This window comes from Triplophysa rosa, linkage group LG2 (genome assembly GCF_024868665.1).
Source record: "Triplophysa rosa linkage group LG2, Trosa_1v2, whole genome shotgun sequence".
Lineage (NCBI taxonomy): Eukaryota > Metazoa > Chordata > Actinopteri > Cypriniformes > Nemacheilidae > Triplophysa > Triplophysa rosa.
The window spans coordinates 16040121-16184299 of record NC_079891.1 but is presented as its reverse complement, the minus strand read 5'-3'; the positions used below and the strand labels follow the sequence as shown (position 1 = coordinate 16184299).

Below are 144179 nucleotides of genomic sequence, written 5' to 3'. Positions count from 1 at the left end.
ACACATGCCGTAATGTCCCATAATACCGCTGAACCCAGCTAAAGCAGACTCATGTGGTTCCCCAGGGCCATTGTTGGCAAGCCCAAATAGAGATATTTATCAGCCCACACTAAGGGCTTCCAGAAAATATCCCAAAAAGAATTTGAAATCAAGATTAGAACTAACTTTGTTCTCTTTCACCTTGTGTTTTTTTCTGACATATACTGTTTAATGTTCTTCTCACTGTCTCTCCCGCACATGCCATTAAAATTCATAGGAGAGCCAAGCAAAGAAGACTAGCATAACCAAGCCAAATAAAAATATTCAATCTCATGCAACGTAGCTTGCTTTACCTCTATTGTTTCAATGTTCTTATCAACTATTATCAATATATGTATGATCAAAGAGCAGTCACTTTCCCTTCACCCCGACGGCCAGACTGCACACAAGTCTGACTTCAACCACAACATCACTAATACATACTAAAGCCAATGGATCTGCACAGTTTCACTACACCCTTAATTTTATGTTAGATTTTTTTTATTTTATGTTAAAAGCCAGGCAGTGGTGGCCATGGAAATACTGATATTATGATATTAAATTACACTTTAATTTGACTTTGGCTTTCAAATGACTGGGAGAAAAGAGGTAGCCATCTTGTATGCGTCACCGTTCTCTCACAACCTTCAACCACATATGCGTCAACACCTTGAACACAATCCGGTCAAATGCGTTTTCGACTACCTTTCGAAGTGGTCGAAAGTGGACATGCTCACAATGTTCCACACCCTGTTTACACCTGTTTTTACCGTCATCCACTTTTGCTCCTATTGACCAAAACACAAAGAGCAGGGCTACAAAGAGAGAGGGATTATGGGATGATTTGTGGACAAATATGCTCTTTTGGTTTATACAGATGTGAATTTATTATGTGAGATGTGTTTGTGGGAAAGAGTAAATTTAGATTTAAAGATTAAAAGCTGCAGTCTGTAACTTTTGCCTCTCTATCGCCATCTCTGTTTAATCCACAAAACATCCGTTTTTAATCATTTTTTACATTTTCTCAATTTCTTTGTGTGCAGTCAGTTTAAATGTGTTATTTTGTAAAACAGAAGTTTATTTTAGCCTTTTTATCTCAATTCAATTATTATTTGTTGAAAAGGATTAAAGGAATAGTTCACCTTCAAACTGAAAATTGTGTCATCATTTACACCCTGAGAGTTTCTTTCTTCTGTGAAACACAAAAGAAAATATTTTGAAAAATGTTGGTAACCAAATATCGTTGATCCCCATTGACTTTTATTGTATGGACACAAAACCAATGGCCGTCAATGGGGACCAATGATTTTCTGTTACCAATATTCTTCAGAATATCTTCTTTTGTGTTCTGCTGAAGAAAGGAAGTCATACAGGTTTGAAATTATAAAAGGGCGTGTAAATAATGACAGAATTTTCATTTTAAGATGAACTGTTCTTTTAATTACATTGATTCTTTTTAAATTGCAAGGATTTTTCCCCCCAGTTTAATAAAGTTCATTGAATGTTTTCATTGTCGAGTGATCAAAGTGTTCAAGCATGTTTTTCCATTGGTCTCCTTATAGACAAATAAGTCTCTCTCTTTTAATCTTTCTCTGTGCTGTTCACAATGTTTGGAGTTCCTCTTCAATGATATGCTGATGTGCTCCTCTAAGCTGACTCATTCACCTCATTATCTTTGGCAACAATCTACATACCTGCTACAACATATTATTTTGTCAACCATATTTTCCTCCACCCTTGGCACTTTTGAGCTGCAGCAGTTTATAAAACCACCCGTTTCCAAAGACAAAATCTCTCATCTGGTGATATGAGAGTTAGATGTTTCCGCAAAGTCCTGGCAATACCCGTCACCATCTAAACTGCTGAGTCCTCAAATGACTAGTTCTGTTCTTTAGTTTGTATATTGTCTTTTTTTCAACCTTTTCACCCTGTTCTTCAGTGGGTAGGAACTAGAAAGAGTGTAGGGAGAAAAGACAAACACAAATTCAAATTTTTGCATTCTAGATTCTGTTCTGTGGGATACATTAAACAAAATTTAGTAAACATAGTCATGATTAAAGGGATAGTTCACGCAAAATAAAAATTCTGGGCCCGGTTGCATAAAGCACCTTAAGTGTAATTTTCCCTTAAGTGTGTCCTTAAGTATACCTTAAGTTTTACTTACATAAAGTTATTCTCCTATTGTCTTTGGTAAAGGAAAATCACCCCTTAAGTGTCATACTTAAGGGAAAAACTTAAGGTGCTTTATGCAACCGGGCCCTGTCATTTATTCGCATTTAACTCTCCTGTTATGTTTGGGGTCAAATTGACCCCAAAGCTACTTTTACATTTTTTTTAATATGCTAAATATATATTTAAAACTTGATTCTTTCTGACTTTTTCTAATTTCATTCAAATAATTCATAGACATGTTCATCTTATGTTACAGAGTTTTCAGAATGTGTGTACAAATTTTAACCTTATCGTTGATGTTTGGGGTCATTTTGACACTTTGGTTGACTATCCCCGTGGGGACAGTCCATAGGCGTAATGTTTTTTATACTGTACAAACTGTATATTCTATCCCCTAACCCTATCCCTAAACCTAAAGATCATAGAACACTTTTTGCATTTTTAGATTTGTAAAAAATATTGTTCTGTACAATTTATAAGCTTTTTTGCCCATGGGGACCTCAATTTTGGTCCCCACGGTGACACGAGTCCCCATGTGTTGGTGTGCATTCAGGTTTAGGTCCCCACCGGGATATACAAACATGAACACACACACACAGTAGCAAAAAAAGTACTAACTATTGTGAAATTGTATTTAGTGTTCAGTTTACATTTACAATTTTGCATTTTGGTGGATCTTTTTATTCAAAATGACTGGCAGTGAACAGGGTATACTGCAGTGTATGGGACCCATGACCGATGCATCTATCAACTGAGTAACAGGAAAACTTTTGAAGCTGTTGAATGTTGTTTTTTGTGTGTGTATATCTATACATACAGTATGTATATCCTATATACAGAAGTGTGTCTGTAGCTCAGTTGGTAATGCATTAGCAGTGCAAATGTCATTGGTTCAAAAGCCAGGGAACACGTACTGTGTATGAAAAAATGTATACTGTAGATACAGTAAAAACAATTTAATAGCTCAAATGCATTTACCCTTTGAAAAAAACAAATGTAATAAATGTTAATATTATGCTAAATATTCTATAAATTCATGTGGTGCAAAATGCTGTTTTTCTAGGTAAACAAAACAAGTTAAATGTAGAAAAAAATTATATAAATATTAAGAAATTATGAAAAAGCTGTGTTTTTTCTTAATACTTTTAAAATATTAAGTAGGTTAATTGTAAGTAAATAAATAACAAAACATAAAACTTTATTTTTAAGCAATTTTGTATATATTGAAGTGTTTGGTGTCAAAATGACCCCACACATTAAAAGTGTTGCTAAAAATATAGAATAATAGGAGGGTTAAGTTGTTCCAAACCTGTATACATTTCTTTGTTTGGTTGAACACAAAGAAAGATATTTGGAAGAATGTTAGCAACTGAGATTTCTGGGGCATCATTGACTACCATAGTAGGAAAAATAATTATATATTTTTTGTTCTGTTTAACACAAAAGGAAAGCAAAAAGTTCTGGGGGACCTTTGACTACCGTTTTAATTTTTCTATAGGGTAGTCAATGATGTCCCAGAAATGTCAGATGCTAACATTCTTCCAAATATCTTTCTTTGCATTCAACCAAACAAAGAAATGGGTTTAGAGAGTGAGAAATTCATGAAGAATTGCGTGTTCATTTTTGGGTTAACTATCCCTTTAAAGGCCTTTGTTGGTGTAACTAACTGCCTGAAACCCATTTTTACCATTTTTAAACAAATACTGTATATGAAATGCTATTCTTCTTATTGTACTAAATTGTTGTAGAATGGCTGAGACATTGTGTACCTAGTTATTTATAGCTACTTGATAACTTCAGAGGCCTCATGTGGTCTCATGTTGACTGTGTATTTATCTACCTCTGGTTTATGGTGTGTGTCCGCAGGTCCTAACATTTGATGGAAGAGGTGTAAGTGGACATGCCAATCATACTGTCATCTACAAGGCCCTCAGGTACCTGCATAATGATGTCATATATTGCAGAAATGAACTTGTCAACAACAGGATGCTAATAGATTTATGTTTTAAAGGGATATTTCACAGGCAAATCAAAATTGTGCGCTATTAACGTTGATGTCTAGCTTCCGTTATCCCTCGAATGCGCGTGAACCTGAGGCTTGTTTTTCCTGCAAATAACGCAGACATGTCGTAAGTTCCATTGACGAACGCGCCAGTTTTCGTTTTACTCCAGGATCCCATCTCCTCTGCGTGGGAGCTTTCGTCACCGTCATTTGCTGGAAAAACAGGCCTCTGGTTCACGCGCATTTGAGGGATAACGGAAGCTAGACATCAACGTTAAAAGCGCTGTCAGTATGGATATTTCTCCAAAACAAACGCAAGCGAGTCGCTTCAGAAGACCTTTGTTAAGACCATGGAGCCAGGTCGAGCTGTTCTTTGATCGATGGATGCACTTTTTGGAGCTTCAAAAAGTCGACACCCATTCACTCCCATTCTACAGCTTGGAAGTAAAATGATACGTGGTATTATAACTCTGACTGCATTATTCTTCAAGAAGAAAGTCATATTCAGACATTTTGATTTGCCTGTGAAATATCCCTTTAAAGGGATAGTTCGCCCAATGAAAATTTTGTCAGAGATTACTCACCTTCAAGTTGTCCCAAACCTGTATAACTTTCTTTGTTCTTCTGTTGAACACAAAATGAGATATTTTGAAGAATTTAGGAAAACAAACCGTTTTCTGGCACCTTTGACTACCATTTTAATATTTTCTACTATGGTATACAATGGTGCCTCAGAAATAGTTGCCAACATTTTCCTAAATATCTTTCTTTGTGTTTAACAGAACAAAGAAATTAGGTTCGGAACAACTTGAGGTTGAGTAATTCATGACAGAAATTTTTGTCATGTTCACCATTTTTGGGTGAACCATCCCTTTAATAGGTTTGCCCCATATAAACCATTAGTTATAATAGCTAATGGTAGCATAACAATACAAGGCTTTATGAAGGTAGGCCTGCTTTTGCTTTTATACTGTTGTGATCTTACTTTTAAACAATACTTACTGTATCATTTGTGTTACTGAGGGGATAGATAAAAAGGGAAATGGCTTCAATATCCTGAATTGAAACAGGATGTTTGTTGTGTTTTGGATGGTGGTCTCCAATCTGGGTCAACCAAGTTGAACATGATTTTGCTGGTAAACAACTTGGCTATATTGGTAAAACCTGTCAGAGCAGGAAATTCATAGTCAAATTCAAACAAGTTTAGACAACGTAACACATTTCTTGCTGAGTCGGCATCACTGTATGTGGTAATGTATTTCTGTGTTGTTGCTTAACTCATGCAGTTGTTTACCTCTCTTACCTCCGCCTTTTATAATATAAAGGCACAAACTTCTGACTGGGTTTTAATTCAAACGATTAATTCAGTCAAAGAAAAGTACTTCCTGATGATCTTATTTGCTAGCATAGCATTTACAGAGCAAAGACATATGCTATAACGGTACATGTAAAAATTAAGAACCTTAAGTTAACCTTAAGCACATTTGTCCATTTTTACACCGAATCTAGACCAACGTTAACATAAGCAAGTAAGACATTCAGATACAGTATACATACTCTTTTAAACAAACCACACAAATTATATTTTTACATCACAGAACACTTCTAGATGTACCACTGCTACACAACACTTACTCACATTACACAGACCAAAACACAAAATCATTTTAGGAGGGAAAACCCAGCCTTGGGTCAGAAATTTTGTTGTTCAAGTCAAATTCAACATCAAGTCCACCGAGTGTGAGGCTATAGGAATGTTTACTATTTCTTTAGAAAGCTTCAAAGTTTAATTTCAATCAATACTAATGATGGAGACATGCAAACAACGGCTGATAATGACGGCTATGTTTGGGTATTGAGAAATGCTTGGTTGTAAGAAACTGAGCCAGTCTTGAACATCTGTATTTTAATGCAATGATGTTTTAAGCTGTAAAACATTTAACTAAATTTAATAAATAAGCCAATTCATATTTCACTTTTCATATTTTTTGTGGTATTGAAATAATCTGTATGGGCTCATAAATGTGCAGAATTTCATCAAAACTTGCTTTAAATTGAATATTAACATGCAGGTTTGTGTAAGAATTGGGTTTAGGGGCCAGGCTTGGAGTATTGTAAATAACTTTATCTTGTTATTAAAACAAGAGAGAGAGGGAGGCAGACAGTGTTTGTTAAATTGGCGATGGGACTGGGTCATCTCAGGCTGAGCTGGGCCTGCACAGGTGGTGTGACCGGGAGAGCCAGGACATGATAGAGAATTCCAGGAACTGGATATGGATTTAGAGTTCTAATCTGAGAAAAACCCCAGACCTCAGGATGTGTGTGTGTGTTTAAAAGACAGACAATTTAGCAGAAAGAGAGCAAAACCCAAGACAAATAAAACTTTGTTATGTAAAAATCACTATCATAATTTAGGTTTATTGACCAAGAAGGATATTTCTTGCTAGAAATTTGCCTTGTAGTTTGCTTAAAAACTATTATTAATGTGCCATATTTTTGGTTATTTATGAAATAACATATAATACACAGTTCATGCATAAAGTAATTAAGGGTGTCACAATATACCAGCATTGACAGTAAACATGATATTAAAAACTGTGATTATCGATAGCATGCTAGTTCTACACATATCGTAAACCCTAAAATGTATCACTAGTTTAAAGTTTTGCCTCAAGAGCCACAATGGTTACAAACTCTCTCTGCCTCCCTACGTTCATAATGAGTGTAATTCATTGACCAAAAAAAAGAGAACACAAAATTAACTAAATCAAAGATGAATTTGACTGCATCATTTATTTCTTTAAAAATGTTTCTTTTTAATATTACTGATAATATTGTAACTGTGAATCATTTTGGACACTGGAAAACTGTAGTGAAAATCTTATATTGTGACAGCCCTAATAACACAATACAGTAAACAAACAGATCTGTAATGCTGTACACTCAAGAATGCCGTTGTAAGGCAAATGGAATCAAGTGTTTGCGGTTCATTTTTGCATTTTTTGTTAATTATTAGCTCATGTGACTAATAAGAATGTTACATTCATCATACTTTGTTCTTTCCTTTATGTCTTTGGCAACAGTCATCTGGCTTCTTCTGGAAGACTACCTTTAGGTAAATCTCATTACATTATGTTAAATATTAATTCAATGATCATCTGATTGGACATCTCTTTGGTAGCATCAATAATGTGTTTTCTAGGCCAAATGCGCCACCTACTGGTTTGCTTAATGACGTGCATCAACGTGAACGCCTAAGATTTTGTATCTCAATTATGCACGTGCAAGTTGTTTTGGTATTGTATGGTTCCAAACAGGAACCATTATTATACCATTTATTATACAGACACAACTGCACTTAAGAGGACAGCGCCCCCAGGCGAGACCTGTTTTTATGGGCTTAGAGGCACATTAGGGATGGTGGTTTAAGAACACTTACAGAGATCACATCTCCATGTGTGTGAAAGCATGCACAATATGACAAAACCCCACCTAACTAATTACAAACTGTGAACTGTAGTGCTTGTGTTATCTAAGTGGCTCTCTTTGTTAACACATTCTTTATTAAGTCTGACAAAAAAAACTTAAAGGGGTCATATGGCGCGAATACGTGTTTTTCTGTGTCTTTGGTGTGTTATAAGTTGCCCATGCATGTATTAGACACGTAAAAATGCAAAAATTAAAGTGTCGGAACAAAAGATGCATTCTATCTAAAAGCGAATGCTCACGCAGACCTGCCTGAAACGCCTCGTATAACCACACCCCCACAAATCTACATCAGTGGTTTGATTTGATTAAGACCGCCCAAATGTATACGCAAGTAAGGTGGGCGTACCTGTCAGTACAATTGCTTTGGAACCTGATGTTCCAAATATGGTAAGAGACACATTTCTGTCATACGCTTGCAGTATTCGACCAATCACTACGCACTGGTTAACTGGTCAATCATAGCACACCTCGCTTTTCAGAGCGATGAGCTTTGTAAAAAATCAAAGCAAAGAGCAAAAGAGGGCAAAGAGGAGATACAAACATGCACGGTATGTGGAAAATACAGCGTTTTAGAACCTTAAATCGTGTAAACACATTTCATTACATCTAAAACAAACGATAATATTCGTTTTAGCCGTGTCATATGACCCCTTTAACATGACATTGTTATCCAGAACTGTGGTACAGGAATGTGGAAATTGTGCATCTCGTTGTCATTCGTACTAAACAGGTTAGCCCCAGGTTAATCCGGTGTTTTCCCATCTGTTTCTAGATCTTGTTTTACATAACACAGTTGCTAAATCTCCAGACAAGCTCTTTCTTAAATTTTTTCTTTCTTTTCTTTTCTTTCTTTCTTTAAATAATGTTCCCTTTGTTCTTTGTTCAGATTATTAGTCCCTTTGGATTAAATAGTATTAAAAAATCTTTTCGTTTTTTAATTAAATATATGTCCAAATCTTAAATAAAAAACTACAGAAGTATTCAAATGTACTGTATCAGGTTTTTATGTAAACAAATTGATTGTAGTACTACAACCAGTCTCACAGATTTTATTATTTAAGTCATAAATTGTATTATTTCTTTTTCATTGCAAGTATTGTCGAAATCGACTTGCCATGAACTTTTATCTTTCTAACCCACAGGTTGCCAGGTCTTTTCTCTTCACACCATCAGCCTCCTCAGGAAGTACCTGTCAGTCTTCGAGCTGCCAGTCAGCTGGCTCCTCCCCTCTGATTTGTGCTGCATCATTGGATGGGAGGAGTATAAACGTGCCAAGGTGAGTGCTTTTAAAGAAAACAGATCAAATTAGATAGAATTAGCCTAACTCTAAATTGAGAATTAAAACTAGAAACACGTTGGACGTGATCTATTATGCCTCACAACAAATCTGAAGTGTCTTTTTTGCGATCTTTGTAAAGTTATACATCATTATAGTTTATTTAATTAAATATACTGCCTTGACCAAAATTTTTGTTTTTCCCAACTATGAACATAAAGAATTTTCATTACTTTTATTAGTAAAGTACATGGTTTCTATTGAACAGTCATACATGTTGAAAAAATCTCCACTTAAAAAATGATTGTGTACTTTGAACCTTAATAAGCACAGTGCACTGTAAACATGAACTAATCCTGCTGAGAATGCTGTAAATGACGCAGTCATTCTGATCTACTAAAGCCTGAACAGGCCCTACCAGTCTGGCACCTGAACAAAAATAATACAGCTGGTGACATATTAAGCCCTGTTGTGTGTCCGTAATTTTTAGTCATTTTTATTATGAGGACAACTATTGTACATTGACCCTAATAGAAATAGCTGTATACTGTCATCTACTTAAACGTCAATTGAAAATATGGATCTGTGTTATATTCTATCTTTTTTCAATCTTCCTTCATCAGAAAGCCATGCTGTGCCATCACTCTCAGCTGCTGTGGTTCCGCCGGCTCTACATACTGTTCTCGCGCTACATGTTTATAAACACATTCCAGGCTGTCGCCGTGGAAACAAAGAATGTAAAAATGTACTAGTTTAGATAGTCTTGTTTTGCACTGTTCCTGCTCACGTGGGACTAAATTCAGGCACTGAGGTTTTAAAGTTTTATTTACTGTTTTATTTACACCTTCATACAATCTCTTTTTGTCTATAAAACATTTTTAAAAAATAGGTGGGATCAAAATAACATTTAGGACATAGTGACAGCATTGAAATGTGTTTGTCAATGATAAACTGCTGACTGAAATGATTTGATAGCTACTTTGCCAGACCGGTTCCGTCTAGTTCAACACAATAAATCCAAAACATGACTAATCCTGTATATACTTGTGCCTTGTAATATGGAGGGGATGCAAGACAAAGTTTGAGTCTAGATATTGTTTACATTTTCTGTTAGTCTTGTTACTGTACTTTGTTAAGATTTTTTGTTAAAGCACTGTTCTAAACTGATCACTAAACACTGTACCAAAACTAGTTCAGTATGGTTTCAAAACTGACTAAACGTATTTGTGAAAGAATCTGTTAAATGACACGTTTATGCCTGTTACACACCAGGAATATGAAACAAATACTGTTTGAAAAATAAAAGATGAAATGAATGTGAAATTACAAGTCTGTTTTCATACATTTATGTTATGAAACACATGACCATGATTGCTGTGCAATACATTTTCATGTTTTATTAAAAATTAGGAGTTCACATTCTAGGTCACCTGGTTGAAATGGCAGTATGAAAATCTCACAAAATAACTCAAATGAAGTATACACTGTTACAGTTATGTTAGTTTTGACATGCTCCTAATAGTTTGATGCTTCTCCATGCTTTCCTCCCAATTTTCTCCACAGAACTCCTCCACTGTTACAGTTCTCACTGTTCCAGGATCCAAACAATGGGGTGCCACACCTGTATCGCCAAACATTACAGAATACACATACACAATGTATAAAACAAAGCAAACCAACATTAAAATGCAAAGTGTATTTTAAACACCAAGGAAATGCTTCAGAGATTTAAAATAAAAAAATCAAATCTGACTTAACATTTAACTCACCAAATCCATCAGGGTTAGATCGTGGTGTATAGAAACTTTGGACACCACATGTTTTGCAGAATGTGTGCTTGGCCGTGTGGGTGTTAAATGTGTATGTGGTTAGGTTATCAGATCCCTGTGACACAAGACAGAATAATTAACTTTCTCACTGTACGATTTAGACCTTGCTGTAAAACGAATGAATTTTATAGATCTCCATATTGTATGTATTATTTTATACTTTTTAATACATACCTGCAGCAAGGTAAACTGGGATTTTGGCACTATGAAGTGTCTGTTCTGTTTCTTTGTGCAAATACTGCAACTGAGACATAAGAAATAGAAACAATGGCCATGTAATGAATCACTGAGGAAAGGGAAAGTTAAGAAAATTCACACTTCTTAAATGAGTCGGCACAGCAGACCTTTGAAAGTAATCCACGTGATCACACGTTTTGACTACAGCACTGTGAGTTTCATTCACACATACAGGAAATTGTGAAAGGGACTAATGTTTATGTCGTTGATGGTTAATAACGACCCTTACTTGCAATTGAACACGTTTAAATCTTGGGCACTGTAAACCTCAAAACGCACCGCCCCGCAGTGACAACCTCCGGTGTGTTTCACAAGATCATCGCGTTCCCTGAAAATGTATCATTTGCATACTGAGAGCACAAATACACACCTCAACAACCAACGTACGTTTTAAATAGTCATGTGATACTGTTTTTATTTTCAGATGGGCGGCGAGGTAAACCAATGTGCTTTTATTATCCGATTAAGCGTTATAGCCGCAGTGAACGTGAGGGTTACACAGCTTACCTTTCGTCTTTTGTTAAGGAAGCCATAGCACCTCTTATAAGTTTATGAGCTGTGGCGCTGTGGTTTTATTTAACCTTAAAACCAAGTCACTCGCTGTAGAACATTCTTGACTGTTGATAATGATCACCAGTGGTTGCAAAACAACTCAAACACTCTTGACTTGCTGGGTCACATGTTTCTGCCAGCTCATCTGGTTCCACCTCAGCTGTTGCAACCTGACAGTCCAGAGAGATCATAACAGAAATATAGTTAAAGGTTAAAACGTTAGTGGACATGACCCAGTCTGTGAAATCCAGGCTAAAGTCTCAAACATGGTCTCAGTCAGTATTAATGATAGCAAGGTTACATTTTCACAGAATGCTCTTTACATTATTGTTGGATGATCTTTACTTTATGTAGAAAACTGTAAATCACAAAAAAAAGACTAGCTGAGTTTTCTCAGACTGAGTTATGTTGGTGTTGAGAATATATTAAAAGTTGCTTGTTGAATAGAGAAAGATAAAAAATAATGTATCTATAAAATACCTTTTTATATAAATAAATGTATATAAATGAATAAAAACTTTTTTATTGACTTGTGTGAGCTTATTTCTTACATTCTGTATTGTTTATATTGCATAATGATGATATCTCAAGTTACAGGAACAGGAATTTTGACCAGCTGAGCTTTTGAAACTCAAATGTGTATGTACACGCACACACACACACACAAACAGTTCTGAAAAAGCATGGTAAACAAATATGATTCTGACAATCGCACTTTTGAGCTCAGTCTGGTGATGTGGCAGCTCGGGTCATACGAAGATAATTCCCAGAAAAGGCTCTACAAATGACATTTTCCCTTTATGAGAGCAATGGGGTAAAGTCTAACATTTATAACATGAGCGTAGATTCCGACAAACCCCATTATTAGGGCATGTTCAGTGTTCGACTTGAAATGCAACCACAAACAAGGCCATAGCTATCAGTCAAAAAACAAATCGAGGATTGGTCCTGATAAGCCTCAGTCAATGGATTACGTATACTTGATTCAGTAATGATTATTATATTATATCACGAAAAGCTTATTTCAAATAGAACATTATCCCTTAAAAAACTTGCTTGGATGGGTTATCTGGATAGTCTTTTAGCAGCTGATCAAGCTTACAGAAAAAAACAACAGATACCTAATTCCACTGTGATATGTTGCTCATCATAGGCAGTAACAAGTTAACCTCAATGCATACAGAGCTGGTTTATCTTGTTTCAAGTTTCATTGTGTTCATGCAGGCATGTTATCTGCCATGGCAACAAAAGAGAATTATGCAAGGTTAACACCTTATCAACCAAATACAGTACAGGATATACACAGACTATATATGATTTAAACCTTGGAAATTAATTTATATCTAGGTGTTATTTGATACCAGAGGGTACTTTATTTCTTGTGGATTCAGTAAAATGTTAAATCATAATGATCAAAATAACATACATTTATATTTGCAAGTAAACCCAAGATGTCCAGTAGTGAATGAACTGCTAAATGGTTGTGCTACAGTCAGCCTGTCCAAAGAGAATGACCTACATTGCTGCAGACAACATGTCTGAGGTCAACATGTTTTAGAGCAAGACCATTTGTGTCACACATTGCATTCTATACAGTGTTGGGTGTAACTAGTTACTAAGTAATTAGTTACTGTAATTTAATTACTTTTCCCTTGAAAAAGTAAAGTAAGGGATTACTGTTATTTTTCTGTAATTTAATTACAGTTACTTCTGATGTAATTAAACTAAATACTTTGTGTAATATGTGTGTGCAATAGTGGAATTGACATCAAAATTCAAAGTCTAACTTTAAAATCCGTGCTTTAATGTATAATTCTTACATTTGTAATACTTTGGTCAGTTAATAATACTACTTTATGTAGTTTAATATTATTTATTTGAATGAATTAAATAAGCCGTTTCATGTCTATCTTTAAATCACTTAACTAATCAAGGTTGATGTAGGATATAGAAAGTAATTAGTAATAAGTAACTAAATACTTTTTGGAGAGAGTAATTTGTACAGTAATCTAATTACACTATTGAATATGTAATTAGTAGCCTAACTAGTAATTAATTACTTTTTCAGAGTAACTTACCCAACACTGGTTCTATATAAAGTGTATTGGTTCACACAACTCTGTGAAAGTCAGTCTAAAATACAAATGATTAATTTTATAGAAACACTGCTTTACAGACATAGTGAAATTGTTTTTGTTAGCAAAACTTGTTTTTGAGACTCACTATACTGTTTGTGTTATGGCCTTAGTTTGGGACAACTTTCTTGACATGATATCTGCAGCTTTTTTTTATTGAGATTAGATTAAAAAGAATAAAATAATAAATATGTCATAAAATGTTCTAATGGTCACACACACATAGCATTAAGCAGGGCGCAGAAGTTTGGGGATTTAAAGAATTGTCAGAAAGGTATTTCATTATATTATTTATATAAGTATAACAAGAGTGTATTGCAGTTGTTGCTATAACTAAATGAATGACATAGCACCATACTGTCCCCTGACTGGCCCAGATTCCAAAGATCTGAATCACCAATAGCAAAGCCAACAAACAACTTAACCAGCCAATCACAGCCGGGAAGGTGTACCATTTTCTCGCATTTTCTAGAGACATCCATTGTTCATTTTTTTACAATTATTATAATTTAAAAAAGTGATAAAAACAAACTATCGCTATACATTACCCATACATACATTTTAATTTAAAATATATTTGAACGTTTTAGCACAAAAGGGTTGGAAATGCGAATGGTCTTGTCACGTGACGTACCCTAAACGTCACGATCCTGCGTTTGTATAAATACAGTAGCACTGGCGTTCTTCTTCAGTTTTCCACAAAGAGGAAGAGCTTTTTATTGCAGAAGAATTTTCACAGTTATCAAGCGAACTTAAAAGGTAAGAATGTTTTTCTGTTTAAATAGATTCGTTAAACTTAACTACGGTTTGAGCGTTTTGTTATATTCGGAAGGTGAATTTGGGGTTACCGTTAACGTTATATTCAATAGGTGCTAGACAGTTAAGCCGTGTTTAATCGCTTTTAAAAGTTTTAAATGTACAGGTATACAAGAATGTTACCTTATGTATGTTGATATGTTTAAGTCATCTGGTAAAGTTATTTTGTTCGCATACGAAGTGCTATTTTACCAAATGTAGTTTTGCTGAATCACAGTACTGCGTGAACAAAGAACCCGGATGTTACTGTAAAACCGCCATGTTAGAGTAAGGGTGTTGGTGTTGCGCAGTAAAAAAAGTACATCTCTTCTGTAATGGTTTTAGGATATTCCCAAAATCTTATTTTTGACCAAAAAAGCGGTTATTTAAAATACATTTAGGTAACGTATTACTCATTTGACACCGCTACAGAAGCCATTTCATTACATTTTTATCTAAACTTGTATTGTTAACACGATTGAGAAAATAAAAAGGCTATTATGTTTGAATGAAATGTCTAGATCGAACTATACCAAAAAATGAATATAAATTTTGCTTTTAGAGATTTTATGCGCATCTGGTGGTAGCAAGCTTAACTGCAACATGCCAAAATGGCGTTTGCAAGCAGGTGTTCAAAACACCCATTATTACTTCTCTAGCAAAATTTTAAATGTATATTTTGCAGTAAGTTTGTTTTTAGTTGTTTTGTTAGTGTGCATACACATGACAATTACCTCTTATGATCAAAGTCACTTACTTTTGTTTTTATTTATTGACAGATGCAGATCTTCGTCAAGACCTTGACGGGCAAAACCATCACCCTTGAGGTTGAGCCAAGCGATACCATTGAGAACGTCAAAGCCAAGATCCAGGACAAAGAGGGCATTCCCCCTGACCAGCAGAGGTTGATCTTTGCCGGCAAACAGCTGGAAGATGGCCGCACCCTGTCAGACTACAACATCCAGAAAGAGTCCACCCTTCATCTTGTGCTGCGACTCAGGGGAGGTATGCAGATCTTCGTCAAGACCCTGACTGGCAAAACCATAACCCTCGAGGTTGAGCCAAGCGACACCATTGAGAACGTCAAAGCCAAGATCCAGGACAAAGAGGGCATTCCCCCTGACCAGCAGAGGTTGATCTTTGCCGGCAAACAGCTGGAAGATGGCCGCACCCTGTCAGACTACAACATCCAGAAAGAGTCCACCCTTCATCTTGTGCTGCGACTCAGGGGAGGTATGCAGATCTTCGTCAAGACCCTGACTGGCAAAACCATAACCCTCGAGGTTGAGCCAAGCGACACCATTGAGAACGTCAAAGCCAAGATCCAGGACAAAGAGGGCATTCCCCCTGACCAGCAGAGGTTGATCTTTGCCGGCAAACAGCTGGAAGATGGCCGCACCCTGTCAGACTACAACATCCAGAAAGAGTCCACCCTTCATCTTGTGCTGCGACTCAGGGGAGGTATGCAGATCTTCGTCAAGACCCTGACTGGCAAAACCATAACCCTCGAGGTTGAGCCAAGCGACACCATTGAGAACGTCAAAGCCAAGATCCAGGACAAAGAGGGCATTCCCCCTGACCAGCAGAGGTTGATCTTTGCCGGCAAACAGCTGGAAGATGGCCGCACCCTATCAGACTACAACATCCAGAAAGAGTCCACCCTCCATCTTGTGCTGCGACTCAGGGGAGGTATGCAGATCTTCGTCAAGACCCTGACTGGCAAAACCATAACCCTCGAGGTTGAGCCAAGCGACACCATTGAGAACGTCAAAGCCAAGATCCAGGACAAAGAGGGCATTCCCCCTGACCAGCAGAGGTTGATCTTTGCCGGCAAACAGCTGGAAGATGGCCGCACCCTATCAGACTACAACATCCAGAAAGAGTCCACCCTCCATCTTGTGCTGCGACTCAGGGGAGGTATGCAGATCTTCGTCAAGACCCTGACTGGCAAAACCATCACCCTCGAGGTTGAGCCAAGCGACACCATTGAGAACGTCAAAGCCAAGATCCAGGACAAAGAAGGCATTCCCCCTGACCAGCAGAGGTTGATCTTTGCCGGCAAACAGCTGGAAGATGGCCGCACCCTGTCAGACTACAACATCCAGAAAGAATCCACCCTCCATCTTGTGCTGCGTCTAAGAGGCGGCATCTAATTACAATATTCATATTACCTGTTTATTATTATTATAATGAATGCCATATAATGGTTTTTCAGTCTACCCTGGTCACGTGCACTCCCCACTTTTTTTTAACCATACTTTCCATACCAACCTTATTTTAAACTATTGCTGAACCCCATTACTTTTCCACTTTTTTTTGTACTCTTGGAAAAAGAATGACAAATAAAAGCTCTGAAGTTTAAAATTGTTTCGTTGTGTTTTTGAATGACTTGATTAACTTAACTTTAATGTGAAGAACTTTAACTTCACAAAAACCTATTGTAAAATGCTAAAGGTAGTATGTAAACTGTACTTGAATTTGAGAAGGTTCAAGTTGAACAATTTGAAAGTGTTTGGTTAATTCATGTGAAATTGAGTCAAGTTTTAGTGACTAATAATGATGGCTACAGTTGCAATGGGTTAAATGAAAGTTTCTTGGATCACACTGTCAATACCTTAATCTTTTTTTAAAACGTTAGGTATAATTGGGTAAGGTATAATTGTAATAATGGTTTGTGTTGACACTGTCGTCTTGAACAGCAGTTGGCCTTAAAAATCAAAAGGGGTAATATGGTTAAACCACATGTCAATTAAGCAAAACCAGGTAGCAATTGCATAAGTTTGAATGTACAAAAATCAATACTATAAATTAAATCGTTTGAAATTGGTCCATTTAAGGTAAATCTTTAGTATAAGGTGTCCGTGTTACCGTGTAAATTATAAGTGGTACCGAGTAAAAATTATTAAATACATGTACTTTCTATGGGGTTAAGATTAGGGTGTGGTGTAGGGATAGTAACATGTAATTATAATTCATAGTAAATACTATAGAATATACATAGGCCTATATTATGTTTAACAAGGGCTCCGTAAAATAGTGTTCCCCAACTTAATTGGTTTTGTTAAAATTGCACTCTCGTTCTCTACTGTATCACGCACTATTCACTCCTCTTGCCAGCTGCTACATCAGTGATACTATTTTTGATAAAATATTTCCGAAAGAAGAAAATATGCATTAAAAATATGGTCATAAATATGAAATCCCCAATTTACGTAACCCAAATGATCGCATGAATTTCAACATTACAATTTCTGTGTAAATGGATGTGTTTATTCACATAAAGTTCGTTTAAAGAAGAACGACAACAGTTTTGACCAAATGTTCGCAGTAAATAAGAAGGAAGAAGCGGCTGCACGACAGTCAGAGCAGAGCAGCGACAGCTGCACCGTGGCTGTCACAGACACACAGGAGCATGGCTCAAACCTGGGGCAACTTTTTCTTATCTTTATTCGATTACAAAACAGAGAAATTTGTCATCGCTAAAAACAAAAAGGTCGGTGTTCTGTTCCGACTCTTTCAGCTGGGGGTTATTGGATATCTGATCGGGTAGGTTCCTTTTGCTTCCTTATAAATGCATAGGTAGGGTGAACGAGCGGGCTCCTTCGGTTGACAAAGTTTTCATTTTCAAAATAGTCATCTGTTTATTTTTTTACAAAACCATTAATTGTACTATTACAGTTGCAGCAAAGCCAATGTAAGCCTACAGTTTAAGCTTCATGTCTTGATCAGATGTTATTTATGGCGAGGGAAAGACTATGCACTGTAGTGTCACACACCGTCTTCTGGTCGTTCAGCAAGTTTTGCGCTGTTAAGAGAGATTTCTTTTGAGCCAAGCAACACGGTTTCAAAGATTTCTTTTTTCTTTTGTATGGATTATGCAAAAAATAATGTTGGGTCACTGTATACCCTTCATGGTGTTTTGGCCATATATAGTAGTAGTCCCTCTCTCACTTTGTCTCTCCCTCACTCCCTGTGAAATCTCTTCTCAAGGTGGGTTTTTATTTGGAAGAAAGGATATCAGGAGACTGAGGAAGCCATCCAGAGTTCTGTGTTTACCAAACTCAAGGGCGTAGATCTTACCAACAGCACTACACACGGTCTTCAACTATGGGGGGCAGAGGATTATGTCATCCCTTCGCAAGTAAAATTACCTATGTTCATGTTCAGATTCATTTACTTTATTAAATAGTGTCTAATATATATGAAGGCTGCCATAAGAAAACAAACAATGATGTAATCACGCATAACTTACTGAAAATGTTACAATGTGGAAAATACGTTTAGAAATGTCTTTAGTTTGTGTTTATATGTGTTTTGTTTTTAAGGGGGACAGGGTCTTCTTTATTGTGACAAATTACCTAGTGACACCAAACCAAAAATTGGGTTTCTGCCCTGAGGTAAGAGACAGGTTTTGTTATCCCCCCAAAAAACACCAGAAACAACCCTTGCACTTCTTAAGCTTCTGTAGCTCAAGTATGAATTAGAAGAAACAGTATTTTTTTAGTAATATTGATTTTATTGCATTTGTTGATTCATTCCATTCACTTCACTTCAGAATCCAAAGGTGCCAGATGGCTTTTGTACTAGTGATGATGACTGTTTGGAAGGGGAAAGTGTCATAGCAGGCCACGGTAAACACACAAAACCTACATTAAACACTGTGGGGAAGTTTCCCGTACAAGGTTTAAGACTAGTCCTATAGACTAAAGTAAATGTTAGCGCTGTCAAAACTGAATATATCTTGCAGTGACATGTTTTAAAAATCATAATTGCCCTTGTCTTGTCTCAAAATGCACACCAGTAAAGCTTTTTTGTAAGGCATGATTGTAAAAACTGCTTAAATGTCCTAATTTAACTATGGCCTATAGTCCTGGCTTAAGTGATTCCTGTCTGCGAAACTGACCCTGAATCTTATAAGACCAGTTGGCAGGCCTAAAAAGGATTGCATTTTGCTGTTGTTTATTCAGGAGTGAAGACTGGCCTCTGTCTGAACGACACAGGGACATGTGAGATTCATGCCTGGTGCCCTGTAGAGCAAGGCCATACACCACAGTAAGAAAAGTTTTATAATCAAAAAACATTCAAAAATCATTTTAATTGTAGTGAATCAACTTCGGTGTTTTGCCACTTTTATCACGGTATGAAACTGTTCCAAGAAAAAGACCACATTGGTTTGAACCTGTGTCAAATGTTACAACAGGACGCCCATGCTGGCAAAGGCAGAAAACTTCACAGTCTATGTAAAGAACTTCATCAAGTTTCCAAAATTTGCCTTCTCCAAGTAAGTCAAAAGTACAGGAGTGCTGCCAGCTTGTTTATGTTTGTTTGAGAGGCTGGAAAATAAATAAACAGGTATGCCCAGAAAGGATCTCTGTACATCTTTACTACATGTTGTTCTAAACGCACTAAAGCATATAAACAGAATTTGTATTGAACCTAGATATCTCTTATTACTACAGTGTGTTCCCCAAGATAAATGTTTTGCATGTTATTTCCTTTGCAAAACACCATCAGAGTCTGACGTGCAGGTACAATCAACTGCATAAATCTCCACATCCGTCTAAATACAAAGCACTGCATTTAACATTTCGGGTAACGTCTCCTAGAAATTAGAGATAAAAGACACCTATAAGGGGAAAATACACACAGTGAAGTACAATTTACAATTGATCCATAATTAGTTAAATAGCTAGTGTTGGTAATATGAAATTAACATAACAGTATAATTTAATTATGCAGTCACAAAGTTATAAGCTCAAACTAGATTTGTGAGGAAAAATAAATCAACTTAAAGGGATAGTTCACCCAAATATAAAAATGAGTGTACATACATGATGAAATACTTTTTCATTTAAAATACATTTTAATTTTTGGTTGAACTATGCCTTCTAGATGTGCGCTTATGCAATGTGCATGTGTCTTACATCATGTAGCCAAGTGAAAGAGCAGACTTGACTGGGCACAGTAATATGTTATGTTTGGATACTGATGGCACAGCACAAGCTGCTATGAATATCTGGCACTTGTTCATCTCTATTTATACGAACACAACGTGTGTTGCATCTGCTGAGACTTGCTGTCTTTATATCCTTTGCCATGACAACAACAAGCCCTGCACATTTCAAGTTAGGTGACAGGGTGACACCTGTTCCTCTGTTCTTAGACTACTCACGTCACCTGTTCTGCGTAATACATGGAATTCATGCACCCACACGTCTTTCACAATAGAAGTTAGACTATAGTTAAGCTCTTTCAGAGAGCATCATTTTGGGCATATCTGAACTTCTTTTGTAACACTACAATAAGGTTTGAATTGTTAGCGTGAATTAAATGTATTAGTTAACGTAAACTAACAACAAACATTACTTCTACGCCATTTATTAATCGTATTACATGTTAATGCATATTAATGGTTACTTATACATTTTTAAAAACAAATGTTGTATTTGGAAACATTGTTAATTCCCAGTAAACTAACATGAAAGAACAGTAAACTACTGCATTTGTATTAACATGACAGCATTTGTATAAACATGTAGAATTTTTTTTTTATGGTCAAACATAAAAGTTTAACCAAATGTTTTTATGTTGTAAATGCCCATAATAGTTGTTTGCAATGCTTTGGAAAATGAAAACAAAGTTTAAGGTTGTTTACATTCAATTTAACCAACCCACAACGAGAACATTTGGATATAGCAGCATCAACAGTAAAAGCATGAGCTTACAGTTTATATTCTGAACACTGTTGCTTATTTTTAAAACAATGCTTATTTTGATTCCTATTATTTGTCTTTTAAAGGTCAAATGTCCTACCGACCCGCAACAGCACATATCTGAAGACATGCAGATATGATAGAAAGTATCACCCCTTCTGTCCTATCTTTCGGGTGGGAGATGTGATACAGTGGACCGGCTACAGTTTTCAGGATTTTGCAACAAAGGCAAGTGCTTTAAATGGATGAATAATGACATATGTTTCAAGATTTTATTGTTACTTTTTATCTGGTTTACTTCTAAGCGAATATTTGAAGATGTTGACTGGAGTTGCTTGTTATAAAGCTGTTTCAGAGATGGAGGCAAAAGCATCATATGTGAATGGATGCGTGGTATTTATGTTGCTTTTTCTTCTCACTTCTTCACATATACAGGGTGGAGCTATTGGAGTTGGAATTGAGTGGAATTGTGATTTGGATAAGGATGAATCCCATTGCATCCCGGATTATAGCTTCACACGTTTGGATGCCTCTGAAAATTCAAACATCTCGTACGCTTCCGGTTACAACTTCAGGTAGTGCTCTAATTTACTGACTTCAGCTACACCAACATTTAAAATGTTTATGTTAGTAACCCACCCTATGTCAGTATTTCTGATGCACAAATAGTCATTGGATTGTTTTCCAGTTGACTCCCTTGACCTTTCTTTTTTACTATCTACAGAGCCTAGAACTGTACAAAGAGACAGTTAAGATTTCTGTTTAGATATAGCTGTTTGTTTAAAATCTAAACAAACAGCTTACGGCACCTTTAATTAGTTTTTCCTTTAAACTATCTATCTAGCTTTGTTTGAAATATGTAATTAAACTATTAAAAGTGCTTCTTTCTTCCAAGGTTTGCTCGTTATTTCAAAGATGCAGGAAGGGAGACCTCCCGAAATCTATATAAAGTATATGGCATTCGCTTTGATATACTCGCCAGTGGAAAGGTAAGGAAATACTAAAATCCATTTACTAGGCACTAAAAAGTGACTGACATGTAGCCACTATGTGAACTTTTCTGTTTTCTAGGCTGGGAAATTCAACATTATTCCTACAATGGTCAATATAGGCTCTGGGCTTGCTTTAATGGGTGCTGTAAGTATATGGACCAGTAATCTTCTGGTACCCAAAAATGAAAATTCTGTCATCATTTACTCACCCTCTTGTCATTTTAAACCTGTATGACTTCTTTTCTTCCGCAAAACACAAAGAAGATATTTTAAAGAATATTGGTAACCGAACAATGGTAGTACCCATTCAATTTTATTATATAGACACAAAACCAAAGCAAGTCAGTGGGTACCGCCGTTATTCAGTTTATCAACATTTTTCTAAATATATTTTTTGTGTTCTGCAGAAACTATCCCTGTAACTTCTATTGCTATTCATCTTTGTCTGTCCGGATTGGTGAACAGTGTGATTCAGTATGTACAGTTTGAGACTCAGACTTCTGTTCATCTCATTCCATAGGCAGTTTTCGCCTGTGACATGATTCTTCTCTACATGATGAGCAAAAGTTCCTTCTACCGAGAGACAAAATTTGAGGCAATCACAAAGTAAGATTCTACTCTGGAGTTTGTGTGTTCGAGGTAGCATTTCATACAGCTTACCATTTCACCTGAATTATTGTTGCTTCGTGCCTGTTTAACCTGAAAATGTAATGTTTTTAACCAGCTTCTATTTAACAATGTTTGCACCTGTAGAAAACAACCTGGGAAACACAGGGAAAAAAAGCATACAAGACATCATGGTCACCATCGCCAAGGTAGACAACAAAAGCGGGAGGAGAAACAGGCAGCAGAGATGCAGCTGCTGACATCAGAATCATGTCAGCCCAATAGTAACCCAGAGAGAGAGATCCGACCCACAGGCTCAGCACTCAAAACTCACAGTCCTGAGAGAAAGCCAATGGGTTCCGTATCATTCAGGACTCAACAGGGTACAGAAAAACTGATTATTTCTCCTGTTTCGTCCTTGAAAACACCACGCAACCAGTAGAGGATTTCTCTGAAACTGAAATCCCGTTGGATTTACTGTGGAAGTACAAAAGAAGCGATGACAACGGATGAATGCACCATACCAAAATGGAAACGTTTCAGTCCTTTTTAAACGTTGTTTTTAGGTGGCGATGGAAGTTTTTGTTACAGAGAAACTACATACCAGAACTTTATGATTAAAGTAAATAATTAATTTATTAAATATGACCCGTGTTGGCACAAACCAAATTGTAGACGTCATGATGTATGTGAAATGAAAAAAAAAAATGAACTCCTGGCAAGTGCTTATTGTTTACATCTTGCAAAAGGGTCTATATTCTAACATTGTATTGTATTAAGTAATCTTGGTCTTTACATTTTTTTTTTATCACATTAGGTTTCTGCCTAAATGCTTAAAATGTTTTGAAGACAAATAGAAACATGCCCACCATACACAGAAAGTCCTTCAATTCTGTTTAATGTTTACAGTAAATATAAAATATCTCCAATACCTCAAAAGTGATAGAAACAAACTGTGTCTGAAGTTAAAATATACAATTTCAGAGAATATAAGGATTACTTAACAATTTTTTGGATCTCTACAAAGTTTTTTGTAAATATGAATTCTTTATTTTCTTAAAATGGGGCAAATGGTAACGAGTGGGCGTGTCTAAACCTTTGACTCACTGTATATAAATAACATATACTCCTACAGGGGTATAGTGTTATACAGTATAGACACAGTATTGTCTGTTAAAATGCTAAACTCAAGAGAAATTAAAACAATTATATGGAATCAAAATGTAAAATACACAAAATTAGTAGGCCTATCTAATCTAATACATGACTGCACCAGCTCACAGTCTTGAGTTACAAATGCCTGAAACAGAATATTATCGGTTTACACTACAATGATTCAGTTGCGATCCTCATGACAACCAAAGTAAATCTGAGAAGTTTTAATTAGGTAAAATTACTTGAAATATTAGTAAGTTAAATTGTACATTTTCTTGTCATGACAGACACAGTGTACTTTACAAAACCACATAAAGAAATCCATAAGGTTAAAGATTTATTTTCATCAAAATGGCTGTGATAAAATGATGTGGGTAATACAGTTAGAAGTTTGTATTGTTTAACATTGTTCTTGATAAGGGCTTTAGTTCACAGAGGTTTAACATAATGCATACAGAGCAGTGATTCACTAATTAACCACACTAGATTCCAAAACCATCTGTTCTCTGAAAGGAAGTAGTAGAAACATATCTAGTAGTAGGAAAATGTCAAATTACAGTAGGAAAGTATTTGACATCAGAAAATAATTAAATATTTAAAGTTCAGTGCGATCAATAAGTACAGAAAAGAAAATATTTTAAGATTTAATAGCTTTACACATTAAGTAACGGACATGATCTATGGTACATCAATCTGCACTCGTTCTGCTCTTAATCTCTTATAATGAGGTTAGCATCTCTATCTTGTTACTTTTCTACATCACCATTGCTATTGTATTTTCTGGTTTAACAATCTGTTCAGTACACATGTACCATTCCATAGAGGAAAGTCCAAAAGAGCACGTAGGTAAACAGGCCACCCACGAGCCCTCCGGTGAAGAGCAGTCGCCTAGATTTGAAGCACTTGCTCCATCGACGTCCGGCTTTGAGAATTAGGAGTAAAGACAACAAGAAAGAAGCGAGGAAATAAAACACAAAGCCGTATAGTCCCGTTAAACCGAGAATGCCTGCTGTAGCCCCGGACAGAGCAGACACGGACGTGCGGCAGTAATCGAGCACAGCGGCGTTTCCCCTGACTGCCACCTCGCTGATGAACTGCGGTCCCTCGCGTTTAGCTGCTACCGTGGCCATATTTGGATGTTAAAACAGCCTAAAAGTCCACACAGCGGAGAAATGTGAAACACGGATAGTGGTAGAAAGCATGATTAAAGATCGCACTCCAGGTTCACGATAAACCCCGTTCACTTACCGTTGGTATCAAGATGACAATAAAACACAAAATACGAAGAGTCTGCCTCCGTGATTTAAGAATGCATACTTTGCGAAAAACTCTCAATCATTATACGCTATTTGTCTAATACTATGCTTTTCCAGGGAATGTATTGTTTAGGAAAAATGACTTATTACAAATGAAACGCAGCGTGTGTCACCCTCGGTCAGCCATTTTCTCGCGAAGCATCTTGGGACTTTTTTTGAAAAAATAATTTTTAATTATTATTTCAGCTATACGATCAACTTGTACTTAATTTCAAACAAAACTAAGAATATTTTGTAATTATTTATGACAATAATTCTAAAAAAACGGTTTAGTCTGAAATATATGCTGATTTTTACTTACCCTTCACCCACTCTACGGAATCCGCGAAGGGTCAAAAAGTACGCAACGCATTATGAAACCGAACGGACTCGGATTGAAACTCGGCAGATATTAGCAATAGCATTAAGTTAATATCAATGAAATAAGTGTCATAGACGGCCCATCGGTCCCTCTGTAGTAGAGATAAATATAGATCTAAATGGCGACGTCATTTAGTTGTTCTGCTGGGTTTGCTCTAGGCATGGATCTGGGCACAACGTCAGTTAAAGTCGTGCTGCTGGATGAGCGTAAGACTGTGACAGACTGCACGAGTTTCCCCACAAACTCCGACATAAGTTGCACCCCAGACAAACATGTAAGTATCAGCGGTGTAAAAACACGAAATTCAAAGACAAAACGCAACAAAACAACATTTGACTAACATTTTAAAGTATATTTAAGGTCACACGCGTGTTGTTTTGTGGTTGTTCATAGGCTAAAGAGCAGGACCCTGCACTAATAATCACGGCTCTGAACCGATGCATGGATGCTTTACCCAAAGACAAGCTGCAAAAAGTTAAAAGCATTGGAATATGTGGACAAATGCATGGCCTTTTGCTGTGGAAATCAAAAACAGGTTAACATTTTTCCAAAATAACAGCGCAATGCATGGTTAATGCCCGGTTAATGCCTAAATAACACTTTAAATGTTGAATGGATTTACATTGCATGACTTGCATTCATTCAAGGTAGGATCCTGTGCTCTAACAAATAAAAGACACCAAAAATGAATGAAACTAGTTACATTTATGGTGGTACCATCAAGAACAATCATGTCTCTAACAGGTTGCGAATGGCTGAAGGAAGATGCTGTCACTAGATACATTCCCAAAGATGTAAGTCAGCTGATCACCTGGCAGGATGGCAGATGCAGCACTACTTTCCTTTCTTCTCTACCTAAACCAGACTCTCACCTGAGTGTGGCCACTGGCTTTGGTTGTGCAACCATCTTCTGGTATATGAAACACAGGTAGAATCACAGTCACGATGTACAGTAACATATTTACCTGCAATCACAAAATCAACTATCCAGGCTTCAATATATATTTTAAATGGTGTTCACATTCACAGTGCTAAAGTTAAAGTAAAACTGTATCATGCTGATAATCCTGACATTTAAGTTTTCGTTACTCAGGCCAGAGTTCCTGTCAGACTTCACTGTGGCAGGCACCATCCAAGACTATGTGGCGTCCATGCTGTGTAGCCTTGACAACTGTGTCATGACTGGGCAAAATGCTGCCAGCTGGGGCTATTTCAACACAACCACAAACCAATGGAACAAACAAATGTAAGTGAAATGAAATATTTGTTTTACTTCTGAAACGGCTCTGAACTCTAAAATATTTGATTGACTAGATATTGACTAGATATTAATCTTTTATAGCATACAATTGCTAGATAATTCCTTACAAGCCTTAGGGATGTAAATTTGTGAATCATTTCTTGCCTTGCTTCTTTTAAAAGAATCATTGAACTGATTCATAATTTGGACTGAATGATTCATTACTACGTCATGGTTTGAATGATTTTTTTATTCTTATTTAGTAATCAGTGGACTAAAAGTCGTATGCAAGTTGAAACGTCATTGATCAAAAAATGTGGAAATTCTTACCTTCAAAGAGCTAAATGTTTAAAACAGTTGCTCGATGTACACTTGAGGTGTATTGCTTTCTTACGGGTTTCTGCTTACACCTGAATTGGACTGTGTTGATGTCCTACAGTCTAAAGGAGGCTGGTTTTCCTGTGCATCTCTTGCCTATAGTGGTGGCGTCAGGAGCTGTCGCTGGTCACACATCTTTTGGATGGTATGGCATCCCTGCTCACACACCTGTAAGTGCAGCGCTGGGAGACTTCCAGTGTAGTGTATACTCCTGCATGGCTGACACTGGAGATGCAGGTACAATGTCTTATCAGATGCTTTCTTTACAAGTTGTGCAGATTTTTGCATTTTGTGTTTGTGAAGAAAAGCACAGGCATACTATTACTCTGCGTATTGCGTGCATACTTTTCTGCTTGTAATATTTTTTGAGCTGTTAGTATTTTACTCATCTATCTGAGCCACAATAGATCAACTATAAACAGCATTTAAACGGCATAGTTCACCCAAAAATAAACAATTCTGTCATCATTTCCTCACATTCGATTTGCTCCAAATCTGTATAAATTTCTTTGCTCTGATGAACACAGAGAAAGATATTTGGAAGAATGCTTAGAACCGAACAGTTCTTGGACCCCATTGACTACCATAGTAGGAAAAATTACTAAATAATGTTCTACTGAACAAAAAAGAAGATATTTTGAAGAATGCAGGACAGCAAACAGTTCTGGGGCACTTTTGACTACCATTGTAATTTTTCCTATTATGGTAGTCAATGGGGTCCAAGGACTGTTTGGTTACAAGCATTCGTCCAAATATCTTTCTCTGTGTTCAACCAAACAAAAACATGTATACTGCCCTACAAAGGCAAAGTGCAGTAACTATGTAAACACTGAAAATGAGAAAAATGCACCAGTCAGTCATTGCAGCCCGTTACTGCAATTTTGACACTCTTGTTTCACAGAACAGAACACGGGACAGAACAGATGTCACAAACCCCATTTCAACCCTTATCTCAATTTTGACCAAATGTGTAGTTACTGCACTTGGCCTTTATTGGTGCAGTATACAGGTTTGGAACAACTAGAAAGTGAGTAATTCATGACAGAATTTTTATTTTTGGAAGAACTATCCCTTTACTATATATTAATCTTGAGGACGCATTACTGTGTGCGTTTACAAGTTTGACCTCCAGGTGGAGATGTTATTGCAAAGAACATTTGGAAATGGCAGATTGTGTATTCAGATTTTATGGACCTCTTCCAAGGACATGGGAGAAAATGTATGGATTGTAGTTGTAGTTAAGATTTTTTTAATAAAGACCTCACGAGTAAGATAAGCATATGCTGAAAAAAGACAGTTTAGCATTTTGCTTAAAGGGGTCATATGACACGGCTAAAACGAATATTGTCGTTTGTTTTAGATGTTATGCAATGTGTATACATGATTTAAGGTTCAAAAACGCTTTACTTTCCACACACCGTGCATGTTTGTATCTCCTCTTTGCCCCGCCTCTCTGAAACGCGCAGATTTTTTACAAAGCTCATCGCTCTGAAAAGCGAGGTGTGCTATGATTGGCCAGTTAACCAGTGCGTAGCGCCTTTTACCATATTTGGAACATCAGGTTATAAAAATAAACATCAAATGTATACTTGCGTATACATTTGGGCGGTCTTAGTCAAATCATACCACGAACTGACGTAGATTTGTGGGGGTGTGGTTACACGAGGTGTTTCAAACAGGTCTGGGTGAGCATTCGCTTTTAGATAGAACGCATCTTTTGTTCCGACACTTTAATATTTGCAATTTTACATGTCTAATGCATGTATGGGCAACTTATAACACACCAAAGACACAGAAAACACGTATTCGCGCCATATGACCCCTTTAACTAAATGGGCAGCTTAAATGTTTACCTTTTTAACAGAACCATAAAGAAACTTAAACTTATATTTTTGTGTCATATCTATTGGGGCTGTGTAATAGCTTAGCCAGTGTCAGTATTGTGTATATAGTATGACTTTTATGTAATGTACATGCAGAGGTTGAACAAAATAATATGAACACTGTGTGAATGGGTGATTTCTTTATTAATAATGTTTTGGACCACTTGTTGAAAACCTTGTTTTGGCATCCAACCGTTTAAAGCAACAAAAGATGACTGTTTGTTTTTATTACACAGTGGTCTGCACAATGAATATTAACTCTATAACAATAGGTGCCCGTATTATCTTGTCCGACCCCTGTACATGCGCAAATGAATAATAAATTGTTGTGTCAAATCACTAGTACTAAACATGAGCACTTCAGCCCAGTTGACGTTCGCCATGCCTGCAGAGTTCTGCCCTCCGAGCTCTCCAGACCCCCTCTCCCCCACTGCCTATTTCCCATACTTCCGAGGCTCTTATCTGGCAGTGGCTGCATCTCTTAATGGAGGCAATGTCATGGCAACCTTTGTCAGAATGCTCGGATCATGGATGAAAGAATTTGGTAAATCAGCACTATTCAAATCATTATTGCATGTTTATTATTTCTGACACTGTTTCAACTTTTACATTAGGTTAAAAGTTTACATTTTTAAATGAAAGCGAGACTAAAAACGTGAAGCTTAAGTCTCTTTTGTTTCTAACTGCATGTATTCGTTGTTTAATCTCATAGGATTAGAAGTGAGTGACTCTGGAATCTACTCCCAATTGATCCAGTCTGGCCTGACACATCCTAACACTGATCTAACAGTGACCCCAACGCTCTTGGGAGAACGGCACGACCCCTCAGCCCTCGCCAGCATCTGCCAGATCTCGCCCACTAACCTCTCTCTGGGTTACGTGACCCGGGCTGTGTGCAGGGGCATTATTCAGAACATGGCCACTATGATGCCCCCTGAAAACCTACAGGCTGCGGGGGTGAAAAGGATTATTGGTAGTGGCAGTGCTCTGTCATGTAACGCAGTTCTGAAACAGGAAGTGGAGGCAGTATTTCCTTTTCCTGTAGTCTATGGTAAAGATGTGGACTCAGCTTTTGGAGTTGCCATGGTGTTTAGTGATCAAATGTACGAAGAGACAAAATTACATCTTATGATGTGAAATCAAAATTTGTTGTGGAGAGACGTTTGGCTTTTTATGGATAAAGAGATGGTTGAAGACATTTGTTTTGATTAAACCATGTCATTAGAATGTATTGTTGAATACAATGGGGGGCCTTGGAGTCAAAAAGGTTGAGAACCCTTGATCTAGAAGGCCTTTTAGCCAACCTATGAGAGATGAGGGGCAGTTATGGCCTAATAGGGGCAGTTGTGGCCTAATGGTTAGAGAGTCGGACTCGTGACCATAAGGTTGCCGGTTCGATTCCCAGGGCCGGTGGGTAACGACTGAGGTGCCCTTGAGCAAGGCACCTTACCCCTACTTGCTCCCCAGGCGCTGCAGTGATAGCTGCCCACTGCTCCGGGTGTACGTGTGTTCACCACTTGCTGTGCGTGTGTTCACTAATCTCTGGATGGGTTAAATGCAGAGGTCACATTTTGTTGCCTTGTACATGTGCAATGACAATAAAGTTGAATCTAAATCTAAATTTCAGTTGGGCGCAAGTAAATTCTTTTGAATTCTTTTTTGTAGAATGTTATAGGATGCATTGCATGTGCGCTCAAACCGTAACGCACGTGTGAATGTTGTTGCACCTCACTCTGCATACAGGAAACCATGCGAGATAAGAAAGCACATTAGTACCACCACAGTCTCACTTTCATGGTGCAGTTAAGAGCTGGGTGTGTCAGATGTACCTCTTAACAAAACAGAAAAAGGGATATACATATGTATTCCAGCACATCATTTAGGAGAAAGTTGTTTAGCATAGTTAACATCATGGAAAATAATCTCACCGGATCAAAGTGAAATGTATTTCTTAAAGGTGCTGGAAGACTTTTGGGACTTAAATGGGCACTCAGGCTGTTGTCTGGTGTAAATGGGGGAGTTGTTTACTGATTGTAAACGGGCAGAGGCATAGCTAAACATGTAATATCACACTCTAAAAATCAATACAACCCGCCTTTCTCGAGGACATTGAGTGATCTCAAAACATCTTGCTTTCTCTTCCTCTCTGAGACAGAGAGAGCGAGAGAGAGAGAGCGCTATGGTTCATAACATCCATGTGTTCAGCCTCTCAAACTCCTGAACTGAATCAACAAAATTGGATACTTCATATAAACAGAAACTACCAAAATTGATGCAAACATTGATTGGTGAGTAGATCAGATCATTTTGATGTGTACTTCTGATAATGTAAGGCTTTAAAATAAAAATGCTATATTTTAAAATCTTACATTTAACGCAGTGAATCATAACAATACTTTATGATGGCAGACAAAAAGACAGTTTTGTTTCTTTACACTTATTTAGACTATTGAGTTACCAAATACTTTCAGTTCTTTTTTTTTAGTGTACGTGTACTTGTGAGATCTGGTAAATATTTCCTCAGAGCGTTTTTTAAATCTACAATGATGATTTAAAATATGCTGGATCTTTCGTGTGGCGGTGGTGTATAACGGAGTCTGTGTAATGTTGCTTTATGTGTGGTGTGATGTAATGGCATCTCATTTTACAGAGAGCCAAAGCCACAATATTCATGGCTGTACAATGCATTAGCAAGCAGCATCTTTACAGACAAAATTGTATGATAATGGATGTTCTGATGAGACTATTGCAAAGCATTCATTGGATGGGACCATATAGCTTAAAAATGATATCGATAATTCGGTCAGCAAAGATTTATAAAATCCTGCCACACCTTGCTTCTGTCTTTTATATCACTTGCACACTTTACATATTTGCTTTTACCATAACTTATCAAATTAGTATCGTATCTCCTAGACAAGGTATTGAGATGTTTTTATGAGGTTTAATTACTGGTTTATTATGGTTAAATAAAGAACCTGAAACTAGATTTGCATATTCTTTGGTACTGTCACTTCCTGTTACTGAGTCACAAGACAATTGTTATGATTCATTTCAGCAGAGAACTTACTTGCACAAAAATGAATTTGAATAAAAAATGTATAAAATAAATGCAGTGTAAATTGGTCAAAGTATTTTTTTCCTTTTTATGTTCAAACAAATTGTTTCATTGTGAACAAATTGTAAAATAAACCCTTTAAAACACAGAACCAGCATTGTAAGAGATGCGTGGTAAACTGTCACAAGATAGATCACGTGTGTTTCTAAATAAAGCTTAGTGTTAGTGTATTGTGCACATTTTCCTACAAAACCAAAGAAAATCAAAACTTACAGTTTCTCTTGAAACGCCAGTCGCAAATCTTGTGCGCTTTGTGCCTTGTGCTGCATTATTGCCCAGGCAATGTCTGTAATGCAGGATGAGTGTCTGTTTCCACTCAGTGTAATCTTATATGAGCCGTTTACAGAGAGTCCAAGTTATAATATTCTATAACTGAGAATATCCAGTACATCAACCCTGCAACATGTCAGACAAGCAATTCCATGCATGTGGTTTTCTTGATGCGACAATAGTAATCCATTGTCAGGATGGAGTCAAAGAGCAAGTAAGAGCTTGAAGAAATATTAATAATTTAGTTAGTAAAGGTCTCTTAGAGCTGTAATGTGTGCTGTCTTATGGACAATTTAACATACTGACTAAACATAAGTCGGTTCTCAATTCTTCATTATGAATGTTCTGTTTTTGAAGACCTTAGTACTTTTACTACCTTAAACACGATGGCAAGTTTTTATTCTGAAAAACAATGTTTTCACAGTGTATGTTCAGATTAGATGCAATTATAACCATTACTGCATATAAAATCACACTACTATAATTAGTTAACATTAACATTAATGTCACACCTTAGAGTCGATGAATGGCTCAAACCTATTGTTTATCTTTTTTTCCGCAGAACACAAAAGAAGATATTTTGAAGAATGCTGTTAATTGGCACCCATTCACTTGCACTTGTTTTGTGTCCAATACAATAGAAGTGAATGGGTGCTAGCACTGTTTGGTTGCCAACTTTGAAAGAATATCTTCTTTTGTGTTCTGCGGAATAAAGAAAGTCATACAGGTTTGAAATGACAATAGGGTGAGTAAATGATGACAGAATTTTCGTTTTTGGGTGAACTATCCCAGATAGACCCTTAACACTTTTGGAATCAGTCTCATAGATCTTATTTGTATGAAACGGAATCACTTATATTCATTTCATGCAGCATACAGCTTTAACTACAGCTGTGAGACGACAAAGACCTCACTATGAGTAAATCAAGAGACAACAATCCCACATCTTTCCACCTGGAGACAGATGACAGGTCAGAAGAGGAGAGGGCGAGGGCCAAACACACAAAAAAAAGTCCTGGTAAGGACAAGATGCCCATGGACTCCAACTACCTGGAAGACGTAGTGGATGCCACACCCAGAATTAAAATCAATTTTCATTTTGACAAGTGAGTATATCTCTTTAGTAGTGTATGTGTAGCAAAATTTTTTTATCTTATCTTTATGCACTAAGAGCAACAAACACAGGAAGAGATGCTGACTTGGGTTGTCATAATTCATGCACGAAAGGGTTAAAACACAACTGGGGTGTGTGTGGTGAATCTGATTTGTCAGTATGCTCTCAAAAGATCTTATGGAAATAGTTTCTGAACATTAACGGTTCAATTCCGCACACAGGGGAATCAGACAAGTGAAAGAGGAACCGTCTCACAAAGACAGTGAGGCCTTTACCATCAAGACGCTGTTTGAGGCCGTTTCCCGTGGTGACGTGTCTAAACTGCAGGGTTTACATCAGTACCTGCACAAAAACATGAAACATCTCACTGACTCTCAATGTAAAAATATCTCAATTGTATTATACAACAAACTAAAATATAAGAAGAGACCGATATTTAACCCCTCTGTTTTTTATATCTTCTTTAGATAAGTCCAATGGAAAGACAGTCTTGCTCAAAGCTCTTTTAAACTTAAAGGACGGTGAAAATGACACCATTGCATATCTGCTTGACATTGCAGAGAAAATGGGAGATTTAAAGAATTTTGTCAATGCTGCTTACACAGACAGTTTCTACAAAGGTGAGACCATAGCGTTATTTCACATAATCGGGTTTTATATTAGATATTTTATAAATCAACAGTATCAGATGTAAAATGTTATCAGACCCATTTATGCAATGACTTCTTGCCACAGGTCAGACGGCTCTCCATGTTGCCATTGAGAGGAGAAGCGCAAAGTTTGTACAGATGCTGGTTAAGAAAGGGGCTGATGTCCACGCTAAGGCCTGTGGGAAATTCTTTCAGCCCAATGAAAGGATGTGTTTCTATTTTGGTAGGTCCTGGTTCTTTTGTAAGCATACACTATAAAAAAGCGGTAATATCCCTGCAGCTTGGGTGCCAGAAAAAATCTTTAAAACATATTTTAAAGTAAAACGCATGTTTTTCATGTTATTTTACACCCTTGTAACCTTGTACATTTATGTTAAGTTAATATTTTCCATTTTTTAATTAACATGTTTCACTGCAAATTCTGTCAAATAAAACAGTAAAATTCTGTAAAATAGTATTTTACTGTGTAATCTTCAATTCAATTCAATTTAATTTATATAGCACTTTTCACAATGTGCATTGTTAATCTTAAACTGTTATTATTCAATTTAATGTTGCAAAATGCATAAAATGTCTAGTCTAAATGAAATTCTTCAATATCCTCTGCAACATTTTTGCACAGGTGAGTTGCCGTTGTCACTGGCAGCTTGTACGAATCAACCAGACATTGTGGATTTCCTGATGGAAAACCCATACCAGCCAGTGGATGTCAAGCAGAGGGATTCTCATGGAAACATGGTGCTTCACGCTTTAGTAACAATAGCAGATAACAGCCCTGAGAACACAGAGTTTGTCATCGCCATGTATGACCACATCTTAAAGAAATCCGCTCAACTCCATCCAAAACTAAAACTGGAGGAAATTGAGAATAACCAGGGACTCACACCTATCAAACTCGCAGCCAAAACTGGAAAATATGGGGTAAGGGACTCAAACTGTGCAGTCACAAGGGACTATTGTTGTTTTATAAATGAAAAACCATTTGTAATTTGCAAGAAAAACCTCTTTCCAGATCATTTTGAATGTTCCAGAGTGTTTGTTTGGCGAAACACAGAGATATATTAAACACTGTGATTCATTGGTGCTCTTTTAAAATACAACCAGTTCTGTGTTTTGTTTTTGGATGTTCCTGATTTTGGATAGATGACTGTTTCTCACATGACTTCAGATGTTATTTGCCTTCAAGCGATCATCCAAGACATCGTATCAGACAGCAGTGCCTGAGTCACAGACACACGCTTAGTTGTTTATTTGTCTTTTTTATGTTATGGAAGACAAGTACTGTAATGTATTTCACAAATCCACTTCACATAACTGCATACAATTTTTCAAGCATTCTGATCTCAGTTTTCTTTTGTTCAACAGCTGTTTAAGCACATTGTACAGAGGGAGTTCAAAGACTGCAGGCAGCTGTCTCGGAAGATCACAGAGTGGGCATATGGTCCGGTGTGCTCCTCACTGTATGATCTCGCCTCACTCGACAGCTATGAGAAGAACTCTGTGCTGAAGATAATCGTCTATGGCAGCGAGATTCCTGTAAGACGACAAATTGCTGTAGCTGACAATCTAGTATTTGAAAGTTAATCGCATAATTCGATTTGATCATTTTATTGACACAAAAGTTGTATATGAAGAGTGTTGAAAACAACTTTTACGATTTCTTCATCTTATTTCAGAACCGTCTTGAGATGCTTCATATTGAGCCACTTAATAAACTGCTTGAAGAGAAGTGGGATAGATTTGCTCAATGGATTTTTTTTTTCAACTTTATCTTTTACCTTGCCTACCTTGTCATCTTCACAACAGTATCTTATTACCGACAAGAAGGAACGGTACAGCCTATGCACACACATTTTTTTGTTGTTGTTTTTCACAACATTGCAGGCTGCTTTTGTAAAATTCCCAGAAAATATCTTAGACAGAATGTTCCCTGATGGTTATTTTTTGGTTCCCTAAAGGTTCTTTAAGGTTTATTTTTGTCATCCATATGGAAATAAGATGTTTTATAATGTTATAAAAGTTTTATGTTCTTATAACGTTAGGGAAACATTAGGGGAACAACCCATCTTACAATTTTTGGTTCCCAGAACGTTAGGGTAATGTTATTTTTGGTTCCCAGAACATTCTATTTCCGTAAGGAAAACTTTCCTGGATAACCAAGAACATTTAAGAAAAACTTAGAAATAACATTATGGGAACCAAAAACTAACATTCCCCTAACGTTTTGGGAACCAAAACGTTTGTGCTGGGTTGTATAATTGTATCCCTCGTAGTGTAGGTCAAACCAGTGCACATACACATGTTAGTTTCACTACATTAGTGAGTAGTTTTGCGTCAAAACTTATCACGTTTTGAATTAGGTGCAAGTATTTTGTGCCATTAAACATACAGTACATCACAAAATGTACTGTATATGTGAATATGTATGCTTCAAATATTTAATGTCACGTCTGATCGATATATTTGACTTTTTCTTTCTTTCTGTCGCTTGCCATTGAATGAAGCCTCCATTTTACTATGACGATGAAAGAGAGCACAAGCGGTTTTTAGCAGGACATATTATAACCTCCACTGGAGCCGTTTACTTCTTTTTCAGAGGGGTATGTTTTCCACTTAATGCTTTTGGTTTAAGAGTTCACCACCGAGATCATACAATTCACATAAAAAATCAAAAACTAAACCTCCCACAGAAACTAATGAATGCTTTTCTCTTTTAAGGTAGTAGATTTGATTAGGAAGCGTCCAAGATTTCAGTCCCTGTTGATAGACGGATACACTGATCACCTTTTGTGAGTTTCTTGACACTCTTCTGTGTAAACAACTTCAGAGCTTTTATGTCTTAGTCATTTTAACTAAACAGGCTTTGTGTGGCCTTAGTTTACTGCAGGCCGTGCTCTTCCTGGTGTGTGCTGTACTGTACATTTGTGGTCAAGATGAATACCTGGCATTTCTGGTTTTGAGTCTTGCTTTGAGCTGGGTGAATCTGCTCTACTTCTCCAGAGGATCCAAATTTATGGGAATCTACAGTGTCATGATACAAAAGGTAATTTTATCTCTGTTTGTCCAATCCTCTCTCATTCTCTGCATTTGACGTACAAAGTAGATTCAAGTATGTTTGGTGTACCCAAAGCATAAAATGTTTAATAAAGTTCTTACACCTTTTGATCGTTGCCAGATGATTCTTGGAGAAATTCGGAGATTCCTTGTTGTGTACATGGTCTTTCTCATTGGATTCTCTGCAGGTATCGCCCTTACTTGCACCGCCTAATAATATACACTCTAAAAAAATGGTGCTATATACACTGAACAAAATTATAAACGCAACACTTTTGTTTTTGCCCCCATTTTTCATGAGCTGAACTCAAAGATCTAAGACTTTTTCTATGTACACAAAAGGCCTATTTCTCTCAAATATTGTTCACAAATCTGTCTAAACCTGTGTTAGTGAGCACTTCTCCTTTGCCGAGATAATCCATCCACCTCACAGGTGTGGCATATCAAGATGCTGATTAGACAGCATGATTATTTTACAGGTGTGCCTTAGGCTGACCACAATAAAAGGCCACTCTAAAATGTGCAGTTTTACTGTATTGGGGGGGTCTGGGGGGTACGAAAACCAGTCAGTATCTGGTGTGACCACCATTTGCCTCACGCAGTGCAACACATCTCCTTCACATAGAATTGATCAGGTTGTATATTGTGGCCTGTGGAATGTTGGTCCACTCCTCTTCAATGGCTGGGTTAGGGTTATGGCTCACCCACACGACGCCATACAAGCTGTCTACCATCTGCCCTGTACAGTGAAAACCAGGATTCATCCGTGAAGAGAGCACCTTTCCAAAGTGCCAGATGCCATCGTATGTGAGCATTTGCCCACTCAAGTTGGTTACGACAACGAACTGCAGTCAGGTCGAGACCCCGATGAGGACAACGAGCGTGCAGATGAGCTTCCCTGAGACAGTTTATGACAGTTTGTGCAGAAATTCTTTGTTTATGCAAACCGATTGTTGCAGCAGCTGTCCGGGTGGCTGGTCTCCGATCTTGGAGGTGAAGATGCTGGATGTGGAGGTCCTGGGCTGGTGTGGTTACACGTGGTCTGTGGTTATGAGGCCGGTTGGATATACTGCCAAATTCTCTGAAACACCTTTGGAGACGGCTTATGGTAGAGAAATGAACATTCAATTCACGGGCAACAGCTCTGGTGGACATTCCTGCAGTCAGCATGCCAACTGCTCGCTCCCTAAAAACTTGCGACATCTGTGGCATTTTGCTGTGTGATAAAACTGCACATTTTAGAGTGGCCTTTTATTGTGGCCAGCCTAAGGCACACCTGTGCAATAATCATGCTGTCTAATCAGCATCTTGATATGCCAAACCTGTGAGGTGGATGGATTATCTCAGCAAGTGCTCACCAACACAGATTTAGACAGATTTGTGAACAATATTTGAGAGAAATAGGCCTTTTGTGTCCATAGAAAAAGTCTTAAATCTTTGAGTACAGCTCATGAAAAATGGGGGCAAAAACAAAAGTGTTGCGTTTATATTTTTGTTCAGTGTAGAACTAAAAGTGGTTCTTGGCTCGTAATCATGGGGCAAACACTTTAAGTGCTATATAGAGCCATATCTTGGTGCTTCAGTGGTTCTTTGGGATGACTGAGGTGCTATTGTCATGACTGTCAGAGAGGAGACGGGGATTCAATTGCAGGTAATGAGAACTTTATTAAATACAGGGCAAAAAGGGAGAAATCAGTTTCCAGGCACCAGCAGCACCGCCCAGTAAGCACAAGATTCCTTCTAGTCCCACTCTGTCCTCTGGGAGCCGCGAGAGTCTGTGGGGAACCGCCTCAGCCCGGCGGTATCCACGAGAGAGACGCACCTCCGTCCCGGAGGTTTCTATCCGCCGGAGAAGAGTGAGAAGTATGGTTGGTTCAAACCTGATGAGAGCTCAGTGCTGCCAGGTACCGTCCCGAGGGGAGAGAAGTCTGGAAGTGTGTTGCAGAGAGGTCCGGGGCGCCAGCGAAGACTGAGGGGCAAAACAATGAGGAAGTGTAGAAAACCAAGGCACTGGAGCAAAACAAGAGAGAAAACTAATGGAACTAGGACCAAGACAGAAAACTATGACTATGACTGAAAAAACTGAGGAATAACTATAACTATGACTATGACTGTGACTGTGACTGGAGCAATAACTATGACAAGACTTAGACACTGTTTGTCAGGCAGGTCTGAAACAAACACAACGAGCTGACACTAGACAAGAGGGAATAAATAGGGAAATCTGCAAACTAAGGATTGGCTACAGGTGTGGGGTAAATAAGAGAGCAGGGGAGAGTACTAATCAGAGAAGGAGCTATAGGTGTGAGTGATGAAAACCAGTGAGTGAGGAAAGCCCGACAGGGAAACACGAGGGCGGGGCAGATGACGCAGACACCGGACATGTGGAGAGCTGTCAAACGGCACTCCACGTTTTCGACAAAACAAAGTACCCCAAGACCCCCCCCCCCCCCCGCAGGACACATGCCCCGAGAGACCCGGATCATAACATGCTATATAGAACCGCTGAAGAACCATACAGCACCACTGTTAACGAACCTGCTAAGCTCCGGTATGGTTCTATATAGCACCTAAGTCATCCCAAAGAACCGCTGAAGAACCACTAAAGCACCAAGATATGGTTCTATATAGCACTAAAAGTGGTACCCCTATGATTACGAGCCAAGAACTGCTTTTACTGCTATATAGCTCTATTTTTTTTAAGAGTGTACTTCCTAATTTCTTCTATTCATTCAGTATTCAGTTTTAATGTGTAACACCTTTTCAACTATGCTAATGAACTGTTTATGTTACTCAACAGCTGTGGTGACTCTTCTTGATGGTAAACCTAGACAGAAGAGCCGTACCTTTTTCAAACCTCTTCAAAATTCAACTGGAGACTGCGTGAAACCAGAATATGATAACATCTACCGCACTACTCTAGAGTTGTTTAAGTTTGCCATTGGCATGGGAGATCTGGAGTTCACAGACCAGTATAAATATCAGACTGTGTTTTATGTGCTGATGATCTTGTATATAGTGTTGACATACATTCTGCTGCTAAACATGCTGATCGCTCTGATGAATAAAAGCGTGGAGGATACACATAAAGAGAGCACTAGTATCTGGAAACTACAGGTAAAAACGATTCATGCAATGCTGTAACTTTGACAGCACAATCGTTGTTCATTTCTGCATTTGCTAATAAATTTAGATTTGAAGTTATAAATGAACACTAGTTATTATGAGCATGAGTCACCAAGACAAGATTTGGCATGATTTGTAATTTCAGTTGTTTAATAGGGCATTTAATAAGATTGTTGTTCTTGTGCCATTCTGTTGTGTCATAGCGTGCAATGACCATCTTGGACATGGAATGGTTTCTTCCTCGCTGTCTGAAAAAAAGGCTGCGCTTTGGGGAAGAGAAAGATCTGGGTGAAGGACAAGAACCGGATCAACGCTGGTGTTTCAGGTGACAGCTATTATAGATAGTGAACCAGATCTGATTTAGGGCTGCCCCAAATAGTCGACTAAACGTTAGTCGATGTGAAGGAGGCTTGGTCGAATACGTTTTCATTGGTCGGTTAGTTGCGAAAATTAAATAAAAAACTCATGTGACGTCATGCAGTCAGTATGCGCGTTAAAATTTCACGGCGCTGCGCAGCTTGGTCAGTGTATGACATCAAAAGAAACAACGCGAGATCAACGCGAGCAGTGCCTATGTTAATAAATACGAAGAGACGCCATTTGGTGCTACGCGATGATGACAGCCTGACCACAAAAGCACTGAAGATACGACTCGCAGAAGAAATTGACAAGAGATGGGAATTGACGGGAAATCTCGCGACCAACATTTATACACAAGCTGCAGCCTTAGACCCACGTTTTAAGAGCTTGTCATTCCTTGACACTGACAAACGAGAAGGTGCATACTCTACAGCAGGGGTGGGCAAACTTTTTACCTGGAGGGCCACATCAAGTTTTCGAATCCTTGTTAAGGGTCGCATATTATTTGCATATTAAATTAAATCAAATCTTTTTTTAGTTATTCAAAACTGAAATTTGATAACTACTGTAGTGTATGTGCATGCAATTCCTTCTACCCTGTGTTTTATAAACACTTTTGTATTGAAAAAAATGGCAAAACATTTGCACACTGTCATAAGACACATTATTATAATAATTTACAGTATACATAATTTTTATTCTTGACATTGTTTCAAATATTCTTCTAATTCAGGGGTGTGCAATTAATCCCAAGGGGCCACATGAGAAATGGGACTGTTAATTCTTAATTCTGATCAATATTGAATTTATTGCTTTTAAAATGCAGTAAATATCTGATCTGATGTAACTCTTTTATATTTAAAAAAGAAAAACCACCATCACTAATACTTTTCTGCACCTCTACCCTTTGTGCATATCACGGGTTATACATGTACATACTAGAAATCAGATGTGTAATATTCAGTTTTAAAAATAAAACATTGTAATATGTGACCCTGGATGACAAAACCAGTCTTAAAGCACGGGAACATTTTTAGTAATAGCCAAAAATACAATGTACAGGTCAAAATTGTTGATTTTTCTTTTATGCCAAAAATCTTTTGGATATTAAGTAAAGATCATGTTCCATAAAGATATTTTGTAAATTTACCGAGAATATATCAAAACTTTATTTTTGTGAGTAATGTGCAATGCTAGTAAGGACTTAACTTGGACAACTTTAAAGGAGATTTTCTCAATATTTTGATTTTTTTGCACCCTTAGAATCCAAATATTGTCCTATCATAACAAACCATACATCAACGGAAAGCTTATATATTCAGATTTCAGATGAAGTATACGTCTCAATTTCGAAAAATTTACCCATAAGACTGGTTTTGTTGTCCAGGGTCACATATTAGTTAATATTACGAGTTAAACATTTGGTATTGCAAATTTTAATCAATTTAATTTATGCTGTAGCCACTGTGAGCCATATTTACAATTATTCTAGTTCTTGAATCTGATTGGCTGAGAGCCATGCCATATTTCACCAGTATCACTATGGGAACTATATATATGTGACTCTGGATCACAAACCCAGTCTTAAGTAGCTCGGGAACATTTTTAGTAAAAGACAAAAATACATTGTGTGGGTCAAAATTATCGATTTTTGTTTTATGCCAAAAATCATTAGGATATTAAGTAAAGATCATGTTCCATGAAGATATTTTGTAAATTTCCTACCTTAAATATATAAAAACTTTATTTCTGTGAGTGGATGGTCTGCCACAGTGCCCCTGATTAACAACTTCAAAGGCAATTTTCTCAATATTTTGATTTTTTTGCGCTCTCAGATTCCTGAGTTTTAAACGGTTGTATCTCAGCCAGATATTGTCATATTCTAACAACTCATATATCTATAGCTTCAGCTTTCAGATTATGTAAAAATCTCAATTTCGAAAAATTGACCCATAAGACTGGTTTTGTTGTCCAGGGTCACTCACATATATCTATGACAGGAACCATTTCACAAGTCGGACTTGTAAAAGTAAAAGCAGTCTCTCTAATAGCATTTCACAGCAATTGTGACCAATTGCAGAACAGCAGAACCATACGTCACAGCCGTATCTCTTTCTCAGCGCTCAGGACGCAAGTGTCTCGAGACGCGCTTTTCAGAAATTGCCATGTCATGCTATAGTAAACCAAAACTCACAACACTTGTCCCGCATCAGCGCGAGGCGCTTTAAAAGACACAAGACGCGAACGCAGCGTTTAAACCCGTCCGTCTAGCTAGCGCAATAGCACATGTCTCCTCTCTGTTCATTTTTACTCACGTATGCTGCATTGCAGACTCGCGCCACCTAATGGATTTTGTTTGTATTGCCTCAAATTAGTCATTTTCACCAAAATCCTAACTGAAACGCAATGTTATTGAATACATTTAAAAACCGCCTCCCGGGCCGGATGAAATTGCTTGGGGGGCCGTAGTTTGCCCACCTCAGTTTATCTACAGAAGCTGCGCAATATAGGGATCATGACAGCATTAGTACTACAGTCTACAGAGGAGGGTGAGCCCGCAGCAAAAAAGAAAAATCAGGCCGAGATATCCATGCTGATGGCCATTTATGAGGAAGAGCATGCAGAAGAGAAGAATGAAATAAAGATGTATTTGGCAGACAAAACAAAGGTTGATTCGGGACAGCTGACATGATGGCAAAAAAATGAAGGCAAGTGGAATGATGATATCCAATTTTGGATGATAACCAAAGCTCGCTAAGCAGCTAAGCGCCTGCACTGTATCCCCTCCCCTCCACACCATCAGAGCACAACTTTTCGAAGGCCGGCTTCATTGTGAATAGCCTAAGTCAAGAAGCTCACTTCTTCCCAACAATGTGGACAAGCTGGTGTTTCTGACGCGTAATATAAAAAAAAGATCTGATGGAAAAATAGTGACGGTAAATTAGCTTAATTTCCCCTTTTTGTAGTGTTTCTGTTTGCTATCTGTTTTTTATTTTTATTTATTCGATTTTATATCATATAGAGGTTGTTTTTATTCTGTTTGGAAACTTCAGACTGATTTTCAGAGGCGTATTAAGACCTCATGGTGCCCCTGGGCAACAGCCCCAGAGGTGCCCCCCCCAAGAATCCACTCATTAAAAGATTTATAATATTAAAATATTTTATAAGAATGAAACTCAGCAATTTACAATATACTATTTTACAAGAATTATACATTAACATGACACTTTTGTAGAATATAACACAAAAACAACTATTTTCCATTAAGTATTTTTAAAAATTAGGCCTACTGTAGTTAAGGGGCACCTGCTTTCTGTTGTAATGTTACATTTCAGGTTTTGATGTAATTTAAAAAAATCACTAACATTTTTTTAACAGGTGTAAATGTTGTGCGTGCCACAAAATGGGGGTACAGGGACACACTCACACACACACTATAGTTTGCATGTATGTATTCACATTAGGGGGACAATGGAACAATGTATAGATTTTCAGGACATTGGGACTTTAATTCACCAAAGTGGCATTCACCAGATTACAATGTATAGCAAGGTTATTCATAAAAATAACATGAAACGTTATTGTTACTATTTTAACTGCTATACAGCTATTCAAACTCTCTATTTAAGCACAGTATGTGTATATTCTTCTTACTAAACGATCACATAAGTACTAAGATAAAAGTGTACTCAACTAAAAAGGACACGTATGAATTGATTGCTATAGTGATGAAACCGACCGTTCTTCACTTTCACTTTAAAACCCAGGTTTGGATCTTCAATAGTGGCCTTACCTCCACGTACTATTATTAGCATACATTATCGGCACTATAACATCTTATTTCTGACGCATGCCATGTATATATACCTTTATTAATCAGTGCTAATCCCCGCATTTTTAGTCTCCGCTACAACAATGCGCTCTGCATCGTTCCTGCTTCCATCTGTTTGAAGATTTAAGTGTACACAAAAGACATCTCGCCTCATAGCAGTCACTCGTGATTGGCTGAATGGTAATTCACTCAAATCTATGTAACTAACCAGATAACATGGGCGGGAATTTTGGCGGAGGTGTGTCGAAAAAGTGCGGAGGACAGAACCATTTTTATTTGAAAGTGGGGGTATTCCCGCACATGGTGCCACGCCTATTTAGCGCAGATGCGTGACTTAAGTCTTAAAAAACAAGTGCTTATGTACATTTATAAAAAATATATATTTTGTATTGCTGGTTTATTTGGTGCCCCTAAAGTCTTGGTGCCCCTGGGCACTTGCCCAATTGCCCATATGGTTAATCCGCCTCTGCTGATTTTTCTATTCGTTGTTTCAGGTCAAGACTCATCCGTCGGCTTTATATGGCAGTTTGCGCTGATATTTTCCTTGAATGTTTCCATTTGATTTGTATTCGTTTTGTTTGAATTATTTGCTCCACGTTTTGTTTAAAATATATTTGTTCTAAACCATTTAAGCAAAGAACTTATAGGCTTTTTATTTGTTTGCGTTGTTTTGTACAAAAACGTATTTGTTTGTAGCCTGTTGTTTTTTATTCTAAGGTTTGGCGTTTGCTAAGTTTATTCGTTCGTTCGTTTTCGTTAATTTCCCTCTTCAATATATTTTTTCAGTTGTTTTTGCTATTTATTTATTTTGTTTGCCTTGCTTGCAAAAAGTTATTTATGACTTGTCCATAGGCCAGTTTTTTTCTTTTATTATTTACTTTATTTGTACTTTTTACTCTTTTTCTACTTAATATTTTATTTTGTACTTATATTTTAAAGAGTTGCCGTTTGCGGTATGTTTATTTATTTGTTTTATTTATTTATTTGTTCCCTTTAAAAAAGAACGAAATTTCCAGTTTATTTTATTCAAAAGGGTGTTTTATGTTTATGGTTATTTTGTTGGCAAGTTCATTTGGCATGTAACTGATGTTATAGTTTGTATTTTTGTTAATAAATTATTTAAATGTACAGGCAGTCTCCTTGCTGTTTTTCCAACACATGATAATTATAACTGTAAATTATAACTGCGGCTCATTTATGTGTCCCTTTAAGCGCTTAATTTATACTTTAAACACTTAATTATTATGATTTAGCATTTCTCTGTAATATGGAAGTGTTAAAAACATATTTTCTCAGCCGGTAAATTTAGACTATTCTTTTCCTTGTATATATACGCAAGTAATTATGTTAATATCATAACTGTGCGATTATTCGACTAATTGCTGAAATGAAGGACTACTAGTCGACTAGGAAAATCTTTAGTCGGGGGCAGCCCTAATCTGAAAAAACTAGAAATCTTGTATACTTTCATGTAAGTTTCCACTTGCCTTTATTTTAGATAGATACACTCTTAGCCTGTGATCTGTGTTACGGTCAGGCAGATAAGAGTGAAACAGTAGCAATAATTGGTTCATGTCTCCTCTCTGTATCTTTCAGTGTGGAGGAAGTTAACTGGAACCAATGGAACAGAAACCTCGGTATAATCAATGAGGATCCTGGGAATTTAGCCATGCCTGAACCGTCACCACCTAAACCCAAAAGAGGTAGCCAGCAATGAACATATATTTCAGTTATTTAATGATTCAGTAGAAAAAAAGAACCTTATTACCATCTGTCTAACACTGCACATTTTGCTTTTGATTTAAATTCGTTATATATAATGTTTTCACAGAGTTCAGCCGGCTTGGACTCCTCCCAACTTTCAGTAAGCGGTGGACACAAAGACAAACGCAACGCAGTGATGCACACGAGCTCAGTCCTCTAGCTGAAGTCTCTAGCGCCCCCTGATGGACTCATCATGAACAACAACACCACTATGTTGAATCACCGGTGACTGTGTAAAATATATGGTACGCCAGGCTGCTTTAAAAGTATTGAACAAGCTGTTTGAAAGTATTCTATGACGATAAATCAGTAGCAAAACTTGAAAGCATGTAGATTTTAATTTGTGAACTTGTAAAGTAAGTATTTGTACCTGTACACTAAAATGTACACTCACAACCCCAATGTGAAAACTTGTAAAATGAAAAACTGAAGTTGAATGTTGAGATTTGCACTCGTGGTCGTGGACACAACACACATGTGTAAACTGGCATTTACAAAATACATAATTTACACGTTTAACTAGATTCAGATTTGAATTGCAACCACAAATAAGCATCTGCAACCTCTCAAACCTGTCACTGCAGTTTCAAATCTCTCGCCTCTGAGCTGCACAAGTGCACAAGTTAGTTTTGCAACGGGTTTATCGCGAAAGTAGTAGCAAAAGTCAAGGCGGGAAGATTTGAAACTGCAGTGACAGATTTGAGAGGTTGTAGATGGCTATTTGTGGTTGCAATTCAAATCTGAATATAGGAAAAAGTGTAAATTATGTATTTTGTAACATGTGTTTTGTAAATGCCATGTTACACATTTGTGAGTATTTTTCTGCAACTTCAAATTCAGAAGACAGATTTGTGAGTTGTGTCAACGAGTCAAATCTCAACATTTAACTTCAGTTTGTTATTTTACAAGTTTTCACATTGGGGCGGTGAGTGTACAGGTACAAATACTTACTTTACAAGTTCACAAATTAAAATCTACACGCTTTCAAGTTTTGCTACTGATTTATCGTCATAGTATTCAACCTAAGGAATTAACGTGTAATCCGTTTAGATGATTTATAGGAGATAAAAACAGGGTCCCCCTTCAAATGACTTTTTATTGGTTAAAACTTCTCTTTAAACTTCACTTTTGTATATTGCATAAATGTTTGCAACGGGGACTTTTTACATGAACACGAAATTAACCATGGTAACTATAACCATAGTTTATAGGTATGTGTAGTAAATCTATGGTGGTAATCAATCTGCCAGCATTAGCCTACTACGTTTTCTTCTATAATAAAACTATGGTTCATTTCCCTACGTACGTTTTGAAGATCAGCAACTCTAAGCAATAACCTTCAAATTAAATATTACAAACAATGTAAAACAATCCCAATATAATACGACCCAGCAGTATATCATTAGGTAGATGTTCGTATAGGGCATTGTGACAAATGTTTGCATGTTGCCCTCTTGTGGTGTTTCTCACGACTAATGAGGCACCCAGAACTGACAAACGCCAAAGGACGTCACAATGTATCTGACATCCACAATAACAGCATTGCGTCTCTGTTAAACTAGTACGGTGATTGTGTGCTTTCTGTCCTGTTGCATTCTCACAGCCATTTCATTTGAATGTGTCCTCGCCAGGCCTTCTTTACTTAATTTACTGGCCATTAAAGTTCAATGCTCATTATTTCAGTGACGGGTCACGTCCCCTGTCGCCATTATTTTACTGCGCCCCGCCGAGTTAAAGTGCTGTAACCCCAGATCGCGTCTGTCCTGCTGTGCTACTCTTTATATAACTTACATTTCCATACGCGCTAGACGCCTCAAATCCCAGACAAAGTGCCAGGGCTGCGTCACTTCCTGGCTCTGCGTCGCTTTGATGAAGAGCCAATAAAATAGCGACAGGCAATCATGCGTTTGTGCGACAGCTGTTAAACAGAGACAGCAAGGGGAACGGTGAGCTCACACTGAGAAGAAATAGCTGTCCCTCAGAATGTAGATTTTTTAGATTATAATAAAAATTTGGCGTGCTTATGCCCTATATCACTTTCTCTCAGGGATAATAACATCGTTATGACACAAACATTTAGCATGTTAACAAAATAAGTATTAGACTCTTACACACACACTGTAGATAATTATCATAAACAAATAGCTGCATGTACATTTCATGTAAATGCTTTTAAACAATTTGTATTGTGAAAAGTGATATATAAATAAAAATGAAATACAATTTTATACTCAAAATGAAAGCATCATTATTTTTTATTTTATTTTATAGGTTATGTAGGCTACTGATATACAGCTGCAGAAAGAATTAAGAGACCATTTTAAAATGTACTATTTATAGGTACTGTATGTGTTGAGGTAAAATGATCATTTTGTTTAATTCTGTGAACTACTAACAAAATTTCAACAAAAAATATGAAATATGAAAACTGGAGAACAGGTCAAAGTAACAGAAAAGATGCTCTGTATTTTTCAGACCTCAAATACTGCAAAGAAAAGAAGTTCATATTCACTTTTAAGCAATACTACAGTAATATTTGTACATGTATTTAGGAAAATTTCAAAAATTACTTTTTTTATGCGATAACCTGAATTTTTATCAGTTTTTATGTGTCTTGTCATGCTGTCAGTCTTTCACATTGCTGTTGGATGACTTTGTCACTCCTGAGGATTGATTTTGTTGAAATTTACTGCAATGGCCACTATACAGTACATCTAGAAATGCTGATTGAATGAAAATTTTGAATGGTCTCTTATTTTTTTCCGTGGCTGTATATACTTTTCGCCATGATATTCCACTAAACTGCAAGGTGCTTTAGACAACATCTGCAAATTCATTTCCAATGATCCTTTTTTTTTAAATGTCTGCAATTTCCTGAACTAGCTACCAATAAGATGTTCATATATGATGAGTAGAGTAAGCACGGATCTGTTCATTACACCAGATCACTGACAAAAATGTCCATTCACAAATCTTGTCTAAAGGTACTAAAATGCTGGATGAAGGTATTTTACACAGAGGTATGTTTATGACTGGTTAATGAGTAAAAATTCCAGCTGTAGACAAGCAATCAGTATACAACAGAGTCAGATTTGAAAGCATAAATTAGAACTTTATTTTATTACAATATTACAAAAAATGAGTAGCACAACTCTCATACTCATCAGATTCTTGCCACACATTCAATCGACAGCCACAGAGTGACAGATACGAGAAAGACTTCTAAAAGCTTCCTCCATTTCACAGAAATTGCCAAAAAAAAAAGATTTAAATAATGAGAAAAAATCTAGTTCAGAATTATAAATAGCACAAATTGCAAAACTGAAGCTTTGAAACTTGGAATAAAAAGATTTTGTTACAGCCCAGTACTACACACAGCTATAAAACATAACAATAAAATATTCTTTATTTCTTTGTTTACATTTATAAAGTAATTCTAAAGAATTGCTTTTCTATTCAACAAAAACTTGAGTTAATAAAAATAAACAAGGAAAAATGCTGTTCCTTTATAGTCTATTTTTCAAAATCAGAATCATTATACCTTTATTATAATCATGCTTGTTTTCAAAGGAAAGTCCAAGGACCGAATACTTAAGGCTTCATGAGAGCTGTTCAGGAGAGGCAAACAGACAGTGAGTCTAAACAGACGGACTCACTGGCACACACACCCCATCCACCGTAACACACACACCTGTACTCACATGCACACGCAGCCGCATTCATACACAATTATTACACTTCTTTAAAGTTACAGCAGTACAGTAGATTAGCCAGTGTACAATAAAATATGCAATTCATCTGCTGTTTCACCTTTTTGACTTTTCCTTAAAAAAGTCCTCAATTTAACCACAAATGATCTTGCAAGTGATCAATTTGGTCAATTCAAGCACACTTCACAAAAGAATCAGTAGCAACTTCTACTTTGTTATTCTAAAGAATGAATTTAACAGGATCATACATCCTTGATTTGGTTCATAGTTAGTTTCTACATAATATTAGTAACAAGCCTACAGACACTTTCTTCAGTAGTATGTTTAGTCCTGCAAACCCACGTACAACTACACCACATGTGGCCCACCTGAAACGACATCATTTACCTATAAAATTCAAGTAATAGTTTCTCATATGTTAAGAAGAGTATAATGATAAGGTTAAAAATGGCACAGCTTAAACATTAGTAGCTTTTCTCCTCTGTCCAACAGAGAAAATAATCTTTCACAATCATTAATCAAAACTTCACTCGCATTGGTTACTGAGAATGACCATAGCGTAAGCAGGATGTATATATTACCGTTACTCTCGTGTCTTGAAAGTTTCAATGTTTTTGTCTGAAAAAACAAGCTGTTTGAACCCTTTACAAGCAAACAACAGCTCACAGGTAGAGACTACATAGATTTGAGACACTATTATATACATTTCCAATGCATACAGTGTGACAAATAGGGTTCCTTTTGTACAGGAACACATGCTAGGAGCTTTTAGCTACGGTCCCAAAATATTAAGGGACTAACTGACATGTTCCCCCATAGTTTGAGGACTGCAAAAATAAAGAACAAAGATAGTGTTATGATGAAGACGTATGTGCTTATTTGCCATCTGGACGTTATAGGTCAGGACTAAAACAAAGAGCGCTCAAATGAAAGGAGGTTGAATGAAACAGAAATATGTTCATATATAACACCTCAGATCCAGGTACTAGGATTTGCTGAGAGAGAAGTAGAAAATTATAATAAATGATAAAACAATTCCCTTCAGTAAAAGCACTCTCAAAATAAACAAAACAAAAATTGATCACTTGCAAGATTAATAACACAGAATATCTCAGAAACACTGCTCTTTTGTATTTGTAGGTTTGTATTGGTTTCGCTTGTTGAATTAACGATCATCCTTGAGTTTTCATTTCATCGATAAGAGCTCATTTCATTTGTTCAGTTCTATTGTTAAGACTAACAGAAGATGACACGAGTGTGTGTTGGCTGACTTCACTGAGGAGAGAAACTGTGTCTGAGGCTTGTGGGCTGAAGCTTATCTGTACCCTGGGTGCTGGCCTTGCAACTCGGAGGGGGGGACCACTACCCGACCCATAGGGGGTGGCCTGTGCATCTTCCCCATCAGGATCAGATTCTGATCTCGGAAGCAGGGCGTCTGGAAATCTGCTCCCATGCAATCTGCTGGTTGCATCAGATTCGTCTGCCCTAATAAGGCACCCCCTACTAATCGGTAATGGGCCGCTCCTCCTGTGGGGGCGCAGTCCATCCCTGGGGTGGGGTTGGTATTGCCCGTGCCAGTGCCTGCAGGACCATGGAAGGGCACGGGGAGGTCCTGTGAGTTGGAACTGTCGCTGTTGGGCGTGGGAAGAATGCTACCCCACACCGACGGCTGGTGGTAGTAATGGCCGTTGTTATAGTGCGTCACCGCGCCTGGGGGCATTGCATTGTTGCTGTTATTGTTGGCAAGTGGGGGGGAAGGAGAGGAGGGCTTCATGGCATAAGGCTGCCCCATGCTCATCTCTGGGGGATAGTTAATGCCCTTACAGGGGAGGCCAGTGTCATGAGGTGGGGGTTTGCAGGGGTGTCCGCCCCCCTCAGGGATGTGCTGGAGGTGAGCTAGCTGATGCTGATTCCATGACCTCATCTGAGGATTACACTGTGGCTGATGTTGGTGATACTGTAGATGTTGTTGATGCTGTTGTTTCATATCGTTGTGATACATGTGGTTCATTGCCCCCATGTTATGTGGTGGCATTGCACTCACCGGTGCAGACGCAGTCGCTTTATCTGGAGGTCCGAGAGCACAGGATGGGTGCATGAGACCGGTATGAGGTGCGCTAGGGTTACCCCCGTGCACCGAGACTTGCATCCTGGCGTGGATGAGTAGATTTCGACTAATGGGACTGGGGTTCGCGATCTGCCCTTCACACATTGATGTACCACCAGGGCCCTGAGCTCTAGCCTGGCAGAACTGGTTTATCTGGTGCACTATGCTGTTCAAATCAGCCTGGCGACCCTGGTGGACGCCTCCGGCCATGGACAACGGAATGGTTGAGGTAGAAACAGTCACATTAGGAGGGGCATCTGCAACTGGCAGCTTCCTAGCGCCTACCTGCAGGCTTGGTGGTGGGTTTTGGAGGTGCTGCTGAGGAAGCAGAATGGCTGAAGGAGGGTGGGGGCCTGAATGGCCTAAAGAAGCGGCGTAGGAAAGAGTCTGGGGCCTTGGAAGACCCTGTGGTTGCTGCGGCATGGAGGCGGCAGGTGGGTGTCTGAGTCCTTGGTGTGGATGTACAGATTGCTGCTGCTGCAAAGTCTGGAGATTCTGAGGGTGTGGAGGAAGTCCCTGGGGATTCTGGGATGCTCTGGGAGGACCCTGCGACGGGTGGTGCAAATTTAAAGTGCTGGCCGAGGTCGCTGCATATGGGGCGCCTGTGGCATTCATAATCACCTCTGGGTGTAGACGTGCCCGTCTACCGTCAAAGTCCTTGATGATACCCTTGACCAGGGGCACTTTGACGACGGCAAGGAGGCCGCTCTTGGCAGTGGCCTGAGGGGAGGGGTAGGGGCTGTATCGGGGACCAGCGGTGTCCAGGCCGTTGACAGTACGGCGAACGTGGTTCCGCTGAGGGACCTTGACGCTGTTGGGGAAGATCTTGATGGTGAGTGGATTGTTGGCAACTTTTTTAGCATAAGCATCCAATTCCGCAGGGGTTGGATACTGAGCAGATCTCATCCTTTGTGTAGTGTCCCCTATAAGGAAAAAGGGACAAAAAGGAGAAGAAAAATACATTATGTTTTGAAAAAATGACTATGACGTATGATCTGCCTATTCAGTATAGAGAGCAAAGCACTGTCAAAGCAGGTTTTCTCTCATTACAAACCAAAGTGCCATTACAAAGTCGGAAGAGACCTTAGCACATTGTGAAAATGTTTTAATGTAGTGTGATTTGTGTTACTATCAAACCAATGCAAACTGGTTCATTTTAATTGGTAAACTGGTTGATGTAAATGCTTAAATTTGTGGGCAAACATAAATTCTGTTTATGTGTTTTTTTAAACAAAACTTTGAATCTTTGCGTTTTCCACATGGAGGAAGGTATTTTGATTCATTCAAGTACATATTCAAGTACACAAAATAAAAAAATTTAACATCTTAATCTGATAAATCAGAGTAAAAAGGCAATTCCAGCATTATAGATGGGACATTTACAATCAAAACCTGAAATTTAAACTGTATACTGTATTACCAGTATAATGAACCATCTGTTTATATTTTCCTAAGGCTCAGACGTCAGGAAAATATCAATCTATAGACATTTTCTATTTAAGATATACTTTATTTAAGATTTAAGACATATTTGTATTTCTGGAGAACAAATGCATGAGGGATTGCTCTTCACAGACCATATAATAACTATTATATTTACAAAGAATACGGACCGTTATGAACGTGACACTTAACTGCCTATGAAAAATCATACTGAGACCTCACAAGGGGTTTAAAGCACCAAATATTGACATCTGACAACTATCATTATGGTAAAAACCTTTGGTAAAAATAATACATTTTCAAATTGTTTCAAGGTAAGTTTGACATTTCTATGAAAGGATCACTAGCTGTCGAGCTGATGTTACATACTTCCTGTGTGCCAAGGTGTGACCTGTCACGGCAGGGGTTGTGCACGCAAGACACGCACACACACAGCACTCTGAACACTAAGACCGTCAGACACCATCAATTGCTGTTAAGCGTCTTTTCTTGCAGTATATTTAACAGCACCTTTGTGATTCCACACTGTGTGAGTCTGTTTAATTCCCATCTGCATTGTCTGTCTGCGAGTGTGAATTGAAACATGTTTTGCCCTGCTCCCATCACTGCTTAAAGACCCCCGAGGGACTTTCTGCAACAGCACATACCATAAAAAAAGATGAACTAACAGTGCATGTGGTAAGTATCTGAGTGGGTTTCTTTCCTTTTTTCTTGTACTCTACAACTGCAACCTTCCATCCTTTAAACAAAAACAAAATCTGACCATTGTGCACGCACACATACACACACTGCCATTACTTTCACAATCACTCTAATGCTTTTAATGGTGAGCATAAATCCGGCCAAATAATTCGCTCCACGATCATGCTGCCTTTTATGTTTTAGAGGTGTACAGATCTCCGCTCGCAACATAAGCTCACTCTCAGGAAGAGCAGTGGCGCACTAAAGAAAACCATTCCCACCTGACATGACACCTCTGATGCGATGGGATGAGAAGAAAGGTGAGCGGGTGAGAGACAGACAGAAAAACAAAGGAAGAGAGCGGTAGAGAGAGAAAGACATTGAGGATAATAAGTGCTCTCTGTGAGGCTGCTGTCTGCCTGCTGAAAGGGGCTCTTTGTATAAAACAAGCTTTCATCACTCGAGTGGAGAAAAGCGGGAGGGAGACTTCTGATGTACCCACCTGCACTTCCCTCACACTGATATGACACACACACAAACGCGCACAGTATTAGCATGCGTTCCTGGCCCCTTCTTCCCCATTGATCGGATAGACAGCCTGTGCACTGTGACTGAGCTCTTTCATCCAGCCTGAGCCGATTCCGTCACTGCTCACGGCTTACACTGCCCCTGACAAACACTGAACAGATACCCAACACTTCCCACCACACTCTCCATAACACACAACCCAACCAACACGCAAAAGAACCATTCACACAGATAGCAAAGTGTTTCTGTAGCTGGAATAGCATGTTGCAAAACAAAGTTCACTTTCAAGCAATACAACAATAATATTTGTACACGCATTTAGGAAAAGTTTAAAGATTATGTTTTACGTGATAACCTTTTTATCACAGTTTTCATGTCTTGTCATGCTGTCAATCTTTCACGTTGCTGTTGGATGACTGTCACTCCTGAGGTTTGATTTTGTTGAAACAGACACTGGACTGGAATGGCCACAATACATCTAGAAATGCCGTTTAAATGAAACATTATTTTCTAATTGTCCACTAGATAACTTTGGAGAGGCCTAAGGAAAATCTAGGGGGGAAATCTCCCTAGCCCCCCCTATGGACCCAGCTCTAGGGTGTAGTATTTCTTTAAAACTTCACGACAGCACCATTGGGACTACAAATTCTTATTGGTTGCCAGCCAATTATCATACATTATGTTATAATTATCATATATTATCAGCTAAAACACTGAATAAATAAACATGAAGGGGACTGTATACATTGTAGTAAACAAGAGCCACTGAATTTCTGAGGAAATTGCTGAGCTTTGTACACAATTCTCTAACCACAGACCACAGATTCTGCGCCGCACAACTAATACAGCAAAGAAGTGTCTAATATGTTCATCTTGATTAAACCGATCTTGTTAATATAGTCTCTGGTGAAATTAGTGCTTGTTTGGAGCCACAGCAGGCCGCCCAATCATCAACTGCATCCTCCAGCACCTTGCACAGCATCCAACTGTCATGCTGTTCACTCATCTCTCAACTGTCTCTCTCTGCCCTCTATGTGGGCTGTTGACTAAACAAAATGGCCCCTGACATTTCTTTGCTAAAAAGCTTTCCTGCCAATCTCAGGGCACGTCAGCTGCCTTCACCGGCTGCCTACATTCGCTCACCTCTTTAAAAGAGAAAGAGGAAATAGAAGGGAAATCAGATGAAGAGGAAAAAGAGCCATGTTGGGCCCAATGAATGAACCACCACAGGGCTAGATCAAGGATTAAGGATGAGGAGACTCATTTTCTTAATAAGTCACAAGGGAGTCTATCCTTGTTTTCACTGCTTCTTCCCTGCACCTCTCTTTGTGTGTCAGCAACAAGCTCCCCTGTGAAGTGACATCCAGGGGAAGGCCGGCTTGTGATAATGAGGAGTCAATCTCGTTCGGATTAGTCCACAACACAATCTCAATGCTGTCACGCATACACTACGAGACACAGGGGACAAAGGCAGAGGATGGAGCGGGTCAGCTCTAGGGAATGACTAACTAAAAATAGTGACGCAACTAACTTAACCACATCATTTTTCAGTAATAACTGTCATGTCAGGCCATGCAGCTTTATTGAGGAGTGTGTTGAAGGAATGATCAAAACATCAGTTTTGATTTTCTCAGTCATACGGCTCTTTAATATTTTGTTCTAGAATAATAAAAACCTCAACAAAACGATGATGAGAACTATGTTGTGACTAAAGAAAACTAAAATCAAACCCTGCTTCCGAAATCGGCTGCTTCCATTCTATATAGTAGGCGAAAATTAGCACGAGTCATGAATAGTATGTCCGAAACCTTGTATGCAAAAAACAGGCGAGAAATACGCAGATGGTCTACTAAGATTTGTGAGTGTGCATTGGATGGGCACTACCCTATCCCATGATGCCACGGGAGCTGACCAAGAGTCAAAGGTTAATCAAATAAAAACAGCCGAAAACTTTAAGGCGGATGTCCGTTTTCGAAGGTAAGTTCCGAAAAAGGTGTTTCTCGAGACTAAATTATGTTTTTACCAACTTCTACGTACAGGTTGTATTTAATACGTAGAAGGTCAAAGAGCATACGGGTAACATGACAATAAAAAAGGGCAGAAGCACTGTCTGGAATGTATTCATACTCCCACTCATACTATATAGGATGTACTGTTGGGCTTTTATCGGCTCACTTTTTCTCAAAATAATCCATTTTAAATAAAATGATCAAATAAAATGTTATATTTATATTTCACAATTGTACATTTGTCCACAAAAAAAGAAATGTATAAGCAAATGTGTTTAGATCAAATTATTTTTAAGATCACAAATTACAAAACACACTGTTGAACGGTAGTGTACAAGTTGTGTGTTTGTTTATTTTTTTAAGCAAACTACCTTTTCAAAAGCGATCTTGGTAAGCTCCAGTCTCGAAGGATCAGTGGATCAGGTGGCATTTAAACATGCACAGAGCATATACTTGCGTGCATCTCACTGAAGGACATCTCTAGAGCTGGTGAAGCTTGATACCAGTTCTGACTCGCTTCTCTCTAGGATTTATCATTAGAACAGTGGTTTCTTTAACCTCTCTCTCGCTCTCATCAGCAGTGATTTGAGGATCACAGTAATCAGGCAAACCCCAGGAGACCTATTACACACACATGGGGCTGTTACAGCTATTGCCAAGCCTTTCTGTCCAAGTACACCATACACATCTCCTTACTGGCTCTTTACCCTTGAACACAGCCACCCACACACTTTCAAATCCTCTCTGCAGATCTGAGTGGGTGTCCTTATATAGTTTATAGGGTTATTCCTCAAGGTGACAAATCTTCCTTGTTTTATTTATCTCTTTGTGTTCCTTTAGCTCGGCTTGGAAAAGCATAGCACTAACAACACCAAGGTCAAAGCTTTGATTCGGGAACACACAGCCCGGTCAAAGTATACCGTGAATGCACAGTAAGTTTGCATAAAGTGTCTCCCAAATGCATGAAAGTCACATGTAAATGTCTTAGTCTTCAACCATCCCTTCTTCCAACTCATCCCATTGAAAGAAAACATGTTACAGGGTATCTGCAGGTTTCTGAGAGTTGGATTTAAGACCTTTTTAATACCGTGCAGAATGAAATTTAAGACCAATTTCATAGCAACAAATTTGCACTTCCCCATGGCTAAAGCTCAAACTTTTCTCCATGTGGTAATGTCCAGTCCACTCACCTAACGAACCCCCCGCGAACGTGTTATTTGTTAGTTGGTTCCGCCTATTTTGTTCTGCGTGACAAATAGACGTACATGATTTTAAAACGAAAATAAAATCATATTTACGGTGTCGGTTCGACTGCATTTCTAAGACCTTGGAAACGCGGATTTAAGACATCTTAATGCTAATTAAGGCCTTATTTTGACATTATGGAATTTAAGACTTTTTAAGACATTTTAAGGATCCGCGGACACCCTTGCATGTAGATAAAGTCTTTTGCCCTAATCTACTTTCATGGCTGGTGTTCCTGCATTCCAAGGTATATTCTAGCACTTCCTGATCCTGCTCGTCTGCTTCCTGTGTCTCCTGAGGGAATGTGTGCTCTTGCCAGATGCGCTTCAGTAACATCTGGACCCCAGCAGGGAACAGATGAATTTGAAGGGGCAGTTAATGACATGCCACGGGAGGTTTAAACCAGCACTTGCATCATCGCATTAGTTAATGCCGTGTGCTTTAAACAGATGAGCCTGTGCTTCATCCCAGAACCTTTCAGATGATGGGCAAAATCACATAATATTTCTGTGAGACATTTCCATTTCATATTCTGTGAGTTCAGTAGCCGCTACTATATTGTGATGTAAATTCTTGTCAGAAAATTACACTTAAGCTTATGCCATGTTATTAATTTTGCATTGTTAGACCTATAGTGCAGTGTTAATTTCGTTGACGAAAACTATGACGAAGATGATTCGTCAATGACATCTTTTCACTGACGAAAACAAGATAACTAATAAAAATTAATTCATGATAACAAAAACTGTAATAATAATATAATGTCATTTTCTTCAACTAATAAAAACGAGACAAAAGTCAAAAGTTTGAGTTTGTCTCCACACAATTTACAAAGCATCTTATTTTCCTTCACAATCGGCGGTAAAACACAAATGCTTTTATATGCCAATGTTAACTTAGTCGCAACTAACTCCTGCTGCTGCATAACGTGAAATCGATTCGAGAAAATCCTAAATTTCAAATCTGAAAACGCAATTATCGTCTTTGAACATTAATGAATACACTCTTTATCATTGCATAATGTCCTTCCTTATAGTATTGCGAATACTTCCAGAATATCTTGATTGACAGGAGTTTCGTCCAATCAGCAGTAACTATCCCATTTCAACAAAATAGCAAACTTTTCTGCTTTCTCGTTTTTTGTTGTTGTGTTTTCTGACTTATTTGTTTCCTGTGGTTTGATATTTTGTTTTTAAATTTGATTTAAATCATTTAAACATTTTCAGATTTTGTTTCATTTTATTTCGTTTTACATAAGTAGGTTTGCAATTTGTTGTCTGGTTTTGCACTTCAAGACCACAGTATTGGACTTAAGGAGTTCGTGGCAATATTCATACATTTAAGGTTTGAGTCTAAAGCTGCAGGTATAGCCCGTCCGAGCGCAGCCCAAATTTTGAGACCGCGCGGACGAAACGCGTACAACAGCGCATGCGCAAGAAAATGTTAAGAACTCACTAGGAGGCAACACACACACGGAAAGTTTGGGGTGTGCAGTTGTCGAAGAAGACCGACACAAAAGTAACACGCCGAAGCCGAGGAGCCAAAACACTACAACAAACAGTTTGAGTACAACGGAGAACGAATTCGACGAGCGTTTGTGTAATGTGTATATCATTTATATAATTCAAGTTTAAGAAAGTATAAAGATGTGTTCAGGGTGGCTAATTGTTATCTCTCTCTCCTGCAATGGTGGAGCCACAATTCTTCTATCATTAATTTGCAGTGGGCCTGTGAATAACGCAGCTCAGTGCTGTCCTCTGACGATCTCATGTGTGCATGTGCCGAACTCGGAAAGTCAAGTATACCCGCACCTTAAGGGCAACGTTTTGGCTTTGTGTACAGCACTGTTGCCTTACAGCAAGAAGGTTCCTGTTTCTCGGCTGAACCAAGAGGCCATTCTGTGTGATTTCTGCATGTTCTTTCTGTGTCAGCGTTGGACCCTGTTCCTTCAAATACTCCGGTCTTCTCCGCAGTCTAAAGAAATGTAGATTAGATGAATTGGAGACACTAAATTTCCCTTGTGAGTGTGTGTTTGTGAATGCCCTGCGATGGACAGGCCATCTATCCAGGGTATATACAATCCGAGACGCTTGGACTGGCTCCAGTCCTTCTGTGACCCTACAGAGAACAAGCAGATTTGGAAAATGGATGGATGGTTTGATTTGAAAGTTGACTTGGCATTTGTTATTTTTGTTTAATTTTGCTCGACAAGCAATTCTGGCACCACATTGGGTCACCTCTTATATCCAAAATACACTCACCTAAAGGATTATTAGGAACACCATACTAATACGGTGTTTGACCCCCTTTCGCCTTCAGAACTGCCTTAATTCTACGTGGCATTGATTCAACAAGGTGCTGAAAGCATTCTTTAGAAATGTTGGCCCATATTGATAGGATAGCATCTTGCAGTTGATGGAGATTTGTGGGATGCACATCCAGGGCACGAAGCTCCCGTTCCACCACATCCCAAAGATGTTCTATCGGGTTGAGATCTGGTGACTGTGGGGGCCATTCTAGTACAGTGAACTCATTGTCATGTTCAAGAAACCAATTTGAAATGATTCGAGCTTTGTGACATGGTGCATTATCCTGCTGGAAGTAGCCATTAGAGGATGGGTACATGGTGGTCATAAAGGGATGGACATGGTCAGAAACAATGCTCAGGTAGGCCGTGGCATTTAAACGATGCCCAATTGGCACTAAGGGGCCTAAAGTGTGCCAAGAAAACATCCCCCACACCATTACACCACCACCACCAGCCTGCACAGTGGTAACAAGGCATGATGGATCCATGTTCTCATTCTGTTTACGCCAAATTCTGACTCTACCATTTGAATGTCTCAACAGAAATCGAGACTCATCAGACCAGGCAACATTTTTCCAGTCTTCAACTGTCCAATTTTGGTGAGCTCGTGCAAATTGTAGCCTCTTTTTCCTATTTGTAGTGGAGATGAGTGGTACCCGGTGGGGTCTTCTGCTGTTGTAGCCCATCTGCCTCAAGGTTGTGCGTGTTGTGGCTTCACAAATGCTTTGCTGCATACCTCGGTTGTAACGAGTGGTTATTTCAGTCAAAGTTGCTCTTCTATCAGCTTGAATCAGTCGGCCCATTCTCCTCTGACCTCTAGCATCAACAAGGCATTTTCGCCCACAGGACTGCCGCATACTGGATGTTTTTCCCTTTTCACACCATTCTTTGTAAACCCTAGAAATGGTTGTGCGTGAAAATCCCAGTAACTGAGCAGATTGTGAAATACTCAGACCGGCCCGTCTGGCACCAACAACCATGCCACGCTCAAAATTGCTTAAATCACCTTTCTTTCCCATTCTGACATTCAGTTTGGAGTTCAGGAGATTGTCTTGACCAGGACCACACCCCTAAATGCATTGAAGCAACTGCCATGTGATTGGTTGATTAGATAATTGCATTAATGAGAAATTGAACAGGTGTTCCTAATAATCCTTTAGGTGAGTGTATATGTCTGACATAAAATCTAAGTGATGAAGTGAAACCCTGCCCTGGTCTATCTGTGATTTCGGTCCTCTCATGCAGTTAAAGACATGTCTCCAGTCTCTCAGTAATTGCTGCCTGATGAGGGTCTTCCTGAGGCAATATGAGACTCATCACTCTCCAAGCCATCGGCACTCCCCCGGACGCGCGTCTCCATGGCATAATTTGTCATCCTGATGGAGAGCTAATCTGACAGGATGTCTGCCCACTGACGGAAAAGGCGAGATTTTCAGTCTGCATGTATCCTTTTTTCCTACACTGACTCAGTTTTTCTGTTTGTCTGACTCTCATTTTCTCATCGTCTCTCTATGCCACTTATCAGCCTCAATCTATCCGTGTGCGAGCGCTGAGGTTCAGCAGGTGTCCGCCCCTTGTAAACCGCCCTAATAAAAATCCAGGGATTTGACAATCTGTCACTGGAAATATGCTTTTGTGTACAAATGACTGCTCTCTCTCCCTCCGTGTCTCAATGTCTCTCTCTCTCTCTTTCTCTCTGTTGTAATCAATCGTCAGTCATTTATCTCCTTTTATAGATCTCCGTTTTCATTTTGTCATTTATTAAAAGCACTTAAATGTCACAGTTGACAATGGGTGTTTGAATTTGCTGTATTAAAGCAGACACACCTCATACACACACAGAACATGAAAGAATATTTTTATGTGGTTCCCTTCAGACTGCTGTGAGTCAGGAAAACAGGTGCATTAGGATGGTTCAATCAAAATAACCATTCTGTTCAATGCATTCGCTCTCATTTTAAACCTGTGTGGTTTTCTTTCTTCTGTAGACCTCAAAACATGATAGGGAGGATGTTCATGGTGCTCTTTTCATTATGATAAGTGAACAGGAGATGTTAAGCTAGCCAAAATGATTAAAAACACCATTAAAGAGTCATAAATGTAGTCTGTGAAACGTCTTGTCATGTCATATTTATGCAAATACAGTATATGCAAATATACGTGAAAATTTACAGCTATGGCACAAGAAGATTATCTGTGATGTGAATAATTACCTAAATTTCAGTTTGAGCTCCCTCACAAAAAGTTATCGCATGAGCCATATGAATGAAAATGTCCCTTGTTGTGTTCTGAAGAATAGAAAATCTTACAGGTTGAAAATGACATTTTGAATTACTCGCTGAAAAATGTATTTGTTGTGTTTGTACTTACATTTCTGAAGTCCAGTGTTCATCTGCGAGTGGGGGTGGAGCTGAAGGGAGAGATCACCTGGCCCTGGCAGACAGGCCAGCATCTCACACACACGCACTCTCACGCACACACACACTCGCACACACACACACACACATACGCTCCTAGAGCAACATGGGCCGCACACTCCTCCTTACACTACAAAGGAAAAGAGACAAGAAAAAAAGAGAAAGAAATTAGACCTTACCTTAGTCCTCAGAACAAAATGAAACTAAATCAGGTGTGACATGCAAGAACATTTTCTAATTCATCTGTTTTGTGTTGCCACAGTAAAGTCTTACCCTTCCAAAAGTTTTAGTTTCACTATTGATGTTTGAATTTATTTATGTTAAACATCAGTTTTGTTCAGATTAGCTGTTGCCACACAGCGTTTTTGCTGCAATGCTGCATCGTGCCTGGATAATAGTAGTTTTCATCAAAATGTGCGTAAAAACAGGGTGAAGTATTGCATCAGAAATGAGTGATGGAAAACCAAATAAAAAAAGATGCTTGCTTGAGTTGCTTTTTGACTTTTTGACTACGAAAAAACAGTTAATGCAAATTATGGGAGATGGAACGACATTTGCCGGATAAATTCTGACATAAAAAAACTTGATGGACACGCAACTATTTCACATTTGTTCTTTTTTGCAAATTTTGAAAAGATTCTCTTCACGGTTGGTTGGAAACCGAGCTAGCATTAGTATTTAGATTACATTTTACATTGAGATGAATATGATCTTTCACGATAAACCCAGAAGAGAACACAATCCAATATACAGTGTTAAGAGACTGAGAGAAACAATACAGTGAACATGTACAATATATTCAAAGAAGCAATACAATCATATAAATACAATCATGCCTGAATATAGAAATAGAGTTGAGGATATGTACAGAATAATATCTTCTTAATAAAACAATATATATCTCAAGAATTATTGATTTCAAAAGCAACCGTTAAAAACACGCATTCTTCTAAAATCTGTTGTTTTCATCCAGTCCAAGTCACACACCCGGGCTGTGTGCTATCAAGTGGAAACAATAGTTAAGCGAAATGAACCGACTCTGAATGTCTTGCCTCATTGTGTTTAATCACGGTTATTATGCTTTTCAAAAACACCATCCACTACCCACTATCCAAAAACAGACCGATCTCCCTCACTAACCTTGTAAACAGTCAGTTTCAGCAATCTGGCATATTTTCTAAACAAATCAATTCAAATGTCACTTCTGCGTCAAACAAGTTTGACCATTTTTGCTGTATATTAAAAGCTTACTGTAAGAAAAGCTGTAAATGTGACTCTGTCACATCTTGGATTCTTTCATAACATAACAGGAGCAACAAGACACTTGCCATCTGTCACTCTGACACACATTTTCACTGAACTCATTAAAACTCAACCAGTCTTTCAATCAAATGTGTCATCCAAACCTTATCTCGAATGTGCGTTTGACTCCAATTTCACACATATATGAGAAAAAAAAAATGACACGGCTAACGCAGTTTTCTTCACATGCAATTAAAAAAGACCCAGCAATAATAGGGCTGCAAGATATGGATTTATGTTATTTGAAATATCCTTTAACCTACCACATAATATACAGCTCTGTGTTCTGTTACCTAAGATCAGCGCAACCCCCTCATGTACCTTTTCATTCCAAACCGCTCCTACAGCAACAGTCAAAACACACTTGATATAAAACTTCAAGCGAACAGCAAACATACCAGTCAGAGTGTTCCGACTGTGCCTCGGGCATTTTGACTCTCCCCCCTCCTCCGCATAACCCGCCAGTTCTCTCAGATGGGTGCTGTGATCTAAGGTGACCTTTGCTAAATTCCTTTTCGTTTTAATATATTTGAGTTTAGCCGGGGGATAATCAGACCACAGACAACATTCTCCAAACCTAAAGCATCAGTCATTAATCACAGGAAATGTGTGTGAACAGGATCCATAATTCAAACTACCTGACCTGCTTATAACGTAAGAACAACCGTAAACATCAAACAGTAATGTACTAATTTAATCCATGTAGTTCAGCAGTGTTCACAAAGTTACCACTGCTGAGTGTCAAACTTGACCTCTTTGTGTGAGTTTGCATGTGTTGAGCGTGTATGTGCGCAAATCCACAAACTCAAACCGTGAGGAATGAGTTTCATTGTGCAGAGTGTGGGGACCCGGGTCATTCCACCCTCTCATACACAAACAGCACAAGCAGCAGCGGTGCATAATGACTGGTCATTTGTGGAGAACAACAGCGCGTTTAACTCGCCTTCAACACAGCGTGAATTACACCCTCACACACAGACGCGACACAAAACTGCTGTATTGAAACATGCATAAGTAGACAAACAGTTCAGACAAGAGGCAATTATCCACCGAACAACCTTGGCAGGGCAGAACATGACCACCCAGCTAAAGAGAGAGAAACAGTTAGAGGACAGTGAAAGGTCATGACGGCAGCTCATTAAAAACCTGCCAGTGCTCTAACAAGGCATCAGAGCCTGATCCAAACATTCTCTCGCTTTATCAGATATACCTGAGGTAAGGGGAGGTGGAGACCTAATTTGAGCATTTTCAACCCCCAGCTTTCTGTCTTTACTCTCTCACTATTCACTAATGATGGTCATTCTCACAGTTCTTTATCCAGGCCCTTTGACTTCTCCTTATTTCTGACAAAGTGCTTGTTTACCTATAAGCGTGCTGAGTCTCTAATTAGTTTTTGATGTTTGTATAGATGTTATGTTGCAAACTATTAATTATTCAAATTAGTTCAACTACCAGTGAAGCTTAAAAAAAGAGTGAGCTTTCTGACCCCCCCATAGACAACAATGTACATTTAAAAAGCAGAAATTTAGTAAAGACATTGTTAAAATAGTCCATACTTATTGTGCATGACAAAACAAAATAGCGACTCGACAAAGTTTGTCTCCGACATCCGTCCACAAGAGCACACGACACATACCTGTACGTGTGGGTCAGGCCCGGCTCCAGATATGAGATGAAAGGTGGGCCAAGTGATTTTCATATATATATATTTTTTTTTTTTTGCCCCAAACTATAAACGCAACAACTATTTGGCTTTTTAAATTATTCTTACATCTAGTTTAATATTGCATAACATTTTTATTTTTACATTCTTATGCATACATTTACATGTTTTTTTTTTATTTACTTTTATTTTACATTGTACAATTTAGTAACGTTAGATTTGATGAAAACATAAAAAAGAGCTATTCATATCACTATAAAATTCACAGCATTAACTTTCTGCTCATATTAGAGAATTCTGTCACTCATCCATGTCCAGACCATGTGTTATTGCTTTCTCATGAGCTAAAAGTACGTTTTTTTCGTCTCATGAAGCATTGTTTGGCGGAATGGTGTCAAAACCATCACCCGTCGGGTGAACCGCTAATATTTGATGTAACGGGTGAAATAATTATTCATGTATCATTTGGGGTTCGGGTCGGGAAATAATATGCACGGGCGGAACGCGGATCCAGTAGCCAAGACTATTTCAACTCACCTGATACGAAGCTGCTTTTACAAAGGCCCGTGCTTATTTGTGTTCAAGCTCTGCATGAAGAGCTGATTTCTAATAGCAGCGCGCTTTTCAGCGTTGAGCATTGTAGCCAATCGCGTGCAACTGATGGACATCTATAGTGAGGACTGGATACTTATCACAATTTAAATAAACATTTTAGTCATCATGCTCCTCTCTCAACGGCTCTGGGTGGAGGCAGGGTGAGCAAAGCTTCTGATAGAAAGCTCCCCCTGTGGAGCCGGGCCTGCATGTGGTACAGATGTAGAATGCTGGCTCCTGCATCAGCACCACACGCATGCGTCACATGCTCTCGTGGATGCGTGTTGTCGGAGACGGAAAATTGTTGAATAAAGTCATTAATTTTGTTTTATTGCACACAAATAGGATTCCAGTCACTTCATAAAAGGAATGCAAGTCAAATATAATCGTCTTTCCCTCATCATCAAACATGCGTCAAGTTCACTTCAAAGTGATGCAAAGTATAAAATCTACAGTAAAACAATATAGGCTCAAACTATCAGCATCTAACATTCATGTGCACCTGCCATCTTATTAAGCTTACTAGCCCACCTGATTATAACTACGGTTCAGCACAAGTGTTTGCAAATTCCTGTTACAACTCATAGACACACACGCAGTGTACATCAAAGACATTCAAGATACAAAATCTATCAAATCACAAAAACATCTTCCATGTTTCATAACCCAATCCATACTTAATTCTTACATTATGAACAAAAACACAGTATTTTTAATGGTCTCTTACAAAGGTTGAATCACATGGACTATTTAACAATGTCTTTCTTTACTAATGTTTTGCGCCTAGTTGCAGTGGAATGACATTCCACTAATTCATGACAGAATTTTCATTCTTTGCTGTACTATCACTTAAAGGGACAGTCTACCCAAAAATGAAAATTCTGTCATCATTTACTCACCCTCAAGTTGTTCTAAACTTTTATAAATGTCTTTGTTCTGATGAACACAGAGAAAGATATTTGGAAGAATGTCAGTAACCAAACAGATCTCATCCCCCATTGACTGCCATAGTAGGGAAAATAAATAATATGGGAGTCAATGGGGGATGAGATCGGTTTGGTTACTGACATTTTTCCTAATATCTTCCTTTGTGTTTAGCAAAACAAAGAAATTGTTACAGGTTTGGTACAACCTACGGATGAGTAAATGATGAATTTTCATTTTTGGGTGAACTATCCCTTTGAGTGCGCTCCAACTTTCCGTTCACAATTTTTTTATCTACAGCTATAGGCTCAGGAGTGCTAAACAGTTCTGCAATTACAGACACGCCAATGGTATTTATGTTCTTACTTTGCAAAATCAAACATTTGATTTTCTGTGCTTTAGTTTTGTGGATTTTGCTAAATTGTGCTTGTATAAATGTGACCAGCATAAATGTGACCAGGGTAAAATTATCAAGCTGACTGAAACTGATAAACAAATCAGACACGTTTCACCTCACGCCACTGTTTTTCAGGAAAATTGTCTTTAAACTTTATAGCTGACATGGAGTTCTATTATAGTTATGCAATTCCCACATATATTACATATTTAAAATCACCCCTGCTATTGTAAAGCGAGTGGGAAAAACAAAACCCCAAAAGCAAAAAGTGAGGAATAGAGAAAGTGAGTTTGGGTTCGAAACTGCTGGGGACGTTTGGGTCAAACCACATCTGACAAAAGACTCTTTTCACCTCTGCATTTGTATCTTTCTTGGTGTGCATGGGAGGAGAGAGGGAGGGAGTACGTGAGAGAAGAAAGGACAGAGGGAGGAAAGTGGAGTGGAAGTGAGCTATCTAGAAAATGACTAGGGTAAGCTGTAATCAGGCGCTGGTGGGTCTGTTCTCTGGAGCTTAGACAATCTGCCTGCGCTGGCCTTTACGCTCAGGAAAACCGCAGGCTAATTACACTAAAATATACACATGCAACAGAGGGAAAGATCAAAACCAATGTAGGCTTATGTGGAAATTTTGCCAGCAACACAAAAAGCTATCGAGTGAAATGACTTTTCAGGAGACGAGTGGAGAGATTGTGATTATCATTTGTGAGGGACTATAGAAGACTGAGTGGGTGGTGGGAGGGGGGTGATGATTTTTTTCTTTTGCCAAATGAGACAAGCTTATCCTTGAATCCAAGAGCGGAGAGAGAAAGACTGGTTGTAAATAAACGCTCACGCCGGTGCATTTGTTCATTCAGAGCATCAATTTATAGCTCCAAGCCTGAATACATTTTGCTGTAGTTGCACGATGAGGGGGCATGTCGCTTTCAGCATGCTAGTGATGACTTAAGCACATTCTGAAGCATTAAGTTCTCGCAGGCTTTTTTATTATTTGCTTCAGCCACAGAGACCTCGTCATCCTGTCAGAGTTTTGTTATTCTAACAGACACAGTGTCATCTGAAAGAGCGTGTGAGAATGTGTGTGACACGCATCATGAAATATTACAGTAGCTTACATTAAGTTATCAGTGTGAGAAAATGAAGTGACAAAATGCTAATAGGCTGTGTGTGATTGTGAAAGTGTGTGAAAAAAAACATGACACAGGCCAGACGAAATTAAGTACTGAAAAACCACAGCACGGAATCTGACAAAGCCATTACATGAAAAAGGTTGGAATTACGTCGGAAAGATAAAAAAAGACAAAAGTGAATGACTGAAGTGACTGAACAAACAAAAGCACAAACAAATGAACATAAAAGCAAATATAAGTATGAAATTGTGAAAGAGAAGAGATAAAAGAGGATCGCCCGTTTTGATCAAATGTATACATTACACTTGAAATCACTTTGGATAAAAGCGTCTGCCAAACGCAAATCATCACTATCACACTGAAACCTTGCATTTCCAAAACTGCCAATATACAGAATTTTTTTATATATATTTAAAGTAAAAAAAATTGCACTGTCAAGCTATTTTTAAGACATTTTATTTGTTAACAATTTGATAACTCACACACAAACATGAAGGGTGCCCCATGGTAATGATTTATTAAAAAAATAAAACAAACATGAAAAACAGAGATACAAGGTTTCTGCCCAACAGCAACTAAATGTAAATGGAGACCTGAACAAGTAAAACGGCACCATCATTAAACAAAGAAATGCATAGGGAATACTTAAGCAAACAAAAACAAGCTTTCTTAAATGTAACATAGGAACTAAAACTATAAGATTTCATTCACACATTTACAAGTCCTCCTTTGATAATATCTCTATTACCCACTTACCGCAGACACTTCACTATGGCATCTCACAAGAGGGTTAAAGCGAATGACATCCGGTGGCTGTACTATGGTGTATGTGTGTGAACGTCCCTTTAAGAGACAGACTGTGTGAGAGCCTCTGACATTTCTACTGATGGTGGTTCAGCCACAGAACATAAGGTGCGAGTACAGAAGAAAGCGAGTGATCTGTGGGTGTGCGAGAGTGCGAACAAACGTGTGGAAAGATCAGTCCAGTGAATATGAGTAAGCGTGAGAGTGCTTATATGCATGAAAGAGAGACTGAGAGAGCTACTAACTAAGCTTCAAGGAATGTTTTATGTGTTTATAGATCATCAATATAAGTCCTGAATAATTCTTTTGTAACGTATGAGGCAAACAACTCATCATATACGAGATGGATGTGTGTGTTTACCACTTACTATGAGGTGAGGTGTGAACCACGGCATACTGTGACCAAATCAAAAGGTGTTGAAGCTCCGTGTAATTTTTGTTACAAATAAAGCAAAAAAAGCAGAACATTCTATTTCAACATAATATTTGAACATAAAATTCTAAGTTAGATTATACGTCTTTATTTTGGGGGTCCGCAAAGAGATGCACCCCACACAAAGGGACCCTTACAACGAAAAAGTTTGAGAACCCCTGAACTAAACTATACAACTAAATTCACTCAATAAATTGAGGTAGTGACAAAATCAAATCAACTAACAATTTGTTGCTAATGATGCATTTAAAATTTCCCAGAGACGTTTTCTCAAGTATTTTCTCTTCTTGTGTTGTGGTGCAAGCATATCAAAAGGAAAGAGGTAAAAGTCTTGACTGTCACTATCAGTTTTTTTTTCACATCACTATATAGGTATTTATTTCCACCTCAGATATAATTTGGAAATAAACAAGTGTTTATGACAACAGGGCCCACACAACACCAGAGAAATACAAATCTACCAATTGCAACTGGATCTTTACTCTTTAGTAAAGCAATAAATATGACAGAGGTTCTGTTAAAAGATATCATGATTTGTTCTTAAAGGGATAGTTCACCCAAAAATGAAAATTCTGTCGTGATTTACTCACACTCTAGTTGTTCCAAACCTGTATAAATTTGTTTGTTTGGTTGAACACAGAGAAAGATATTTAGACGAATGCTTGTAACCAAACAGTTCTTGGCCACCATTGACTACCATAGTAGGAAAAATTACAATGGTAGTCAGAAGTGCTCCAGAACGGTTTCCTGTCCTACATTTTTCTAAATATCTTCTTTTGTGTTTCACAGAACAACAAAAAAATCTAATAAGTAATTTTTCCTACTATGGTAGTCAACGGGGTCCAAGAATTGTTTGGTTGTAAGCATTCTTCCAAATATCTTTCTCTGTGTTCATCAGAACAAAGAAATACAGATTTAGAGCAATTTGAAAGGGAGTAAATGATGACAGAATTTTTAATTTTGGGTGAACTATCCTATTACAACTTTTAAACAATAGCTGATTCATGAAATCCTATAAAACGTGTGTAAACGGTCAAATGCTGAAGCTCAACTCAAAAGAGAGACGGAGAGCCGAGAAAGAAAGATTGAATGTGCTGATGAGAGGAAGAGCCACTCACGGATTATTGGATTTTTTTGGCATGCTGTAAATCACAGGATTTACCCTGCAGGTACATAAGAGACTACATGAACCTCTCTGCACAAGCGCACAAATATATCAAACGTGCAGGAGTTTCTGTAAGCATCTAATACACTGGTACACTGTCAAGTGTGCGGTAGAGTTTCTCACTGGATACTGGGAAGATAAAGAACCAGAAGTGAATCAAATGACACATTTTTGAACACCGTGAAGGCTTGATCATTCTTTACAACCTCAGTATGATGACAAGAATCCTCACACACATTCTTCATACAGCAAGTGTGTGTGTGTCCTGCATGCGACTGAACCTTAAAGCACAACACATACTCCGTATGCGGTGCGTAGAGCAACACATATGCAGTACAGATCCGTCATGAGCCATTGTGCTTTCACACATACTACAGTACGTTACGTTTGTTGCGCACTAGCGGTCCGCATCTTCTGTGTGATTCAGTCAACAATGGGTAAGTAACTTCCCAATGTTTGGAAGTTATATTAGCCAGCCTATTAAAAGAGTTTAAAAATAACTTACCATCCATTCCAGTGGCTGATGAAACTGCCTCCCACGCCTTTTCTTTCGCAGTCAGGTCTTTATATAAATAGTCCTGGGGGTCATAGAGCTCTTTGTACTTTTATATTTCGATAATTAGCCGCGTGCCATCCATCGCGCTACCGTCTTGTTCTTTCTGGACCACCTGCTTGTCACTATCTGCATGCACCTTCCCCACGCAATATAAACACTGTAGGATATTTGTACTACACAACATTTTAATCGGATTAATTGTTTTTACAACTCCTGGTAACGGTTTTGCTTTAATTGCTTAATTAAACAAATAACATAAATTAAAAAGGTGGTAAACTTCATTTATATGCATTTATGGTGAAATTACTGCATTTCTGTATCAATTCCTGTTCATTTTGAGCATAATACGTGTGCTATCTCTTTAAAACACTCCGTGCTGTACAGCAAAAATAGACTCGATGCGTAAACGGCCGTAAGATGTTATATTGTACCCAACTGCACCCAATTGAATGTGATGAGATATTATGAGATATTAAAGACAGCATGCTAGCAGAACATGCTAATTCAGTTAAAAAACATACAGCACAAGTCATGTTGTCAAATTTATAAATGCTTTTGTTTAAATATATCACACAAATTCAGAATTGTTCTGAATCCTGCTGATAAATCCTTCCGTCAGAACAGTTATAGGCCTATAGCTAACAATAGAATCCCATGCTAGATTACTGAATGTGCTTACTGAAGTGTTTACAGTCATGTAAGTACTATTTGTATTCTATTTTATTTACACCATTTTTGTCCTCCCACTTTAAAAAACACATTCGGTAGCAAACACTGCTGTGCTGTATAACACGTGAAAAGCTCACAAACCAGGGTGTAGAAATGAAGACAGAGCGAGACAATTTTCTTTATGAACAGATTCATCCATTTACCGCTCATCCGTTTGTCTGGGCCGTCTGCTGCTCATCTGAAATTGGACACCCTGGTGATAAATTGCAGCAAAAAGGAAAAATGAAGGGAAAAAAGAGGGATGATTTTTGAAAGGACATGGGGAAATGCTACCTGGGAGGCTCTCTCTCTCTCTCTCTCTCTATCTGGGATTGAAACAGCTGCTGTCTCATCCCAAAGTGCATTAGAACACTGATTCCGAACTAGGAATTGGAAAGAATTTGATGTTGCTATGTGAAACCTGAAACAGAAATAAAAAATAGATTCAATTATCCTAGAGCGGCGTGATTCTTAATCATGCTTTATCACGAGTAAGACACCTTACAGCCATCTACGGCCAGCATCCCCCACCTAATTCCTCATCCATCATAAGACACAAGAAAGCTGATCTCAGATCATGTGGGCAACCCAATTCTTCCAGCCCAGCACCTCTAAACTGCACCATCCACACAAACGCTCTCCCTGCGGCTGGTTTGAGCCTGTTATTGAGGGTCTCACAGTCATGTGATTCTGGGAGCAGGATGAGCTTTGTGGAAACAGCTCTGAGAGCCAAAGCAAAGGTACATGAACTGACTCTGAAGATATTTAACATACAAGCATCAGGCAGAGATGCAAAAACCACAAAGATCTTAGATGCCGAGGCTAATAGGAATATGAAATCCTGAGTTGAAATTAAAAAAAATTCTCACTCTTAAACACAGTACACACAAAGGAATATGATCCAAAAGACCCTTAAAAAAGCTGAAATGATTGTTTAAATTTTTCGTATTATGGTACTGGGGTGGGGGGAAGACGTTCTCATTCTAGAGAGCACCTAATAGGATACCTTTGTTGGTTAACCTGGCAGTTAGCGCTGCACTGGTACCCTCGACCGAGAGCCTATGCATTTTTCCGAGAGCCTTTTAGAACATTGCAAAAAATAAGATCTGTGATTAACAAATGTTCACAATTTTTACACGTTTTGTCTATCAAGATAATCTTTATAGATTAACACAATATTTGCTATTTTTGAAGCCTAAATACAACAAGCAGAAGTAAAAAGTTAAAATGATGCTATAAACAGACTTCACTGCGGTCGCTAGATAACAAACGTCACCAAGCTTCCGACAACAACTTTTTCAAACTTGATTAAAAACGTGTTCCCTGGTAAGTACTTTGTTAATGAATCCCCAAGAATGGTTTTAGAGATTTGTGTCCATGTTGCATTATTTGTGAGATTTATATGCACGATGACGTCTAATGTCCCAGCCAAAGGATGTAGTCGCTTTTAGCAACTTGTTATCAACCGCCGTTTTAAAGACACAATAAAGGTTTTGAAAAACCACCAGCCTGTTATAACTGGTGTGTTTTATGGCATAGATTAAAACTAGTGCTGTCAGTCGATTAAAAAAATTAATCGGATTAATCACACATTTTCTGTGATTAATCACGATTAATCACACATAATAATAATATTTTAAAATATACTTTTACATTTTAATAATTTCACATTTAATCTTCAAATTGATGTAGAAACAACATATTTCTTTAACAGCGTCATTTTATAAATGAAAGAAAACATTTTGATATTAGTACTGTAACTGATGTCTCTATTAAATTGATTATTTTAACATTACTTATAGCCATTCAACAATATAATTGAGAGCTATCATGAAATACAGAAATTGAAGGAAGTTCTCAAACACTTTACAGTCTTTAATGCTAAATTATAAATTAAATGCAGAAGAATTCTCATTAAAGCTACAAAATCACATTGATTTCTTCTTTTATTTTGTTCTTTGATTAACATTAGTGACAGGAGTGACAGCAGCACGTTTAAGAGCGTGGCCCCTTTAAGAGCTGTCTTAGTACGCAGATCTGACCGTCACCGCACTCCCATTTTCACAACTCTTTGCATTCATTTAAGATTTTATTTTACACTTTGAAGTCTTGCTTAAGAAAATGCTAGACAAAACGGGCTTTCTGACATAATCTTGTATGGTTTTAGCCATTCAAGCACAAAAGAGAACTTAACACGGATGCGCTGTCTGACAAGAGATTCACCGACTCAGCCTTCAGCCCATGACTGTTTACACCAGACTGGACCTCGCGTTGCGTTTTGCCGCGTCCCACAGTTTAGAAGCTGTCTATCTCCATTGAACACGCAAAGCAACTGTTTAAAATCGCGCTTATGTGGTTTAAAAGCCTGTACACCAGGGGTCTTCAACTACTTTTCTTTGAGGGCCAGACTCCAAAAGTATAAATAGGATGCGGGCCAGTTTTTTTTACCATATCCTCATTTTTTCTGTTATTTTGTATTTCTTGTATTTTTGTTATTTATTTAGTTTTGTTCCTTTTATACTGTTTTTATTGCTGTTACTTATAGGCCATATATTAAAACATGCACACAAATATTGCATCCAGTATTTGTACCTTTTCATGATATTACATTAAAAAGGAAATTGTCTTTTTAACTGTATTTTATATTCCTTAATGCATTACTTTACCCAAAAATTGCTACGAATTTACTCACCCACAGTTCTCCAGTACATCCAAGATGTGGGTGGCAAGATGTAGAAGATATTTGGTTGAATTAATTAAAGTTAAACCAATAAAAGTAAAAAACGCAAATACATTCAACACAAAAGTAATCCCTGCCCCTTGTGACGTTAAATAAGCGTCTTATAAATCAGTCAATTGATCTGTGCAAGAAACTGAACGCTATTATCACATCTTCGGGTGAATTCCAATCGCATTCATGTGTCCCACGCACTTATAGGGCGGAGCCTTTGTATAGTGCGAGTTCTGGGGGAGATGAACAGCTGTTTTTCGTAAATATAGCCATTATTCATAATGAATGCAGTAATAAAAACAACACCGTTTTCCCCTTATCTGAGACAACCGTTCACGTGGTGTACCCTTCCTACAATGAGCCACGGGAGCCACGGGCTTTTAAAGATGTAGCGTCTCAGGAGGACGTGCATTTAAAGCACACCGTTCTTAAAGTCTCTCCACTTATTTGAAATGTTAAGGCGGGCCAGGTAAAGATGATTGACGGGCCGCATTTGGCCCGCGTGCCGCCAGTTGACTAGCCCTGCTGTACACGAATAAGAGCGTGATTACATAATGTAACGCTAGACAAAGAATGTCAAAACAAATGGATGCTGCGTTAATTGCGTTAAATATTTTTCACGCGTTAATTTGAAAAAATTAATCGCATGCGTTAACGTTGACAGCCCTAATTAAAACATGAAAATATTTAGCGGTTTTGTTAACCACAGACCTTACTTCAGGCAATATACCAAAAACCCATTAAAAAAACCCAGACTTTAGGGATGATGGAACCGGAAGTGCTACAATTCTAAGTCACTCCCAGGGTTTGCATACAAAAATACATAATCGCTGAGGTACTCTATAGGACAAAAATCTGCACAGTGCAAGTTGAGTCATCGAAATATAAGCTTTGTTTTGCTATGTATATAATGCACTAAAAGTTTACCTTTTTAACATGTAAGAGAACGAAAACCCATAAAATAAACAAACTTTAGGTATCATATACTGTTTTGTAGAGTGAGAAAGAGAGATGCAACTTTTATTGAGAAGAGTCTCCTAAAGAGAAGAATAAAAGTCTAGGTAGGGCTGTCAGGATTATTAAATAATCGTCTCATCGCGATGGTTTCAGATCATCGCAATTATTGCACATCTCTATATAGAAGACACTAGGGGGAGCTGTACTGCATCTGCATATTTTATTGTATATATTTTAACTAAAGCATGGTAATACTTGTAAAATGTACCACCACAATACAATCACTTAAAAAAAACTAAAGCATATACCATAAAAATAACTTGCAGTACAATTTAATATTATTTCAGTGTGAAAACCAGTCTACCAAAATCTCATTAACATAGAAGTAAACTTTTATTGTAGTCTTGCAGGTGAGAAAAAAACAAACTAGAAGCTTTTCTATGACTGATAGCATTTTAATGATGGCTTCAATTCACTACTGATCAATTTACAAGTATTTGGTGTTTGTATTATTGACAGGTAAAAGCCTAAACCTCAAGTATGACGACCCAATTTTTTCCTATGTATTTCCAAGAAAAAGAACATAGTTTTTATATTCAGAATATGGTCGTTTCAAAGCTGAATAAAAAATGTATGAGAATTAAAAGTCAAAGCTCTAAAACAGACAATTAATCGTCATAATCGCAATGATTTATTAGACAATTAATCGTCAGCCAAATTTCATAATCGTGACAGCCCTAAGTCTAGGCTCTCTCATCTAATACTCTTCACTTTGTTCCACATACACACAGTTCTCTGACAGATGCAGCGAACCACAATCATCTGCTGGTGTCAGTGGACTGCGCTGTAAAGGGGAGATGGTCAAACAGACAGCTTGGCTTTGTGACCGCAAACATTTCACAAGGGCATGAGACCATGGGAACAGACACATCAAACACGAGCAAATCAGCACAACTGAACTTTCCAGATTCCTGGAAATAGATCTTGTTATGAAACAGTTCACTGAGAATCTGCTTTAGCTCTGGATTCTGATTAAACTGTCACATGCAGTCTTACAACACGCACGCGCACGCACGCACGCACACACGCACACGCACACACACACACAGCTGCTGTCAGGAGATTGTGACATACTGGATGTATTTGGTTCAGGGTTCCCACATCTATCAACAATAAATTTCCATGACATGGATTGAGCCAGATGAGTTTTTTAATTCTATTTAGACTGCAGGAGCAATTTCAAGCCAATTAAATATTTCAGAGCTTCGAATTACTATCGCAATTATTTGATTTCCTTGCTTCCCTAAAGGTTTCATTGATTTCTTTTCCTTTTCTGGGTCTGAAAAATGACTGTTTAAAATTCCCAGATAACCGACCGTGACAATCCTTAGCATGGCCGTAGCCAGGGCTTGAAAATTAGTGAGGTCCGAGGTATTTACTTTAATAAATATAATGAATAGTAAAGTTAACAAATGATAAATTTATACCTATAAACAGGGCTTGCTACTGTGGCTAGTGGTTTTCCAAAATAACTAACTGCGGGTCTTGAACCAGCATTGGTCTGGTATGGGAGACGAGCGCTGTAACAAGGATGCTAAGTGCCTGTCACTAGAGCTGAAGATCTTTGCCCGAACCCGACGGACCCGACGGGTTCGGTCGGGTTCGGGCTAAATTTCTATCATCTTACACAGGCTCGGGCCGGGCTCGGGCTTGCGTGGTAAATGAGCGGTCATTTGATGCGTTCCGATTAGCGCGACAAAGATGCAACACATTCTCACTCCCGACTCGTCACATATTTATGCTCGGTCAGCGCCCTTCGGCATCACTTTTGAACGCGCAGGGTACTCCTTTGACATCGTTTTTCGACGTTAAGGGCATGCGAATTTCACCGTCATTATGAAAATGTATATTAGATATAATTTGCAATGATGATGTTTCGGGGTTTAATTTAAGTGTAATGGCCAGGATAATTGCATTTACATGACACAGACCGTTTGAGCAAGTAATGTTTATTGAATGTTTAAAACAGTTTATTTATCGTAATATAAAACACATAATACAAGCAGTCACAATGTCGTTCAAAAATACAGATATTCCAAGGGTACCAACTAGGGTTGGGAATCGAAAATCAATCCCAATTTGGAATCGGAATCGAAAGGCTAGGAATCGGATCGGAATCGAAAGGAATAGGAATCGGATACTTGAGGTTAAAATTTGAATTCCTCTTATCAATTCCTGTGTGCATATTTTCTGAAAAGTACATGCGTTGCATGATCTGCTGATATCTCAATAAAAGCCCTTATGAAAATTATCGATATTTTTTACTATAGTAAGCATAGTTTAGCTATAGAATTTGCATTAAAGCACAGGAATCACAAATTAACCATAGTTGCATTATAGTAACTGCAGTTTAACCATGATGTAGTTCAACTATAATACAAATTGTAATAAATCAGAAAAAGTGTGTTTCTATGTGTAAATATACACAAAACGCTGCTCATAAATATATACAGTATATACAGTATTTGCAAACAAGTCAATAAGCAGGCTAAATGACCACACAGGTTGATATCTAAATGTTTTACTTCAACTGTGGAATCGAAACTGGGAATCGATAAGAATCGAAATCGATAAGCAAAATCAGAATTGGAATCGATAAAATTGAAACGATTCCCAACCCTAGTACCAACGCGAAACGATCGATTTGTATGAGGAACAGATGCGAAAGCGATCACCGTCCGCCGTAAATCTCAAATCCAGTGAAGAACGACGTTCAAAATTTGCCGCCAGAGGAAGTTACGTCAGCTTCGATGCCATTGGCTTTCCCGTGGCTCGTGTCCGATCGCGTCATTTCGTTGGCTTTGAACGTGAAACGGTATTGGCTCCCGCAACCGACTGCATCTAGCTGTTCCGGTTTATCTTTTGAATGGGAGCCTCAGCCAAGTTCATGTATTCACGGACACGCACGGCATCTCCATTGTAATGTTATCGTAAGGCTTTGGTGCAAAAAGGTATGCGAAACAAGTTGTTTGTTTAATTTTGTAATGCTTTTGGTCAGTTTGTGTAATAAATACCTGTGACTGTACTTTTATTCGCGTGTTGTGTTTTATATGGCTGAGAAGTGGTTAGGGTTAGGTTTAGGGTGAGGTTGGGGTTAGGTTTAGGGTGAGGTTGGGGCTAGTTGCTACAAAATATTAAAACCATAAATAATTATGAAATGCTAAGAATTGCACGCATCTCGGTCTGGAGCATTTAGAAAACAGCAACGCAGTTCCCTGTTCGTCAAAAAACAACGCCAAAGGGTACTCTGCGCGTTCAAATGTGACGCCGTGGGGCGCTGACCGAGCGTAAATATGTGACGAGTCGGGAGTGAGAACGGGTTGGCTGAGGAGGTGAAACGGAGGCTTGCCTCTGGCGATTACGTTTTGGTTGCACCAGCAACTAAAGCAAAGTCTGAGGTGTGGAAAAGTTTTGACCATGTGCATAATGAGAATAATGAGCCAGTGGGATATGTGAGATGTTACGATGTTACAGAGGACTTATTTATTTCTTTGTTCCAACATCCAAGTGGCCTATAGCCTACGTTAGTCATTAATAAATTATGTTAAAACATGTATAAATGACTCATTCTTGACAAAAAGCTGTGTGCGTGCGCACATTTGAATAGCCTAATGTCGGGCTGTAAACGGGTTCGGGCTTTTAAAAAGCTGTCAATCAAAATGTACTTGTCGGGCTCGGGCCGAATTCTGTCGGGCTCGGGCACTGTCGGGCCTAACTTTTAAGGCCCGATTACAGCTCTACCTGTCACTACAGCATCTCTTGGAGTCAGGTTTACTTGCACAGCTCTCACTCTCGCTGGCCTCCGTTACACTAGCCACCCAGTATTTTCACTGTCAACAATTTTGTTTTTGGGAAATGATTTGACTAAAATTGACAATGGCATTCTGTGAGATCATGCGTTGAGCTTCACATTTTATTTTTCAATATGAAAACCTACCAAGGTCCGGACCTCGGTGACCTCATAGCTGACTACGGCCATGCTTCTTAGCAGTATGAAGCATTTAATGAAACAAGTGAAAAATAATAAAAATGTGCTGCTTTATATGTGTGTGTATTCTATAATATTCACCAGCATTTATGCTTGTGTTTGACATTTATCAAAGCGTTCCCCATACGCCCTTCATCAGTACATCACCTCCTCAGGACAAACACACATTTTGTTCCCGTCTCGCCGACCTACACAGCAATTGTGCATTCAAATATCTTTCCGAGAGCTGCTTGAGCCTGTAGCAGATTTCCAAGTTCAGATCGCTCGCTCTCATTCTCAATCAGCCCTCTAACATCAGTCACTACAGATACGTTGCTGTTGACACAAAGGCCGTGGAAAGACAGGCCACTGCAAATTCCTAAAGTAACAAAGACTATGAAGCGCATCTGACAGCCCCGATACGCCTTTAACAGGCTGGTAAAAAGTTGCTGTGAAACTCCAGAAGTGACACAGGCATTTGAGTGGTGTCAGGGAGGCGGACGATTTCTAATCTTTAAAAGAGAACAGCTTGTGCAAGCTTTAGCGCTGACTCATATGAAACTGGGCACTGATGCATAAGCAGTAATGTTGCTAACAATGTGCGAGCGAGTGAGAATGGAGCCTTTTGGCCGCTCTGATTGACTTGATCAGCACCCTGGTGCTCATCTGCAGCTCACCGCAGGGATAAAAATCTGCTCTTTACTTTACTTTAGGGATGTTGGGTACCAAGATGATACTCTACTTTGCAATATTGGGAGTACAGGTGGCTCAATTTTGTACGCTGTAAAAAAAGTTTAATTTTATGGAAATTTACAGTTTTATTTTACAGAATGTTACATTTTGCTGTAATGTAAATTATCTTGGTTTGACTGTCACTGATCCTAGCGCTGCAACTTGATAAATGTATTTTTACAGGTTTAACCTGATTATATCGATGGAAATGTGCTCTAAGGGCTCATGAATCATATGCGCTCTGAATGTTATGCCTCACACAGGGAAGTCTTTGATAAATCTGGCCTCAGTGATTGTGAAGTGTTCTGCTCTGCAGTGTTTCACAGAAATCAGAGATAGCTGTACATAATCATCTCAAATCCGTGACCCGTTTCTGCCCTCAAATGCACTCACGTTTGTTACTTTTAGGGCTGCAGCTATCGATTATTTTAGTAATCGAGTATTCTACTGATTTCTCCATCGATTAATCAGGTATTCGGATAATAAGTACTTTTTCTTTATTAAAGAGCAATACTAAATACACAAGAGAAAATAAGACAGGTCTCTTAAAATTAACAACTAATTTGTTTCCTTTATAGAAAAAATAACATTTATTGCTGAAATTGCATACATTAATATCTGTGAAAACTAAACCCATTTAGTACATTCCATTTCCATATTACATTCAAAATGCAATATAGGCCTAATACAAATGTATAAATAAGAAACATTAATAAAAATAGATTTTTTAGAAATAGATAATTTCAAAGGTAAACAACTAACTTCAGCTTATGCATGATGCATTTAGTTTATCTAAATTAGTTTTAGTTTCTTACTATTAAATAGTAATATATTTGTCCACATAAAAATACAGAGTTAACCGGACTTTTATTTTGGCAGGTCGTCGGAAGACGCTTATTTTTTAGTGTTAGCTACACTCAGTAAAATGTTCTGAAATAAACTCTTAGAGCAACTCTGGAGGTGAAGTTCATGTCTTCATAAAGCGCAGACGCAGACAAATTCATGAGCATCATGCGTGTAGCACGCTAAACTGTGCAGTTCATTCACTCGGACACGCAGAACAGCCAGATGGCATGTTTAAATAACATGATTTGGCATCCACTAACGTTAGTCCGAATCTAGTTTTATGGACTCAATGCAGCCGTAAAACAAGTTTCACTCGCAAAATAGACTAAAACTAAGTAAAATAGCAGTTCACCATTTCAATAAGCTATCAGTTATTTATCCGCATGAGAAATACGTGTGAGCGTGTGAACAGACTAAAATGTGTGTCTCACGGTGAATGCGGGAGACTTGAGAGCCCTGTAACATGAATAGAGTTTATCAGGCTATGCGTCAGTAATAACGGTCCGTGGGGAAACGCAGTGCTCCGTGTGTACTGTATGGAGGACTAAACCTGCAAAAATTATAAATAAATAAATGTATAAATAAATAAATATATAAACGAATAAATGTAATAATATGAAAATAAATAAAAGAATGAATGGTTTGAAAAAACAAAATAATTCGTTTTAGCTATTATTGATCTTAGCTTTAACTTTTCTTTTCATTTTTTAAATTGATTTATTATTTTTTGTGTCCATTTTTTAATTATTTTTAATTATTATTATTATTTATTTTTAGATTATTTTATTTATCATTTCCTTTTATTTTTACATTTATTTATTTATACGTTTATTTATTTTTATATTTATTTATTATCGCATGTATTTATTTCCACTTTTATTTATTTATTCTTGAATTTATTCTTACTTTTCTGTGTCTTGTATGATAATTAAATGGGTTGGTCTTGCCTACTATTGGTTCAGCATAGATTGAAGCGTTTGATCGATTACTCTTGACTTGTTTTGGACTAACGTCACGTCACTCACTGATCGTTTGCTTCGTGTATAACGTTAAGTAACTATGGCGGGCGCACAATTAGCTAGAGAGTTACAGCATTTAGCCAATGAAGTCGATAACCATGCATCAAATGACTATGTGTCATTCAGATTAGATGCACTTATTGATGATTTATTACAGATTGACGGCGAGATAAATGACAAAGTTCTTCCTCGGTTGTTAGCCTCTTTGCAGCACATTCAAAGTCTGCGAGTCAGAGGGTGCTATGGTGGCGTTACGGTTCAACTGGTGAAAATCATAAAGCACAAAATGTAATAAGGTTTAACTACACAGATGAGCTTGTAAACCGAAGTCGCAAGCTAACGCTTTGTCAAAGTGATAGTTATAAGCAGCCTTTCGGTTAGAAAAAGCGTAAAGATTTAATGTAACATGATGTAACATAATGTAAATGAATTGAGACAAAGTGAACTTAAGTCACAAGTTAACACGGTAGTAATGAGCATCGTTCTTTCACTACAGGGGCCATCAAATGGAAACCATTCCTTCTAAAAAGACGTGGTTACTAAACGGTACTCGTAAACTACATTCCATAAGAGATAAATAACACAGAGGTCACAAGTTAAGACGGGCATATTCCCTTGATTCATCCAGCTGCATATTGTTGTGTGACATCTTGATATTATTGCAAAGATCCGCAGCAGCTAGCATTGCGAAATAGCTTAGTGTGATTGTTACTGTAGTGACACGCTGCCTCGCTTTATTGTATGGGTACGAATCCCGTGTCAAATCGCTTTATTTATTTTTTCACCTCGCTTCAGCCGTTACGGGCGATCATACCAATAATTTGCAATCTTAACAAGAATGTCAAAATCATGTAACAAGAAAGTCTGTGTTTATTAGACATCTTAATATCAAGTCGTCTTGTGCTTTCAGAATCGACGAATCTGCTGAGGTCGTTCATGGTCACCACCTTAACACCCCCTGACTCGCACAAATTTTGAAGAACTTTGTCATTTATCTCGCCGTCAATCTGTAATAAAACATCAATAAGCGCACCTAATCTAAATGACACATAGTCATTTGATGCATGGTTATCGACTTCATTGGCTAAATGTCGTAACTCTGTAGCTAATTGTGTGGCTGCCATAGTTACTTAACACGAAGCAAACGATCAGTGAGTGACGTGACGTTAGTCCAAAACAAGTCAAGAGAAATCAATCAAACGCTTCAATCTACGTTGAACCAATAGTAGGCAAGACCAACCCATCTAATTATCATACAAGACACAGAAAAGTAAGAATAAATTCAAGAATAAATAAATACATGCAATAATAAATAAATATAAAAATAAATAAACGTATAAATAAATAAATGTAAAAATAAAAGGAAATGATAAATAAAATAATCTAAAAATAAAAAATAATAATAATTAAAAATGGACACAAAAAATAATAAATCAATTTAAAAAATGAAAAGAAAAGTTAAAGCTAAGATCAATAATAGCTAAAACGAATTATTTTGTTTTATCAAACCATTCATTCCTTTATTTATTTTCATATTATTACATTTATTCGTTTATATATTTATACATTTATTTATTTATAATTTTTGCAGGTTTAGTCCTCCATAGTACTGTAGTTAAATGGATTAAACGAAGCTTCGAGGCAACAAAATTTGCCTCGGTTTTTTGTCTTCGAATTACTCAAGGAATCGTTTCAGCCCTAGTTACTTTACATTTGCTCATTTAAAACACTGCGTTCACAGTGTAGTGTGTACATCCTCATGTGTCACATGAAACATTGTAAGATGATGTAATGTACCTTTAAGCCCAAACCTGGCCATTCATGGTTGAATACTGTTTTTTTAAGTAACACCACTGTTGTCAAGTGCAAAAAATAACAGCTTTAACAAATTTTTAACTTTCCCATCTTAATAACATTTAATACAACAGAAGTAATACATATTTGGGCTAGGACTGTCACAATATCATACTTTCACTACACTGTTATCATGGCAAAAGGAATTTCACATTAACAATATTACTGCAATATCCATTGAATATTTTTTTTAAATTACGCAAATAATGTTCTGAATTATTTATGTTATCATGATACACTGGGAAAAAATGTAATTTTATGCACTTTTACCATTTATTTTACAGAATTTTCACATATTTTTGAAATGCGGTTAAAAAATGTTAAATTACAAAAACAAACCACAAATTTACAAGCCCCGGCTGCCGACATATTACCTTTTTTATGCGTAGTATTAACCAATATCAGTAATCCAGGTTAATAATATCATGGTTATTGTCAATAATGGTATATTGTGACACCCCTATTTTGGGCCAATTCCTTGAAAATAGTAAATAATTGTACGTTCAACATTGCAACACTATTTATGTAAGCATATTGACCACCCAAACCCGGCAAAACAGACAACCAGCACTGCAAGTTGTGGGGCGGATATATCTGTTCGCCAGCCAATGGAAGACAGAGGGAGTGTTTTGGAAACTTGTGCCAAATTCCATTTGGCACTCCTCCTCAGTCGTAACTCACCAAACGTTTCATAAGTTCTTCTCAGAGGGTTATGACCCATGTCAATGGGATACTGTGACCTGGAAGTGTAACATTCCTTGAGCTCAATAACCATAAGCCCACCCAGCAACTAACCATAACTCTTGGTATGTGATGGGAGGCGATACAGTGGTAAGCCAGGCATGCAGAAAACAGCAGCACATCTGATATAGAAACACCAGCAGTTGTGGGCACGTTCCTCCCCCGGTCAGACTGATTTCATAAGAGAGACGGAGATCTGGGGTCGGTTCTTCTTCTGATCAAACAGTAACTGGGTTGGATGCACTCAGCAGAAGTGCTGATCCTAGATGACTATGATTCTGAGAGCAACAGGTCCAAAAATCAGATCAAGAGGTTTTTTTTTTGCGGAGGCAGGGGCCATTGCCTTGTGTGGGTATGTTGTTGTGGAGAGTGGCGGTTATGGAGGTGTGTGGGTTGGTGAATCACAAACAAAAGTGATTTGGAGATACTCATGCATGTGTGAGTACTCAGTTTCTGAGAAAATGTGGCTGCCTATTTTTTGTGGAGGACAGGTGCAATTAAACAGTCAGGATTTACTTCTATTAGTCACACTTTTACAGTCGTAAAGTGAATGTAAACAGTACTTCCATCATGAGTCAGAAGATCTTGCAGTGCAGGGTGTCAGACTAGAGGAAATGAATGCGGCAGCTTGGGCTTTAGTGTGGATTAGATTCTGGGTGGTGATGGTTGTTGTTGACTGAGGCAGTTCACTGGGTTTGGTCGAATCTCAGAATATCCAGCATGTTTTAAATAAGGGCTCTTGCCTGATTAACCCGAACACTGAAAAACTAATTCATCACTCAACTCTTTCTCTGATTACACGAGTGGATGAATAAGTGGATGTGCCTGCTGACATTAATGCAATCATTGTAATAAGCATATAATAAAGAAAAAAATGTTGTCAGAGCAGCAATGATGCCTTAGGGAAATATTCAAACACTATACAATTCCTGTCATTTTCCAACCTCAATCACTCACCGTCAAAAGACACGCCAGTAAAACTGATTATGCCAAATAATGCACAGGTAAATATCGGCTCACTCCACCCCTCCCTTTGGAAGCACTATGGTGGCTCTCAAATAAGATGCTGTCACGTTTTTGCTTTTTAGTGGAATGAGATATTTACGAAATACGTTCTGTAGAGCAGTTTGTCCATTTGGGGCTACTTTAGAAACAACATAGCGAATTCCATTTGTATGTAGATATAAACAGCTCATTCTAAGGTAATAAAAACATAACGCTTCATTATGTAAGGTCTTTATACACCTCTAAAGACATAGTTATGTATATTATATTACATTTCTTTCAATAGATCCTGCAAAAAATGTCACACAGAACCTTTAGAGTTAAGGTGATTTTTAAAAAGTTAATAAACAATAAAAAAAATTAATTATTCAAAATTTAAATTTAAAAGGACTCTGCAGCAAGTCTTTATAGTTCACTCACTGTTAGTCATTCTAGCTGTGACCTTTACATATGGAATTCTAAATAAATAAACACTAAGATCTGGGCCCGTATTCATGAAAAATCTTAGCGCAGAGTTGCTCCTAGAGACAAAATTCTTATAAATGTGGGCGTTTCCCCTTAAAATTACAGAAAATATCCTAGTAAAGAAAAAAGCATCTTAACCCTTAAAAGAGCTCTTAAGGTCCAAGATGTTAGGAATAGCGAGGAGGACTTTTAAGAGTTTCTTTAGCAGCAGAGAAAATGGATGAAACACGAAAAGTGAGAAGAAATGTGTTGCAATGCATGACAATTTCCATATTACTTTTAAGGTTTATCTGATTTTTATAGATTTTTTGTGTGTTCAACTTTTGTTTATCTTGGTTTTGGTTTTCTTGTATAGCTGCTTTGATGCAATGAAAATTGTAAAAGCGCTATAAAATATAATGACATTGAATTGAATGACAGTAGGGCTGAAACGATTCCTCGAGTAACTCGAGTTATTCGAATACAAAAAATCATCGAGGCAATTTTTGCTGCCTCGAAGCCTCGTTTAATCCATTTAACTACAGTACACACGGAGCGCTGCGTTTCCCCACGGACCGTTATTACTGACGCACAGCCCGCTAAACTCTATTCGTGTTACAGGGCTCTCAAGTCTCATGCATTCACCGCGAGACACACGCATTTGAGTCTGTTCACACGCTCACACGTGTTTCTCATGCTGATAAATAACTGATAGCTTATAGGGCTGTGACGGTTGCCGTAACAACCGCACCACAGCGATGGTAAAGTGCCATGACGGTGGAGAACTGCCACCGGCGGTAGTGCACGTCACTCTGACAAATATAGGTGTAATAAATATGAGAGTTGCGATAACGATTGCTAGTTGTAGCCTTTCAGTTGTGGATGGTTTTATTTAAAAGATTTTAAATTAACAGAAATTATTGGCATACGTTTCCGTTGGTGCGTAAGAGCGCAGGCCTGCAGCGAAACCTAGGTTATTCTGCGGCTTCTGCAATGGATCTTGTTGTGAAATGAACAGATACGTAAAATCAAAACTGGCTATGACCCGCTTGCTTAGTGTCGGAGCGCGCGCAGGTTTTGCCGCAGTTGCGGAGAGACATCTCTTCATTTGCGCTCCTGTGCACATCTTCTGAACGCGCATTTAGTGCAGCTGTACACATTTTAATCTGGACAATGTCAACAAGTAAATTTCACATCAACGAGTCGGAAAAAGTAAAGTTTTTATGGCAATCTGAATAGGAAAGCCAATGTAGGTTTAAACCGTTTGTTTCAAATGGAATTGTTAAGGACTGTAAGGATTAATACGCCACTGACTGAAGTCACTGCAACAAGAGATTTTTTATTTAACTTTAATCATTTAAGTTTTCATTATTTACTGATGTTTATTTAAATGTTTTATATGCTGTAGTCTGCCGTTTCACTGATGGATTTGCGTGTTAAACATTGACGGATGTTTCATCCTCATTTATTTCAGATATCATATTTCAATTATTTAACAATTTCAAGTATTTAAATAAGGTCTATATTTCTCTTCCACTCGTCGTGTGGTTGCTACACGCAAATATAATAATATAAATATTATTTATATAAATAATATATATTTCTCAACCACCGCACCACCGCGGTCGATTTGTCTATTACCACCGCGGTGGTAAAAAAACTGCCACCGTCACAGCCCTAATAGCTTATTGAAATGGTGAACTGATATTTTACTTAGTTTTAGTCTATTTTACGAGTGAAACTTGTTTTCCGGCTGCATTGAGTCCATCAAAATAGATGCGGACTAGTGGACACCGAATCCTGTTAAAACACATTTCATCTGTCTGGTCTGCGTGTCTGAGTGAATGAACTGCACAGTTTAACGTGCTACACGCGTGATGCTCATGAATTTGTCTGCGTCTGCGCTGAATGAGGACATGAACTTCACCTCCAGAGTTGCTCTGAGAGTTTATTTCACAAACATGTTATTGTTTGAGTGAAGAAACAGACATACTAAAAAATAAGCGTCTTCTGACAACCTGCCAAAATAAAAGTCATAGGCTATTGTTTGAAATTATTATTTCCATTTTTATTCATGTTTCTTATTTATATATTTGTATTATATTGCATTTTGAATTTAATATGGCAATGGAATGTACTAAATGGGTTTAGTTTTCACAGATATTAATGTATGCTATTTCAGCAATAAAAACTAATTGTTCTAAAAAGGAAACAAATTAGTTGTTTTATTCATTTTAAGAGACCTGTCTTATTTTCTCTTGTATATTTAGTATTGCTTTTTAATAAAGAAAAAGTACTTATTATCCGAATACCCGATTAATCGATGGAAAAATCAGTAGAATACTCGATTAGTAAAAGAATCGATAGCTGCAGCCCTAAATGACAGTGAGTTAATCAGACACAACACATTAGATCGTGCAGGGTTCATGTTTGTGACCGATCCTATTAGAGACACGCTAACATCTCCAAAACAGCGCAGAAATGCCATTGCGCCAGAAATAGAAGAAAACACTACATTAACATATTTAGCAACTGGAGAAATGCAGCTATGCAGCAGAGATGATTTGGTTCTGTCATAACCAGTGATCACACAAACAATTGCAGCACTTACAGAAACTTATTGTGTCACTGTTCATTTTCTATCAAATACGTTGACATTAACATGGTAAATAAAAAATAAAGAATATATATACATATATATATATATAGCGCGTGCGTGAGTACGGTAAAACAGGAAAAAATACATGTGCAATTTCAAACTAATGACCGTATACTTTAAAGCGCTCTTTTTTCCTTCTTGGCCAACCAACCAATCACAGTCTTTAAAAGACTGTGTCATCATACATAGCAAAGGAGTCAGCCCCGCCTCCTCACTAGATAAAAGCTTTTGTCTTTTCCTTGCTCAGAGTTGCTCTCTGAATCGTTTTTTAAGCTAAGACTCCTACGTAGAAGTTTTTAAGCTAAATCAAGAGCTTTCTTAGAGGATTCTTAGAAGCTTTAGGAATACGGGCCCAGATCTTTGCCCAACATCTACCTTTTTTGTTCTTAAACCACTATTTTGTTAGATTTGGGCTTGTGTTTGAGATCTCTGTTCTGTTCTTTCCCAGGGTTTCCCAAGACTGTTATTTTATTAAGATATTACACCGTGTCAACGCCGGACGCAAAGGATGCGAAGTGATGCGACAAAATACATTAGAAACGCATTAGAACCCATCATAATTAAATGTTTTCGGCCTATCGCATCCGGTGTAGACACGGTGTTACACTATTGTGAATTCCTATTGCATTATTTTCCTATATTATACAAATATAGTATATATTATATCACAGCATGTTGCATGATGCTTTCACCTCTGTTCACTGTAGGTGTTTTAACGTGTGGGAAGTATAAGATTGGCAGCACACATATTGCTTGGTCATTACTGGCTAAAAAAGCTAGTTCTTGCTCCAAAACAACTTTTTTATTTAATATAATGCATATCAGCAAATTTCACTTGAATTTCTGGGGGGTTTGATGCACCTTCAACTTTCTGAGCGATTGAATCATCAGTGCCCACACAGCCACATCTAAACTCTCGGATATTGTTTCGCTTTGTACTTTTTTTGTACTAAGAATCTCATTCATTTCCACTGAATTTGAATACTATTCCTTCACTGCTTATTATACAGGAAATGTGGTTTATATAATGATTCACAATTCAAGCATATTAAGGCAAACTAAGGGAAATGTTTCAGTGATATTTTTATCTGTGTGAACTCTACACTCAAAAAAATGAACTGTCGCTGCTGTTAGTTTTACTTAACCCATCCTTGTTCACAGTACATAAAGAATGCAAGTAACTGAATTAACGTAAGTTAACCATGTTATTTATACTAACATTTTGATATGTCAGCTTTACTTAAAAAGTGTTTGACTGTTCAACTCAACATTTTTGAGTAGAACGCAAAATTGTTGAGTTAACTTAATATAAACAAGTTAATTCAGCATTACTGGTTGAGGGGGATTTTCAGTTCCAAGCATGCTTTGCGTAAGACTGCATTTAGGCAGTAAATTTCGAAATTTAGTGTTATTTTAAGTGTTTTTCAGTAAAGATAAAGACTTGTTTGTGCTTAATGTTCATTTATCTTTGAGGTTTAAAAGATTTGTTGTATTTTTTAGTTTTAGGGTTACCATTGTTTAGAAGAGTGGTACATATGCTTAGTCTGTGAGAGGTTAAAGCATGACCATGACGTCTATTGCATCATTCAATGAGCTTTAACTGTGCTAATGCCAGTACTGAGATGCCTCTCATCTGATTTGCTCATTGTGTTTTGACTTACATGCAGTAAGACTGTATATACTTTATGTATGCAGTGTTTCCCCTACCATTACCTTAGGGGGGGGCACCCCGCCCCCCTTGAAGGTCAAGTTAATAAAAATGTTTATGTTGCGTTAGATCACAAGAGAAGTCATTTAAGGTTACCTTTCCTATATAACATGTCTATACCTTGTTCTCATATTAAACAAACTAAATAGCATTACGGTATTTATCTTATATACATGGCGGCATGTCATTTCTGTTTCTACATGGTCGCGAGCCTTTACAATTCTCCTCTGCTCTCTGTATCGAGTTCTGACCTGATGCGCGCGCGCACACACACACACACACACACACACAGACAGACACAGGTAAGCACACTTTCACCAGCGGACAGAGAGCGCGTGTGGGAGAATATGCCGCGTCAACCACCTGAAAAGCAGATAAAAAAATTGCATTTTTAAACGCTCCCAGGGTGGTGAAAATACGCATGACCTGCCCATGACTAGCAACAGTCCAGTTACCACCGGATGACAGGTTTTCACCCAGCTTATCCTTTGTTTCATTCGGACCGCAAGACATAATGAACCATTAAGAAAATCTTTAACTGAGATAACTCATAACTGAGATGTACACATCACGCGCACTCAGGGACATTTATGTTGATTATATTTTGCCGCTATATCCTCTAATATCTTTATTTAGTGCCAAACGTGCTTCATTTGAACCATTTCCGCTCCATGAGCGCTGCTTCTCCCGCCAAAGACGCGTCGCATATAAAGACCTGCCAACACCAAGAGCAGGTAAATAAATGGACACTTTTTCTGTAACGCTCAAGTAAACGAAAATGCAGCAGTAATAAAGTCTTTTTAGGTGTCAGTCAGTTTACTGTTTGCTATATAGGTTTGTGACAGATTACAAAACAAAGTCTTGTATCTACATATAGCATTTATGATATTAATAGCATAAATAATCCGCATGTTAAGAGCATTTCATTGTGAATCATGTTTTAATTGGAAAGAATATTTAGAATCAGTTCTAGTATGAATGGCATGGAAAGGCTGTTAGTAACTTTGTAAGTACTCCTGCTCATGATATATTTATTTCAGTTGTTACATTTTGTCACATTTTCTCAGTTAACAGACCTTATATGTTTCATACAGACTGTGGCTATATAGAATATAAAGTAAATGGCCTGATAAAACATTAGATGATTGATTTAACATTATTTACTAAAAAAAGTATTGTCCGGACCTCCGCCGCAAAACAAATAGAGACCACAGCCCTCCACCCAAAGTTGTAAACCTAGGGGAAACACTGTATGACAAAAAGTACCATTGAGAAGGATAAATATTGAGTTCAATTAACTTAAAATTACTGGTACAATCGGAATGGTTTGGATTTACTCAAAAAAGTTGTGTCAACATTACTTAAATGTATTTTGTTCATACAACTTAAGAGTTATTTGTTCAAATTAGGACTGGGCGATATGGCAAAAAAGTAAACTCGATAGTTTTTTTCTATATTGATCGATAACGATATTTATTTCGATATATATTTAATTAAAAAACTGTATTAAAAGAATCTATTTTAAATACAGTTTATTAGCAAAAGTTAACCTTTAACCAGTTAAAATTCAATTAAATTAATGCACTGTTGCAACACAGAGGATATTAGGCCATAAACAACATGTACCAGTTCATTCAGTCTCATTTTGACTCAATTGACTCGTTAAGTAAAGGGAGTGTTCATTCAGTACATTCAACCAATGAAAGGGCTCCGTTAGTGTGTACATTCGAACGCTATTGACTCCTGCGCACATACATAACGCTGCAATAATGTCTTGTTCGAGTAGTGGGATTCATTCAATGCATTCAGTAAACCTTAGTCTTTCAAAAAGACATCTCACATAAACTGTAGTACATTTCTTTAATAATGCAAGCATCTTACATACAAGGTTCAATATTTTAATGTGCACACAAACTCACTTCATTACATCTCTGATCTGTACAGGGCAGCGCTGGTTTGTTTCATATGCACCAGCTCATGTTAGCAGATATGTTAACGATGGATATAAAAACGTTTCGAAGTAACTCGCTTGCAATTGCGCCTCAAGTTTGTTTTGTTTAACCCGCGATTGCGAAAAAAAAATAAGACACTTGATAAACCACATGATGACAACTCGAGGTTAGTTTCACCTTTGTTTCCGCTTCCAGTAATGTTTTCCTCCTCATGTCGAGTTTTCTTTGCCAAGTGCAGTATGAAATGGACTTTGTAGTTTGACGCGCATGATAAAAGCTGCACGCTGACTGACTGTTGTTGCGTTTATTTCTGCGTTCTGTTAGACTGTAAGATTAATCCATATCGAGTCAAAATGCCAATAGCTTATCATCGTTTTTGAAATACATTCTATCGCGATTCGATATGATATCGTTTATCGGCACAGCCCTAGTTCAAATTACTTAATATTGTTGCATGGAACCACTTGATGCAGCTTTTTTAAGTAAATTAAACAAATAATTTTTTTTAGTGTACTGAATTCTTCATAGCACAAGGTAATAGCAGTTTAAAAGGGAATATTTTCAAACAAACAACGTCACATTATCTAATTTTAGGTTTCAGCACTCAGAACTAAAAATAGCACTAATAACCACATTTCAATCTGTAAAACTGAGATAAGTAGATAAGTGGTCTGACAAATTCGGAGAGCAACTGATTGACTGGATCTGAAAGATTGACAGTTGCTGTCATCAGCAATCAAAGGTCACTTCATTTTTATTTCTCCAGAGAGAAGCAACAGACACAGAGTGTCAGCAGCACCTTGAGTGTGAAGTGCATGCATATGGCCCAGTACACGTGTGTGTGTGTGTGTGTGTGTGTGTGTGTGTGTGTGTGCGCGTGACATTGCTATGCTGTCGCGCGCTCTCTCATCAGCCTCCAGGGCACAGAGTGGGAAATTGAGACACGTTCCCAAGGGTGCAGAGATGCTTGCCAGAAAGATTAACCCGCCTTCCTTTTATAGCCTTTGACAAGAGGTTAAATCACACGTTAAAGTTCCGCACACTAACCTCTCCCTGAATAATTAGATCATGAATATTACAGTGGCTGGCTCAGGCAGGCCACGGCTGATCAGTCCTGGCTGGAGCGGCTGAGGGCTCAGTTTGGCTAAGCAGCTCTATCACGCCATGTCAACCTTATATAGAACAGCTTTAATGAAACCCTGTTAAGGTCAACCAAAAAGAATGTCCACTAAAGGCCTTTAGTTTATACATTACATTATAAAAACAATGTCTGACAAACAAAAACAGTGAAAAAACATTGTATCAAATAAAATACACAGATATACAGAGAAAAACTAAGGAGCCGTTTATTACATGACCACGTTTTGAACTAAAAACGCACAAGTTTTTATGCATTTTTTGCATCTGTTTACATTAAGCGTTTTGAGGGCCTGAAACCGAAAAAGTTTAAACACAGGTTTCAAAGTGAAAGTGTATTACATGTTCATTTGCAAGCGCGAGTATTTAAAACAATAATAGCGGCCTACAGGACTGTGTTTGTGCTACTCAACAACACACTTCTAGCAACACACAGCAACGTGTAGATTTACTCCATCACTATGACCAGCGAAGACATTAAACAAGATATTATTTACATACGCCAAATTCTAAACACACACATATTCAACAACAAAAATGCTTCAGGGTTAAACTTGGATATGCGTGTGCAGTGTTTCTTTACAAACCAATGACCTGGCATGCATAATATAGTGTTTTTACTTGTTTTTATGGATCTGTGGGAATATGGATTGTGTCTATGCGAAACATAAAAAAAGCAAAAGAAAAACGATTCAGTTTTTACTACATTGTTGTCGTGTAAACGTTGTGTACCCTAAAAGCACTACAGTTTTTTTGTAACCAAAAGTGCAGAGTATGTGACTACAAAACTAAAATGTGTTTTAAAAAAACAGTTATTTTAAAAAAGAAACCAAAAACAACTTTTCTGACCATTTTCTTTTCATGCAAAGTAACCAAGATGCGTGTGTTGCCGAGATGTTGCTATGTGGTTGCAACCCAGGTTCACGGCAGTTTGTGACCTAGTCACAAAATTTCCCACTTTTTCATGTCACTCAGTCAGCATAACTTTCTAAGTACAGTACATACTGTGTATATACATTAAAATATGTATAACCTGATATCAGGAGAAGTCTGAGATATTTTGCAAGGTGGCTAAGCTACCCCTTACCCCAGATGAATCGTATAAATTCAGATGAATGAGCCACCTTGTAAATTAGGAATGAAATCCTTTCAGATTGCATTGATATATTAAAGATAAAACATATGAAAAATACTTTGTAATAAAACACATTAGATTGAAAGTTGTGCTGAGTGACACAGAAAAACGTTGTGCTGAGTGATATGAAAAAAAGGAGGAAATTCGTGCACACGAAACAATAGATTAAATTTCGTATGTCACAAGTTCGTGCGAAACTGTATTGGTGGCGGCTAACGTTTCACGGGGTTTGCGAAATTTCAAAATTCAAACCATGGTTTTGAATTGTAATAGTAAAAGTGTAGTAACCAGATCCCCAAGTCTCTACAATATTCTAGCCCTACAAGCACCACTAATAAGGGTTCTCGTTCCCTGTTGTCACTGTACTAAACTTGATTTTTGGATGGAGGCCGGGCATGTTCATTGATACGGGTGGATGAATTTTTGCTGGGTCAAAAAGATAACGCTTCTAGGCTTCACAAAAACACCTGCTCTCAGATGACTTGAAGCAGGGGCCCCTATTAATTACAGGAAGCCGCCACAGAGGGACAGTCAGCGTGCAACGAGACCCTGGGACTTCAACTACAGGAAGACAAATGGCCCAACCGTGAGTGAATGCAGACACACACATTTTCTCACACACCCACTCAATTCCCTCTTATCCTCTTCAATCAAGCTCGGTGCCTTGCCTGTGTAGGTCCTACATGCAGGCAAAGCTGCGTTTCAGAATGTAGGTCATATGGAGGCCTTTTCTTCAAACAACTCCACATTTTGTGCCTCGAGCTGACTTTAAATACTAAAGCCTACTTCAAATAAGCTTTCATAGGCATGCGTGCACAAAACAAACACGCTGGCGTAAAAACACAAACACCCCATGCACACGCACACGCACACGCACACGCGCACACACACACACACACACACACACACACACACACACACACACACACACACACACACACACACACACACACACACACACACACACACACACACACACACACACATGTCTGGTTTATTATCTCTGTGGGGACAGTCCATAGGCATAATGAGTTGTAAACTGTACAAACTATATTTTATCCCCTACCCCTAACCCAACCCCTAAACCTAAAGATCATAGAAAACTTTTTGCATTTTTATATTTTTAAAAAATATCGTTCTGTACAATTTATAAGCTTTTGTGCCCATGGGGACCTCAATTTTGGTCCCCACGGTGACACGAGTCCCCATGTGTTGGTGTGCATTCAGGTTTAGGTCCCCACAGGGATATAAAAACATGAACGCACTCAAACATGTTTGCGCAGCTATCTTTATGAGGACATACATTGACGCAATGCAATCTCTAGCCCGTTACCCTAACCATCAGAACTACATGCCTGACCTTAACCTTTACCCTAAACCTAATTATAACCTAAACTCTAAAACCAAAGTCTTCACCCTCAAACAGCCCTTTAAAGGGGTCTCTGGAAGTGAGGACCGGCCAAAATGTCCTCACTTTACTCTCCTTGTCCTCACACCGCTGGTCTACAACTCAAACCGGTCCTCGCAAATATAGATGTACAAGTACACACACACACACACACACACAAAGGAATCTCTGGTAATGGACGGTTGCTTCATGTACCCCAGCGTTCCAGTCTGTGCTACAAAAGAGGGAAACGGCTAAAGGTATATCTGTCATTGATCACACGGAGACGGCTGACAAAAGTTCTCTGCCTGCCCCCCATAGCTACTCATTCACCAGCCACAACACTTCTCAGGCAAAATCTTTGTGTGCATGCACGCATGCCTGTTAAGTTTTTGTATCCCTTTTATATGCATTAATAGCACGCAGGAGTTACAAAGCTTACCGGATCGACTTGTTCCTTTGAAAGATCTGAGGCAGGACGCATGCAGCCTAGATGGGAGCTTCATCTTTTGACAGGATATTAAGCCACCCTCATGTCTGTCAGCACACCTCCGTGCACCTGTTTCTGAAAACAACCCTCTCTTTCTGTTTCTCACACATGGGCACTAACCGTCCACAGCGACAGCACTGTGTCTAACCCCACGTGAGACCGATAACCGCATTGAGCGTCTCAGATAAATCAACATGAAGCACGAAGGCAACAGAGGCTCTCACGTCACGCCATCTCCAGAAAACAACAGATTTATTGATTTGGCATGTTGACGTCTACCTCAAAATAAACACTTTGGGAAAATTGCTTGTGAAGGGCGTCTTCGACATGCTGGGACCCACACACACTTTTTGGGAAAACTTTCTCAAGATTTTTTCACATAGAACTGAAAAAAAATGTGTTTATGACATTCATGTCTCCTTTAGTTAATGTTTACTGTCTAAGTCATATGCTAGACTCTTAACCAATATATAAAGTTTTGTTTACAGTTGAACCAACATTGTGGAGCAGTAGTTAGTCCTTCGTATTCTGCCCTTCCCTCTGGCTACATGTTTTGTTTCAGAGTAGATCCCTGTTACACTCAGCAAACCATCGCCATTGATCCCGAACTAACTGTCAGCAGCGTTTGACTCAGCCAAAGGCAGTAAGTCCTGCGTAACACCAGCCTCACTGTTCACCCGGCTGTCCACTTCAACACTCTTCAGCTCTGACCTGTCATTACAGGGCAATGTGATCCCTCCAGCTGAGCTCACCCAGCGTGGAGACACATTCCTGGATTAGATAGCCCAAGAGAGACCTTGTGTTGTGGACAAGAAAATAAACAGAGACATTAGTTAACCTGCATCATGAAATAAACCCTCATCCTGGCAGTTTATTTGGACTAAAGGTTGTTATAACGGATGCTTAGAAAGGTGGATAGGGGTTAAATAACCAAAACAATCTCACAGGAACTCGTAACTATTTTACAAGGTCGCTAAATCGTATGAGTATGTATAATGTTATTTGCATGTTTCAGTACGATTTGCTTTTGTGCCAGCGACTGTAAGGTTTAGGGGTGGGATGACTCTCATCGTACAAATTCATACAAATTAGCGACCTCGTAAAATAGTTACGAATTCCTGCGAAGTCAGGTTTGAATAACATAAATTAAACTGTGTCATTTCTTTATCAAATGTTATTGCAAAAATGTTTTCAAATAGATTCTGACAGAACATTCCCCATTCTACTGGTCGGACAAAAAGTCCCAAACTTTCACCACTCATTGAGCAATGGTTGCTATGCAGGGCTCGTCGGGACACTCAACTGATCAGAGAAATATTTTAATAGCACTGCTATACAACAGTGTTTAAACATTTTTGAGAAATCAACCTACAAATGGTTAAAGCAAGCCATAATTATTGCCTCTCTATCGCCACCTCTGTTTGAAACATTAAATTGCAGGCTATTTCGTGTGCTTATCTTTACATGGGAAAATACATGGGTAACAGTTTTGAACAGATATCTTATGTACTTGCTGAAAAAAGTACAGGTTGCATCTTTAAATTAATATTGGATTTGAATAAAAGTATTTAAACATTAAAAAAGTGACACTTTTGATTCAAAGGAAGCGCAAGCATTTTTAATTTCAGGCAAAGACACTTTATTACTTTAAAAAAAGCGCAGACATGCAAGACTGTGGATAAGATCACAGAAATACGTCCTTTGGTAACATTTCAGGAATTGCAGTCAAGATTACCAAATCAATAAACCCTAGCCTGTGGTCAAAGTAATAACTTTCAATTATTACTTTGCCAGAGACGCACAAAATAACAAGAACAAGAAACACAGGCAATATCAGCCTGCAATGAGCCCCCACCCCGCTTTCAATCTTACAATCATGCGTGAAAGATATGAAACCATCTCAAATGTCCAAAGGTGCTGAAGTTAATCTATCGTGACAGAAACCACTCTCAAAATGAACACACAGCACACGTAGACTTCAGGTCTGAACACAAATGTCCATTCAGAATTCATTTGGATTTCTTTCATTCGGACCTAGTGAAGGTCAACGCTCACCCATCACCCCCACTCTTGCTTTAAAATACAAGCTCTTTTCACAAAATAAAAAATAAACATTCTGGTCAAACCTATTCCTTCCGTTTCGCTCTACCACAGGAATAATGTCATCTAGCCATTTCACCCTGTGCAGAGATAGCATTCAACATACAGCATTGAGCATTCAGTGGTCCCAACAATGGATCTTAACAGGAGCACTGATTTAGTGGCCGTAAAGGGCCCCTATTCTCCCCTCTAGATCTCTCACACTGAAATAACACACACACTAAACAAACACACATACACACTGGAGGGACTCTTGTGCCGCTGCACAAAGAAAGGGTTTTTACAGGATGTCCAGGTCACTACTCTTTTACCTTCACAGGGCTCTAGACTCATTTTTCCCACTGGTCGCACTGGTGCGACCCACTTTCTCAGTTGGTCGCACCAACTTACAATTTGGTCGCACCCTTTTTTACAGTAATCATAAAGACCTTGCCTAATGACCTCAGTTGATGAATCGTTCTGTTAATGTGTCACTCATGAACACTTGTCACATGCTTTACACGCTACAAAACAAGCCGAGAAGCGTTTATGAATTATTGTATTGCTGTTTTATTGCTTTTTTGATTCTCTAAGGAACATAAAAAGCAGTTATTCAAACGGGAAATATGTAGAAATCAAACAAAGAACATCCAACATCACTAAAACACTCAATGGCTTCAGGTAATACAGTAAAGAGTCTGACTAATGAATCTCTTTCTTACATCGTATCTACCGTAACGCGGTTAATGACAAACTTTTTGAGCGTGATGCACTTCAGCACAGCTCTTCTTCACCGGTGAATCATTTAAACGCCTCTGATTGGTCACAATATTCATACCCTGAACTTGATTGGCTGTAATGCTCAAAGCTGTAGCAGAGCAAAGAAGATGTCATCCACATTCGTTCATTTTCACCTAAATCTTATTTAGATTGCGACTGTCATAGCTAGTTTTTTATTATGCATGGACTATTTTTCCTCTTTTGTCTTGAACTTGGAGAGCAGATTTGTTCACCTTGTTGTCATTTTTCCAAAGACTCTGTTAATTTCCGACCCTGATGTAAACAATGTATGTTATGTTGGGAACCGATTTACTATCTGTTAATGGAGCCTAACATAAACTTACACAATGAAAAGTTGTTTAAGAATCCTAAAGCCAAGGCTAAAGAGGGAAACTTATTTCTTCCTTCTAAAGTTTGTATGAAGTACACCTGCTTAGAATGTTAAAATAAATAGAGGATCTCTCCCAACACTGTTTATATTTATCTAAGGTTAGAAAATGCTGGGAAAACTTTACATTTACGCAACATTTAAAAGTGTAATGTTAGAAAGTAGGTAGATAACACTATAATGGTATGGTTCAACAAAAAAACGTACCTGGCTGGGTCGGACTTGAAATGGCTAGCAAGCAAGCAGGTACTATTGAATATTCCATTTGTTTAGCAAATTGCAGCGGTCCGTTTGCTTCTTTTCTTTCTTTCGTCAGTCTTTAAAAATAAATCTCAGATTTCGCGCTGTACAATCCATCGCACAACGTTTTTCCATTCTCATTCTCAACTAGACTCGTGTGCGGTGACATCACGTGCAAGCATGGGCCCCGAACGTCAAAATAAAAGTGATGTTCAACAAAAGGTGAAATCAGATGTCAATCAACATAAGTAGCGAATCAAATTTTGGGGTGGCACCCAGGGTGACCAATTGGATGTCAGGGGTGTTCAGTGCCACCTTGGACTCCCCTCTGGCTTTGCCACTGCTTTTACCACATAAAATTAAATCAAATTAGCTAGCTCAAAACTCAAAAGTAACTCAGAACTAAATTATTATATATGTACTTTACTACACGTTGTCATAAATAAACTTTAAATACTTAATCTTACTAACCACTCTTGTTAAATGGTCTAAGCACGCTTGTGTTCTGAGGTGTTTTGAGTGACTGATTTGATGGGTTCAGTCAGTGAGTCTCGTGAGTTCGGTGCTTGATATACGACTTGTTTCAACAAAATGAATCTGTTAAAATAAGTCATTACGTCGCGAATCAGACATTAGCGGACATTGACGAGCAGTTTGTTTTTCACAGATGTTAGGATCTTTATGTCAGCTGGGCAATTCCAGCGTTATGGACGTGACATTTTTTGTTATGGACCTGACATAAAAATGCTCAGAGAATGAATTTGTTGCGATTATATTGAACCATCTGTTTATATTTTACTGAACCCTTGTTGATAGAGTCTAAACATCAAAAAATGTCACTCTATGAAAAAAATGTATATTTAAAAAAAGGGAAATAAACATGCGTTATGGATGTGACAAAAAAGGACGCGGTTTTTGGGAACTTTGTAGGATTTCTATAAAATAAAATGCACAATCCTGAAGCAATAATACCCAATGAATGGAGAAGGGATGCCTCTTTATAGAACATAAAATAGTTACTTTATATTCATTTTCAAGTGTCCATTTATGAGGAATATGTAGCGTTATGGATGTGACAATCCTGAAAATGGCACTTACCTGACTATGAAAAATCATGCACTAAAAATAAAACAAATGCTTTACAAATTTGAAGAGAGATCTCACATGGGTATTTGAACCACCAAATGTTAAAATCTGTGCTGTTACCATAGTAAAAACCACTGGTAAAAACTTAATTTTTTCGTGGTAAGGTTGACATTTTCACGGAATTGCCCAGCTGCATGAGCGGAACACTTGTCAGGGAAGAAAAGGCAACATGTTTTTGAGCACATTCACACCCAGCTGCAATTCAGGTAAAAATATTCTCAGAATGCGCCACATGAAACATGGATTCTGTCTTCCGACCTTGCTTTTGATTGAAGTGTGAGGGAGAGAGACAGTTCAGAAACCGACGTGTTCGACTTCATTAAGCGCTGCGCAGAATGATCAGAATATGACATCAATGTTCCGTGAGAACGTTTTAAAAGCATATGGAGAACTCTGTCCCACAATGCTTTTATGCTGTTCGGTCTGCGCAACACCAAATGAAGTCAAACACACACTTTAGTTTGGAGACAGAGGGAGTGCACGAGCTCTCTGCTCGCTCTTTCCTACACTAATCGCAAGCGCGTCATTCACGACTCATAAGTCACATTAAATGTTCATATAAATCTTTGGCGGAGCAAAAATTCGTTTTACAAAAATTCGAAATTTTACCTCGCACGTTATAAAAAAACGATCGCATTTGCGAGCATTTTGGCCGCAGTCTAGAGCCCTTCTTCACCTTTCCCTCGAAACAGAGAACAAATACACACACATTAAATACAGCTACAGAAAAGGATTTAGTCAGAAAATCTATTGCTGTTTTGTAGCGAAGTACATATCATCAGCACTAGCATTATAGCACTACTAGACAGCCAACTTTCTATTGAAACTTACATTTTAGCTTTAAATTATACAAAAAAGTGAGCAATGTGACAACACAAACACTCTCATCCTATTATAAACAACTAAGCTGTAAGTGCAAGAGCACAGTCTCACGTGGCTGTTTGAGCCCTGCTGATCCATGCACGGTGTTGGCTGAATGGCATAACATACTGCAAATTCAAAATAATGCAAAATGATCATCAGTGCTTTTAAGTTTGGTACAAAAGCCTTTTTTGAATGTTAAATTAGCTTCTCGATCGTGGATCTGATCGATTAGGATCAGCTGGTGTTTTTTTATAATTAGACAATCATTATGGTCATAATGCTAATCTCAGTTTTTCTGTTCAGTTATTTACATGACTCAGCACTATCAGATGCAAAGCCATCATGAGAAGGAAAGCCTGTGTATGTTTTCTTCGAAAATGCTTTTATCACAAACAAGCCAGAAATAGAAATAAGACAGAAGGAGAACTAAAATACTGGCTACATACACTCACCTAAAGGATTATTAGGAACACCATACTAATACGGTGTTTGACCCCCTTTCGCCTTCAGAACTGCCTTAATTCTACGTGGCATTGATTCAACAAGGTGCTGAAAGCATTCTTTAGAAATGTTGGCCCATATTGATAGGATAGCATCTTGCAGTTGATGGAGATTTGTGGGATGCACATCCAGGGCACGAAGCTCCCGTTCCACCACATCCCAAATATGTTCTATCGGGTTGAGATCTGGTGACTGTGGGGGCCATTCTAGTACAGTGAACTCATTGTCATGTTCAAGAAACCAATTTGAAATGATTCGAGCTTTGTGACATGGTGCATTATCCTGCTGGAAGTAGCCATTAGAGGATGGGTACATGGTGGTCATAAAGGGATGGACATGGTCAGAAACAATGCTCAGGTAGGCCGTGGCATTTAAACGATGCCCAATTGGCACTAAGGGGCCTAAAGTGTGCCAAGAAAACATCCCCCACACCATTACACCACCACCACCAGCCTGCACAGTGGTAACAAGGCATGATGGATCCATGTTCTCATTCTGTTTACGCCAAATTCTGACTCTACCATTTGAATGTCTCAACAGAAATCGAGACTCATCAGACCAGGCAACATTTTTCCAGTCTTCAACTGTCCAATTTTGGTGAGCTCGTGCAAATTGTAGCCTCTTTTTCCTATTTGTAGTGGAGATGAGTGGTACCCGGTGGGGTCTTCTGCTGTTGTAGCCCATCTGCCTCAAGGTTGTGCGTGTTGTGGCTTCACAAATGCTTTGCTGCATACCTCGGTTGTAACGAGTGGTTATTTCAGTCAAAGTTGCTCTTCTATCAGCTTGAATCAGTCGGCCCATTCTCCTCTGACCTCTAGCATCAACAAGGCATTTTCGCCCACAGGACTGCCGCATACTGGATGTTTTTCCCTTTTCACACCATTCTTTGTAAACCCTAGAAATGGTTGTGCGTGAAAATCCCAGTAACTGAGCAGATTGTGAAATACTCAGACCGGCCCGTCTGGCACCAACAACCATGCCACGCTCAAAATTGCTTAAATCACCTTTCTTTCCCATTCTGACATTCAGTTTGGAGTTCAGGAGATTGTCTTGACCAGGACCACACCCCTAAATGCATTGAAGCAACTGCCATGTGATTGGTTGATTAGATAATTGCATTAATGAGAAATTGAACAGGTGTTCCTAATAATCCTTTAGGTGAGTGTACGTTTGGAAGGCTCTCTTTGTTTTAGTAGCTTCAAATAAGAACTAAGAGGCTTAAGAACAGCCAATGGGGGACAGCCACTGATAAAAAGCCAACCAATGGCAACGTCTGACAGTAAGTTGTGTGCCTGGGGCAAAGAACACTCATCAAAGAGCTTTTATGAGTGCGGGAGCAGAGGCTGGCATGATCGAATTTAACAAACATGCCAAACATTCACAATCATAACATGCCTCCTTCTCACCTTCCATTCTTTCTCTCTCTATCAAGTGTCTGTTGACTCGACCTGCACCATGGAACCTGACATCAACCTTGGCTTCATCCCAGTCATACCATGTAAATTGAGTCTTCCTGATGCCAGTAAATCTTTAATATTAACAACATATTATGAAAGTTTGTTATAAAAAACAAAGAACACAAAATGTAATAATAAACACTCTTGGAAGACAAACACGGATTGTGGCTGCTTCCACTCCCCAGGATTGTGCTGAATGAGAATATCATTCCCAACGGTGGCCTTCATGAAAATGCTCTTTAACAGCCAGTTTTATCAGATACACAATCTTACAAAAAATTCCACTCTAAACAAACAAGGTCTGATTTCTACGATGTGGAAAAAGCAACACAGTCTTAACGGCATATCGTAACTATTTTACAAGGTGCCTATCACAAATCACCCTTTTTCAGACATTTATCATTGGACATGCTTTAAGAAAAGATGAAAAGCTACATCAGACAAGGCAATGTGACATGCCTTTTATTACCTACTCTATCAATTGTTGAATTATTGTGACACTATTTGAAGTTCTATAGCGTAAAAAACCTGCAAAGTTAACTAAGATGTCACTCTGTAAGAATATATAAACAGTAAGGAAATCATACAATACACTTGTCAAATCCTTTGTCAGCCATTGTCAAAGCATCTTTCAACACACATGCACACCGTTTACACAGCATAAGAAATCCACTACGAAGACTCTAAGATGTCTAGGTGGCCTTCACACAGCGACATTACAGATACAGTTCTCTCTCCATGGAATAAAATCGAACACCACCCCCCTTAAACCTCACTCTAACACTTTTCAGAGTTTAAAACTAACTTCTTCGTCACAAGATTCTGAATCACACTTTTGTATCTTTAGGATTACAGCTCAGTGTCACATGACCACCAAGGTCCCATCACACAGCAGGCTCCCCTGTCACCCGAGCAGGAGATGAGATGCTTCCATACTAATGGGATCTTTTCAGATTACACTGGACAGATATGCAATTTGCCAAGCAAACCCTCATTATGAAGCAGGGCAGAGACAGAAGGGAGGGTCACATATCCAGTTCCAGAGGTCTTATCTACAGCCATAAACAGATAAGAGCAGATGACTGCTGTCCGTAACTTCACTGTCCTACAGACAGACTGGGATAAACACGTTCCTTTTCTACCTCACACACGTTCCTAAAATACAGGTCTTATCTTATCCTTACTTAAAGAAGGTGACAAATTGCTATAAGAAAATCAGTAGTTATGGTTGTTATACTTCAGACTGATCAGAAGTAGAAAATCACTGCATTTCATGTATTGGTGTGATTTTAGCTGAAATGGCAACCCGGTCTCATCAATCTGTGTGTAATACATACGCCAAATCTTGCGTGCATGATATGCCAATATTTCCCATTAGCTTCGCTGGAGAGCAGACGCATCCACGACACGACTAAATTATATATTGTGGTGTAATTTTGCCATCATGACGTGTAGGGTGTGATTGTTGTTTTAATCGGACATCCATCATAATTTGTGCACGTTTATTATTTACTTTCGCGCAATTTTGATGCATTTGAGCACGTAACCCAACCCAACCCCACCCCTAAACCTAATAGTTTGTGAATTATACAATATAAAACACAACACATAACATACGGCTAGATGCTATTTATTCCAAACGCGCAAGTAATCCAAGGCCGAATTTTTTCACTTGCGCGTTAGGGCACCACCTGCTGGGCGCCAAAACTAGCTCATTTGGCCTCTGATATGTGGTGCAAAATGAGAGAGTGTGCGAACTTGTGTCAGAGGCTCGCAGCAGGAGATTCAAGCAGTTGTGTTTGTGCCAGAAAAATGTCCAAGAATAAAACCTTTAATTTGTGAGAACATATTTTACAAGCATTCAACTCTTATTGCATGAATTCACATACTGATTTGCGGATGTGCAAAACTCATCTGTGAACGCACGTCTTTTGGTGCAGGTGTGTGAATGTGTTTTGCACCATATTTACTGCAGCAATTGTAGCATAAAATGTGAGTGCACGACAGTGTTAATTTCGTTAATGAAAACTATGACGAAAAGTATTCGTTAACGACATGTTTTCACTGACGAAAACGAGACGATAACTAAATAAAAATGAATGCATTATAACGAAAACTGTAATAAAAATATACTGACATTTTCGTCAACTAATAAAAACGAGACGAAAATATTCTTGTCCCACCTGGCGGACATCAGTTTGCGCGCATGTGCTGCTTATCTCATATAAACGGCAGAGAGAAGTCTCTGGGAGAAGGGGAAGCACACACATGTATTCTGTGTCTCCACGCGGGTTACAAAGCGTCTTATTTTCTTCACGATCGCCGGTAAAACGCCGCAAACTTGAAGCGCGACTGCAGGCGAGTCACCCCGAAACACATTACGAAGGCAAGCTCAAAGGTTTTATATGCCAATGTTAACTTAACACGAGCTGCTGCATAACGTGAAATGCAACATAGAGTCAGCCAAAAGAAACCAGCGCTGTCCTCTACTGATTATAGAAGTGATGAAGTGAGTCGAACTGTACATTCCAACCAAATATGTAACATGTTTGCATGACTAAAGAAATGTAATACAATTTATATAATATGTCTTTTTGAAAGCTATTCTCATTCATTGCTGTATCAAGCAAAGACAGTGCGCTCTTTCTTCAAAGAGGCATGCCATGAGCCAATAGCCTTTGAGTGTGAGCCGTGTCAGAGCGTTTCATTGGTTGAATGAACTGAATGAACACGCCCTACTTAACGAGTCAATTCAGTCAAATGGAATTGAACGAACTGGAACATGTCGTTCATGGTCTAATACTCTGCGTTCCAACAATGCATATCTAGTTACTGGAATTTTCTGAAAAATAAAGGTAATGACCTGGTTTAATTTTATTCTAAGGTGAAGTAAATTATGTCAAAACAGTTGAATCTTTGTATGGAACATTTAATTACACCAAGTAAATGATTTAAACCATTTAGATTTTAGTAGACTAAATATAATGTATATTTATTCGACTAAAATGTTTTTCATATTTCGTCGACTAAAACTAGACTAAAACTAAAATGATGGGGTTGACTAAAATGTGACTAAAACTAAATTGCATTTTCGTCAAAAGACTATGACTAAAACTAAATCAAAATTTGCTGTCAAAATTAACACTGGTGCACGAGTATCTTAGTTTGGGATTTGTAGAATTGGATTTGTGCACTTGCAATGAAGGATTCAAGAAGGTGTAACTGTTGTGTTTGCGGGAGAGAAAAAAAGTTTGCAACTTCAAATTTTGACTTCAAATGTACTGATACACATGTGTGGCCAACCTCTACAACTACAAATTCCACTCTCACAGCTGCACAGTTGTTTTGCATCAAAAATACCTTCATACTACTGTGCTCGCATAACGATATCGTACGCCTATAGAAGACTCGGAATGCAACACGACCTGATTGTAATGCTTTTCTACTGGTTTCGGTCAGTGTTTTCAATAAATACCCATGGTTGACTTCTGTTTGCTTGTTTTATGTCGTTGGGAAGCGGGTGGGTTTAGGTTTAGGGTAGGAGTGGGTTTAGGTGCTCTAAAATATCCATTATAAAACGGTCAGTTCTGGTCCTTGATTCTGATTGGCTGAGCGGAGTTCTAAACCGTTATAAAATACCCCAATATATAACGGCTGACCGCACCACATAGCCTAAATATAATTTTATTTACTTTATTTTATGAAACCTTGCTAAGCATATGGAATAACCGTTTTATAAAAGCAATAATCCCTGCGAAGCAGTGGGTTACAATGCATTTTATAACAGCTACGGGGTTTTAGGCACAACGCCCTTAGCTGTTATAAATTCACTGTAACCCACTGCTTCTTGGGGCTTATTGCTTTATTAAAGTATGAATAATACGTATTTATAAAATCATTCAGTTTTACAAATGCAAAGAACCGAACGCGTCTCCTCATGACGCCAGGCAAACGAAGCAACTGAACTGATTGGCATATCATATGCAAGCAAAATTAGACTTTGGCGTTATGTATTACACGCAATTGGAAAGCGTAAACTCATGTTATTTATATGCAGATCGAGGAGATCGGTTTGGAACTGGACCAAAGCAGGGGGCTCTTAAAACAGCCCTTACAAATCTCTTTCACACACATACAATCGCATATCACAGGTATGGGAAAAATCCTAAGAGATACAACTAGCTAGATAACAGACAGAATCCATATGCAAACAAAACTGAAAACCAAACATTCCTATCCCTGTCGCCCCATAAGCCCACCCAGGGGTGTCCCATTTAGCTGACATAAGACTCCTCGCTGACATCTAACAGGCTTATCTAAGGGGTCTTTCTCAGCTGATCTCTTTCAGTGTACCCCCACACAAAAGGGATTTTATGAGCCAGGCCAGTTACTTGCTTTGGGCTGAACAGCGTGAGGAGAGATTTGGTCTGTTTAAAGCGATAGACAGCAGTAAGCGTTTATGGCCCTTGTGTAACTGAAGATGATGAGAATTAGAAAAAGAGCGTGTGTGTGGCCTGATTTAACAGCTGGGTGTTTAACTCTCACTCTCTCAATAGGTGGGGAAAGAGAAGAGACACAGAACCTGTGTACATGCATTTTTCTCCAACTGGCATGCAGTGGGAAGCAGCTGTGCAAATGTGCATGCACACCACAAACACACGCAGGCTGGAAATGCGAGCTGTGTGCGGAAAGCTTGATCTGACTTTCTTGCGAGCCAAATAAACTATGTTTTACAGCCTAATCCAAATGGGGAGGGTCACGTTAAGAGGGATTGAGAGGGCAACGTTTTTATTTGGCTTATAAATGGAAACCACTTTAGCAGTAATTTATTTTTCACTAAAAGTAAAATCAAGGCTTTTAAATAAGCATATAAACAAGGTCAGACTATTTGTAAAGAGATACAAGGTTACTAAGGATGACTATTTTATGTTAATGATCACCAATAACAGCACTGTGATCACCAATAATTATAACAATGTGTTAACTTAAAATGTGTTCAAATGAGCAAATTAACACATCCAGTTTAGATAAACTTACTAACCTTCACTTCTGCCTCTCAAATTCATCTCCATCTCTTACAGCGTAAATTGTCATCTATTGACTCATAAACTGTGACTGCTCGTCCTTCAGATGAGAAATCTGTCCACTTGGACCTCACTCAGCTGATCTCCGAAATAACAAGATCGCCTGTGTGTACCTCTCTCAGTAATTGCAATCAGTATTTACAACATGTCTCTGAGCTTGACAGGAAAGGCTTGACGTGATCCCAGAATATAAAATTACAAGTGTTGTCATTTTTCTCACACACAAATTACAGCTTCAAAACATATGATCAGTGACAATTACACAGTCAAAACTCAAAACAAAGTTCCCTACCAGTGTTGGGTGTAACTAGTTACTTAGTAATTAGTTACTGTAATTTAATTACTTTTCCCTTGAAAAGGTAAAGTAAGGAATTACTCTTATTTTTTCTGTAATTTAATTACAGTTACTTTTGATGTAATTAAACTAAATACTTTGTGTAATATATGTGTGTGCAATAGTGGAATTGACATCAAAATTCAAAGTCTAACTTTAAAATGAATGCTTTAATGTATAATTCTCACATTTGTAATACTTTGGTCAGTTAATAAGAGTACTTTATGTAGTTTAATATTATTTATTTGAATGAATTAAAAGAGCCGTTTCATGCCTATGAATCACTTAACTAATCAAGGTTGATATAGGATATAGAAAGTAATTAGTAAATTACTAAATACTTTTTGGAGAGAGTAATTTGTACAGTAATCTAATTACACTATTGAATATGTAATTAGTAACTAGTAATTAATTACTTTTTCAGAGTAACTTACCCAACACTGTTCCCTACCTCTTTTTACTCTTAAAAACGTGGCTTGGCATTGAAACAAATTCCCTTGATGGAATGAATTTATGAGTTTCATAAATAACAGGTAAACATGTTTGGTATTTGCCCTTTGATGACTGTCTCCACCTTTAACCTTGATGGTAAAACCTAACCTACACAAACAAATACGTGTTTTGCCAGCTTGGAGAGGTTTGCAGAAAAACACACAAAATTAAGCCTGCTTCATTTAGTCCATGCTTAGCCTGGGCAGGTCAATTAAACATAAACCACTTAAGAGGAGAACGCTGCCACAAGCTCTCCATGCACACACATAGAGGAATGTGTTAATTATCAAATGCATTAGCAGGGTTGCCATGCGTTACAAAACTAAGCACCTGGAGAGATTTTTTAACACATTGACCACACTGCTAATTCCATTATAAGAAACTACATTGACAACACAATTGTTACTGAAATGACAACACTGCAGTTTAATAAAAACAGATGAAAAAAAAACATTCAAAGGGGTATGAGTGGATCAGCCTCTGGATTAAGGCAAAATGGTTCACAGCACATGTAAACAGGTTACTCACGAAAAATGCCATTAAACAAGCTCTGGTTATTCTTAGCCTGGAGAAAAGACAGATGCATGAGCGAAAATGTATTTTCTTCAATGAGTAGGCATGCATATTTGAAACCACTGCCCCCGTGATCCATTCAAAAAGGCAAATCACATAATAGCTCCTCATAGAAGAAGGGAAACGTTACACCCAGATGTCAAAATGATCCTTCACCACGCTCGATAATTGTACTGAGAATAGGAGACCGTGTTTCTCTGGAAATAGGAGTCTGAAATTTAATTATCCAGCCTTTGGAAAATGTAGGGCAGACTGAAGAAAGCGCAACGATATAAAACTGCACTCTGTGGGTAACTAATGTCAAGCTCTGGTTTTAACTGAGTGAGCACAAGATACCGGAGACGTAAATCAAATAAACACGCTCACAGTGTTAGGTAATTGAGCTTTTAAGGATGGTTAAAGTACATGAACAAAAAGCAGAAAAGCGTTGTTAAAACCACATAAACCTCTAGAAACAAGCAGAAACAGATCAGCCATTTAATGATACTTAAGGCTTTAAAGTATTTTCACCGGACACATAATCGCTTTAATTCAATCTTAAAAGGTTTGTTAAAGATCATTTTTTTGCAGACGACGACAAGCTCTGAACATGCAAGACATGAAAGCTTTTGCACCGTTTACATACATAGGAAAAGCGCAAGAGCTGCCAAGACTCGCTTAACTGCATGAAATCCTCTGATGAAAGCATGCGACGTGGTCGAAGATCACAACATATGGTCAGCAATAATAAAATACGGTAGGTCTCTGTGCCACACATAAGCTTTATTCTTACCCCGGGATCCAGTTATTTACGGATGACATTCGTTGAAATGGTACGCATTTAGCACCAATCCTCAAGACCGAAACGCATGTTTAAATCCTCTGGACCGCGATAGAAATTGGCCAATTCAACACGGACAGCCGCCGAGCTACCTTCACTAGATCCGTTGGCGTCGCGGACGGTTCAAGCAGTAGCGTCTATCGCACCGCTTTCCCCACAAACTAGCCCCGCCTACTCTTTTACATCAACACGGAAGCCTCCCTCCAAAAACGCTCCCATTGGTTTTCGGTCAGACTAGGAAGCGTCGAGCAGCGCGTTTGACCAATCACAGTGATTTCGTAAAGAAAAAAAGGCTGGGATTTAGAGTTGGAAGTCATGCGGGCGGATGAGATGCATGACGTCAACCCTTTGTTACCTTGCCGACCCCTTTCATGTGAAACTGCATTCATCTGCGAGTATGAAACATACATCGTATTTATTCATAAACATATGCACAGATTAAGAGGACAAATAAGATCACTTTGCAAGAATTACTTTAAGGAAAGTACTTTTCGATGCAAACACAAGAAGCAATACAATATAATGAAGCAGGTGCAATCATATTTTGTCAATCAAACATTCCACACATAAACTGTAAATGAGTCAAATCTGCATGGGTGGCATGTGTTACGTGCAACTCTGTGTTTACTGTTTTTATATTGCTGTACACTCAGTCGCTTTAAAGAGACTCCATCTGGCTAGAGACAGATTTATGACAGAGCAACTGTACATTTCACAACGTCGTCACAAAGTCCGGCATATATGTGGATCGCAGTCAATTCTCCCCAAACTAATAAAGCATCTAATGATATGTGACTTTATAACTTTCCACCCACCGACCAATCTGCTGTCGGCTGTCAAAACCCCCAGCTTCAAACACCGCACCGCTTCTCGGCGGAGAAATCCCCCGTGACATTTCGAGACAACGCCTTTGATATTCAGCAAAGGTCACGGCCATGAATTTATATATATTTTTTCTAGAGGATCAAATGCGAATTCTGCATTGCATGCGCTCAGTCTGCCTGCTAAAGTCACCACAGGCCTGATACCACCTAGCCCTAAAATGTACCCTAGAGAAACATTCGGGAAAATAGAAATAATACACGGACTAATAAAACACAGCAAAATGTGTGGCAGCTATCGTCAGCTTTACAAACATTTATGGTAAATCACCACAGTCCACAACCAGCATGTAGAAAATAAAAATCACGTGTATTTCACATTAGCAGATTTTTCCCAAAACCGGCATTTTTACACTTGTTTATAAGTCTTGCTAATGCTGTGTATTACTGGTCTAAAGTGTGAAGCCAGCTTTGTAATTAGCCTGACTTACACTGAATTATATAGAGAACTGACTCCTTTGTTGCTCCCCAAAGCATCATGGATAACATAGTGAACCATCGAGCACAGAATCATTACAATGGTTAGTCAAACGATATACTTACTCTCTGTGGATCGTGTGAAAATACATTGCTCAAAACATCATAATGGATTAGTATTATTTGGAGACAGTGTTTTGATTTTTTCTAGTGTTGCTGCTCTGCGTTGTCGAATCAGTGTCGCTGTCTGCGGCAGCAACTTCCGGCGCATGCGCGACAGTGTTGCAGACGATGGCTGCAGTCCAATCGTTTTTATTTACATATACGAAATATAATTAAATATAAAAATTACAAAGGATAAGATTTAGACACTCTTCTCAATTGAATATAATAAAAAATGTATTTATTTACGCAACATGTTGCCTTCTGCAGAAATAGAATTCACTGATAATATGGCTGAAACGTATATAATAGGAACAAATAGGAAAAACTATTGGAGACGTTCTCGTTTTCTATTCAGGTAAATTGTTGATAATAACAAATAATAACTTGACCTTTACAATAAGCATTTTGCTTAAATAATTACAATTACAGTGTATTTTATTAGGCAATGGCAAACAGCATCTGTAAAAAAATTTGTTTGGAGAACAACATCTAAAAGACAAATCAAACAGACAGGCAGACAAAGTAAATTAAAGTGATAGTTCACGCCAAAATGAAAATTCTGTCATCATTAAATCACCCTCTTGTCATTTCAAACCTGTATTCTTCCGCAGAACACAAAAGACAACATTTAAAAGAAAGCTGGTAACCGAAAAGCACTGGACCCATTCACTTCTATTGTATGGACACAAAACCAATGCAAGCGAATGGGGGCCAGTTAACAACATTTTTCAAAAAATCTTCTTTTGTGCTTTGAAGTAAGAAAGTCGTACAGGTTTTAAATGACAAAGGGGTGAGTAAATGATGACAGAATTTTAATTTTTGGGTGAACTATTTTTCCTATAGCTTTAAGTGTACAATATAAACAGTTACCAATCAATCATTTATAAAACATTTACATTGTGGGGCCTAATGGTTAGAGAGTTGGACTCGTGACCAGAAGATTGCCGGTTCGATTCCCAGGGCCGGCGGGTAACGACTGAGGTGCCCTTGAGCAAGGCACCTTACCCCTACTTGCTCCCCAGGCGCTGCAGTGATAGCTGCCCACTGCTCCGGGTGTACGTGTGTTCACTACTCTCTGGATGGGTTAAATGCAGAGGTCACATTTTGGGTATGGGTCACCATATCTGACTAATAGGTCACTTTCAAAAAAACATTTACCATTCCACAGCACGCTTACTAGATTGAACATAAAAATCCTACTACTTTATCATATACATGTTTAAATAAAAAATCGTACACCACTTACATTGAAGTCAGTCATTGACATTTAACATTTAAGTGAATTTGTAAGATCTCTCCTGCATCGCTGTAAAATCCTAATCCCCACTATGAAAAAACGTATAACAGCATATACTTTACATGACAATACAAAAGCATGTTAATAATCGATACAAATTACACCATAAGCACTAAAATATAGAAAACATTGATTAAACAGGACTAAGTGCAGATGACAAAGACTAGAGCAAATAAAACAATTTAGGTAGAGATTACATTCACTGGTCCTAACATCGGTAAACGAGGACGCTATTTTATCATAACGCTCTGCTGTATCCCTCTAGTCGTTTTTAATCTTGCGAGTTGAACCTTTCGAGTTTGGTCGATCTTTATACTGTAAAAAGTTTCCAATTGTAGGATTTTTTTTAATTATGCCTACTTATTTATTATTATTTACCTCATGTCCTATAATCGTGCTCAGCCCCTGATGGCCCATTAGTTAGAAATTACCACGTAGTAGACGACCAAGGGACGAAGAGTTTTCCTATTTTTAGTCCGAGAAAAGATTATCATTATGTCTTAAGACGGATCTGTATGTCTAATTTGCTGAACTTTATAAATATGAATGTAAACGAGCTCAGGGAACTAAATAAAGTTCGAAATGTATGACAACTCCGAAAGTAAACGCACGAAACGCCATTTTGCCGGAAGATTTCTTGTTCGTTTGTTCATTTCTAGTGGGAGGTAGAGTGTATACTGACACCTACCGGCGGACTGATGTACTGTCAGTATTTGTGTACATTTGGCGAACACACAATCAGTATAGAGCAAATTGTTATTATATAGTATATATATATTTTTTTTTTTAAATTGGTATTATAAATACTGTCAAGTACTAAATATCCAATAAGTCAACGTTGCAGGGCTGTATAGTTCAGGCTGAAATATGTCTAAATGTTGTGCCACAATAAACACTGAAATTACCTAGAAAATGTATAGTAGCATTTGAATTGTATAAATCCACCATATCAGGCCTTTCTTTCTCATAGACTACATTTTGGAGCATACCTTTTTCCAAGGTCCATAAGGACACACTTGAAGTCTATTGTGGAAGAACTAGTACGGTGGTCCTACTGGATTGCACAAAGCTCAGATCTAAACTCCATCCAACACAGTTGAGTTAAACTAAATGAAAGACCAACTCTTCATGGGTGAATTTGTAATTAAATGATTAACCAAACCAACAAAGGTGGTGTTTTGATATACATTATTCTTGATGGATTTTATATATCCATGCTGGAAAAATATAGGCCTAAGTCTTCATTTAACTTCAAGATTCAATATTTTATTTGTCACATACACAGTTATATAGAGAATATACAACCAGCAGTGAAATGTAGGTCAGGTCAGCTCCAAAGTATGTATAAAATACAAACACAACTGATTTTATACGTCTTCTAAAAACCAAACAGTTGGTGACGTTCATTTTGTATTTAGGCCCCCTAAATACTTTTTATTCCATTAATTAAATGAAACACTGAGGGATGCATCTGTAAATTCATACCATAATTTCATGCAGCACAATCTTTATGCTAATACTACTGTGAATCTTCATGAGACCATGAGTGGGCATATCATGAATAATTTGAACCTTAATCCTTAAAAACTCCCAAATCTTTCTCAGTACTTGTAGTATTGCAACTATATTTATCATATTGCTAATAGAAGGCCAAGAAATGTTTTGTTTTCACCACTAACATTTATCTGTTGGAGAAGACTGATGGCTGCACCACAGTGACATTACAGCCTGTAACTCCAGCCTACACAAACCCTGTCAAAATATTTCCCCCATCATTTCTATTCCAACCTGCCTCCACACACGAAACTTTCCGCTGCCCGTATATTTTTGTACATCCTAGCTTTCAATTGTACTTGACATGCTCCATACGCTGCACTATGGAAACCTCCACAGTTACAATAGCGGAGCCCATCAGTCACTTGACATTTATAATGCTCCAATTCACATCACATTTTGCACATCTCATTTTCCATCTGCACACTGCTGCTCCATGTCCTGTGTGATGACACCTAAAATACATTAGCATGAGTGAACAAATTCACAGCATGGAAAAATAGTTGTACGTTCAGGGATTTAAGGAATCAATGAAACACTCCATGCTTATGTATTAACATTCACTTTCACATATACGTTTTCTAAGCTATCAGACTTGTCATTTTCTCTATAGGTGAAACAATAAACCAGGCAAAAATCCAATAGACTTACATTAAAGAAAGGGTAACCAAAGTACTGTAGAGATTTGGAGCCAGTAAGAAACCACACAGCAACCACCCCTGAACACCCTAGCAACTAAATGTTAAAAACTTCTCACTGCATGGGATCTTTGCAACGTGTTTTGTACCGGAAAGCCATATTTTTCTCATCCAAACTTTGCAAGTACAGAATTTTGAAGTCTAGTAGTTTACAGTTGAATCCAACGTGGTCAGCAAACAAAATGTCATGTTTTGAACATTCTTTACAACCATTACATTCACATTTTTGTTATACAACACAAGGAATCATTATTACAATATACAGCCGCAAAAAAATTAAGAGACCAATCTCAAAATTATTTTCGTTTTTTCTAAATTTATTATTAAAAGGTATGTGTTTAGATAAAATGATCATCGTTGTTTTATTCTGTAAACTACTAACACATTTTCTCCCAAATTTCAAATAAAAAAAATATGTTTCTTTTTGTATTTATTTTCAGAAAATGTAAACTGGAGAAAAAGGTCTACATAACAGAATTATTTTTTCAGACCTCAAATGCGAAGAAAACAAGTTCAGATTCACTTTTAAGCAACACTGATATATATATGTAGGAAAAAATAAAATAATGTGATAACCTGGATTTTTATCACAGTTTTTGTGTGTCTTGTCATGCTGTCAGTCTTTGACATTACTGCTGGATGACTTTATGTCACTTCTGAGGTTTGATTTTGTGAAATTCAACAAACACAGGACTGGAATGGACATAATACATCTAGAAATGCTCATTAAATTAAAATTTGGAATAATCTCTTTTTTTCTGTGGCTGTAGGTCCGGACCGTGTACCTTTGGATAATTCATTTATTCGTTTTTGTTTTCAAAACAGAAAAACGAATAAACCGTTCATTTTTACATATTCCACCGTATACGAGACAAATTTTTGGTTTCTTTTCCTCAATATTTCTTTAAGTGGATCAAATTAATATACAACAAAACCAAAACAAAACATCAAGTATTTTTCTTAACAAAGCGCATTTTAGTCCACCGGAAGTTTAGCTGCACTGCAGCCTCTGGCGACGAGTGGTAGTAGCACAAGACCACTTTCTTTAATTATACATACAGTATGTTTTCAGTGGTGTGTGACTCTAAATCCGTAAACAACCATACAGACACATAGGTAGACATTTCTGTGCAATGTAGAAGTATACACGCAGTTAATGAAATAAAGAATGCACCTATATGGACGCGCACGGGCATGCGTCAGTGCTCGTGGCAGCGATGTGTCTGACAGCGGGGGAGGTTACCATAGCCGCCGTTAAAATGGATAGTGAGAAAGGCGCGTTTTGCACTTTAATGTGTTAAAAAAATTGCACTTTGTTTGCACTGTTCGTAAAAATGTTAACATAAAGGACAAAACACTTCTACATACAACTGTTGTATGTAGAAGTGTTTTGTATTTTATATTTTATACTGTATGTAGATCGACATACATGATGCTATGTTTATAAAAATAAGCTGAGTTAATCAAAAACCTGTACTTTTCATTGCACGTTACATTCTACATAGCAATAGAACTCCGCCCAAAACACAATATAAAATGTAATGGTTTCCTTGTAAATATCATTTTGAAACTTTGGGTTTTCATGCATTAATACCAAAACTAAATTCCAATTATAACTAATAAATCCATTACATTTTCTATTGTGTTTTGGGTTTTATTGTTTTTTTTATTCTTAATCAAATGTAGTGAGTGGTGTGTAGTAATATGAGACATTACATGTTGATCAAGCCTGTATATTATATAAACTATTTCTTCACTATACTTCTTTTATCATGGGTCACTATGACCGGTTAACCTTTACATTCGCATACCTGAATATGAATGAATGAATAGCTTTTATTGTCATTGCAAGCAAAACAAACAACGAAATTCTTAGAGCACCTCTAACACAAAACACAAGACATAAATAAATATTTGTAATATAATACGACAAAAATGCCCTCTGGCCGGCGCTTCAGAGCACCAAACACCAGGACTTCCAGACACAGAAGCAGCTTCTTCCCCAGGCAATCTCCCTCATAAACAGATAACTGCTCCTTAAGAGCAATATTCCACTTTCACTACTCCTATAGTGTGCACTATTGTGCCTTATTATATTTACATTTTATTTATACATGTATATAACACTACTTACAACATTATCCATTTGCACAAAACAGTACATACAATCTGTTAATATGTAAATTATACACTACCCTGTACAATGTCTCTTACAGAGTCGGCACCATGGTGCACAAAGTGAGGGGGCTGCTATGTTTGGGGGGGGGCAGGGTTTAGGGGTTTAGAATGGGCTGGTTTCCCGAAATTTCATTCTACCCGTCAGATTATCCTACCAGGCATGCGCACATCAATGTTACGTCATTTTCTTGCGCTATAAAATCATATACTTGTTTATTTTATACTGCTACGGGAATCTGATTGTGTATTTTTGTTGTTAAATCATTCTAGGCCTACATATTTATTTAGTACTGTAGTACAATATTGCGCTGTAAATTAATCATGTTTCTTTTATGCTGGTAGGATAATCTGACAGGGTATTTACGATGTAAATGTATTTAATGTGTTCATTTTAAACTGGTAGGACTATCTGACAGGGTATTTTGCATTGTAAAATCATCCTACCTGTTTATTTTGTCGATGTGGTTTAGATTATAGCCTAAATTTTGCCCAGGACAATTCGAGGTTGAGACACGGCACATAGGCTGAGGTCTCGCTCTGTTCTGTTTCAGCGTGCGGCTCTTCTGGTGTTAAGAAGCGGCACTCCGCCATGTAGGGGCGGAGCCAGGGGGTGGCCAATGGTGGCCAAGGCCACCATAAATTAATCTTTGGTCACCCCCCGGCCCCCCTACCGCTTTGCCGGCAACTTTTTTGCGGAACCATTTCTGTACACAGTTGTTCCCATATGGACGCATTTCAACAGCGCACCTCAAACAAGTACTTCTCCACCCAAACTGAAGGTGGCGGTAATACACTCAACTTGAATTTCAACCACCAACACAAGTAGTGTTGTTGTTGTTGTTCGCGTGTGCTCCAACGGACTTTGCGCGTGCAGTCGGAGGACTGTCTGTTTCCCGCCGCGAGAGAAGAGGTCACAGGTAAGTTAACAAGAAGAATTAAGTTTAGTCACTATGTTTGAAATGTTTCTTGTCCTAATGCATGTATATTATGGCTGGCGTGCTGAAGTTGAAACAGACATGGTACAGTTTTCTAAATTAATTTAGGCTGTTAATTTAGCAGTATGAAAGTCGCAGCTATAAACAGTTTCACTGTGTCAGTGTCATTTAAAAGAGCGTTGTAGAAGGCCATTGAAAGTAAAGTCAACTTTCAGTGCTGATTTAACTTAATGGTGGTGGTCTGTCTGTGTCATATCCTTAAAAGGGAATTAAAATGTTTTGTTGGCAGCCAAATGATAATATGCAAAGTATTGCAAAGGAATATTTTTGAAATGCTTGCCCATAATGTTAAGGTTACTATATTTTGTTTTTTTCTGTGATATTGTAATGTTTGTTTGATAAAAGTGCATTCTGGTATATGCTTATGTCGTGTAAATTGTCATTATGGTGTGAGCTTTATCACCAATTAAAAAGACACCACCTTCTGCAATGCCACACTGTTTCAGATCTTTTTTTTAATCTTTAGTAATACATTAAAAAGCTTATGTGGATCTTCATGATGTAATTCTACATGGCAATCACTGCTTGTTTAAGTAAATGAGTGAGTGAATAAGAAACACTACTAGATCCACAGTGACTTGCCACATAGGGGAAAAAAAGATGATATCAGTTTCTGTGCTACCCCTGTGTGAGCTATGGTCTCAGTCTGGCCACCCCTATGAAATTGTCTGGCTCCGCCACTGCCGCCATGCCCCAGTTTTCTTCTCAAGTTTAAGTTTTACCAATTTACTTTTTTATCAGAGATGATCACGGAAAACCTGATCTATATGCAACGTGGTAGGCTAACCAAATCACACTTGTAAAAGCGGCACATTCGCACATAACGAGTGCGCGAAGAAATCCATGTCTGCACACAGCCGCGTACTAGGGCTGTCACGATTATGAAATTTGATTGACGATTAATTGTCTAATAAATCGTTACGATTATGGCGATTAATTGTCTGTTTTAGGGCTTTGGCGATTATGACGATTAATTGCCTGTTTTTGAGCTTTGACATTTAATTCTCATACATTTTTGATTCAGCGATTGAAACGACCATATTGTTCTGAATACAAGACTATGTTTTTTTCTTGGAAATACATCGGAAAAAATTGGGTCATCATATATTTAAGGTTTAGGCTTTTACCTGTCAATAATACAACCACCAAATACTTGTAAATGAAGTAAATTGATCAGGTGTGAATTGAAGCCACCATTAAAATACTATCAGTCATAGAAAAGCTTCTAGTCTGTTTTTTTCTCACTTGCAAGACTACAGTAAAATTTTACTTGTGTGTTAATGAAATTTTGGTAGACTGGTTTTCACACTGAGATTTGCTTAAATAATATCAAATTGTACTGCAGGTAATTTGTATATGTTTTAGTTTTTTTTTAAGTGATTGTGTTGTGGTGGTACATTTTACAAGTATTACCATGCTTTAGTAACAATATATACACTAAAATATGCAATATGCAGATGCACTACAGCTCCCCCTAGTGTCTTCTATAGAGATGTGCGATAATAGCGATGATCCGAAATCATCGCGATGAGGTCAAACAATCGCGATGAGACGATTATTTAATAATCGTGACAGCCCTACCGCGTACTGCCTTTTTCATTGAGAGCCAGACATTTTTAACTATAACACAATAAAAAATCTAGTTAAATCCTGCCTATGGGTGCGCAATACCTGCGAGTTGTAGATACAAAGCGTTTCATCCAGTGCGCGCTGCCGTTTTGAAGTTTAACAATTCTAAATGTCCATTTCAAGGAGAGCATTTTATATTTCACATAGCTTTTTCAAAGATAATAAATTGAACTGAACTAAAAGACATGAAAGACACTGTATGAAAGACACTGAAACTGAAAGGCTATTTTTTTATATCAACTTGGAGGAGAGCAAATGTTGTATGACGTTTTGACAAAAAGAACTGGAAATACACCGATCATAGCCTACATAAATTCCGCGGAAGTTAATAAAAGCAGGCTTTAAAGAAAAAGTGAGAGAAAAAGTATACAGGGGACTGTACCCCAGTAGAGCTTTATGTCTAACAAAACGATCGCATCATTATAACAACACTAAAGAGCGAGCTCTTGCTTTCTGTTAGACAGCCTGTATCTCAATTGTCACCGTCTGCATAATAGTAATGCTCGTTTCTTGTTAAGCAATGCATACAGAAACATTGCAGCTGGACGCAAGCAGCCCTTTAGCTTGTGTTTTTAACAACACATAAGTACAGCACAAGACAATGTCTTTAAAATCTGTTAACGAATAAATAAATTATTTTTTACCCTCTGCTCTTGTTGTTTCATTAATAAATATAAACCAAATTCATTCTCCAAATGTTTTTTAATGAATTCGTCTTTTAGCATTTTAAAAAGTGAGGGGAGCACAGTGACTGAAGTCGCCGGGACATGCCCCCTAGTGCCCCCTCGTGGCGCCGACTCTGGTCTCTTATATGTTATAATCCCCGTTCCCTTTCTGTCGGTCTCTCGACGTTGTGTCGAACCGACAGATGGGGTTCGTCCCTGAGAACCAATCGCTTCCGACTACTTAGAAAAGGCCAATGAAAATTGGCGAATGAAATTTGCATGCCGGACTCCGCCCCCGGAAATCCGGGTATAAATGGGAGACGGCGTGCTTCATTTATTTACCTTTTGTTCTTCGGAGCCTTCGCTTGTGAAGATCAACTCTCGCTACTACTTAGCAACTCCAGATTGCCGGTTCTACGACGTGGTGCAGCGGACGGTCCCTTCCTGCGGCGACTTCCCCTGGGCGTCTCGGCGGTTCCAGAGGTGTTCGAGCTAGCAGACGGTGCCACATCGTCTGCATTCTAAAAGAGCAAATTTCTCCAGCGTGGCATGTCCCGCTATTCTCGTGGGTGCAACACACAGACAGACATGAGGTCTGCTTCCAGTACGCTGGGACAGCCCTTGTGGATACATCCTGCCCGCACTGCGGGCGGTTGACGATTCAGACGTTTCGTCACGGGTGGCTGTGTTCCCACGGGGCTCAGCCACCACCTCGTCTGCTTCCCGTTCCATGACGGCAGGACTACGGCCCTGCCGCCCGCTACGGCGAGCAGCGAGGGTGATATGAGGATTACTGTGAGCGCTAATCCGTCAGCCACTAGCTTGCGGACCGTTCGCACCTCGTCTTGATCGTCTGACCGTTCCCCATGAGACGGTCCGCCTTCTTATTCCTCAATCACGTATCGGACACGGTACGTGATGATGAGATGTCTGTTGCAGCATCGGAGGGTGACTTACTGGCATCAGACTCCGACGATTCCTTGAAGCTCCCTCCCTCGGGGGGGTCGAGATCAGGAAGAAGCGGACGTCGAAATGTCAGCCATGCTTTCCCGGGCCGCCGGCGTTGGGTTGCAGTGCCCGCACTGCCTCTCCCAATGCTCGCGGCTGGATACATGGTACCTCGGGTTTGAGAGCGGCTCCATGCCGTACTCGCCCCAGTGCCGTGTTTCCCCGGAAGTGCACGAGGAACTTAGTACGACCTGGAACGCCCCCTTCGGCATGTGCACGTCAACTAGTTCCATCACCCTTTCTTCCCTCAATGGTGGGGCAGCTAGAGGATACGTCGAGTCCCCCTGGGGCTCGACCTAGACTCCTGTCCAAAGCACGTAGGCTTTTTGGCATCCAGGATGTCGAGAGCTTACTCTGCTGCGGGCCAAGCTGTCCCCTCTCTCCACGCTATGGCCATCCTGCAGGCCAAGGCGTTCAGAGAGCTCCACGAGGGTAAGACCGACCCAGCGCTTATGCAGGAACTCTGCGCCGTCACCGACCTCGCTCTACGGGAAACCAACGTCACCGCACAGGCCCTGGGTCGGGCGATGTCCACACATGTGGACCAGGAGAGACACCTCTGGCCAAACCCTGCACAGATGGGTTGCGAGAAAGTCCGCTTTCTCGACGCACCCATCTCGCAGGGGGGGGGGGCTGTTTGGTGATACTGCCGAGCCACAGTTCTCGACAGTAAAAGGAGCAGATAGAGGTTATCAAGCATATCCTCCCCCGCTGCGACTCGGCCGCCCCCTGGCCATCGAGATCCCGTGCACCCTCTGCTTCCCAGCAGCCCTGGTCCTCTTCGACACTCCGGTTCCGGTGCCCCCACTCGGCGGCCCCCCGGGAGACGTCGAAGAGGAGACCACCACCCCATCAGCAGCCGCGGCGGAAGCCGTAGTGGCCCTCATGGGAAGACCAGAGGGAGATCGAGAACACCTTTTGGGCCCGACCCCAGCCATTCCATTCCATTGCTGGTTCCTGCCCCGTCCCAACTACCCACTTCTAAAGGTTTTTCTCTCTCTCTCTGGGTGTTTATCACAGCCGCTCTCACCCTCTACTCGACGGTGTTCGGCAACTCGATGTTGCGTCATGGCGAGGCGCAACATCGAATGTACATTGCAGCCCTCAGCACTCTCAAATCGACGGTGCATGGAGCTGCATCGCCAGGCAGGCGAACCAGCAGAGCCAGTCTTCTTCCCGGGGGCCCGCCCCCGGCGAGAGACCCGCACTGCCAGCCATCGAACCACCCCCCGGGGGGTCGATGAAGCAGAGCATACCCTTAGTCCCTCTGTCGCGGTCCCTGGGAGCTTGGCTCGAGCTTCCCACACCGGCATCCTCGCCACCTCGGTCAGAGGCCAGGATGCTCCTGTACTACGGGGCGAGGTTGCCACCCTTCTGGCGAAGGGTGCGATCGAGTCCGTCCCCCTAGCCGAGATGTCCAAGAGGTTTTACAGCCCCTACTTCATCGTCCCCAAAAAAGGCGTGGGGGGGGCCCCATCCTAGATCTGCGTACCCTGAACAGACACCTGCACAAGCTGCCATTCAGGATGCTCACAGAGAAGCGCATCCTGACATCTGGCAGATGTCAGAATTGGTTCATGGCAATCGACCTAAAGGACGCTTACTTTCATGTCTCGATTCTCCCTCGTCATCGCCCGTTCCTACGGTTCGCTTTCGAGGGTCAGGCATATCAGTACAGAGTCCTCCCCTTCGGTCTGTCTCTGTCTCCACGAGTTTTTACGAAGATCGTGGAAGCCGCCCTCTCTCCCCTCAGGGAGAAGGGTGTGCGGGTACTCAACTATCTCAACGACTGGCTTATCTTGGCACACTCGCGAGATCTGTTGTGTGCACACAGGGACCTGGTGCTCTGGCACCTAGATCGATTGGGGCTACAGGTCAACCGAGAGAAGAGCAAAGCTCTTCCCTGTGCAGAGCATCCTCTATCTTGGTATGGAACTCAACTCTGTCACCATGACAGCGCGACTGTCCACAGCACGCGCCCAGTCGGTGTTGAACTGCCTGGATCATTTCAAGCAGTCAGCGGTTCCCCTGAAACTATTTCAGAGGCTCCTGGGACACATGGCATCCTCGGCGGCGGTGATAACCCCTCGGGTTGATGCACATGAGGCCGCTCAACACTGGCTCCGAGTCGAGTTCCCTGGAGAGCGTGGCACACCGCAGCAGGCAGATGGTGATTACGCCTCGCTGCCGACGCACCCTAACCCCTGGTCTTCCATGCCTTCCTTCGGGCAGGGGTACCCCTAGGGCAGGTTACGAGGCATGTCGTGGTGACAACGACGCCTCCCTGCAGGGTTGGGGTGCAGTGTGCAACGGGCACGCAGTGTCGGGGCTTTGGACGGGCCCCCGCCTGCGCTGGCATATCAATTGCCTAGAGTTGTGACCGTGCTACTCGCACTGAAGAGCTGCAACCTCTCGTGCAGGGCAAGCACGTGCTGGTCCGGTTCGGACAGCACTACTGCAGTAGCGTATATCAATCGTCAGGGTGGCGTTCGCTCACTGCAGTTAACACGACTGCCCGACGCCTCCTCCGGTGGAGTCAGCAGGTGACCCGCTCCCTGCTGCCACGTATATCCCAGGCGACCTGAACCAGACAGCCGATGCCTCTCTCGTCAGTCTACCCTCGCGGAGAGTGGCGACTCCACCCCCGCGCAGTCCAGCTCTTTTGGGTGCAGTTGGGCAGGCCCAGGTAGACCTGTTCGCCTCCCTCGAAACCACCCATTGCCCCTTTGGTACTCTCTGACCGAGGGACCCCTCGGCACGGATGCCCTAGCGCACAGCTGGCCGCGGGACAAGCGGAAGTACGCCTTCCCCCCAGTGAGCTCATTGCACAACCCTGTGCAAGTCAGGGAAGAGGAGCAGCAAGTGTTACTCTTGGCCACACTGGCCCAACCGGACTTGGTTCTCGGAGCTAATGCTCTTGACGACAGCTCCCCCCTGGCCGATTCCCCTGACGAAGGACCTGCTTTCCCAGGGGAAGGGCACGTTATGGCATCCCAGGCCAGACCTCTGGAACCTCATGTCTGGCCCCTGGACGGGACGAGGAGATCCTGAGTGGTCTGCCCCCAGGGTGGTAGCTACCATTTCTCAGGCTAGGGCACCTGCCACTGGGAACTGTACGCCTACAAGTGGCCCTCTTCTCGACCTGGTGTGCTTCTCGAGGAGAAGACCCACGGAGTTGTGCGATCGGGTCGTGCTGTCCTTCCTACAAGAGAGACTCGAGACTAACCTCTCCCCCTCCACACTGAAAGTGTATGTAGCCGCCATTGCCGCTATCACAACTCAGTTGCTGGGAAGTCTCTAGGGCAGCACGACCTGGTCATTAGGTTCTAAAGGGCGCGAGAGGCGCAATCCGCCTCGTCCGCGCTCCATACCCTCTTGGGACCTGGATGTAGCCCTGACAGGTCTCACCAGGCCCCCTTCGAGCCCCTAGGGGATGCTCACTTCCTCATCTCACGATGAAGACGGTTCTCCTAATGGCGCTCGCCTCCATCAAGAGGGTAGGGGACCTACAGGCATTCTCCGTGTCCCCTGACTGCCTAGATTTCGGACCCAGGGATTCTCACGTTATCCTGAGACCTCGGCCCGGCTACGTGCCCAAGGTTCCCACGCTCCTTTCGGGACCAGGTGGTGAACTTACAGGCGCTCCCCACTGGGGAGGAAGACCCAACCCCGTCTGTGTTGTGTCCAGTACGCACGCTGCGCCTTTACTTAGACCGCACGCAGAGCCACAGGAGCTCTGAGCAGCTCTTTGTCTGTTTTGGAGATCAGCAGGGAGGGCTGTCTCAAACAGAGATTGGCGCACTGGATCATGGATGCCGTCGCTATGGCGTACCTGTCCTAAGATCGCCTACGCCCACTGGGTGAGAGCTCTCTCCACACGGAGTACAGCCTCCTCGTGGGCACTGGCTCGAGGCGCCTCTCTGGCAGACATCTGCAGAGCTGCGGGGTGGGGCTACACCCATCACCTTTGCGAGGTCCTACAGCCTCCGCGTAAAACCGGTATCGGCTCGAGTCTTGCAGGCATCAGGCAAGACTGGCGGCCGGTAGGGTGTACGCCTATGACAGTACCTTCCCCCTTTCTCCTAAGGGGGTCAGCGTACTAACTAGCCTCCCTTCTTCCCCCACTGGGTGAAGAACAGGCACTCCATCCATCACTAGCAAGCACCTCCTGTGGGCGGGCTGGGCAGAGCAGCCCTGCCCCTTAGGCCGGGTATCTCCGGAGTTATTCGCAACATAGCTCTAACCGGACCTAGTGCTACCAGACGTTGCAACCCCCCAGTAGGGCGGTTCCGTCTGATGTATCCTCATGCTGGTTCCCACCTTGGTAACCCATGACCTCCTTAGGTGGACCTCCACCTCGCGGTTAACTCCTTCAGTCCGCACTTTCTTCCCATGAGTTCTCCCCCATCGGTGAGACCATGTTGGTATCTCCACTAGTCTCCTCCCTGCGGTAGGAAGTGGTCTCTGTAGCGCATCCCCCACTTGAGGAAGTAGCGCTTACCCAGTGGCCTTACGGTTCCGGGCGGCTTCTCGCTGTTAGAGAAACAAGGCCGCCGCCTGTGAGGCCGAAGGTAGGGGCCTTCCCACCTTTCAAGAAAGCTCTGGGACCCCCTACCTACCCACTGGTAGGTTACAATTTCGCGGTAGCGCTCACGGCTGACACGCCCAGGCCAGTCACCGTCGCTTCGTTGAGATTGTGACAGGGCACAGTGTTATGGCGTTTTCCATTGGAACCCCATCTGTCGGTTCGACACAAGGTCGAGAGACCGACAGAAAGGGAACGTCTCGGTTACGTATGTAACCTCGGTTCCCTGATGGAGGGAACGAGACGTTGTGTCCTCCTTGCCACAACACGTGCTGTCCTCTGCAGCAGTCGTGAGAGGTCTCAGGCTCCTCAGAACAAAGGTGAATGAATGAAGCACGCCGTCTCCCTTTTATACCCGGATTTCCGGGGGCGGAGTCCGGCATGCAAATTTCATTCGCCAATTTTCATTGGCCTTTTCTAAGTAGTCGGAAGCGATTGGTTCTGAGGGACGAACCCCATCTGTCGGTTCGACACAACGTCTCGTTCCCTCCATCAGGGAACCGAGGTTACAAACGTTTTTCTGTACAATAGTCTTTTATTTTATATATGCATATTTTAGAATCTTTTATACTGTAAATCGTATTATATTGTATTGTCATTGTGTTGAATGTCTGTAATAGAAGCTTCCAACACCAAAGAAAATTCCTTGTGTGTGCAAGCACACTTGGCAATAAAGCTCTTCTGATTCTGATTCTGGAAAAAGTGCAAAAAATTGGCAAATCAGCATGTTGACTAATCACTGTAAAATGACCAACAAGGTAATAGACCAGATAAGGGAGATGTTAAAGTGCAGTGAGATAGCAGAGTCACTTTTGAACATTTACTGTAGATAATTGTTTAGGATATTTATTGTCCTGGGATAGAAACTGCCTCTAAATCGGCTAGTGTGTGTTTTGGCTGATCTGTAACGCCTGCCAGATGGCAACAGTTCAAACAGACTTGGACCAGTGTGAGAGCAGTCTGTGATTCTTGTGATTCTCATACCTAACAAACCTTTATTTTAGACACTCACTTTGCTTATTTGTTCAATCTCTTAGTAGTTTTAACTTTTTATCAAACTCAGCTAGCCTATAATGTAATATGCAATGATAAGTACAGGTTTTGATTAACTCAGCTTATTTTTGTAAACAGCTATCATGCATGTAGAGTTGTATAGAATGTTTAGTCTTTTATGTTTAACATTTTCATGAACTTATCATTTAACAACTTTCACATTTTTAGTGCAAACGAAGGTGCAAAATTGTATCAGAAGTGCAAAACGAGCTGCTCTCACTATGAATTTAAATGGGGGCTATGGTTAAACCTCCCTTGCTGTCAGCTTTGCACGCACGCACGCACGCACGCACGCACGCACACACACACATGTATGTTTTGTTATCTCCGTGGGCACAGTCCATAGGCGTAATGAGTTGTAAACTGTACAAACTGTATATTTTATCCCCTACCCTTAAACCCAACCCCTAAACCTAAAGATCATAGAAAACTGTTTGCATTTTTAGATTTTCAAAAATTATCGTTCTGTACAATTTATAAGCTTTTGTGCCCGTGGGGACCTCAATTTTGGTCCCCACAGTGACACGAGTCCCCATGAGTTGGTGTGCATTCAGGTTTAGGTCCCCACTAACATACTGTAGCCTATATAAACCAAGTCTACACACAAACACACTCACACACATTCTTTATTTCATTAACTGTATACTTCTACATTGCACAGAAATGTCTGTGTGTCTGTATGGTTGTTTACGGATTTACTGAAAACATACTGTATGTATAATTAAAGAGAGTGGTCTTGTGCTACTACCACTCGTCGCCAGAGGCTGCAGTGCAGCTAAACTTTCGGTGGACTAAAATGCGCTTTGTTAAGAAAAATACTTGATGCTTCGTTTTGGTTTTGTTGTATATTAATTTGATGCACTTAAAGAAATATTGAGGAAAACAAACCAAAAGTGTGTCTCGTATACGGTGGAATATGTAAAAAATGAACGGTTTATTCGTTTTTCTGTTTTGAAAACAAAAACGAATAAATGAATTATCCCGAAGGTACACGGACCGTACACGGACCGCTGTAGTACATATTTTTTTTAATACTTGTATCTTTAAAATGTTTTATATAGGCACATAACCTCACAAAGCTTTGAAAATACTATGAATGTTAATCCAATAAATTAAATTGACAAAAGCTTTCAAACTGATGGTATGGCATCCGTCGACAGTATGTGATTGATAGTAAGTGGAACCATGTGGGGATCAAGTCATCAAGACTAATTCATCTAATCCCTGTCATTGAGAAATAAGAAGATGGTTGAAACCAGACATTTGACCTGCCCTGAAATCGTATCAGGGTCACAAGACTTAGAAATAGTTTATACTTTTCTTAGAATTGTTAAGGTTGAGACAGCTGATCGTAGAGAAAAACTCATTTTGCACCGATGGAGCCTCAGGCAGCTGAGGGGAAGTGCTCAGCAGTGGGCTTCATCACACAATAATACAACGTTAATGATGCAGAACGTCGCCTTTCTTTGGCCCTGAAAGACGTCAAGGCTGAATGTTTAGGAACGGTGGTCCTAATTACACTTTTTATACTCAACTCTGACACGATTGACGATTTCAAAAGAGATGCCTTATTGATCTCCTTCACAGACAAGTTGTATTGATTGCAAAATCTTGATAGAATACAAACCCCTCCCCTCAATCTCGCTCCAATCAGACAGAGAACTCGAAATCAGGACCGGAAAATATGACCTCTGGGCGCTTTTAAAATGATCCCCCCGAAAGCATTTTGATGAGGATGTGACATAGGATGCCCCAGCTGCATGGCTTTGTGTGGTGTGCTGCAATCATGTGTAATGGCTGTGCAAGTTGGAGCTGCGTCTCAGCCTGAGTAACATCCACCCAGCATGGCTCAGCGAGCTCCTGTCACACGCCTGTCTTACACTTAACATCTCCTCAGCTTTTTTATTCCTCCTTGCCTGCAGAAAGGTCGAAATGCTGTGCCGATACTGTGCTGTAACTGCGGGACATTTCTAAATGTGTGTGTATCTGTCTCTCGTTGCAAAAGACAAGCAGAGACCCAGTGAAATATTTGACATGACAGCAGCTATTCAGCACCCACAGCTCCTAAACAATAAAGACACAGCAGCAAAAAAAACAAAAAAAAAACATGGGATGAGAATGTCATTTCTATGCTGACCTGGGAACAGCTTCTTCGTTGTGACATATAGCTCTGTCCTGTGCTAATTAAAGCTAACAGCTGAGCCAAGATCATCGGAACAGTACAAGTTTGGATATTTTACTCAGCTTTTGTAAAGCCTGTAAAACATTCTTTCATCTGAGGTAAAGAATGTATTTAAAAAAACATGTTTAGAGTTATAGAACTTAATACTTAAAAAGTTCAGCTAACTTAAATTTTTTCACTCGAAGCACTAAAAATGTATTGATTCCTTTGAGTTGCATATTAGCTCTTTCCCTGAACTAAAACACAAAGTTAAAGGTTCAATAATAATGCTGTAAATCTGAATGGCCTCTGTTAAATGCAGAAGAACATTCTCAGAATTTAGTGCTAAATTGCCAGTATTCAATTTCCAGAAAGTGAAAGACCATAAAAACCCACAGAAACTGCCCAGAAAAGGTCATCTTACAAAGCTGATGCAAAAAGGAGACATTGGGCGAAGCCACAAAGAGGCAAACAAGTTATAAGACCTAACAAAACAGACAGCAATTCCAAGAGTTCTGCATAACACCAGTCTGTAGCATCAAAAAGGTTTGTTCATCTTCTAATGTTCTTGATCATCTGGCAAGTGAGACAAGCGAATGTTCTACAAAAGTTGCAGTGCTCTGCAAAATGGGCCAATATGTGAGCAGTGCAAAGCGTACATTTACCTATGAATAAACAACAACATTTAAATGTAGGCTTTGAGATTAAATAAATAGAAATCTGCATATTTTTAAAAGAATTTATATTTTAATGTTAATGTGTGACCATACCTGTGAAAACCCATCAGCTCAAGTCATTTTTCTGTGATTTACTGTTCTCTGCAGAAAATCATTCTACTTAATGTAAAGAACCTTGCAAATTCAACCTTGAAATCTTTATTGAATGAGTAAGACCTTTTTTTAAAGATTGAAATCAATCTTTAGGAAGCCAACGTTCAGTATATATTGCGCAGAATTACAAAACGTAGTGTCAATAAGCATTACATTTATTATTTAAATAATTGATTTTGAGTATTATAAAAAACTTTGAATACTGTATCTCAAGCTCAATCATATAATCTATCATTTCCCTGCTGTCCTTCTGAAACCTCGTATCTCCATATTTCGTGATTTTTTTGCCATAAATCATTATTAGTCACCCTTTATGTTTATCTCTGGGTTTAGCAAATATATAACCAATTAAAAGTATTAAAAGTGCTTGTAAACTTTAACAACACATTATTTAATCAATTAAAAAGTAGTGTTTTTTTGGACATCCAATGTTTTAGAAGAAAAGAGATGATTTAAAGTGATAAACACCAATTTTTTTTATCAATTTTGGCTATGACTACTTTAATGCTCCTCTCATAAATGGATTTTGAACATTTAGCCTTTATTTCAAACAGGATCACATATGGTCGAATTTTCTTGTGAGGGCACTATTTATGTTTGCTCATTGAACATAAGGGGCTACTTCATTTAAAAGCACCATTTCCTTGCATCCTGAATGTGTTGCCTTTTGTAAAAGCACTGAGTCTGCCTCTGAGCTATTAGCGACAGATTGTAAGCCAACTGATATCCTTCCTTTTCCCCAGTGGAAGTGTTTTTCCGTTCTGTGCTACTCCTGGTGGACCAGCTTTTGATGGGAGATGGAAAAACACATCTGTTCCCACTGATACCTGAGCAGATAAAAACAACACACACAACCTCAATGGCACCAGTTAGTGATAATACGGTCAGCTCTCTGGTCCTGAACTCCTCTTATTACCACAAAACTGCCTCATGTAACATTGATTCAGTACACCTGTCTGTTCCATATTAGACTGTAAAAAATAATGATCTGCTGAATTACTTGGTTAATGCTGTAGGCCTACGTGTTATTTACTAAAACATCATTTGCCAAACAGATGCATGAATAGATGCATGTTTTTTTTCCCTTTTTGGCAGTCTAAATGCATCTTTTTTAAACTAGGTTATACAACAAAATTGAGGAAAACAAAGCAATTAAAGTAAACATTGTGGGCATAGTGGCGCCTGAGCAGTAGATGGCAGTAATGTGCAAATTACAGCTCGAGCACTTCTCCACGACGAAAGCAGCATGTCTGTGCCCTTAAGACATGCGTAAACAAACATGGAGAGTGTGAGAACGTTGTCCAAAGAATACCGTTAGCAGAAGTCTAAAATCGATCTCTTATAAACAGAAAAAGATCTCAGCAATGAGCTTACGAATCTGCGAGACCTTTTTAAGAAGGTCGCTGCGATTTTCGACGACCCGATCACTGACAGCAGCACGAGGACATGCGTCACTGCGTCTGCGTACAGGTGCGTTAACCAAAAAGCAAAAACGCACTTAAAAGCAATAAAGAGTTTAAACTGTTAACTGTCATTCTACATCATGTCTCTGATATGTGTAAAGTGTAATTTTAAGGTAGAGCGGTTGTGTCATGTCACCAGAAATGAAACGAACTGATGATAAACTGCTCAGTGTTTTTGTTACCTTGTTTCTCGTTTACCGTTACAGGTTGCGCGGTTGTTGATGCACACGTAGTGAGAAAATGTCTCTTTCAATATGCTCCGGTCCGATTGGTGTCTTCAGATGCATTTTTGGAGAGATTACAGAAGGGGGGAGCTGTTGTGTCCAGCGAAGGTCATACTCAACAGCCTGTCCCGTCAGACCGCGGTCAGAATCAGCCGGCCCTCGTCAAAGCTTTAGCGATAAGATGTCGAAACCGAATTCTTTTAATTTGATCTTCACAGACTTGCATTATTATATGCTAGTTGTTAAAATGTGTGGGTTTCTACCCGTAGGTCATCAATTTTCCTTATTGCTAAAGGATCCTGATCAACCTGAGAACCCCAGATCTCTTAAAGTGGCCGTAGTGGGCGCCCCGAACGCTGGCAAATCCACACTGACCAACCAGCTGCTGGGCAGAAAGGTGTGATTATTAGAAGCACAATAAACTTCACATTGTGTGTAATATGCTACGCAGCTGTTAATACACAATAGATAGAGTCATAAACATGCACCATCATATTTTTTGCAGTTGTTTGCAGTGTCCGAGAAAGTGCACACAACAAGATCGCGTTCTGTTGGTGTTCTGACTGAGGATGACACACAAATTGTAAATAGATCATCTTTCTCTCATGCTAAATATTTAAAAATGATATATTTTGAGAATTTTTACAAAAATGTCTGTTCATTAGGTTTTGTTGGATACCCCTGGTCTCACCACACCGATAAAGGCTAAAAGGTGGGTTCTTCACTATTGAAGTCTTCTGACTCTATGCTTTAAAGTGACTCTATGCTTTAAAGTGAATTGTGTGTTTTGGGGGGATTTTTATATACTTTTCTAGTTTAATGTTTAGTGCTTACTGGAAGTAATAAATGCATAGGTCTTGCATAACTTTGCATCATGCATTGTGACATAAACATTTGCTCAACATAGCATGAGTTTGGCCGAGGACTATCTGTTTAACTAACGTGAGATGGTGGGATTGTCGTGTAAAAAATAATGGAATGTAATAATGCAAATAATTTTTCATTTGGTGATGAGTAGTGTAGAACGTATGCAAGTTTATTATGTTTCACAAAATGTTTCCTTTTATTCCTGTTTTTGTACTTGACAAGAATTGTTATGGTCCCTACCCAATATACCCTTTGACAAAATATAAACGTTTTGGAATACTTGTTTTACAAGACACCAGCTGGAAGAATCGCTGTTGGTGGATCCTTTTGAGTCTTTGCAGAAAGCTGATCTAGGTAAATCAATATTTTATTTTGAAATGTTCTTATTTTTTGTTACTCTTAATCTTAAAAAACACGCAGCAAACATTCACTTTTTGACTTGTATGGGGCGCTGCATCTTGGCTTTCTCTTGTATATTTGCAGTTGTTGTGTTAGTTGATGTGTCTGATAAATGGACCCGTAACAAGCTGCACCTTGAAGTACTGAAGTGTCTGGCCCTAAATCCAGATGTACCTGCCATCCTTGTCCTCAATAAGGTATTAGCTTTGTCGTTGTTTATTATAATCTCTCCTAGTTCAATTGACCCTTCGCAAAGCCCGCCCCCTTTTGCTATGTCCGACATCAGCCAAAGCGCTCCCACTGCACTAAAGAGTATCTATAGTGAAATAAAAAGGACTTTATAAAACCGCATAGTGTGAAGCCGGTTAAACTCTATGGTTTTGATTGTCGGACAAAAGGGCCAATAGCAACAGGGGGCGCATAATGTTCTCGCTAGGATTGGTCTGGTCGCCTGTCAATCAAACTCCAGGCGAAGGGTCTAGTGTAGAAATAGTTTCCATAGCAAAACAATATTACTTTAAAGTGATAGTTCACCCAAAAATGAAAATGTTGTCATCATTTACTCACACTCTTGTCTTTTCAAGCTTTTATGACTTTCTTTCTTCCAGAGAGCTCAAAAGAAGATATTTTGAAAAAAGCTGGTTACCAAACAGCACTGACCCCCATTCATTTCTATGGACACAAAACCAATGCAAGTGAATTGGGGCCAGTTAACTACATTCTTAAAAATGTCTTTTGTGTTCTGCGTAAGAAAGAACATGATACAGGTTTGAAATGACAAGAGGCTTAGTAAATGATGACAGAATTTTCATTTGTGGGTGAACTTTCACTTTAAATGATCTGAGAGAGAGTGTTGGGGTGTGCTATTACATGCACAGCTGTAATGTCAGCATTAAATTTGAAAAACTATAGGTGCTGTCAACACATTTTGGACATGAGTGCACATGAAAGATTTTAAAACATATCATTCATCACGCACAGGTGGACCTACTGAAGAGCAAAATGTTGCTGCTAGACATCACGGCACAGCTGACCGAGGGGGTGGTGAATGGAAAAAAGATCAGGATTCGTGGTGTAGCGAAGTCAAATCAAAGACTAGCAGCCAAAGCTCAAAGCAGACATGCAGAAGAAGCGAATTCTGAGAGCACGGAGAAAGAGTCATCAGATCAAGAGAGTCAGAACAAAAACAGACTGAGCAGAGAGGAGCTGAAGGATCTGAAGAGCCGCAGCGGGTGGCCACATTTTAAAGATGTATTCATGCTAAGTGCTGTCGACAGAGAAGATGTAGAGACAATAAAGGTTAGTCGTCACATTGGGGAATTCTAAGATTTGAACAATGTTGGGCACCGTACATTCGAACAGCAAGAATTCTTCCAGCACATTCTAATATTGCTGAACAATGCTCTGTTGTTTTACACATCACAGCATATTTTGCAACTCATAATGGAACTGTTTGATTTCAGAATATATACAGTTGTAAACAAAATGTAAACGTATGATGTTGAAAATGTTCTCATGAAGAGCAGGTGTAAACAAAACCTAAGATGACAATAATATACAGTATATATGTTTTAGCATGTTCTTTTTTAAATGGCATCAATACATGAGAAGCTACATGGCACCGGTTGTATATGAACATGCTGCTATAGACAACAGTGAATACGATAATATTATCACTATAAAAGTCCTAACCATATGTGAATACTTGATACTGTCATATGACAAATCATGTGTTACAACTTATGTGCCATAGAGTTACCTGTTTCAAGTGGCAAAGCCTCGTGAGTGGCAGTATCACAGTGAAGTACTGACAGATCAAAGTCCCGAGGATGTCTGCCTCAACACTATCAGAGAGAAACTTCTACAACATTTCCCTAAGGAGGTGCCATATACAATGACCCTGGTAAGTTACAATGGACACTATGTCAATGCGCTAGTGTTGAGAATGAAGAGTTATGCAGACCTCACATAACACGCTTGTATATATTGATGGATGTTTGGTTTAAAGGTGTCATGAACTGGCCTTGTTTATTGTTTTATACTGTTGTATGAGGTCTACTTATGACGTTTGCGTGGTTTTTACATTCAACAACATCAAAATCAATAAGTAATAGGCTATTTTCTACCCGGGTTTTGAGGCCGGCTCGACAAACGCTCGGTTTTAATGGGCGTGCCGCATTGAAGACTTGGAAGTAAACGCCCACTGCTATGATTGGATAGCAGTTTGCTTAGTAAACTTAGTTGGAGCCTTCTGTGAAGTTGGTTAGACATGTAAACATTAGGTTACACATTAGCTCTATTCGCACGGGATTAGTATTATCTGGGGACCTCGTATGATTTAGAAATGACCTCCCCACATCTGTATTTCATGTGGCGCATTCGCACGGGATAAGTGCAGCCTGTGATTTTACTCAAATTTACTGACTTATTTCCTGGATGTGACGGCAAAAGGCTTTGCGTATAGTTTGTATAGCCTATAGTTGTATCGTGTTTAATGATATATGACCGTACCTGTCAGCATTTGAGACCCGTGATCGTGAACTGGACAGAAGATCACCGCGATCGCGGGTCTCCAATGTTACGAGAGTTTCCATGATAGATAAGTAAACAAACAGGAGACTCCCGGGAGTCCCGGCCAAAACTACAGTGTTGGCAGGTAACTTATGGATATGACCCAGCACCCGAAATAATATCAAAACACTTCAAAACATTATTCGCAAACGGTGGATAAAACCTTGAAAAATGATGTATGAGCCTGCCAAATCACAGAGATGCCGATTCGCACGGGATTAATATTATCACATAAAATATGGTAGATAATTTGTGGGGGAATTTTTACTTTACAAATTACAGACATGGCCGATTCACACGGGATTAAGATCACAGACAACCTCTGGAATTATTACAAATGACTAGATGTCCCCAGGTAATACTAATCCCGTACGAATAGGACTATCAGGGCATATCATGCGTTCTCTAACAAAGCAATAGTGATGTGTAACAAAGTTCAAAGTAGGAAAGGAAGGAGGCGGGAACCGGCGAACATTTACCAAACTTTAATTCAAAAATAAATAAACAATAAACAGCAAATAACAGGCCGGCAGCCACCTCACGGTCCACATGAACACATAAACAAATTTAACTGTTTCCGGGCCCGGGTCCTCTCTCTCGATGGTCCGTTCGCTCGTCCTCTTATGCTCCCGAGCTCCCCCGTGAGGCATGCAGGGACCGGCGGTCGCACAGCTGACACTCGTTGCCACTTACGCCGCCGGCCCCGCCTTACCCGCCCCACGGCTCTCGCCCCTCCTTCCTCGCTACATGATGCATAGTACAAAAATGTTTTACTTAAGATTTCTGCGCCATTCCTGTTGTATCCAATATTGACGGCACAGCACTGCTTTTTAATTTTAGTCTCTTCGCAAATCCAGCAGTGCCCTGTTCACAAAGGAATCCGCTGTGAAATGAAGCGAACAAATGCTCAATGTTTTACCCACGTGAGCTGGAACGTCTATAAAAGTAAACTTCAACCACGCATTACTAATGTCTGAATCCGAAGGAAGGTTATGCAGCGACTGTGTTCTTCCACAAACAGGCACTGTCTGCACAGTATTTTGCGATCTTTCAAGGCATGTTTATTGCTTGCTTGCTCTATCTGGTTCAGTGGGTGGGGCTAGAGAAGTAGTCGTTGATATTCTTCTGTGGAGGTGGTGATCAACCTATCTAGGTGCATTCCAGGACCTGGCGTTCGCTGTCAATAACAGTTGTTATTTCAGTAACAAGGGCATTTTCAGTTCTGACACTTACAGGATGTTTGCTTGAATAGGGTTCCCTCTTATATGACAAAAGCTCGGGTTAAAATTGATGTCTTAATTCATGACTCATGACATATCGTCGCTGTCGGACTTAAGAATGTTTCAAAGATATGTTTTTCAACTTGATTTCTTCTAGTTTCCTTTTTCCTCCGCTGTCTGCTTGTTATAGAAGCCCTTCATGCTGGCAACAGAAATATTTAGCAGTCAATTCAAAGCCACAGGAATTTACTTACTATCTGTCTTACACCCAGTGTGTTTTATTTGTTCTATAGCTGTACTGTGCTATATCTGTGTGTGATGAATTTCTCCCCAAAACGTAAAACGTTTATCCATCCATCAAAAATCAACCATAACTCAAAATATGGAATGTGACCTTTATAATTTATAGGAAGTCATTTGTTTTTTCATTGTTACTTTGTTCTCTTGCAGCAAATTGAAATGTGGAAGGAGTCTGAGGATGGCGTGCTCGACATATTAGTCAAACTGTATGTAATAAAAGACAGTCATATGGTGAGCTCTGGGATTCCTTTTGTATTTTCCCAAATAAATTACATTTGCGTTCACTCACTTAGAAAATTGGACTTACATGTTGCTGTTCTTAAGTAAAAAATATGGAGTGCTGTTTTTGTCGTATTAACAGATAAAAATGACCATTAACCATCATTAATCTCAGGAAAAAATGTTACATGTTAAGGTTTTATGCTTTTTTGTGACAATAATATAATGATAATGGTGTTGAATCTTAATTCTTGAAACTGTTAACATAAGACAAAAAATATAACATGTTTCACTGTCACCTTTTAATTCTTTCCTTCTTGCAGAAAATGGTTATTGGTCCAGGAGGCCAGATGATAACCAGAATAACCCAGGAAGCTGGAAATGACCTAATGAACATTTTCTTGCGGGAAATATGCTTAAAAATCTCTGCAAAGTTGAAGAAGTGAAGTTCAGTTATGAGTTATGAGAACCTATAACCGATGCAAAGAGATACAGAAGCCTGGAAGAAGTTATTACAGAGAGTCGTTGGTTTTTCTCAAAAAGTGAAAGTAAAGATTAAAGTGGAAAGTGGAATTCAGCGGCACAATAAATTATTTTTCCATATAAATTCAGTAACATGTTGTCAATTTTATTATCAATACTTTGTTAATTGATAATGCTTGTATTAATAATTACTTTTATAAATGACCTGCTTCTGCATAAACACATGGGAAGATCCATCACACTATGTCTTTGTAGTGTCTTTGTTATTGCGTATTGTAATGTCTTTGTTATTGCAATGTAGTTGTAAGTTACTCACTGTCGCTCAGTGGAATCATTTTTAAAATGTGCTGCTTGTGCTCCATCACCAATTTCATCAACTGAGTGTTTTTCTGAGTCAGTTTCATAAAGTGAATTGTAAGAGAACTGTTCACACGAGTTTCACTAATGGAGGTTTTGCAGATTTCCGTCGTGGGAAACGTAAGATCACTTTATCTTCAGAGTCCAGAAGACAGTGCTTTGGCACACATACTGTATGCAAAATTGCAAAAGGAGCTGGCAGAATCAGCTTATTCAGTCAACAGTTACACGCCTTGCAAAGAGCATGTGCTTGTATTATTGATAGATATTTTTTGTTTTGTTTTAATTATGTGACAAAGTTATTTGCTGAAATAAACATTTAAATTATGCAACCAATGTTTTTTCTCCTAATTTTGGTAGATGTTGATAAGCTTTTTAATGATATTCAAAATTGGGTTTAAAAATGTCAACAAAACAAAACGATTATTACTGCTCTGGATAATTTCTCAGTGTCATATTCTTATGCTCTATCTCCTATTGGCAAACCTATTTTTCTCTTTTTGGGGGGGGTTCACTTACTTTGTTGGATACATGAGTTTAGCTCCTAAACTCTTGTTGTCAGAGGGGTTTCCCATAGAAAATTATGTAGACCGTAAAACAAAGCAAAATGTTTAATTTCAGATACAATTATATTTATTAAATTGCAAAATACAGTGTCAGTCTTGTTTAACAGAAAATGACATTAATGTTATCCGTTCTCTGAAGTCGTCTCCTCCGTTTGACACTTGTGTTGTTCTCTTTCATCCAGATGATGTTTGAAAGAGGCGAAAGAACCCTTACCATTGCTAAACTCAGTAATGGTAACGGTTTTACCGCCACTCTCTGTTTCTGTTGGTGCACGAGCGGTATAACTGAGGCATATTGACCCCCTAGATAGTACATCATCTATACTGTAGTGTCTTTATAATGAACTTACAGTATACGATGATATCCTGTACAGAGGTCAAGAATGTCATACTTTCAAATCATGAAATACATTAACACAATTTAGCCTACATTTACAAAATTTCTCAAAGTCTTCTAAAACTATTGAGTTTCTTAAGTTTCAGTCTATTTTATTATTATTATTGTGAAAACATTGTCAAGTCAAGAAACAATTCTTCATCAGTGTTTTAGAAATGTTTGTTTTGTATACTAAAACAACCCTAAAGGAAACTAGGTCCAAGTTGTTAGAACAATTCACAAAAATTCCAAAAACATTCCTCGGTGGAAAGTCTTTTCCAAATACTCGGATGATCACACCTGTGGAAGATCCATCACACTAGACTATCTGAAAGGAAGAGCAGCTGCCGTCCTGTATTTTGTAGTCGCCGTGCAAAACACTCACCTCAGATCTGCATCCTCACTACTCCTGAAGGAGGTGTTGAAAAGCACTTTAATTGCTTTCATTTGTTACCTTTTCCTCTCTCCTTCCACTTTTGTTCTCACAAGTCTGTTGTCTCAATGCTGTTGAGAAGGTCATAAACGTTGCCTCCTCGCTCCTGAGTTTTAATGCTCGCTGCTAATTTGCATATGATGATGACACAGAGACCGTAACATCCTTATCATGTTTCTGCCCTTTAGTCGGTTGACCAATCACAAGCATTTCCTATATCAGACCCTGAACAGTTACTTAGCACCAGGACTCTCTCACGCAAGTGTGAGAGCACACACCCAAACTATCTCACCCTTAGAATAAACTTGAAATTGGACCAAGAAAGTTGGTGAAAAACGTGCAGTGTCAAAAAAAATTATTTTAAATATTTTTTCTTTTATATAAACAAGAAAATATTACCAGCTCTGATTGTGAAGTAAAATCTTTACACAAAATGTACATGTCTTGTTTGAAAGTGTACAAATCTGTCCTTTAAAAGGGTTTACAAAATACTTATATACAACAATACTTGTTTATATTACTCGTGGGCATGAGCACGTTTTATGCTATTTTACCCAATACCTCAAACCCAAAAAGTCTGGATTTGTATCATTAAAAGTATTTAGTAACATTAAAAAATTGCCATTCCGGAAAAGATTTTTGGTTTGAGGTGGGAAATATCCCAAATCTTCCCAAAAGTTTTGGAGCGCAGCATTATATATAAGGTAAGTATTCATGAATTTCAGTGGCCAATTCTGCCAGTCTGTTGAGAAGTCACCTTCAGGTGTTTATTTCCATATGCATGTGTGAGCTGTAATGAATTAAGCTGAATCGACATGTGTAGTTTTCCTCAGCATCTAGATGTCAAAGGTCTATTGGCTACTATGCAAGGCCCTCCGTGGTTACTGTGGAGACAGACTCTCGGTTAGGGTGGGGCTGTGGGTGTTTGTGACTATCTGTGCCATGTTAACAGATAAAAACAAGGTTGTGGCCTATCTGACTTGCACCAGCACGCGGCATGGCTCTGACACCTTATCTATCAAATAAACGGACAATTCTGAGAATTTGTAGGTCTCAGAAAGAGATTGTTGACCAGATGATGCTGAAAACTGCCTCTTACAGCTCTTATGAAAGAGAGGTTTCATACGTTGACTTTTAAAATAAAGTCTGCAGATTCAGTTCTTGGAATTTATCAATCCAGATATCCAGTACTTTTTAAGTCCCTTTCTGGAAAGTCCTTTCATTCCGTTTATAGTAAATGACCTTGAATGAAAAATGCTATGTGATATTACCTTTTCAGAGAAGGTAAATGGGTTTAGTGTTGGCTACTTCATGTATCTTTTATGACATGCATTATGGCCATTGGCCTGTTATAAACGCCATACATAATTTTGGCACTCATTTCAACAGGTTCACGCTGCCCAGGTAATCTGGCGTTGTATAGCAGAAACTTTTTTTGTGTGTGTGTGGAATATAGTACTTACAAGCCCTGCATAAGATATGTTTAAATAGTGTGAACCTTTTTGCCAACACAATATTTTGGTTCTTATGAAGCACTTTCTATTCATGAATTGGCAACATTTTACAATATATTTGTTAACATTATTTGACACATAAGTTAAAAATAAACTAACAACGAGCATTTCTATACATTATTTACTAGTCGTAGTTTTTGTTAATTTATTAATACTTAAAGTCACCATGAAATTGAACAGGAAAATTCTAAATGTTTTACACAGTGTTGCAGTGATTATTAGAAATGATTGATCTGTGCACATCATTATTTTTTCAAAATTCATTTGCAATTGTAATCTTTAAACAAAAACATTAAGCTCCTCTCCCCCTCTCAACAACAACTCTTCACCACATGACCTCAGCAACAAAAAAGAGGTACTATACTGACTGTCCAGTGGCCAGGCATTTTTAGCCATCCCCTCTGGTTGTTGCTAGAAGGGATACAGCTATGGCCGGAAGTGGTGCAAAATCTTGCCATATAATTACAATAAATGACATTAGCTAACGCCTACACCTACCCCAACCCCACACCTAACCTGACAATAATAAACAAATATTAATCAACTGTTTTCAGCGTGACAAAAATTATGCGGTATTGAAGTGCGCATGCCCAGTGGAGGTCAAAACCATCCCCTCCAGGCCCAACTTACAACAAACCAATAAAAAACGGAAAGGCAAAATAAAGCCCACCCTACATTTTTTCAAATTTCAGAAGCCGTTTCACTCGGATATACGTCACGATACGGAAAAGAAGTCAATCGCAACTTCCGTTTCATGGTGACTTTAAGCATTTATTAATACTAATTTTTAAAATCTAAGTTTGTAACTGTTAACATTAGGTAATACACAATTAACTAACAACAACAATTGTATATTGACATTAACTAACATTGACAAATATTAATAAATTATGAAATGCTATATGCTTCTTGTTGGTTCATGTTAGCTAAT

At 38.9% G+C, this 144179-nt stretch overlaps 8 protein-coding genes across 9 annotated transcripts in view; 6 read left to right on the top strand and 2 right to left on the bottom strand.

The window, feature by feature from the left end:
• Positions 1-9709, top strand: part of pigl (phosphatidylinositol glycan anchor biosynthesis, class L) — a 34435-nt gene extending 24726 nt beyond the window's left edge. Inside the window, exons 4-7 of the mRNA XM_057357468.1 lie at positions 4057-4124; positions 7276-7307; positions 8824-8957; positions 9581-9709. Coding sequence (XP_057213451.1) covers positions 4057-4124; positions 7276-7307; positions 8824-8957; positions 9581-9709 — 363 coding nt within the window. The remainder of the gene's footprint in view (positions 1-4056; positions 4125-7275; positions 7308-8823; positions 8958-9580) is intronic.
• A 596-nt stretch (positions 9710-10305) lies between these two features.
• Positions 10306-11997, bottom strand: cenpv (centromere protein V). The gene is made up of 5 exons (XM_057357511.1): positions 11531-11997; positions 11253-11351; positions 10961-11030; positions 10727-10841; positions 10306-10578 (listed from the first exon to the last, which is right to left on the bottom strand). Exons 1-5 carry the CDS (start codon positions 11554-11556, stop codon positions 10451-10453), a joined length of 438 nt encoding a protein of 145 aa, XP_057213494.1. The 5' UTR covers positions 11557-11997; the 3' UTR covers positions 10306-10450.
• Positions 11998-14338: 2341 nt separating this feature from the next.
• On the top strand, positions 14339-16869 carry ubb (ubiquitin B). Its single transcript, XM_057357339.1, has 2 exons — positions 14339-14469; positions 15285-16869. The coding sequence occupies exon 2, from the start codon at positions 15285-15287 to the stop codon at positions 16656-16658; it is 1374 nt and encodes a 457-aa protein (XP_057213322.1). The 5' UTR covers positions 14339-14469; the 3' UTR covers positions 16659-16869.
• A 1015-nt stretch (positions 16870-17884) lies between these two features.
• On the top strand, positions 17885-24757 carry p2rx5 (purinergic receptor P2X, ligand-gated ion channel, 5). The gene is made up of 12 exons (XM_057357327.1): positions 17885-18051; positions 18496-18646; positions 18831-18902; positions 19061-19136; positions 19473-19557; positions 19706-19786; positions 21305-21446; positions 21654-21793; positions 22114-22207; positions 22290-22355; positions 22731-22816; positions 22964-24757. Exons 1-12 carry the CDS (start codon positions 17918-17920, stop codon positions 23256-23258), a joined length of 1422 nt encoding a protein of 473 aa, XP_057213310.1. The 5' UTR covers positions 17885-17917; the 3' UTR covers positions 23259-24757.
• Positions 24758-25221: 464 nt separating this feature from the next.
• On the top strand, positions 25222-30295 carry shpk (sedoheptulokinase). Its single transcript, XM_057357316.1, has 7 exons — positions 25222-25922; positions 26042-26183; positions 26393-26576; positions 26742-26894; positions 27328-27503; positions 29493-29693; positions 29862-30295. Exons 1-7 carry the CDS (start codon positions 25767-25769, stop codon positions 30284-30286), a joined length of 1437 nt encoding a protein of 478 aa, XP_057213299.1. The 5' UTR covers positions 25222-25766; the 3' UTR covers positions 30287-30295.
• A 1026-nt stretch (positions 30296-31321) lies between these two features.
• On the top strand, positions 31322-48663 carry trpv1 (transient receptor potential cation channel, subfamily V, member 1). Its single transcript, XM_057357209.1, has 16 exons — positions 31322-31437; positions 33410-33643; positions 33873-34030; positions 34119-34271; positions 34387-34524; positions 34924-35222; positions 35667-35837; positions 35978-36133; positions 36806-36901; positions 37020-37090; positions 37179-37344; positions 37477-37543; positions 40156-40472; positions 40685-40806; positions 46270-46376; positions 46505-48663. Exons 2-16 carry the CDS (start codon positions 33453-33455, stop codon positions 46618-46620), a joined length of 2328 nt encoding a protein of 775 aa, XP_057213192.1. The 5' UTR covers positions 31322-31437; positions 33410-33452; the 3' UTR covers positions 46621-48663.
• An 874-nt stretch (positions 48664-49537) lies between these two features.
• Positions 49538-113699, bottom strand: fam222ba (family with sequence similarity 222 member Ba). Of its 2 annotated transcripts, none has more exons than XM_057357291.1 (3): positions 113565-113699; positions 62839-63015; positions 49538-53177 (listed from the first exon to the last, which is right to left on the bottom strand). In XM_057357291.1, the coding sequence occupies exons 2-3, from the start codon at positions 62918-62920 to the stop codon at positions 51463-51465; spliced, it is 1797 nt and encodes a 598-aa protein (XP_057213274.1). In that variant the 5' UTR covers positions 62921-63015; positions 113565-113699; the 3' UTR covers positions 49538-51462. The 2 variants fall into 2 exon arrangements, with proteins under 2 accessions (XP_057213274.1, XP_057213265.1); XM_057357282.1 differs by lacking the exon at positions 113565-113699 and adding an exon at positions 112093-112292.
• A 19783-nt stretch (positions 113700-133482) lies between these two features.
• On the top strand, positions 133483-140695 carry eral1 (Era-like 12S mitochondrial rRNA chaperone 1). Its single transcript, XM_057357351.1, has 11 exons — positions 133483-133726; positions 133926-134084; positions 134213-134340; positions 134449-134526; positions 134609-134655; positions 135103-135164; positions 135294-135406; positions 136191-136508; positions 136963-137112; positions 139451-139531; positions 139843-140695. Exons 1-11 carry the CDS (start codon positions 133621-133623, stop codon positions 139963-139965), a joined length of 1365 nt encoding a protein of 454 aa, XP_057213334.1. The 5' UTR covers positions 133483-133620; the 3' UTR covers positions 139966-140695.
• Positions 140696-144179: the final 3484 nt, after the last annotated feature.

Bases quoted from the DNA above. Each gene is read 5' to 3' on its own strand.
- fam222ba (XM_057357291.1), bottom strand. From the start codon at position 62,920: ATGCTGGCCTGTCTGCCAGGGCCAGGTGATCTCTCCCTTCAGCTCCAC. The intron at 53,178-62,838 runs GTAAGTACAAAC...TTTTCCTTATAG, and splicing joins GAACACTGGACTTCAGAAAT to GGGACACTACACAAAGGATG.
- eral1 (XM_057357351.1), top strand. From the start codon at position 133,621: ATGAGCTTACGAATCTGCGAGACCTTTTTAAGAAGGTCGCTGCGATTT. The intron at 134,085-134,212 runs GTCAGAATCAGC...TTCTACCCGTAG, and splicing joins GCCTGTCCCGTCAGACCGCG to GTCATCAATTTTCCTTATTG. The intron at 134,527-134,608 runs GTAAATAGATCA...TCTGTTCATTAG, and splicing joins CTGAGGATGACACACAAATT to GTTTTGTTGGATACCCCTGG.
- cenpv (XM_057357511.1), bottom strand. From the start codon at position 11,556: ATGGCTTCCTTAACAAAAGACGAAAG. The intron at 11,352-11,530 runs GTAAGCTGTGTA...ATACATTTTCAG, and splicing joins TCCTTAACAAAAGACGAAAG to GGAACGCGATGATCTTGTGA. The intron at 11,031-11,252 runs GTAAGGGTCGTT...CTTATGTCTCAG, and splicing joins TTAAACGTGTTCAATTGCAA to TTGCAGTATTTGCACAAAGA.
- p2rx5 (XM_057357327.1), top strand. From the start codon at position 17,918: ATGGCTCAAACCTGGGGCAACTTTTTCTTATCTTTATTCGATTACAAA. The intron at 18,647-18,830 runs GTAAAATTACCT...TTTGTTTTTAAG, and splicing joins ATTATGTCATCCCTTCGCAA to GGGGACAGGGTCTTCTTTAT. The intron at 18,903-19,060 runs GTAAGAGACAGG...ACTTCACTTCAG, and splicing joins AATTGGGTTTCTGCCCTGAG to AATCCAAAGGTGCCAGATGG.
- shpk (XM_057357316.1), top strand. From the start codon at position 25,767: ATGGCGACGTCATTTAGTTGTTCTGCTGGGTTTGCTCTAGGCATGGAT. The intron at 26,895-27,327 runs GTAAGTGAAATG...GATGTCCTACAG, and splicing joins AACCAATGGAACAAACAAAT to TCTAAAGGAGGCTGGTTTTC. The intron at 27,504-29,492 runs GTACAATGTCTT...TCAAATCACTAG, and splicing joins GGCTGACACTGGAGATGCAG to TACTAAACATGAGCACTTCA.
- ubb (XM_057357339.1), top strand. From the start codon at position 15,285: ATGCAGATCTTCGTCAAGACCTTGACGGGCAAAACCATCACCCTTGAG.
- trpv1 (XM_057357209.1), top strand. From the start codon at position 33,453: ATGAGTAAATCAAGAGACAACAATCCCACATCTTTCCACCTGGAGACA. The intron at 34,272-34,386 runs GTGAGACCATAG...TTCTTGCCACAG, and splicing joins CACAGACAGTTTCTACAAAG to GTCAGACGGCTCTCCATGTT. The intron at 37,544-40,155 runs GTATCGCCCTTA...GTTACTCAACAG, and splicing joins TCTCATTGGATTCTCTGCAG to CTGTGGTGACTCTTCTTGAT.